Below are 137,372 nucleotides of genomic sequence, written 5' to 3' on the forward strand. Positions count from 1 at the left end.
ACTTCATTTAATATCTTTTGGTATAATGTATATCTCAAAATGTTTTTCGAATGAACTCAATTCTGTAACGACTGAGGCTACTAGGAACACCCGCAATATTTGACTGCTAACAGCTCTCCAAAGAATGGAATTCAGCCTAATCAACTCTGTATTTAAATATTTTATAAATGGTATATTATGATTACAATCACTATTACTATTTCATTTGATTATATTAATGTGTATGTGTTGCTGTATTACAGGAAGAGCCTGTACGTGTGGGGGCTGGAGAGTCAGGAGCTCCTCAAGGTCCTCGACGCTCACTTCGGCCGTATTATACACATGGTGGCGCTGGTCGTCGGCTCCTGGAACTCTGTAGGTCTCCTGGCACACCTCCACCATGTCTAGTGCACCTCCACCATGTCTAGTGCACCTCCACCATGTCTAGTGCACCTCCACCATGTCTAGTGCACCTCCACCATGTCTAGTGCACCTCCACCATGTCCAGTGCACCTCCACCATGTCTAGTGCACCTCCACCATGTCCAGTGCACCTCCACCATGTCTAGTGCACCTCCACCATGTCCAGTGCACCTCCACCATGTCCAGTGCACCTCCACCATGTCTAGTGCACCTCCACCATGTCCAGTGCACCTCCACCATGTCCAGTGCACCTCCACCATGTCCAGTGCACCTCCATCATGTCCAGTGCACCTCCATCATGTCCAGTGCACCTCCACCATGTCCAGTGCACCTCCACCATGTCTGTAGCGCCCCTCCACCATGTCCAGTGCACCTCCACCATGTCCAGTGCACCTCCACCATGTCCAGTGCACCTCCATCATGTCCAGTGCACCTCCATCATGTCCAGTGCACCTCCACCATGTCCAGTGCACCTCCACCATGTCCAGTGCACCTCCACCATGTCTGTAGCGCCCCTCCACCATGTCCAGTGCACCTCCACCATGTCCAGTGCACCTCCACCATGTCCAGTGCACCTCCATGTCCAGTGCACCTCCATCATGTCCAGTGCACCTCCACCATGTCCAGTGCACCTCCACCATGTCTGTAGCGCCCCTCCACCATGTCCAGTGCACCTCCATCATGTCCAGTGCACCTCCATCATGTCCAGTGCACCTCCACCATGTCCAGTGCACCTCCACCATGTCTCTAGCGCCCCTCCACCATGTCTCTAACACGTTCAAAGGGTACGGCCCTCACCTGTGATAATGGTGCACCAAGCACAGCTGTGTCACATATGGCACATCTAGAGACAGCTCTTTATAAGCGTCAGTTGACCCAGGTGAAGTCAATCAGTTGGTCCAAGTAATAGGAGTGTGAGACATGCTTGAGCACGTCCTCTTCCTTAGTACGTGCTAGCACCCCTAGCACGACCCTTAGCACGACCCCTAGCACGACCCCTAGCACGACCCTTAGCATGACCCCCTAGCACGACCCCTAGCACGGTCTTATATAGTCTTCTGCAACTGGCTTTTGATGCTCTGTATTTAAGTTTGTGATATATATTGTTTAAAGGTTCGTAACAGTTTAATATTTCCTGCAAAATAATAAAAATAAAAAAATAACGCGCGCGCGCGCGCGCGCACACACACACACACACACACACACACACACACACACACACACACACACACACACACACACACACACACACACACACACACACACACACACACACACACACACACACAGTTGTGGGAGACCGCAGCCAAACAGCAAGGTGTGTGTGTGTGTGTGTGTGTGTGTGTGTGTGTGTGTGTGTGTGTGTGTGTGTGCCACGCGCGCGTCCACGCTGGTGACTCCCAGGATGAAGGGCCTGTGTCTCCTGCAGGTGATCACCTCCTCGCTGGACAGGACAGTCAAGGTCTGGAACATCAACAACATCTTCGAGCAGGTACACGTCATCGACCGCCACGAGCTGCAGGTGGACGACATCAGGTGAGAGGGGGAGGAGGGTGAAGGTTGAGGGATGTGGGGGTGTGGGGGCGTAAGGGAGCTATGTTGGGGTGGGGGGACACGTGTGTGTGGGTGACGGGGTGAGTAAGGTGTCTGAGGGGTGCCAGATGGATGAGTAAAGGTTGTAAGAGGTCGCGAGTTGATGTCAGTGAGGAAGGTTCTTGAAGAATACAGGCTCCCACAAAATATAAACGTATGTGTATGTACTCACTTAACTGTGCTTGTGTTTGAGTTAGAGCTCTTAGACGTCTTGTAAGTTGAGGTTGAGTTGTTTCTTGAACTTCTCAGGTTTGGCGTTATTTGCATTATTATATTGCATTTGGTGGCACAATTCTTGAGTTCTTTCCAGCTGATATTGCCTGTTCCTGAATTGGTTAATGTATGTAGGATTTCAAGTTGTGATTAACTACTTACTCATAAATCTGAGGATAGTTGTTGTGATAAGTAGTCCATCCTTGCATATACAGCTGATGTTATCTGGTTTATGTGTACCGTAAGTTCAATGTGGTGTCTAACTCCGGGTCTTTTTCTCGGTCCGATTTCAGGAGGGATATTTGTCGTAGTAACTTGTATGTACCTAGTTATACTTACCTAGTTGTACTTGCGGGGATTGACCTCTGGCTCTTTCGGCCTGCCTCTCAACTGTCTATCAACTTTTGTTTTTTCACACACACACACACACACACATGAAGCAGCCCGTACCAGCTGTCTAACTCCCGGATACCTATTTACTGCAAGGTGAACAGGATGAGAGAAACTCTGCCCATTTGTTTCCACCATCGTCGGGGATCGATCCCCAGGCCATAGGATTACGAGCGCTGTCCACTCAGCCTGGATGTCCGCGGCCTCCTGTTCCTTGCACTCATCATTATTATATTGCACTTGTTTTGAGTGGAAATTATTCGCCATATTGCTCTTGCTGTATGTCCAGGCGTCCTCGCTCCACCTTGCAGTCTTCTTCGCGATACGTGCAGTTTGCATGAAGGTGTTCCTATCGATGACTGCACGAGTGGTGTTGCTGAAAGACGCAGCACTCACAGCGGCGCATCAATGTTCATGATTTGGCAGAGATTGGACGTTATCGATGTCTTCTATGTGTGTGTGTGTGTGTGTGTGTGTGTGTGTGTGTGTGTGTGTGTGTGTGTGTGTGTGTGTGTGTGTGTGTGTGTGAGGATAAAGACAAAAATAAACATATGAGTGGAAATGGATTCAGGATGGCAAAGATGAGAAATTGTGTTGATGGTGATAGCTAAGTGTTGCTGTTCTTTTAAAAGTGTGTGGTCTTACACAGTGTTTATATCCATCACTTCGTTTGTGTCATTTTAAACTTGGGTCCAAATACTAGCCATGGTCAGTAATTGGACCCATGTTTACATGGGTTGTGTCGCTGCCTTCTGTTACTTGGGTGTTCCCTAATCCAGTAGCTCGCCTTTCTGTTCCCTACAACATGCTGACGTCTCCTATAGGGCACTGTGTCAAAGCCTCTCTGTCAGTCAACAAATATATATATATATATATATATATATATATATATATATATATATATATATATATATATATATACCTAGTAGCCAGAACGCACTTCTCAGCCTACTATGCAAGGCCCGATTTGCCTAATAAGCCAAGTTTTCATGAATTAATGTTTTTTCTCTAATTTTTTTCTTATGAAATGATAAAGCTACCCATTTCATTATGTATGAGGTCAATTTTTTTTATTGGAGTTAAAATTAACGTAGATATATGACCGAACCTAACCAACCCTACCTAACCTAACCTAACCTATCTTTATAGGTTAGGTTAGGTTAGGTAGCCGAAAAAGTTAGGTTAGGTTAGGTAGGTTAGGTAGTCGAAAAGTAGTAGTCGACCTAGTAGCCAGAAGTGCGTTCTGGCTACTAGGTACGACATATATATATATATATATATATATATATATATATATATATATATATATATATATATATATATATATATGTCGTACCTAGTAGCCAGAATGCACTTCTCGGCCTACTATGCAAGGCCTGATTTGCCTAATAAGCCAAGTTTTCATGAATTAATTGTTTTTCGACTACCTAACCTACCTAACCTAACCTAACCTAACTTTTTCGGCTACCTAACCTAACCTAACCTATAAAGATAGGTTAGGTTAGGTTAGGTAGGGTTGGTTAGGTTCGGTCATATATCTACGTTAATTTTAACTCCAATAAAAAAAATTGACCTCATACATAATGAAATGGGTAGCTTTATCATTTCATAAGGAGAAAATTAGAGAAAATATATTAATTCAGGAAAACTCGGCTTATTAGGCAAATCGGCCCTTGCATAGTAGGCTGAGAAGTGCGTTCTGGCTACTAGGTACGACATATATATATATATATATATATATATATATATATATATATATATATATATATATATATATATATATATATATATATATATATATATATATATATATATATATATATATATATATATGCTCCGTCGCCATATTGTAAACTTGATCAGGTTGTGGAAGCGGGATTTGTTATCTCTGAACTGAACCCAAGTTGGCCTTTTGTTATAAATGCCCTTTTCTTCTGATGTTTCACTGTTATATTTGTGTCTCCTTTTCATTACTTTGCATGGTTGGGCCGTGAAGTACACAGGCCTCTAGTGTAAAGCCTCCGCTCTCTAGCTTTCTGTATATTGATTACTGTTTGTCGTCCAGGTTCGAGGTAGTTCTTTCGTTGCTTCTTATTATATATCTTTGTGAGTGGCCAACACAAGGCTTCATCACCATCTGTTCACATCTTACCTGGCCTCATAGGCTTTCGTATCCGATTGTATCCGCTCCTTCCTTTATCTCTGGTAATTAATATCTTCTTTTCTTTCTTAAATTTTAGAATCAAATACCTTGTTAACGTGTGGGATTTTAAGATGTGACTCTTCGTGATGTTGGCAGCCTGGCACCGAACAACCCGGTAGCGGTGACAGTGACCAGGAACTGTGTGGGCATCTGGAACCTGCGGTTGGGCAAGCTGGTCAGCAAGCTGGCAGACTCCCCTCTGGGCGCTATCGTCACCCATGCAGGCATCACCAACAACAGCCGGTGAGTAGCATCGCAAGCTTCTCTCTGTGTGTGTATACTATTTGTGTTGCAGAATCGAGCTATTAGCTCTTGGACCCCGCCTTTCTAACCGTCTATATTTTTCCTCTTATCATGTCTACTACACGTATTTCTATCTAACACATGCGCACATTCCCAGGAAGCAGCCCGTAGTAGCCGTCTAAGTCCCAGGTACCTATTTACTGCTAGGAGAACAGGTGCATCAGGTTAAAGAAACTCTGCCCATTTGTTTCCGCCTCGGACCCCCGAGCACTCTCCATTCAGCCTCGAGGCGCGCGCATATGTATGTATGTGTGTGTGTGTGTGTGTGTGTGTCTGTGTACTCGCCTAGTTGTCCTTGCGGGGGTTGAGCTCTGGCTCTTTGGTCCCACCTCTCAACTGTCAATCAACTGATGTACAGATTCCTGAGCCTACTGGGCTCTTATCATATCTACATTAGACACTGTGTATGGAGTCTGCCTCCACCACATCACTGCCTAATGCATTAAATTTATTAATGGAATGTATTAGGAAGTGATGCTCCCTCACTTCCCTTCACAGTCCTTGCCCCTCCCTCACTTCCCTTCACAGTCCTTGCCCCTCCCTCACTGCCCTTCACAGTCCTTGCCCCTCCCTCACTGCCCTTCACGCTTCTTTACCTCCTCTTTTCATATCACTTTTCCCACTTTTTCTAGTTCAAGCTACTTGTTTCCGGTGAGTGGACTTCTCACCTCTCAACGTTGTGTTGGTCACAATCTCAACGTCCGCCATTGTGACCTCTTACTCACGATTGAACTCACTGTGATTGTGATCTCTCCCTCACAAGTAACCTTTGGGTCATCACTTCACTCTTATCTCCTCAGGTATATTGTGTCAACTGAGTCGGGGAACGTGTTGATCTGGAACGTGCGGGCCGAGGCGGTGGTGTTCAAGGCGGAGCACAAGAACGTTCAGCAGCTGCTGCTTCTCGACGGCGACACCAAGTGCGTCACTATATCCAAGGTGCGTTACTGTGGTTGTGGCAGCGTTACCGTGTGTAAGGTGCGTTACTCTGCTTATGTTAGCGGCACGATTTGTCACAAATAACAGTACAGTTGTACAAGAGGCGTCCAATCCCCGACCGTCCAAGTGGTTGGGCACCAATCCTTCACCCCCCCCATCCCATCCCAAATCCTTATCCTGATCCCTTCCCAGTGCTAGAGAGTCGTAATGGCTTGACACTTCCCCTGATAATTCCCTCCCTCCTGGCCCGAAGCCTCGCCGTCTTACACTTATCATCTTCGTGACTGTAAATATGCGGAGTTACTTTTTACAAAACAGTAATTGTAGAAGTGATATTTATCGGACTTTTTAATACACCGCAGTTTTAGTTGCGTTGTTGTTTTATCGTACATTTAATTTAGAATTAATGAATGCCTTTAAATTGACAAAGAAACTGTGTAAATTACTCACTGAAATGATTAATTCATTAGCGATACAATTACCACTTGTCACGTTGTTGTCTGGTCCTGAGGAAACCCTCATTGAGTAACCGCGCCAAGCTATTGGTCCCTTGCTGACGGTGTCCGTCAAATGACCCGTCTAACTAGCTGCGCTCTTGGCAGGTGTCGCTGGAGACGGGAGAGCTCGCGGGCCACCTGGTGACGCGCGCCATCCCCAGCGGCCAGGTCGTCTACGAGCTCGACTACCCGGTCCGCGCCTTCAAGCAGATTGCTGTCACCGCTGACGGCCTCTTCCTTGTCATCCCTTCCGTGGACGGCTTCAAGGTGAGGGAGGGGGGGTGATGGCGGGGGTCAATCATTAACCCCACGTCTTTCATCTCTAGGATGTGACAGTCTCAATCGCCGTGGTTTTCTCAACATAGTCCGGCTCTCTCCTGCAGCCATGGTTGACTGGAGTTGACAACAAGCGATAACACTCTCCTACTAGTCGCAGGATTCAGTAATTGTTTTAGTCTGTTTCCATAAGTTTCTTTACCAGTTTCTTATATTCGATTGTTTAACCTAGCCAACTGGTTGCTGCTAAATTTATATATAAATTGTTGCGGGAATTTTTTAAATGACAATGATTCGTCTTAAGGAAAATGAAATAAATAACGTCATAGAAAACGGTTGATGAAATATAAGATGAAGCACCAACTAAAACTATTTGTGACCCTTGTTGAGACTAAATACATGATTTATTTTGCCCAATGCTAAATTGATAATTGTGATCTTGGTTACTCCTATTATAAAATATATGTAATTGTAAACTGTGAGAAAATTCCACCGTTTTGTATGACATTAATGGTTTACATGTTTATGGAAAAATCTTAATAATACGCCTTGATATTTGACGGGCTATTCATGCCCGTGCCACCTCTTGGGTGGCCTAATCTTCATCAATTAATCATGGTGTTGATATTGGCAGGAGGCGTTGCTGGTGTACCACGCCCGGACCGGCACACTGGTGCACAAGATACCCCTCAAATACCCGGCGTATAAGGACTTCCACCTGGTGGTGCCACTGCCTAACAAGCCCACCCAGGTGGCCCTCATCGACCAGGACAAGGGGAATATTATAGACATCCGTTCCAAGAAGTTCGTACGGTCCATAGCAAAGTGGGGTGGAAAGGTGGGTGGGTGGGTGTGTGTGTGTGTACTCACCTATTTGTGCTTGCGGGGGTTGAGCTTTCGCTCTTTGGTCCCGCCTCTCAACTGTCAATCAACTGGTGTACAGATTCCTGAGCCTACTGGGCTCTATCATATCTACATTTAAAACTGTGTATGGAGTCAGCCTCCACCACATCACTGCCTAATGCATTCCATCCGTTAACTACTCTGACACTGAAAAAGTTCCTTCTAACGTCTCTGTGGCTCATGTGGGTACTCAGTTTCCACCTGTGTCCCCTTGTTCGCGTCCCACCAGTGTTGAATAGTTTATCCTTGTTTACCCGGTCGATTCCTCTGAGGATTTTGTAGGTTGTGATCATGTCTCCCCTTACTCTTCTGTCTTCCAGTGTCGTAAGGTGCATTTCCCGCAGCCTTTCCTCGTAACTCATGCCTCTCAGTTCCGGGACTAGTCTAGTGGCATACCTTTGGACTTTTTCTAGCTTCGTCTTGTGCTTGACAAGGTACGGGCTCCATGCTGGGGCCGCATACTCCAGGATTGTGTGTGTGTGTGTGTGTACTTGCTGGAGTGTTTCCAGTGATTTGGCCGTAATTACTTCATCCTCTTCTGTACACGAGTTCTCTTGTGAACTTATGGCGACTTTTTCTACCTATTGCTGTTTTAAAGTGTTCCCTTTTTTCCTCCATTCTGTTATAATTTGATTTTAAATTGTAAATTTTTCTGTCAGGCGAGAAGCAGTTAAAACCAATAAGTATACACGAGCAGCCTCTTCCATTACTATGGAACCTGTCTTCTGCACACCATACTGAAATCACATTTTAATACATGCATTGAGTGCTCTATCTTACTGCAGTAAGGGATGCTCTGTAAACTGTGGATGCGCTTTTGTTTTCGCTTCATGTAGTGACTTGCTGGTTGAGAAGTGATAATCAGGTGTGTATTTGGTGGGCGGCAGGTGTCCAAGGACGGGCGGTTCGGGCTGTATGCTCCTGCGCGGGGCGGCCTCGAGCTGCTGGAGCTGCGTCACGGCACCTCCGTCAGGACCCTCATCCCCAGGGTAGCCGAGGGCGTGTTCTCCGTCATCTGCCTCTTCACCCGCACAGACGAGTACGTCCTCTACTACCACGGCGGCCGCAAGACCATCAGAGTCTTCAGGTGGGTTTGGGAGCCTTGTGGTCACCAACGTGTGTCTTAACTGCCTTAATTTCTCTGGTATGCTGTATATTGTAATTAGCAGGTAAGGATTAACCATCAAGTGTTAAAGTCGACCTCGGCAATAGAGGTCAAGTGTTGTTTTACTAACTAGGCTCCTACGATGACCCGAGTTGCAGTCTTTTCTTCAACCTATTCGTGATCCAAACTGGTTGGGAATTAGTTACCCAACCTATTCTAGCTTACAATGAATTGACACCAACTCCTTATCACTGGAGATTCGAATTCGTTATCACTAAGTTCTCAGCGGAGTATTGGGCTCTGATCATTTGTGACACATAAATAGGGTCTAACACGAGGATCGCGTATTATGTTGCCTCTGTTCATCCGCTGTTGAAAGAGTGAAAATCCAGTTCAGCGAACTGTCGCAGGGCAGAAAATAAGACGAATGTATCAGCCCTCTTGTACCCGGGCTCCCACTCAGCTCACCGACCTCCCCGCACAGGGTGACGGACGGGAAGATGATCGCCAACTACAGAGTGCAGGCGGAGCTGACGGCGATCGCAGCGAGCGAGGACGGACGCACCATCGTGCTGGGCACCGTCGACGGCTGCCTCTCTTCAATCACGATAGCAGACCCCACCAGGCCCGGTATCAGGGAATACCTCGCCGAGCTCCCCTCCAGGAACCCTAAGGTAGGCACCACCTGTGTTACTATGGACACACAGCGAGGGAAAGAAGGTTCTCGCTGCGCGGGTTGTTGATTGCAAGCGTATGTTATAATTTTTGTCAGTTTTGGATGACTTGATTTTAGCGTGGATGAGGAAATAGTGCAAGATTTTCTTATCTGGGGAAGATATTGATGATCCTGCTGACTGAGGATATTCTGTCTCTCTCTCTCTTTGTCTCTTTCTGTCTTTCTTTCTCTCCCTTTCTCTTTCTCTCTCCCTTTCTCTTTCTCTCCCTTTCTCTTTCTTTTCCTCCCTCCCCCCCCCCCCCCGTCTATAAACTAATAAAAGTACTTCACTGGGAATAACTGTATACTACAAACTTATCTGTTTAATTAAATTAATTTTAGTTTCCATAATGAATGAACATTATTTGGCGTATAGTTACAATCATGTTAGTTACTAGAAAAAGCTGTCTGCCAGGACCTTCATATGGTTGGTTTACTTGCCTTCACTTGTATTTACTTGTTGAGAGAACATGTTTCTAATGTGAGTTTGCCAAGGACGAATGAGTACTGTTCTTCTGAATGACACAACCAGCAAGAGGCTGTTGATGGCAGAGCGTCTTATGTTATGCTTGCCATCTTGTAGATGGTTGCCATTTCTGGCTCTCAGTATCTTTTTTTTTTCCCCTTCACATCTACCTCTTTCCACTCTCCCTCTGACCAATATATTGTCTGCACTTCTACAGAAGTACGAGGAAGAGGAGGCCAAGCAGAGCAAGAGTCTCCGGCGGGTTGTCAACTTAGTGATGCTGACCAACAGACTACAGGGAGGTGGCCGCTCCACCAACACCTCCTAATGAGGTGTTGCCACCATAGTATGTGGTGCGGTTAGCTCTGTGTATGTAACATCTAACAAAGTGTGTGGCGGGTAGTAAGTGATAATTATATATTAACAATAGACTTACTACATTAGATAAAAGAACGCGTCTCGTTGTTTCGGTTCGCCCTAGACTATTGTCAAGTTGAAACATTAGTCAATATATATTTTGTGTGTGTGTGTAGAGTGTGTGCGCGCTCGCGCTTCCATAGTTTAAGAGAGTGTATTAGTGTAGATGTTGGCCACTCTCGGAACAGATTACTATCTACTTCAATGTCCCACATTCCTGGGACACCAGTAACAATGTTCCACATTCCTGGGACACCAGTAACAATGTTCCACATTCCTGGGACACCAGTAACAATGTCCCACATTCCTGGGATACCAGTAACAATGTCCCACATTCCTGGGATACCAGTAACAATGTCCCACATTCCTGGGACACCAGTAACAATGTCCTACATTCCTGGGACACCAGTAACAATGTCCCACATTCCTGGGACACGAGTAACAATGTCCCACATTCCTGGGACATCAGTAACAATGTCCCACATTCCTTGGACACCAGTAACAATGTCCTCTGATCTCATTAGTCCTAAAGCTCCTAAGATGACAAAACAGGAACAGAACTCTGTGATGTGACATAACAGATTATTTTGATGACATACAAACTATTTATGTAATTAAAATGAGAGGCACTGCTATTCAACAGTGATGAATGGCGATGAACACAAACGACGTGTGAAAAATCTATATTTTTCTTAGAGGTAAGTGCTATTGGTATCTTTTGTTTCATGCAACATATTGGTAAATGACAGTACATATAGCGACTGGGGCGAATGTGTACATAATGTAGACTATTGCACCTCTTTTTTTTTCCTACTAATGAGTTATAACTAGAGAACTTGTAGCGACCTATCTTAACCTTTCTGCTGTATAATACAGTACATACCTGGCCTACATGCAATAGGCCTAGGAGTGCGTATATCGTGCTTGGGATTAATTATATTAGACCAAGTTTAGTTGCTGTATATATATATACTGTACACTTGAACACCATACACTTAAATATAATATCTATCACGCTATGCAGACACAGTATTTAGTTATTATTTTTTGCAAGTTTTCCACAAATAGAGAAATCTTGCAAATAAAGGAACCAGGTACATCATGTGCTTAGTGCTCCTGGCTGTCTGGGTTCGAATCCCTCTGGGGTGTGGAGTTTTTAGATTATATATATATATATATATATATATATATATATATATATATATATATATATAATATATACAGTATATATATATTCCTACCCGTTATCTGAGGAGCTGGAGGAACTCGACAACCTGTGACAAGTAGCCTTGTACCTTGCATGTAACCAATGTTGTAACCCTTTTTTGTGTAATGAAGTTTTAAATAAAATAAAATATAGGGGGTGGTAGAAGAATGCAATATGTGATTATATGCGGGTGCCCCACAAAGCTCCCCCGGATGCTGCATGTTGTCGTCTTCGAGGTCGAGAGTCCCTACAAACTCAACCAGAGTTGGTACCCCTATGTAAAATTATTAAAATATATATATATATATATATATATATATATATATATATATATATATATATATATATAGTATAGATACAGTATACATATATACATATCTCTATACAGTATAGAGAACTGGATCACCACTACAATTTTGTCCCCATTGCTTCTGAGACGCTCGGCGCCTGGGGTAAAAGTGCTACCAGTTTTTTTAAGGAACTGGGTTCTAGGCTCATTGAAACAACAAGGGACCCGAGAGCTGCAAGCTTTCTTTTCCAGCGCCTCAGTGTGGCGATACAGAGGGGAAATGCGCACTGCATCCAGGGTTCCTGCCCGCCATCTGAGGAGCTGGAGGAACTCGACAACCTATGACAACCATCTTTGTAACCTATATGTAACTCCTTTTTTGTAACAAAGTTCAAATAAAGTAAATATATATGTGTACATACACAAGAATGGGGGTGGTAGGAGAAGATAATATTAGTGTTCAGTGAGAAACCACAAGGTCTCCTCTGAATACTTTTTATTTTCTTCTCCGAGGCTATGGGTCCCCACATTGGCACCAGAGGTGGTACCCTCACAAACTTTTTATATATATATATATATATATATATATATATATATATATATATATATATGCAAACAAGCCTGAATGGTCCCCAGGACTATATACAACTGAAAACTCACACCCCAGAAGTGACTCGAACCCATACTCCCACAACTGGTATGTACAGGGACGCCTTAATCCGCTTGACCATCACGACCGGACATAAGGAAGTGATAGCCGAGGCTATATGAACCACTTCCCCGCCGGCACTCGGATGGTAATCTTGGGCATAGCATTTTATCAAATCACCTCATTCTTTGGGGCACACGTGAGGAACACAAATGCAAACAAGCCTGAATGGTCCCCAGGACTATATACAACTGAAAACTCACACCCCAGAAGTGACTCGAACCCATACTCCCACAACTGGTATGTACAGGGACGCCTTAATCCGCTTGACCATCACGACCGGACATAAGGAAGTGATAGCCGAGGCTATATGAACCACTTCCCCGCCGGCACTCGGATGGTAATCTTGGGCATAGCATTTTATCAAATCACCTCATTCTTTGGGGCACACGTGAGGAACACAAATGCAAACAAGCCTGAATGGTCCCCAGGACTATATACAACTGAAAACTCACACCCCAGAAGTGACTCGAACCCATACTCCCACAACTGGTATGTACAGGGACGCCTTAATCCGCTTGACCATCACGACCGGACATAAGGAAGTGATAGCCGAGGCTATATGAACCACTTCCCCGCCGGCACTCGGATGGTAATCTTGGGCATAGCATTTTATCAAATCACCTCATTCTTTGGGGCACACGTGAGGAACACAAATGCAAACAAGCCTGAATGGTCCCCAGGACTATATACAACTGAAAACTCACACCCCAGAAGTGACTCGAACCCATACTCCCACAACTGGTATGTACAGGGACGCCTTAATCCGCTTGACCATCACGACCGGACATAAGGAAGTGATAGCCGAGGCTATATGAACCACTTCCCCGCCGGCACTCGGATGGTAATCTTGGGCATAGCATTTTATCAAATCACCTCATTCTTTGGGGCACACGTGAGGAACACAAATGCAAACAAGCCTGAATGGTCCCCAGGACTATATACCTGGTTGTGGTTCATATAGCCTCGGCTATCACTTCCTTATGTCCGGTCGTGATGGTCAAGCGGATTAAGGCGTCCCTGTACATACCAGTTGTGGGAGTATGGGTTCGAGTCACTTCTGGGGTGTGAGTTTTCAGTTGTATATAGTCCTGGGGACCATTCAGGCTTGTTTGCATTTGTGTTCCTCACGTGTGCCCCAAAGAATGAGGTGATTTGATAAAATGCTATGCCCAAGATTACCATCCGAGTGCCGGCGGGGAAGTGGTTCATATAGCCTCGGCTATCACTTCCTTATGTCCGGTCGTGATGGTCAAGCGGATTAAGGCGTCCCTGTACATACCAGTTGTGGGAGTATGGGTTCGAGTCACTTCTGGGGTGTGAGTTTTCAGTTGTATATAGTCCTGGGGACCATTCAGGCTTGTTTGCATTTGTGTTCCTCACGTGTGCCCCAAAGAATGAGGTGATTTGATAAAATGCTATGCCCAAGATTACCATCCGAGTGCCGGCGGGGAAGTGGTTCATATAGCCTCGGCTATCACTTCCTTATGTCCGGTCGTGATGGTCAAGCGGATTAAGGCGTCCCTGTACATACCAGTTGTGGGAGTATGGGTTCGAGTCACTTCTGGGGTGTGAGTTTTCAGTTGTATATAGTCCTGGGGACCATTCAGGCTTGTTTGCATTTGTGTTCCTCACGTGTGCCCCAAAGAATGAGGTGATTTGATAAAATGCTATGCCCAAGATTACCATCCGAGTGCCGGCGGGGAAGTGGTTCATATAGCCTCGGCTATCACTTCCTTATGTCCGGTCGTGATGGTCAAGCGGATTAAGGCGTCCCTGTACATACCAGTTGTGGGAGTATGGGTTCGAGTCACTTCTGGGGTGTGAGTTTTCAGTTGTATATAGTCCTGGGGACCATTCAGGCTTGTTTGCATTTGTGTTCCTCACGTGTGCCCCAAAGAATGAGGTGATTTGATAAAATGCTATGCCCAAGATTACCATCCGAGTGCCGGCGGGGAAGTGGTTCATATAGCCTCGGCTATCACTTCCTTATGTCCGGTCGTGATGGTCAAGCGGATTAAGGCGTCCCTGTACATACCAGTTGTGGGAGTATGGGTTCGAGTCACTTCTGGGGTGTGAGTTTTCAGTTATATATATATATATATATATATATATATATATATATATATATATATATATATATATATATATGTGTGTGTGTGTGTATATCACGAAAATAAACACGTGATTAAGAATGTGACAATGTCAGACCACGGAGGAAAATGAAACAGGAATTTCCTTAAGTACTTTCGTATATTAAATACATCTTCAGAAGGCATACCTTCTGAAGATGTATTTAATATACGAAAGTACTTAAGGAAATTCCTGTTTCATTTTCCTCCGTGGTCTGACATTGTCATATATATATATGTCTCATTGAATATGACAGCATATTCCTTATTAACTATTTTCTGGTTTAGGGCTTCTATCCTCTTACTAGTGATCTTGCATCAGGGTTCAGCTGGAAGAGGAGTTCACCAAAAGTCATGTTCGTTTTCAAGGTGAAGAAAAAGAAGTGAAAAACTGTAGAATGTATTACACTTATTATAAAATTGCACAACGTTTCGAACCTAAATGGTTCATTCTCAAGTGATGTTACAGTACATGACATTATATTTATACTAATAGCGGGTCAGGTGAATACAAATGGATCTAACAATGGGGTCAAGTGTAAAAATGGGAATACATTGGGTAAACATAAGGGTAAAAGAGTAAGGCATAAAGGAGAAAAGAAGCTGAGGATCAGAAGGCTAAATAGGGTACACACACAGTTTAATCAAGCGTAGTGGGCGCTGTTTGTCGAGCAGTGTCTTCTATGTTGGCATCTTCACGTTCTGGTCTTGTTCTTACTCTCATGGTGGGTAGAATGAATAGTTCCGTAATTTGAGTATTTATGGTAGGTTGTTCTATTTTTATGTACATTGCTTCAAAAATTTGTAATCTTCTTACATCTTGGGTTTTGTCTATTATACAAGTGTTTTTATTTAACATTTCTCTTGTTAGGGTGATGTCATGGGATTTTCTCATGTGATTTCTTGGGGTACCGGATTGAAGATGACAGGTCAAACGCCTCGTCAGCTTGGTCGACGTCATACCTATGTACTGAGATTGAAGGTTACATCCTTCATGGGGGCAAGTGTACATGTATACAACGCTTGACTGCTGTAGAGGGTTCTCCGTCGGCTTCGGGCTGTTTTTGATAAGGAGGTCCGAAGTCTTCTTGGTTTTGTAGAACATAATCAGGTCTATGTTTTGATTAGGAGTAATGCTTTTTACTCTTTACGGATTATTTCTTTCATTATTCTTTCTTCTTTTTTATGTTCACTGTGCATAGTTGATTTGTAATATAATTTTATTGGAGGTATTGTGTTTTCTGATCTAGGTTCAGGATTATACCATCGGTCCAGGTGTCTTCTTATAGCAGCGTTTATTTCCGTGTTGCTATATCCATTGTTCACCAATACTTGGGTTATTCTTTCAAACTCTCTACTCACATTGCTCCATTCGGAGCAGTGGGCAAGCGCTCGACGAATATAAGCATTGAGAACTCTGGTTTTGTATCTTTGGGGGCACTCACTTCTACCGTTCAGGCATAATCCTATGTTGGTAGGAATATATATATATATATATATATATATATATATATATATATATATATATATATATATATATATATATATATATATATATATAATATATTCGTGGAAAATCGGCGAAGGATTGGCCATTGGGAGAGAGGAAGGGAGGGAGGTGGGGAAGAGAGGAAGGAGGGAGGTGGGGGAAGGGAGGGAGATGGTTGGAACTGTTACAGGTGTCGGGGGAGGGAAGTGGGGAGTGGGGGAGGGAGGGGAAGGGGTACCAGCGTGTACCAGTTCTACCATGTCTCAGTTCCGGGTCTAAGAGTGTGTGTGTGACTCAAGACCAACTCCTCCACCACTACTACTGTCTACTTCTTCTCAGTCTATCTACATATTATTCAGTCTACTAGTCAGTTAATCTACCCGCTGTTTACTCAACCTGTACTAAGTGAGAAGTTGACTGTTAACTGGTATAGCTCTGAATTGATTGTTATTCAATAGAATTGACGGTCTGCTGACTTACAAGTTCAAGATTTCCCTGTCGGCTGTTGTTTTTGCTGTTTTGCCATTTGTTGTTGTTTCAGCTGTTCTGTCTGCCTAGTTACTTGACAGCCTGTCAGCTTTTCCTGTCAGCCTGTTTACGTCTTAGCTTATTTGTCTGTCAGCTGTTATGTCAGACTATTTATAAGCTAATTTATATGTCAGTCTATTTATATCTGTCAGCCTATTTATATATCAGTCTGTCAAATGTACTGTAGCCTATTTAGCTGTCAGTCTTACAGATATAGTGTAAGCATATTTACTTGTCAAACTGTGAGCTGTTTAATATTGTTTTTGTTTACGTACCAGCTGTTTAATATTGTTTTTGTTTACCAATCAGCTGTTTAATATTGTTTTTGTTTACCAATCAGCTGTTTAATATTGTTTTTGTTTAGGGGATTAACGATGGATTATTGGATTCAATGCTAGATGGATCAGTTGATTTGCTGGATAAATGGACTGATGTGTTAAGTCGACGTTAATATACTGTACTGTAGTGTATGTCTTCTTAAGTGTACCTACTACACAGCGTTTACTCTGACGATGAGCTGGAGGGCTTTCAAAAAGGATACACACACACACACACACACACACACACACACACACACACACACACACACACACACACACACACACACACACACACACACACACACACACACACAGACTTGAGTATTCATTTCTCGTATGTGTAAACCCTGAGTTTACTTCAGTCGTTGTCTGTGTTTAGGACTACAGTATACTTGCGGGTTAGTCAGTAAGTTCAAGAGGTGGCTTTAGTACAATCCGTCCTCATCAACCAAGGGCCAGAAGCCCGTTAATCCAGCCGCCAAACCCGCTTGTTTATGAATGACAACGAGCCGACCCGTCCTCAGGCCAGGCTCATTATAACTGCGTTGCTCCGCAAGACGCAATTATCAACCTTAACGTATTGTGTGTTTAAAATAGGCTTGTTACCATTTACATTGTATTATATACTAAATTTTAATGTATAGCTAGGCATAGGTTAGGTTAGGTGTTCAGGTTCTGTTGGCGAAGTATTCTACTTGCTAACTGCTTCATCTACGTACTGGAAATATCAATAATGGCCAACAGAATCTAACCACCTGACCTAACTTAATCTAATCTGGGCTTAACTAGTATATAATAAGAATAGCTATGTACGAGAAAATACCAATTTTTGAATACACAGTACGTTAGAAATTGGTAAATGCGTCTTTGGAAGGGGAGGGGGGGGGGGTGGACCGCCGCTTGAACGAGCCTAGCATGAGGAAGGGATGCTTTAATAACCTTCTCGCGGTTCATAGGCCTTACACCCAAGACCAAACTAAGACCACTCGACCTTTAAAGGGTTACGAGTGCTTAGTGACCAGCCGGCAAGTACACTTTAATACTGAGGGTAGATGAGGAGTAAACTACACTCTCAGTGTATCAACACCGAGGAACGGGTATACAGGTGTCAGTATATATATCCCTAACCAACCTGGTTGATGGGGTTCTGGGAGTTGTTCTACTCCCCAAGCCCGGCACGAGGCCAGGCTTGACTTGTGAGAGTTTGGTCCACCAGGCTGTTGCTTGGAGCGGCCCGCAGACCCACGTACCCACCACAGCCCGGTTGATCCGGCACTCCTTGGAGGAATAAATGTAGTTTCCTCTTGAAGATGTCCACGGTTGTTCCGGCAATATTTCTTATGCTCGCTGGGAGGGTGTTGAACAACCGTGGACAACCCATCCTAACCGAAGCAACCCATCCTGTTTAGGTAGTATCTGTTGTGACGATCGTCAATAGTCACGAATTCCTACGTACATTGCTTTTTAGATGGTAGTATACTTACTTGTAAGGAATTATTTTAAAATTAAATAAATAAATGGCAAAATCTTAAATATTCCCAGGCCTGGTATAGCACATATATACTATATTACGCCTCAGATATCATGTATTAGGCCTAGGGGAGGTTAGGTTAGTTTGGTTTGTCAAAGCAACACAAGTAAAAAATAGTTTCCCGGTTTGTCCAACTCAATAGTTCAGATTTCTACTTTCTAATTCCGTTGTACGTGGGTATATATATACTGTGGTCCTCGTCGTCACTACCAGTACTGCCACAACACGAGGACGGGCGGCCCTGAGCCTGTCCCTGCCTGGCCAGGATAGCCACGGTACTGTGATCACTCTTATTGGGGAGATATGTGAACTTTACTTGTGATAATAAAGTGTTATATTGTCCTTGTCTTTTCTTGCATCTGACAACTAACCTTTGATGCTCTAGGCTGTGACGAAGAGCTTGTGTTTGACAATTTACAAGTTAGTTTTAGTTTAGTTCATTTATTATGCTCCCCTATACCCATCTTGTGGGCGGTAGTGGAAAGGGTTACAGAGGCACATAATGGGCTCAGGGACTGAACCCCACAATTCATTTAGCTAAGCAAGTTACAATCTTGATGAGCTAGTTACAAACTTTAATATAAGTCGTCACATCAACAATGGGTTCGAGATCGACCTCAAGTACAGGTTCTAAATTAAGCAACTGACATGTGGAGAGCTAGTGTCACAAGTTATATGTTTGTCCTGCACACCGCCCCCCATCCAGTGGGCAGCGGTGGATAGGTTACAATCACTTAGTTACTACCTACAGTTAGCAAACTGGAGATATTTGGCTAAAATTTTTGGTAGCAGATCATTTTGAATGAAATATTTACACATCGCTGGAACATTGGTTATAGAATTGTCTCTAAATTCACGTATCTTTTCGCACTCCATCGCATCGTGACGGAGGGTGTGCGAATAATTTTGTTGACACAATATTATTCGCACACCCAATTTACAAGGAAACTAGAAATGTAGCTTTTCCCTTTGTTGTGATCTCGTGTGTATTCACCTAGTTGTGCTTGCGAGGGTTGAGCTCTGGCTCTTTGGTCCCGCCTGTGTGTGTGTGTGTGTGTGTGTGTGTGTGTGTGTGTGTGTGTGTGTGTGTGTGTGTGTGTGTGTGTGTGACCGTCGCACACGGTAATCCCCAGTCCTCTGTATGGTCAAGGAAAGAAGGGGAGTAATTAGAAAACACGTGGATTAATAATTAAGTAATGGGCATAATACGTAAACTAGAGGATAATTAGTACACTTGTTAATTAGTAAACAAATTAATTAATTAGTAATGATCACCTCATTACGAAGTAAGATCAGTTTATTAAGAAGGAAGATCACTTCATTAACAAGATCACTTAATGAAGAGATCTTGCTTTTTAATGAACTGATCTTACTTCTTAATGAACAAGATCACTTCATTAAGAAGTAAGATAACTTCCTTAATACATTAGAGAACGGAGAATTAAGATCAGTTTACTGACAAATTCTTGAGTGAAGACACAGACTTGCTCTTGGTGGTGCCGTGATGTGAAAAGTTAGGCAGAAACAGATCAAAATTGAACAATTGTTATATTTTATTATTTCTGTGTGAATATTTTTGTGTTAAGTATTGATTGAGACGGAGCCAAGTAATTTGAAGAGGCACAGGTAAATACCTGGTGATAGTGAAGGTAGATAATGGGCATTAAAGGTTGGAAAAATATATGGTTATAGTAGATATCTATCCTTGTTATAGTTATCTATCTTTATTGTCCAACGTCATCACACTGTCTACCTTTATTTGAGGTTGATATCTACCTGTATCACCTGGTATCTAGCTTTATTGCCTGCTATTTACCGTTATCGCCTCCTATCTATCTTCATCGCATGTTATCTATCTATATCCACTACTACGTACCATTTAAGCTATCTTCTTCTTTATTGCCTATTAAAGTACAATTAAGGTAGATAATTGGCGATGAATAGTAGATCATATGCAATACAGGGAGACAACATGTAATAACGGTAGATGACAATGTAATAAATGTAGATAACAGACAAATAAAGAAGATAACTAGTAATACTGGTAGATGAAGCAGTTTAAGTCTCCCCTAGATTCCAAGAGGGCGATACACAGCCCGTTTTCTCCAACACTACGTCGCATTTTGACGTATATAAATCCCCCCTCCCCCCCTAAGGCCAAAATATGCTGTACTAAGAATCATAGCGACTCGCAAACTTGACGTGATGTCCCCGTTTTCTGTTCGTGGGTCCTTGGTTCGGGCAATTTAGTACAACAGTTTATTGACGTTGGGGACGCTGGAGAGGACGGACTGAGATATAACGGAAAGTGGGGTGTCGCGGGGGAGATGAATAGCACAAGTTGCATAGAAAGCAGCCTGGAGGAGGGTGTTGATGGGTGTGACACAGCATGTGTTGGGGGGAGAGGGGGCAGAAGTGCAGGTGGGTGCCCCCCACCTGCACTCAGCCAGCCAGCTGCGTTGCACCTACCACCTGTCTCTGTGCAGGTGGGGCGACCACCTGTCTGTAGCCGTGCTTGTGGTTACTGTCTGTGTCCACGTGGTTGCTGTCTGTGTCCACGTGGCTACTGTGTCCACGTGGTTGCTGTCTGTGTCCACGTGGTTACTGTCTGTGTCCACGTGGTTGCTGTCTGTTTCCACGTGGTTGCTGTCTGTGTCCACGTGGTTGCTGTCTGTGTCCACGTGGTTACTGTCTGTGTCCACGTGGTTGCTGTCTGTGTCCACGTGGTTGCTGTCTGTGTCCACGTGGTTGCTGTCTGTGTCCACGTGGTTACTGTCTGTGTCCACGTGGTTACTGTCTGTGTCCACGTGGTTGCTGTCTGTGTCCACGTGGTTGCTGTCTGTGTCCACGTGGTTACTGTCTGTGTCCACGTGGTTACTGTCTGTGTCCACGTGGTTGCTGTCTGTGTCCACGTGGTTGCTGTCTGTGTCCACGTGGTTGCTGTCTGTGTCCACGTGGTTGCTGTCTGTGTCCACGTGGTTGCTGTCTGTGTCCACGTGGTTACTGTCTGTGTCCACGTGGTTGCTGTCTGTGTCCACGTGGTTGCTGTCTGTGTCCACGTGGTTGCTGTCTGTGTCCACGTGGTTGCTGTCTGTGTCCACGTGGTTGCTGTCTGTGTCCACGTGGTTACTGTCTGTGTCCACGTGGTTACTGTCTTGTGTCCACGCGGTTACTGTCTGTGTCTTGATGGTGATATCTTAAGAAAAAGACAAAAAGATACAGAAAGATATATAGAGATAGTGCAACAGAGATACGAAGCAAGAGATGGAGAGAGGATCAGGAAGATACCATATCAACCATCTAGGAGTGGCACAAATAATATTAAATTGTTTAGGGTAAAGTAAGATGTATAAACATGCCAGACTCTGCATCTCGTGTCCACGTCAAGGCCTCGGAGGATGAGCCAAAGGCTCGATATGTTATTTATATATATATATATATTTTATATGTGGAAGGTATATTGGAAAAGATAGTTAAAGTTAACATGAATGAGTGTTTACAAGAGAATTATGACAGGACTGGGGAGTGCATGAGGGGTGGGGCGGGAGATGTGGTCGGGGGAGGGGTGTGAAGGCAAAGGGGTTGGGGTGGGTGGGGTGGGGGGAGGGTGAAGGCAAGGGGGTAAGGGAGGGGGCAGAAACGATAGTGTGCGCAGATGACCGGAGTCCCGCCGGAAGGGTCACCTTGAGAAAGCAGCAAGACCTGTGTCACAAAGCCATTACATTTATCTGCTTCGTGTCTCTCTTTCTTGAAAACGCCTAGCCCCTGGCGCTCCAGTGGAGGAGAACAGCCCCTGGCGCTCCAGTGGAGGAGAAGAGCCCCTGGCGCTCCAGTGGTGGAGATGAGCCCCTGGCGCTCCAGTGGTGGAGAGGAGCCCCTGGCGCTCCAGTGGTGGAGAGGAGCCCCTGGCGCTCCAGTGGTGGAGAGGAGCCCCCTGGCGCTCCAGTGGTGGAGAGGAGCCCCTGGCGCTCCAGTGGTGGAGAGAAGCCTCTGGCGCTCTAGTGGAGGAGCCCCTGGCGCTCCAGTGGAGGAGAGGAGCCTCTGGCGCTCCAGTGGAGGAGAGGAGCCTCTGGCACTCCAGTGGAGGAGAGGAGCCTCTGGCACTCCAGTGGAGGAGAGGAGCCTCTGGCGCTCCAGTGGAGGAGAGGAGCCTCTGGCGCTCCAGTGGTGGAGAGGAGCCCCTGGCGCTCCAGTGGTGGAGAGGAGCCCCTGGCGCTCCAGTGGAGGAGCCCCTGGCGCTCCAGTGGAGGAGAGGAGCCCCTGGCGCTCCAGTGGTGGAGAGGAGCCCCTGGCGCTCCAGTGGAGGAGCCCCTGGCGCTCCAGTGGAGGAGCCCCTGGCGCTCCAGTGGAGGAGCCCCTGGCGCTCCAGTGGAGGAGCCCCTGGCGCTCCAGTGGAGGAGAGGAGCCCCTGGCGCTCCAGTGGAGGAGAGGAGCCCCTGGCGCTCCAGTGGTGGAGAGGAGCCCCTGGCGCTCCAGTGGTGGAGAGGAGCCCCTGGCGCTCCAGTGGTGGAGAGGAGCCCCTGGCGCTCCAGTGGTGGAGAGGAGCCCCTGGCGCTCCAGTGGTGGAGAGGAGCCCCTGGCGCTCCAGTGGTGGAGAGGAGCCCCTGGCGCTCCAGTGGTGGAGAGGAGCCCCTGGCGCTCCAGTGGTGGAGAGGAGCCCCTGGCGCTCCAGTGGTGGAGAGGAGCCCCTGGCGCTCCAGTGGAGGAGAGGAGCCCCTGGCGCTCCAGTGGAGGAGAGGAGCCCCTGGCGCTCCAGTGGAGGAGAGGAGCCCCTGGCGCTCCAGTGGAGGAGAGGAGCCCCTGGCGCTCCAGTGGAGGAGAGGAGCCCCTGGCGCTCCAGTGGAGGAGAGGAGCTCCTGGCGCTCCAGTGGAGGAGAGGAGCCCCTGGCGCTCCAGTGGTGGAGAGGAGCCCCTGGCGCTCCAGTGGAGGAGAGGAGCCCCTGGCGCTCCAGTGGAGGAGAGGAGCCCCTGGCGCTCCAGTAGAGGAGCCCCTGGTCTTAGCTGGTGCTACAGTAGAGACGTGTCCCTGGCTGGTGCTACAGTGGAGACGTGTCCCTGGCTGGTGCTACAGTAAAGACGTGTCCCTGGCTGGTGCTACAGTAGAGACGTGTCCCTGGCTGGTGCTACAGTGGAGACATGTCCCTGGCTGGTGCTACAGTGGAGACGTGTCCCTGGCTGGTGCTACAGTGGAGACGTATCCCTGGCTGGTGCTACAGTGGAGACGTATCCCTGGGTGATGGTAGAGTGCAGGAGAGGAGTTGGTGGAGGTCGGTGGAGGGGGTGGGCGAGGAGACCCATGCCGCACCTTGGTCAGTGTTTACCTTCAGCGCCAAGGCTAGCGGCGCTCGCCTCTCCAGCGAGGTGCCACGCAGTCTCACAGCCCCCCTGACGTCACGCCTGCCTCGCCCACACCACCTGTCGTCTTTATCACCCACCTGTGGCCACCTCCTGCACCCCGCGCCCTCATGGTCACCCACACACCGTGCACACATGTGCAGGGAGGGCAGGGGATAGCAAGGAACACCCAATATTTACTTATGTGACAAGATGGGGGACCGTCTTGGAATATTCAGTGGGTTGGAGTAACATTTTGTTTTCCTAAGGCAGGAAGAAGCCTCTGGAGAATTCCCAATATGAGGAATAAACGGAGAACCCTCCTTTCCCCACCTTTGGCCTCCTGCAGAGGTTGGAAGGAGCGTGTAGTGTGGTGGACGGGCGCGGAGCCATGCTGTCTAGCGGGCCCCACTCTCCCCGGGCCCGGCCAAGGACAGGGTGGGGGAGTGGGTCGCCTACATCCCTCCCCCCTCACTGCCCCTATTACCTCCAATACCCCCCCTCCCTTCCGAGCCTCCATCTGAACAAGCTCCGAGCAAACAAGGAACACCTTTGTTTGTCTTCTTCATTCACAAATACTCACAGACAGCAGTTGCCAGTCACTCAAACATTAAATTTTCCTGCTTGTGTGTGTGTGCCTTTCATCTGGACGCTGTGTTGCAATACTGGCAGATATCAGCCCTGGGATGTTGATGACGGCCACCTGCAGCCTACACCACTGCTGACACTCCTGCTGACCAACTGTGACCCGTTCATCAACTGACACCGTATCTACAGGAGCATACACATTGAGGCTGTGGAGCCATACTAAACGAAGGAACGAGAGCCCTAGACTCGCCAGTTACAATTATATGCATATCACTGAAAGCAGGAGAATAGAACTACCAAAACGTTGGAAGACACTTGATGTGGTGTCATTATATTAAAAGGGAGAGTCATTAGGTTCTACACTATAGACCAATGTCCCTAACTTGCATATCATGCATGGTGATGAAGGAGATCATGGAAGGGAACGTGTAGCACATCTGGAGAGACTATACTCTGTGACCCACCACCAGAACTGGGGACGGGATTGAAACTTTTGCAAGAAACAAGATTAATTGGACTAGCTTAAAGAATGATACAAGTGGTTTATAGAGTTTAATTAAAACAAATGCAAACTAATGAAACTGGGTGCTGGGAACAGGAGACCGGACTCTAAGGTACCAATGAGAGATGAGAGAGAGAAATGCAGAACATCTTCAGGGTTGATACCACAACGAACTTGTCTAATAATTATAATTGATGTAGACCACTTCAAGTGGATATCATCAGCGACTAATACCAGGCTAACCAACGTAAGAACTGCCTTTACAAGTTTGAATAAGGAATCATTCAGGAATTTATATAACACGCATGTGAGACCACTTCTAAAATATGAGGCGTCAGCATGCAATCTTTTTTTTTTTGTCCAACTCAAGACGAAGAAGGGCCTCAGAGGAATGTCACCAGACTAGGCCCAGAACTCTGCCGTGTAACTTACGAAGAAAGATTAAAGCAGTCAGACCTCACGTCTGACTGACAAGATAGAACAGTTAAAGGAGACACGATTAATAAGTATACAATTCTCATAGGAAATTAAGGACGGAGAATTTAACATGGGTGGTAGACCAACATGGCGAGGCAAGTGGAAGATTTTAGTGATAGTTTTCAGCGTGAGAGTAGTGAACAAACGCACTAAGTGTGGCAGACTCCTTGCACAGTTTCAAATGTAGATGTGATATGCCGCAGCAGGAACCTGTACATCAGTTGATTAGTAGTTAAGAGGCCGAGACAGTGAGCTGAAGCCCAATCTCCGCCAAAGACCTACCTACAGCCCACACATTTCCTCTCTGTGATACTGACACTTCCCACCTGCAGGGAATCGTAGAACAGACTTAAAACCTACAACCTTCACCCCCCACCTGCAGTGGAGACGTGCCCCTAGCTGGTGCTTCAGAGAAGATGTGCCTACAGTCCCTATACCTCCCCCCTGCAGACCCACACCTCCCACCTGCATCCCCCCACATCTCCCACTGACACATTACTGATAAAGAGGCAGGTTAACGGGGAGAAAGTGCAGCAATCTTAAGTGATGGTCAGGACCGGCACCCTCCTCATGGGCTAGGGGACGGGAGGCAGGGACTGGGGGACATGGAGCACTGGGATAAGGACCAGGGACCATGCAAGCCGGGACCAGAGACCAAAGGGATTGAGACAAGGGAGGACAGGGAAGAGGGCCCAAGGGGGCAGGAACAAGTGAACAAGGAGTAGGGGAGGTGGCAGGGACCTAGACCTAAAATATATATATATATATATATATATATATATATATATATATATGTCGTACCTAATAGCCAGAACGCACTTCTCAGCCTACTATTCAAGGCCCGATTTGCCTAATAAGCCAAGTTTTCATGAATTAATGTTTTTTCGTCTACCTAACCTACCTAACCTAACCTAACCTAGCTTTTTTTGGCTACCTAACCTAACCTTACCTATAAATATAGGTTAGGTTAGGTTAGGTAGGGCTGGTTAGGTTCGGTCATATATCTACGTTAATTTTAACTCCAATAAAAAAAAATGACCTCATACATAGAGAAAAGGGTTGCTTTATCATTTCATAAGAAAAAAATAATAGTAAATATATTAATTCAGGAAAACTTGGCTTATTAGGCAAATCGGGCCTTGAATAGTAGGCTGAGAAGTGAGTTCTGGCTACTAGGTACGACATATATATATATATATATATATATATATATATATATATATATATATATATATATATATATATATATATATATATATATATATATATATATAATATATCATATCTCTTTTCATTTCCTTCCTGCATGCCCATTCGTTGTGTAGCTTATGACATGTCCAGCAGAGGGTATACCTTGCACTAATGTTTTGGAATAATGGCAGTGCTGTACTAGGCACCACGTCACACTCTGAACTAGAATTAAATCTAACTTTGACGAAAATTAACTGAATTAAGGTTTTCGTATTCGGTGTATCGAAGCCACAAGGGAAGTTCTCCGACACTCACTAGACTGTTAATATTACACTGTTGAACCATGTGTGAACAAAGACCCACTCAACAGTCAGTTGTCAGTCAGCATCTGACACGTCGCCACTTATTCAATGAAATTAGCTGTTTTATATCCACAAACTAACAGTCATGCAGTAACTACAGAGTGCAAGCTGCAGACACGAAAACTACAGATTTTTTAAATATAAGAAAAACTAAAGTAACAAAATTTGTAAATGTCGTAAGGGGTTTGGATCTCTGTGAAATGACAATCGCTGTCTTTTTTTCCTGATCAGAACAAAGCCTACGACTGTGTTAAGTGCGCAGTACAAGATTGCAAGCTATATACTTAGGGTATTATAAACACCGTCCTAAGCTGTGTTAACACCTAATTGATATTCATAAAATACTTTGGGTCCATTAACAAAGTAACCTCAGGCATTCAAATATATATAGCACAGGTGTTTCCAGCGGCCTATTCGAGAATCTATTCTCATTTTACTGAACGTAAACTATGTTTGCAGAAGAAAGTGCAAAAACTGCCCTTTGTTCCTAATGATCCAACTTGATGCTTTAAATTTAAAGGCAAAGACAACGACATGTTTATGTCGTTGTCTTTGGCAAGTATGCCATGGGGTTGATGAACTGCTTGATGGGGTTCTGGGAGTTCTTCTACTCCCCAAGCCCGACCCGAGGCCAGGCTTGACTTGTGAGACCTTGGTCCACCAGGCTGTTGCTTGGAGTGGCCCACAGGTCCACCACAGCCCGGTTGGTCCGGCATTTCTTTTAGAAACAATCTAGTTTTCTCTTGAAGATGTCCACGGTTGTTCCCACAATACTTCTTATTTTCGCAGGGAGGATGCTGAACAACCGTGGACTTCTGCTGTTTATACAGGTCATACTTGCCAATATGTTTTTGTATCCTTCAGAAACTTGGAAAAATGGGCTTTGCGGACCCTATATACAGCGAAGGTGAGACCCACGCTTGATATGCATCCCCAGCATGGAGCTCTTACATGGAAGGACGACAAGGAAAAACTAGAAATGGTCCAAAGATATGCTATGAGATTCGTTCCGGAGCTGAGGGGATTGAACTATGAAGAAAGACTGAGATAACTGGACCTTAGTACACTTTAGGAAAGGGGAGCTAGAGTTGGAGGGGGGAATGATAACATGTATACCTTATCATTTTAAGATGTAAGATTCTAAGGGAAATTGGCAATGTAGACAAAGCCGCGTTGTTTAAAGCTGGGGACAGCAGACAGAGGGGGTCGTAGATAGGAACTGGAGACGCAAATGAGTCAGAGACATCAGGAAGAACTTTTTTAGTGTTAGAGATGACAGTGAATAGAAGAGGTTTGATGCAGAAGTCGTTGAAGCGAATTAGATTCTAATTTTTTAATGTAAATATGATAAAAACGCGAGAAATGAGTCATTGCATTAATTTTGAGGTCTTTCGGAAGGCGGTGCTAGGAGCCTAGCTTGACCCTGCAAACACATTACACACACACACACACACACACACACACACACACACACACACACACACACACACACACACACACACACACACACACACACACACACACACACACACACCGAGTAAATGCAAAGTAATGAAACTAGGTGGTGGAAATAGGAGGCCAAACACAGGATACAGAATAGGAGATGAAGTACTTAATGAAACGAACAGAGAGAAAGATCTAGGAGTTGATATCACACCAAACCTGTCTCCTGAAGCCCACATAAAAAGAATAACGTCTGCGGCATATGCGAGGCTGGCTAACATCAGAACAGCGTTCAGGAACCTGTGTAAGGAATCATTCAGAATCTTGTACACCACATATGTAAGACCAATCCTGGAGTATGCGGCCCCAGCATGGAGCCCGTACCTTGTCAAGCACAAGACGAAGCTGGAAAAAGTCCAAAGGTATGCCACTAGACTAGTCCCAGAACTAAGAGGCATGAGTTACGAGGAAAGGCTGCGGGAAATGCACCTTACGACACTGGAAGACAGAAGAGTAAGGGGAGACATGATCACAACCTACAAAATCCTCAGAGGAATCGACCGGGTAAACAAGGATAAACTATTCAACACTGGTGGGACGCGAACAAGGGGACACAGGTGGAAACTGAGTACCCACATGAGCCACAGAGACGTTAGAAGGAACTTTTGCAGTGTCAGAGTAGTTAACGGATGGAATCCACTAGGCAGTGATGTGGTGGAGGCTGACTCCATACACAGTTTTAAATGTAGATATGATAGAGCCCAGTAGGCTCAGGAATCTGTACACCAGTTGATTGACAGTTGAGAGGCGGGACCAAAGAGCCAAAGCTCAACCCCCGCAAGCACAAATAGGTGAGTACAAATAGGTGAGTATACACACACACACACACACACACACACACACACACACACACACACACACACACACACACACACACACACGAATAGGGTGTGTGTAAATGTAGGTGTAGGTCTACTATTACATGTAGGTAAATAGGTGAGTACACACACACACACACATCACACACACACATCATACACATCATACACACATCACACACACACAAGTTTGCACACGAGACTAGTGCAAAAGCTGGAGATGCAGGCAGGAGTGAAATGGAAGGTAATCCATTGGATAAAGGAGTACCTAAGCAACAGAAGACAGCGAGTCACTGTGAGGGGTGAGGCTTCAGATAGCCGAGACATCACCAGTGGAGTCCCGCAGGATTTAGTCCTTGGACCTATACTGTTTGTGATACAAGTAAATGATCTCCCGGAGGGTATAGACTCGTTTCTCTCAATGTTTGCTGACGATGCAAAAATTATGATGAGGGTTGAAACAGAAGATGATAGTACTAGACTATAGGACGACCTAGACAGACTGAATGAATGGTCCAACAAATGTCTGCTAAAGTTTAACCCGAGTAAATGCAAAGTAATTAAACTAGGCGGTGGAAACAAGAAGCCAGATACAGGATACAGAATAGGAGATGAAGTATCTAATGAAACGGACAGAGAAAGATCTAGGAGTTGATATCACACCAAACCTGTCTCCTGAAGCCCACATAAAAAGAATTACGTCTGCGGCATATGCGAGGCTGGCTAACATCAGAACAGCCTTCAGGAACCTGTGTAAGGAATCATTCAGAGTCTTGTATACCACATACGTAAGACCAATCCTGGAGTATGCGGCCCCAGTATGGAGCCTATACCTTGTCAAGCACAAGACGAAGCTGGAAAAAGTTCAGAGGTATGTCACTAGACTAGTCCCAGAACTAAGAGGCATGGGTTACGAGAAAAGGCTACGGGAAATGCATCTTACGACACTGGAAGACAAAAGAGTGAGGGGAGACATGATCACTACCTACAAAATCCTCAGGGGAATTGACAGGGTAGACAAGGATAAACTATTCAACACTGGTGGTACGCGAACAAGGGGGACACGGGTGGAAATTGAGTACCCAAATGAGCCACAGGGACGTTAGAAAGATTTTTTTCAGTGTCAGAGTAGTTAACGGACGGAATGCGTTAGGCAGTGATGTGGTGGAGGCTGACTCCTTACAGTTTTAATTGTAGATATGATAGAGCCCAGTAGGCTCAGGAATCTATACACCAGTTGATTGACAGTTGAGAGGCGGGACCAAAGAGCCAAAGCTCAACCCCCGCAAGCACAAATAGGTGAGTACACACACACACACACACACACACACACACACACACACACACACACACACACACACACACACACACACACACACACACACACACACACACACACACACCCCTGGGCCGCCTCCCTGGCCTAACATACCTACCTGCCAGGAACATATTCAGATCTCGTACGCTGAGTTATGCTTGACGGAAGATCATTAGGCTCGCTCCATGTATTGCTAAAGAAGTAACCCTCGGAGAGTCTAAGACGCACTCCCTTACACTGGAGCCTTAGGACAGACCTACGAGGACGCTCCGCTGTCCTGGAGAAGATGGCAGGGGCTCAAGGGACCTGCACGGAGGCTCTCTTACCCTAGAAAAGTTGGGAGGCTCTCCACTGCTCTGACTAATCCCAGAACATGAAACAAAATGACATTCATTAAATATTATTTCTAGTTTTTAGCAGTATGAAGAATGTCGGAGCTCTGGCTTATTTACGCTTCCCCAGGTAATGAATGGAAAACATAGCAAGGGGGGAAAGAACGAAGGAGAGAGACAGAGAGACAGAGACGGAGAGAGAGAGAGACAAAGATAGACAAAAAAAAGAGAAAGCGGGTAGAATATTCGCAAATTGATTAGGGGAGACACATTAATAGATGTATTAAAACTACACAAGAAACAGATATAAAGATTGGCAGAGAGAGTGAAAAATAGACAAATTTATATTTCCAGAACTGCCTTTATCACGTCTTGACAACAGTATATTACACGACTTGACGCTGATGGTTAGATGCGCATTCCTTCACTCAATACTCCCTCAGCACACTTCTCTCCCCACACCCGCCCCACACCTACCCCCACACCTACCCCCCACAGCCACCTACACCTGCCCCACTCCCGTCCTTGCCCCACACAAGCTCCTGCCCCACACCCGCTCTTCTTCTACACCCGCTAACACTTCACTCCCAGTTAGTGAAGTGCATTGTCTTCACTCCTAAGACATTGCAATGAAATATGACAGGTACTAAACAGAAGCTTCCAGTGAGAGCTCAGACCAGAAGTTGAAGAAAGCAGAGAAAACTGGAAAGACACTGGACTGAGTAAGGGGCTCCCCAAGGACAGAAAACAGAGAGCCACAGTCTCTTGCGAGGTTTCGCGTTACCTCTAAGAGATAGAGAGCAGAACACGTTTGAGTGAGTCAAAGAAGCTTGGACGTCAGAAATCAGCTTGAGAACATAGCAGTACTGAAAGCCGTAGGCCCTCCAAAATGTTCTCATTAATGTAGCTAGGCAAACATTTCCCAATACTCTACAATGATTCTTTGTGTGGGAAGAACTGCCAGACAGCTAGAAACTTACTAATGCCATCCCTATATACTAGGAGGGGGGGGGGGATAAACGGGAGAAAATAAAGTACTAACGTGAATCATAGATATATGCTGTAAGAGCGTGTATATATATATATATATATATATATATATATATATATATATATATATATATATATATATATATATATATATATATATATATATATATATATATATATGTCGTACCTAATAGCCAGAACGCACTTCTCGGCCTACTATTCAAGGCCCGATTTGCCTAATAAGCCAAGTTTTCATGAATTAATGTTTTTTCGTCTACCTAACCTACCTAACCTAACCTAACCTAGCTTTTTTGGCTACCTAACCTAACCTTACCTATAAATATAGGTTAGGTTAGGTTAGGTAGGGTTGGTTAGGTTCGGTCATATATCTTCGTTAATTTTAACTCCAATAAAAAAATTTGACCTCATACATAGAGAAAAGGGTTGCTTTATCATTTCATAAGAAAAAAATTATAGTAAATATATTAATTCAGGAAAACTTGGCTTATTAGGCAAATCGGGCCGTGAATAGTAGGCTGAGAAGTGAGTTCTGGCTACTAGGTACGACATATATATATATATATATATATATATATATATATATATATATATATATATATATATATATATATATATATATATATATATATATATATATATATATATATATATTAAAAGGCTAGTATAACACTTAGTATAAAAGTTTGTGACAAAGCATCAACTTGGGCTCACCGAACGGAAGTTGTGTCCGATCAACCTATTGTTGTTTTGTGACGATGTCAGTGATCGCACAGAGAGGTCATTGACTGCTCACACAATAGACTAGTGCACTTGCTTAATAAACAAGCTGGAGAAACTGGTAGAGCAGTGATCTGGGTGAGAGAGGACCTATCTAACAGGGAGCTAAGGGTTGTAGTGAGGTGGGAGCAACCCACTCTCCTAGAATACAGTATCTGTACCTGTGTGGATGGACTGTACAAAATGTGGACTGTTCTTCCCAAGAAAATTTCACTTGTTGTACAATTGGTCTGTTAGAGGACATGACAAACTGCACTAGCCTAGCCTGTCCTAGGTCTAAGTAACCCTTTACCTAAATATGAAATGGTAGGCCTAGTTCATAACATATATGTTTAGTACTAAACTTAGAACAAATTGAGTTTAATGGTGGCCATCTTTCTCAGGCTCTCTACAAAATCAATAGTACAAAATGTGGACAATAATGGGTACAAGAAGAAGAGTACTGAAATTGATGACGGGGAGTAGTCTGTGAAATAGGAGGCAGAGAGTCATTGTGAAAGTGGTGAACGCAGGAGTATAGAGTATGTATCGCAAGGCTCTGTATTAGGATCCAAACTGTTCCTTTAATATATTACTAATATTATCGAGGAAAGGGATTCCTATATGTCAATGTTCATGGTGAGGACCCCACAAAGTTACTGAACTTGTTAAGTAACTTTTTTAACTTGAGCAGCCATATTTTAGGACATTCCTGCAGAAATGTCCTAAAATATGGCTGCTTGACTTCACCTCAAGTAAATGTAAGGATATGAGAGTGACAAGAAAACGAGTGTAAAGAATTATTGCGTTGACCTGCTGCCATCACATCTATGCGAGTACAAATGGTCACACACACACACACACACACACACACACACACACACACACACACACACACACACACACACACACACACACACACACACACACACACACACACACACTCACACATTCACACTCACACATACGTCCCGGAGCTGAGAGGAATGAACTACAAGGAAAGGCTAAAGGAGCTGAACCTCAGGTCCCAGGAAAACAGAAGAGTAAGGGGAGATATGATAACCACCTACAAAATTCTCGGGGGAATTGACAGGGTGGACAAAGATAAACTCTTCAGCATGGGTGGAACACGAACAAGGGGACACAGGTGGAGAGAAGAGACAAGGACAAAAACACAGTTATTGAGATCCTTAAAGAGGTAAGGATGGAGAGGGCTGACCAAAATATCGAAAAGGTTTTCAGGCTTGGACAGTACAACAAGGACAGAGACCGATTGATAAAGGTGGTATTCATGAGCGAGAACATGAGAGAGGACCTGTTAGCAAAGAAGAGCGGACTAGCAAATGTACCGAAGTTCAGAAAAGTATTCCTGCAGAGGGATATGACAAGGTCCTTGGACCTATACTCTTTCTTATATATGTAAATGATACCCCAGAGGGTATAAAATCGTTCCTCTCATTGTTTGCTGATGATGCAAAAATTATGAGGAGGATAAAACAGAGGATGATAGTATGAGGCTACAAGATAACCTAGACAGACTGATTGAATGGTCCAACAAATGGCTACTAAAGTTCAACCCGAGTAAATGCAAGGTCATGAAACTAGGCGTTGGAAACAGGTCAGACACAGGATACCGAATGGGAAATGAAGTACTTCATGAAACGGATAGAGAGAGAGAGATCTAGGAGTTGATATCACACCAAACCTGTCTCATGAAGCCCCATAATATGAATCACATTTGCGGCATACGCGAGGCTGGCTAACATCGGAACAGCCTTCAGGAACCTGTGCAAGGAATCATTCAGACCCTTGTACACAGCACATGTAAGACCAATCCTGGAGTATGCGGCCCCAGCATGGAGCCCGTACCTTGTCAAGCACAGGACGAAGCTGGAAAAAGTTCAGAGGTATGCCCCTAGGCTAGTCCCAGAACTAAGAGGCATGAGTTATGAGGAAAGGGTGCGTGAGATGCAGCTCACGGCACTGGAAGACAGAAGAGTAAGGGAAGACATGATCACTACCTCCAAAATTCTCAGAGGAATTGACAGGGTAGATAAAGACCAATTGTTTAACACGGTTGGTACGCGAACAAAGGGACACAGGTGGAAACTGAGTACCCAAATGAGCCACAGGGACGTTAGAAAGAACTTTTTCAGTGTCAGTAGTTAACAGGTGGAATGCATTAGGCAGTGATGTGGTGGAGGCTGACTCCATATACAATTTCAAATGTAGATATGATAGAGCCCAGTAGGCTCAGGAATCTGTACACCAGTTGATTGACGGTTGAGAGGCGGGACCAAAGAGCCAGAGCTCATCCCGCGCAAGCACAACTAGGTGAATACACACACACTTACAAACATACACATTGGGGTTTGGTAGTTGAGTGTACAGCGCGCGGGACTCGTAATCCTGTGGCCCCCGGGTTCGATTCCCGATGCTGGCAGAGACGAACGGGCAGTTTCTTTCACCCCTGATGCCCCTGTTACCTAGCAGTAAATAGGTACCTGAGAATTAGACAGCTCTTATGGGCTGCTTCCCAAGTGTGTGTGTGTGGAAAAAAATAAAAATTAGTTAGTAACAGTTAATTGATTGACAGTTGAGAGGCGCGCCGAAAGAGCAGAGCTCAACCCCCGCAAGCACAACTAGCTAACTACAACTAGGTGAACACACACACACACACACACACACACACACACACACACACACACACACACACACACACCAGTTGATTGACAGTTGAGAGGCGAGACCAAAGAGCCAAAACTCAACCCCCGCAAGCACAATTAGGTGAGTACACACACACACACACACACACACACAAATTGGTTGACAAATGGAATGCATTAGGAAGTGATGTGGTGGAGGCTGACTCCATACACAGTTTCAAGTGTAGATATGATAGAGCCCGATAGGCTCAGGAATCTGTACACCTGTTGATTGACGGTTGAGAGGCGGGACCAAAGAGCCAGAGCTCAACCCCCGCAAACACAACTAGGTGAGTACACACACACACACACACACACACACACACACACACACACACACACACACAGGTGTATGTGTGTGTGACACTAGGTGAGCACACACATACTAGGTGATACTAGGTGAGTACACACATACTAGGTGATACTAGGTGAGTACACACATACTAGGTGACACTAGGTGAGCACACACATACTAGGTGATACTAGGTGAGTACACACATACTAGGTGATACTAGGTGAGTACACATACTAGGTGACACTAGGTGAGCACACACATACTAGGTGACACTAGGTGAGCGCACACATACTAGGTGACACTAGGTGAGCACACACATACTAGGTGACACTAGGTGAGTACACACATACTAGGTGACACTAGGTGAGCACACACATACTAGGTGACACTAGGTGAGCACACACATACTAGGTGACACTAGGTGAGCACACACATACTAGGTGACACTAGGTGAGTACACACATACTAGGTGACACTAGGTGAGCACACACATACTAGGTGACACTAGGTGAGTACACACATACTAGGTGACACTAGGTGAGCACACACATACTAGGTGATACTAGGTGAGCACACACATACTAGGTGACACTAGGTGAGCACACACATACTAAGTGACACTAGGTGAGTACACACATACTAGGTGACACTAGGTGAGCACACACATACTAAGTGACACTAGGTGAGCACACACATACTAAGTGACACTAGGTGAGTACACACATACTAAGTGACACTAGGTGAGCACACACATACTAAGTGACACTAGGTGAGTACACACATACTAGGTGACACTAGGTGAGCACACACATACTAGGTGACACTAGGTGAGCACACACATACTAGGTGATACTAGGTGAGCACACACATACTAGGTGACACTAGGTGAGCACACACATACTAAGTGACACTAGGTGAGTACACACATACTAGGTGACACTAGGTGAGCACACACATACTAAGTGACACTAGGTGAGTACACACATACTAGGTGACACTAGGTGAGCACACACATACTAAGTGACACTAGGTGAGTACACACATACTAGGTGACACTAGGTGAGCACACACATACTAGGTGACACTAGGTGAGTACACACATACTAGGTGACACTAGGTGAGTACACACATACTAGGTGACACTAGGTGAGTACACACATACTAAGTGACACTAGGTGAGCACACACATACTAAGTGACACTAGGTGAGTACACACATACTAGGTGACACTAGGTGAGTACACACATACTAGGTGACACTAGGTGAGTACACACATACTAGGTGACACTAGGTGAGTACACACATACTAGGTGACACTAGGTGAGCACACACATACTAGGTGACACTAGGTGAGTACACACATACTAAGTGACACTAGGTGAGTACACACATACTAGGTGACACTAGGTGAGTACACACATACTAGGTGACACTAGGTGAGTACACACATACTAGGTGACACTAGGTGAGTACACACATACTAGGTGACACTAGGTGAGCACACACATACTAAGTGACACTAGGTGAGTACACACATACTAAGTGACACTAGGTGAGCACACACATACTAGGTGACACTAGGTGAGTACACACATACTAGGTGACACTAGGTGAGCACACACATACTAGGTGACACTAGGTGAGTACACACATACTAGGTGACACTAGGTGAGCACACACATACTAGGTGACACTAGGTGAGCACACACATACTAGGTGACACTAGGTGAGTACACACATACTAGGTGACACTAGGTGAGTACACACATACTAGGTGACACTAGGTGAGCACACACATACTAGGTGACACTAGGTGAGCACACACATACTAAGTGACACTAGGTGAGTACACACATACTAGGTGACACTAGGTGAGCACACACATACTAGGTGACACTAGGTGAGTACACACATACTAAGTGACACTAGGTGAGCACACACATACTAGGTGACACTAGGTGAGCACACACATACTAGGTGACACTAGGTGAATACACACATACTAGGTGACACTAGGTGAGCACACACATACTAGGTGACACTAGGTGAGCACACACATACTAAGTGACACTAGGTGAGTACACACATACTAGGTGACACTAGGTGAGCACACACATACTAGGTGACACTAGGTGAGTACACACATACTAAGTGACACTAGGTGAGTACACACATACTAGGTGACACTAGGTGAGCACACACATACTAAGTGACACTAGGTGAGTACACACATACTAGGTGACACTAGGTGAGCACACACATACTAGGTGACACTAGGTGAGTACACACATACTAGGTGACACTAGGTGAGTACACACATACTAGGTGACACTAGGTGAGTACACACATACTAGGTGACACTAGGTGAGTACACACATACTAGGTGACACTAGGTGAGTACACACATACTAGGTGACACTAGGTGAGTACACACATACTAGGTGACACTAGGTGAGTACACACATACTAAGTGACACTAGGTGAGTACACACATACTAGGTGACACTAGGTGAGTACACACATACTAGGTGACACTAGGTGAGTACACACATACTAGGTGACACTAGGTGAGTACACACATACTAAGTGACACTAGGTGAGCACACACATACTAAGTGACACTAGGTGAGCACACACATACTAGGTGACACTAGGTGAGCACACACATACTAGGTGACACTAGGTGAGCACACACATACTAAGTGACACTAGGTGAGCACACACATACTAAGTGACACTAGGTGAGCACACACATACTAAGTGACACTAGGTGAGCACACACATACTAGGTGACACTAGGTGAGCACACACTCACACACTAAAAATGTATACAGGGTAAATAAAATATGAAGTAAGACTAAATGGTGAAGCAAGACAAAATAAACACAAGGATCCCAAGCAAATAGCACAAGACAGTTCTCAAATACCAAACACACAAAGCCAAGATACACACACCCGAAATATGTTAAGGTAGTGCGAGTATCAGATGACAACACGCCATTGCTCTCACACATGATGTAAAGAGAAACGAAACTCGATTCTTCACGATGAAAAACTGAAATATATCCGATTACTGATATCGTCCTTAAATAGCTGACTTGAAGCCAAGAGAAACGGGAAGAGTTGATAAACAGGAATATATTGGATTGCCAATAGTCGTAGTACACACGTAGTAGTGGTAGAGGATGATGAGGATGATGATGATGATGATTATGATGATAATATTAGTCTAACAAATATTTAAATACCATGGTCGCGGCCTGCTGTCATCAACGGCGCTTAAATCATGCCGTCATTCAAAATTATTTCAGTGATTTCAACGCTGTCAGTATTAGCTACCAATCCTCAGGCTATTCTTGTTCAAGCTGCTGCCGACCAACCTGCGGCCTCCCTACCCTTCACCACCTTCCCTACCCTTCACCACCTTCCCCACCCTTCACCACCTTCCCTACCCTTCACCACCTTCCCTACCCTTCACCACCTTCCCCACCCTTCACCACCTTCCCTACCCTTCACCACCTTCCCTACCCTTCACCACCTTCCCTACCCTTCACCACCTTCCCTACCCTTCACCACCTTCCCTACCCTTCACCACCTTCCCTACCCTTCACCACCTTTTACTCCCTTCACCACCTACGCTTTACAGCCAGACAGATAGACAGACAAACGGATGGACAGAGAGACAGACATCGAAAGAACGACTTGCACAAGCTATAACAGAACTATATAAACAATAGACAAATATATAGCCAGAGAAACGCAAGTACAGACCAGACACCAGAGTGAATAATTCTAGAGAAACTTTTATCAGTAGACTCGACACTCGACGCACCAGCATTTGCACTAAGTCAACTGTGTAACTCTGCGGGTGTTTATATGTGGTTCAGGTGTTTGTGTCTGAATATTATTGTACGACCAGCTCATCTAATAATGTAAAGACATACACGGCAGGTTCCGGCTACGGTGGTCACTGGCCACGACGACCACGACACGAGGAAATATTAGACTGGTTTGTGGCGTTTGGCTTCACCGTGCCTCCAATGACAAGGGAATTGTTTATTGCACGTTTTGTACTCTTCATGTTAGCCAGACGAATACATTTGTGCAAACTGTAGCTTCCGCGTGCCAAAACCTTCATAGGTTGACCTGCGCTTGTAGAAACATGGTGTGCAGAGCCACCACTCCCTTGCCTCGCTCCCATGTAATATATGCACATAGTTATTAAGGGGAATAGCAATTCATTCATTCATTCATAGCTTCATTCATTTCTTTATCCGCCCAAGGTAAGGTTATAACCAGATATCTTCATCATTCAGGCCACACTACGTTCCTCTGCTTCCCAAGGTCTTCATTCTGGCCGCCTCTTACTAGATTCTTGCCTCCAATTTTCACTTCTTGGCAAAATACATTTTAAATGTTATGGATAAGTAATTATAAGTGATATGTGAAGAAGGGATATTCTAAGTTTAGCTGGGCGTATGACCAAGGCAAGAGACGTTGAGGTAAGACACAAGGTGGAAGCCAGTGCCGGCGTCGGGACGGGGTTACGATAGCATCAGGACTTGTGGGTGCCGACGGTCCAACCCGGAGTGGAGAGTTGTCCAGTCTCGCAGTCTATCGTTCACTCCCTCACCTTCACAGCATGAGAGAGAGAGAGAGAGAGAGAGAGAGAGAGAGAGAGAGAGAGAGAGAGAGAGAGAGAGAGAGAGAGAGAGAGAGAGAGAGAGAGAGAGAGAGAGAGAGAGAGAGAATGAGAGAGAGAATGAGAGAGAGAATGAGAGAGAGAATGAGAGAGAGAATGAGAGAGAGAATGAGAGAGAGAATGAGAGAGAGAATGAGAGAGAGAATGAGAGAGAATGAGAGAATGAATGGATAAGGTGGAAGGTGTAAATGTAAATGTTCTATCCATTCCAGTGATGCCAAGGTGTGTATAATGTATGTTTTCAGGTTGTATAAGGAAGAGGGGGAAGAGGGAAGAGAGAGTGCTTCAGGAGTTGCGGGACTCTAAAATGTAGAAGAGAGTGGAGAAGGGAAATAATGATTGTCACAAGTAGGAAGCACAGCGGGGAAGGGTACTGGCATCACACGCCAGTAGACGGCAGTGAGGGACGAGTACTGGTGCCTGGAATAAGTGATACAAGCCCAGCCTGTATTGAGTGAGGCGGTCCACCCGTTCATCACTATCTACTTCTTTACCGGTTATATATATCCTAGAGCCGTACAACCCGCTTCTCCCCACCCCCCCAATCTTCCCCCAATAACCCCGCCACAAGCCCCCCTGAGCCACTAGGTGATCCTTCCCCCACGGGCCTCCAAGCCTCTTTCGTAACCAGACTGTCCCCCGTGCCATTCCGTCACACAGTAACTTTTAAATCATCTCAGTAACATAGTGCCTTAAAGTCACCTTCGTACCTAAATATGGGAAGGTAGATTCCTATCTGACCCCTGTAAGTGTCTTCTAGTCACTCCTTTATCCCAGTTACCGTCCCCAAACACCTCCTTATCCAAGTTAGTGCACTCTCGACACCACGTTTACTCAGTTAGTGCCCTTTAAATACTCCTAGAGCCCAGCCACTAGACACCCTTTAGCCAAGTTAGTGCCCTCAGGATACCCTTTTATCCCCAATAGTGCCCTTAGACATCCCCCTTATTCAAGTTAATGCTTCTAGACACAAGCCATCTTTAACCCTGTTAGTGCAATCTAGACACCCCTTTTCCCCAGCCCTCTAGACACCCCTTTAATCCTGTTAGTAGAGTCTGGACATCCCCTTTATCTCAGATAGTGCTTGTAGACGCCCCTTTATCCTAGATGTGTCCCATTAGCCATTGAAGACATAAAGTATGTTCCTAATCTCTCCCGGCAACCAGAAAGACTCCGGAGACACCTTCTCATATGTCTGTGCTCGGAAACCCGAGCCACAACCCAGCCAGTACTAGGAAACCCATCTTACAACCCAGTCAGTGATGACAGTTCACTCTACAACCCAGTCCCTGATGACAGTTCACTCTACAACCCAGTCAGTGACACAAACAACCCCTACACTAATACAACTCTTATCCGTTACCTGAAGCCCCTCCTGGAGCCAGATCAAGATGGTGACGACAGGCGTAAGTCTGCGAGCCGCGGCAGGTGTGAGCGCGCTCCTCCATAGAGACATTCTCCTGCGCTGGCCGGACCAGGTGTGGGTCACCTGAGGTCACCTCTTGTTACCAAGCCAGCTTGTGTTTTTGACAGTCAGGAGAAAGCGCTAAGTATTATTATATAGCATGAGTGACCTGTCACATAACCCACCACTGCCCACCCCAGCATAAGGAGAACTATATAACCCACTAGAGCCCACTCACTCATGCGCTGAGACGCTCATTTACTCACTTTTCACGCCCGCTTAGTCACGCATATTCTCTATGACACTCACAAGCACACACGGCTCTGATACTTGGGGCTAGCCTCACCAAACATTGCGGGTTGAATGGTCTGGGTACGGGACGGACATAAGCTTGTCGGGGTAGGTTCTATTGGTCCTATTAGGAGGAGATCAAGGCTAATATTGACCCCCCGGCCTCTTGTAATATGTGAATGCTGGCTGGTCGAGTCCCTAGATTTATTTAAATGTACACCCCATGACGTCTATTAGGCTGTGCGACACAGTGGTTGCCAGGATCAGGTTGGGTTACCGTTACCTGTGGCAGGTGGCTACAGGTGACGGGTCTCCCAATCCTGAGCACTCCAGTTGCAAACTCTGTGAGCAGGAACTACGGCACGATCTCCCACACTACATCACCGAATGCCCAGTTATTAGACCTTTCAGACCAGTTGGCATGAGGTACCTGGAGCTTTGCAATTATTTTATTCACTCTCGTATTCTTGAAGATATCCTCACAGTGTACCCAAAATTTGCCAGTGCCGGCTACTAAACATATGGCCCTGTATGACTAACCATCCTGCGAGATGGGGACTCTTATTACCACTGCTACCTTATTCACTTTTGTGATGTTGATATCCTCAAAATGCATCCGGAGTCTGCCAGTGCAGACTGCCTATCATATGCCTCTGTATGACTAACCATCCTGTGTGATGGGGATTTTTTAGCATCACCTAGTTAGCTTTTTTGACACACTGTACTCCACTTCATATAGTCTAGGGTAGCTGCACTAATGCAGATGTACCTAATGTATTAATAAAAAAAAAAGTGGAGTGCTAAGTCCTACACTGTTCAATGTTCTGATGTACAAATTAACAATTGATATTCCCACACTACCTGACGAAGCCGTCATTTGTTTTGCCGATGACATATGCATTGTTGCAAATTCCCAAACTAGACTGCAAGCTCTACTTCATTCACTCGCTGCTAAAAGCATTGAATGTGGTCTTGTTATCTCTATAACTAAATCCAGAGTTCTCCATCCCAAAGAGAAAACTCGTGTCTCCATAACTTTCAAGGTCAACAACCAGAACATTGGAACGTGTAGGCAGGACAAATAACTTGGAGTTGGTATTAACAGTGACATTGTAAACGATCTACACCGTAGGTTAAAAGAAAGACTAAAACCATTGAAAACACTTACTGGTAAGAATAGGGGAGAGATGAGAGGGTGGGAGAGTGGAGTTGGGAAGGGGGAAGAAAAACTCTGGAGCAGCTGGGCACTAAACAGCCACAATAATAAAGGATTCCAGAAGCACCTAACTGCCTGATCAACCAGTCTGTGACTCATACGTCAGGCTGCGAGCAGCCGCGTCCAACAGCCTAACTGACCAGTCCAGCAACGAGGAGGCGGGGACGCTAAGCCCCGAAACTATCTCAAGGTAACCTCGAAGTGCCCAACTACAGAACTTTACGCCTTCCCCCTTGGGCTTCCACTCCACTTGGACGGGTCACTTGGGCTGGATGGTAGAGCGACGGTCTTGCTTCATACAGGTCGGCGTTCAATCCCCGACCGTCCAAGTGGTTGGGCACTATTCCTTCCCCCCGTCCCATCCCAAATCCTTATCCTGACTCCTTCCAAGTGCTATATAGTCGTAATGGCTTGGTGCTTTCCCTTGATAGTTCCCTTCCCTTTCCTTCGAGCATGGAGGAATTAGGTGATCCAGGCTCCAGTCAATTGCCAACCACATAAAACGAACGAAATAATACAGTTTCATTGACTTGGGCCCTAGGAGCCTGTAACCACCAACCCCAAGAGCGGGAGACGGTCGCTCTATCAACCACACTACTAAACATCCACAACAAGGAAGGATTCTAGAAGCACCTAACTGCTGCCCAACTGGAACTGTAAACCTTCCTTTGGCTGCCACCAATCACCCTCATGTCAAAGTGTCACTCAAGGAAAGGCCTAAAGTTCAAGTCGAACAGCAGATAGTTGTCTCTGGAATCCTTCCTTATTGTGGGTGCTGTTAGCTCAGTAAGTAGACCTGCGAGCTGCGGGCTGATTTATAGTTCAAGGCTCCGATGGTCCTTGAGAATGAAATGTTATTAACCATGATATGATGGTTAACAATTAATATGACTAGCATGTAGGTCACTGAACATCTTCATGCCAAGGTGTCACCCCAAGGAAGGCCTAAAGTTCCAGTCGAAGAGCATATAGGTGTCGCTGGACTCCTTCCTTATTGTGGGTGTTGGTGGCTCAGTAGGTAGAGCTGCAGGTTCTGTCGTCTTCGGTTGATGGCTCCAGTGGTGTAGGTGAATAAAATTTTGTTATCCATGATATAGTGATTACCTATATATATATATATATATATATATATATATATATATATATATATATATATATATATATATATATATATATATATATACATATATATATATATATATTTTGTAGACATATGTATGTGTTATAGAATATGACAGAAAGGTTTAAATCAACGATTCTAGCACGACTCTTCTCTATATTTCTTATGTTCTTCACTTGAGAAGGAAATTGAAAAATTAATTCTCCAAAGTTAATTTTAAAGTTTTATTTTGGCCTAACGATAAGAGATGTGTTTCGTTGTGTCTCAGCATTTTCGAAGGCGGAGGAACAAGTTAGCTTCTGGAACAATAAAAAATAGATACAAGTTAGATTCTGGAACAATAAAGAATAGATACAAGTTAGCTGGAACAATCAAATACATAAGCAAGAAGTATTAGGTGTAGCAAGGTGACGCAGGGGTCAATAGGCCTTCTGCTGTTTCCTTAATTTCTACGTTGTCATGATGGCTGGGGCAGTATTCTGCCTGGGTCATTCAGGCTGCTAGTATGCACCTGAGTGGCGGTTGGCTCGCTATTATCAGCCAGCACACGTGTGCGAGTCGTGAGGGCAAACTCATTTTGCGTCTTGTGTGTCTTGAGGGAAGCAGCTCCTACATCGTGTGTCCGTAACGGAGTGTCGCCCTGCTCCTTGTTGTCCAAACTGCTTGGTCCCTCTTACGGTCGTACACATCCTGTCGGCCGAGCGGACAGCACGCTGGACTTGTGATCCTGTGGTCCCGGGTTCGATCCCGGGCGCCGCCGAGAAACAAATGGGCAGTTTCTTTCACTCTATGCCCCTGTTACCTAGCAGTAAAATAGGTACCTGGGTGTTAGTCAGCTGTCACGGCTGCTTCCTGGGGGTGGAGGCCTGGTCGAGGACCGGGCCGCGGGGACACTAAAAGCCCCGAAATCATCTCAAGATAACCTCAAGGGGACACTAAAAGCCCCGAAATCATCTCAAGATAACCTCAAGATCCTTGTTGAATGTCCTGACTTCCAGGACGAGCGTGTGTCCCTCCCGACCGTCCTTCGCGGTCGCTTGTCCCTCGATAGCATCTTTGGTGAGTCAGATATCTTTGATATCGTTCGCCTTATGCGTTTCTGTTCTCGTATTGGCATCCTTGGTGATATTTAGCGCCCTCTGATTATCTCGGTTTGGTGCCTTCTTTTGATAATTACTTACATCGTGTGTCGTGAGGGAAGTGCCTTCCACGTGAGGGGAACTTCAACGTTCGTCGTGTGTCGCGAAGAGGAGCTCTAGCATGTTTTGTTGTGAGGGGACCTGCTGAGTTGTGAGGGGAGCAGGAGAGTTGTTCCGTGAGTTAAGGAGCTTGGTGTGTGGGGAGCAGGACGGGTCAGTGGAGATGGGTGCTGGAGGCGAGGAGAGCCACAACTCCTGGTAGGGAAGGGAACCAAAACACAGCCTACTATGCAGAGTATACCAACGAAGGAGCCAACTTGCGAAGGGAAGAACGAGGAAACGCTTCGGAGAAGAGCAATACGAGCGGTAAATTAATAAACAGAGGAAGTAAAAAAGAGTAGCTGGCAGTAAAATATTGCGATGGAAGGAAGGGAGGAGGTAGAGGCCAAGGGAAGGGAGGAGGGATGGGAGGAGGTGGAGGCCAAGGAAAGGGAGGAGGTGGAGGCCAAGGAACGGGAGAAGATGGAGGCCAAGGGATGGGAAGGTTAACTAGAGAGAAGGATGGAGGTGGAAGAGGCGAAGGGAAGGGAGCAGGGAAGGAGGTAGAGATATTCTGGAGGTGGAAGAGGCCAAGGGAAGGGAGGAGGGGAAGGAGGAGTTAGAGGCATTCTGGAGTTGAAGACGGCTGTTGGGTCAGTCATGCCCTCTGCGAAGGTCCCGTCCGCCGCTTCTCTTACCATCGCTCGCGCCCACATGGCTTCGTCACCACATTTAATATGGCCAGCCAGGTGACACGAAACTTTCTGGTGAGGAAGGTTTGATAAAGGATGGTGAGAAATTGCACAGCACCTGGTGGTGGGTGTCTCTGCCATACTAATTGAAGACCTTGGTCTTGGGGGGGGGGTCGTAGAGGGACTGGGGCTGGGGTCTTAGTTTTATAGAATCTAGTCTAAAAAGGTTTGGTCTGGCCAGAGAAGGGAGCTCTGACTTGAGAACACTCAGCAGTTAGGTCTCATGTAACCTCCCCTCACCCTCTCCAACCACTTGAGGTGGACGGTAGAGCAACGGTCTCGCTTCATGCAGGTCGGCGTTCAATCCCCGACCGTCCAAGTGGTTGGGCACCATTCCTCCCCCCCCCACCCGTCCCATCCCAGAATCTTATCCTGACCCCTTCCCAGTGCTATATAGTCGTAATGGCTTGGCGCTTTCCCCCCTGATAGTTCCCTTTCCTTCCCCTCCTTTATACATGTTTATACATGTATGTATTATTTCACGGTGCAATTGGGCACTTGATGGCATTTAACATGCACGGGTTCGATCCCCGGGCAAAATGAGACCCTTAGGCACGTATCCTTACAACTGATGCCTCTGTTTACTTACCAGTAAATAGGTACCCCGGGACCGAACCGACTGTTGTGGGTTGCATCCCCTGGAGGGGTCAGTCGTCGGTTTGGGAAGCCGCGATAAGCCCAATAGGCTTCCTGTTTCCGAGAATGGGAAACTGTGGACAATTATTATCTTAATTATTGTAAAATGCCTCTAATGTTTCGTAGCCTATGTATATATAGTTATTTATGTATGTGTGTGTACGTATGTATGAAGTTATGTATGTAGGTATGGTTATACGTATGTAAATATGTATGCATGTATGTACCCATATAAATATGTATGTATGTGTTTTATATGTATGTATGTCTGTATACAATGAGTATCCGGCTGCTCCCGGGTCTCTTCCCATCTTCCTTTCTTTCCCTCCTCTTCCAGTCCCGCCACCCCCTCTTTCTCCTCCCCCGCCTCTCAGAAAATGTATTAAAAGTCAAAAACAAAATATGAATACAAAGGCAGAGGTAAAAAATAAAGGCGAAGGGAACATAAGGGATGGAGGGTAAGAGAGGGTGAACAGGTTAAGGAAGAGGAAGGAGTGAGAGCAGGTAAGACACGAAGAACGGAACAGAGGAGGAGGAGGAGGAGGAGGAGGCAGGAAGAGCAACATGGGTGTACAGGTGGGGTTCTTTGTCAGGGCTGCCACAGCCCGGCCCTAATATATGCACACGGGACCAGAGTGTTGATGCGCGCCCACCCCACCTGGCTGGTGGCAGCAAGGTAGGCTGGCGTCCAGGTAGGCAGGCAGGCAATCAGTCAGGTACACAGGTAGGTGGATGGGCAGGCAGGCGGGCGGGCGGGCAGGCGGGCAGGCAGGCAGGCAGGCAGGCGGGCGGGCGGGCGGGCAGGTTCGGGCGGGCGGGGGGGGGGGGGCGGGGGGGGCGGACGAGTGGGCGGGCGGGCGGGCAGGCGGGCGGGCTGGCAGGCGGGCTGGCAGGCGGGCTGGCAGGCGGGCTGGCAGGCGGGCTGGCAGGCGGGCTGGCAGGCGGGCTGGCAGGCAGGCTAGCGGACAGGCGGGAAGATAAGCAAACAGATGTGCAGGAAGGTAGCCAGGTAGCCAGGCAGGTAGACATGCAGGCAGGATGGGAGGTAGGCAGGCAAGCAAGCAAGTAGGTGCCCTGATATGCAGGTAGGCAAACAGGCGGGTAAGCAGGTATGCAGATAAGCAGGCACGCAGGTATGCAAGCAAGAAGGCACCAAGGAAGGTAGGAAATACACAGACAGGTAGTCAGGAAGGCAGGCACGAAGGTAGACAGGTAGGTAGACAGGTTGGAATGCAAACATGTAGGCAATCAAGTAAACATGTGGCAAAAATGCAAGCAAAAAAGAATGCAAGCAAACCACGAAGGTAAGAGGGTAAACAGTTACACAGTAAGGCAGGCAATAAGGTAGAGAGCGTCTCTCTGGATGCTGGGGTGTTGTACACTGGGAGAACCTGTACGTTGGCAGCTGTGAGGGCTTGGCAGCAGGCTGTGGCGTCTGAATTATTATCTAATGACTTGGATATAAGAGCGGTGAGGGAATGGTAGACTCAGGAGTGGACATGACGTTCACAAACTGTTGGGAAGAGCTGTGGTGGCAGGAGGAAGCAGATTACCGGCAGACTCGGGATGACTGCACGTCAGCACTGGAATAGAAAACTAGCAGGACAACGTAGCGAGAGTTCCGTAGATGGCGGTAGCGCATCTACGTGCTGCCCACAAAGTAGGCAGATGTTGTAGGAACCTGTGCATTATTGAACGGCTGGAAATGCCTCAGAGGGTTAGAAACAGTCGAGCTGTTGGGATTAGCGGCCAGCATCACTGGGAGGTCATCAGGCCCAATCATCCGGTTTATTATTTAATACTTCATCCATTGCATTGGATGAAGTGTTTAAAATTTATCAGAGAGTGAGTGTTTAAAAGTCAGCAATGGATCTAGTGATGAAATAAATAAAAGCTTAATTTAATAAAGATGTGTTATGTCTGAAGTATGTCTGGTATGTGCGCGCTAACACGAACGCTTCTGCATCACCAGCAACGGTACAGTGGTTGGGCTTAAGGCCTTTTAACATCTAGGCTGTTATTAAGGCCACCACAAGAACTTACTAACAAACTGCATGTAGTACACTTAAGTTCAAATGCAGTTTCAGGACTAAAGTAAATGAGTGCATATACACAGTAATACACAACGTGTGCATCTCTGCGTACACATCTATTGAGTCCCCGTACACATCGTACACAGCTAAAAAATGTACAGGCGGATGCAAAAGGTAAGAAGTAGTTATGTTACAGAAATGGTAGAAACATAACAGAGGGTCCGAAGCTAATACAGGAAAGGGAGTAATTTATCTCTATAAAAGAATGTCTGTCTGTCCGAGGTTGGAGACCAGACCCTTGGGGCTAGTTTTACCTAACTTTCCAAGATTACACATGTGGGGTATGGGAGCGTCCTAGGCCAGTCGAGGTGAACCCCAGTGCCACTATAACGGCATCTATTAAGACTGCGATTTTCTTGTAGTCAAGTCTGAAATCGGGTATGTATATTTTCGGGATAGTTACCCGTTTTTTTCAGTCCTTTGAAATATTAAATATCATGAGATACAAAGTACAAGAGAGAGAGAGGAAGGGAAGATCGATAGAGAATGTGGAGAGGAGGGAAAAGGGTGAGAGTCGGACAGGGGGCATATTGGGGAAGAGGGTGAAGGTGAAGCGGGGAGATGGGAAAAGGGTGGAATTGGAGATGAAAGAAAGAGAGGGGAATAGACAGTAGGATGCCATATCATAAAAAGGTTGCCATATTATAGAAAAGATTGTCATCTAGGATTGCAAAAATAGAAAAATGGATTAGTTTTATTGTAGAGGGGATAGTTGGCGGGGGGGGGGGGGATAGTAAGTGGGTTGAGGGAAGGCGGATGAAGGGTAGGCGAGAAATAGTGGGATTGGGGATAGTAGATGGAGGGTCGGCTGGGAAGGATAGGTGAGGGGATAGTAGATGGAGGGTGGGAATGGAAGGGTAGAGGGGGAGAAAGTAGATGGAGGGTCGGAATGGAAGGGTAGGTGGGGGGGGGATAGTAGGCAGGGGTTAGTAGACGGTGGGGAGGGTAGATAGGAGTGGTGGGTAAGCAGGGTGGTAGGTAATCATGGGTGGAAGGGTAGTAACAAGAGAAATTTGATAAATAAGGTATTATAAGCAGTGAGTGAGCGCACCTTCGCTACTCCTTGGGACGACGGGACGGAGGCCGGCCATGCGGAGCATTATCAACATTAATGTCTGTCACGAGTCTTACTACCAGTGGTGAGGAGTCGGCTGCGAGGAGTGGGCTGGGAGACAGGGGGTGGGAGGAGTGGGCTGGGAGACAGGGGGTGGGAGGAGTGGGCTGGGAGACAGGGGGTGGGAGGAGTGGGCTGGGAGACAGGGGGTGGGAGGAGTGGGCTGGGAGACAGGGGGTGGGAGGAGTGGGCTGGGAGACAGGGGGTGGGAGGAGTGGGCTGGGAGACAGGGGGTGGGAGGAGAGGTTGTCTGATGGGGGCGACATAACAGGAGAAGCAGGTACTCGCTGGGAGACGCTGCTCGCACACCTTTCAACCGCTGACCCGGAAATCCACTTGCCCTATTTTGGCACTGGAGGCGTCTGCCGCATCCGTTCTGTCTAATTCTCAGACAGGGAACAACATGAGAGAAGAGAAGAGAGGAGAGAGAGAAGAGAAGGGAGGAGAAAGAGAAAGAGGAGAGAGATAGAAAAGGAAGAAGAGAAAGAGAGAGAAGGAAGAAGAGAGAGAGAGAGAGAAGGAAGGAGAGAGGGAGAAGAGAGGGGAGGGAGAGAGAAGAGAGAGAGAAGGAAGAAGAGGGAAAAAGGAGAGAGAAGATAAGAAGAAGAGAGAGGAGATAGAAGAGAGAAGAGAGAAAGAAGAGAGTAGAGGGAGAGAGAGAGAGAAGAGAGGAGAGCGAGAAGAAGAGAGGAGAGGAAGAACGAGGACGAGAGGAGAGGGAGGGAGAGATAGAGAACGAGAGGAGACAGAGACAGAAGGCTGGAGAAAGAATGAGAGGAGACAGACAGAGAGAGGAGAGAGAAAGGAGAGGAGAAAGAACGAGAGAGAGAGAGAGAGAGAGAGAGAGAGAGAGAGAGAGAGAGAGAGAGAGAGAGAGAGAGAGAGAGAGAGAGAGAGAGAACGAGAGGGAGAGAGAGAACGAGAGGGAGAGAGCGAGAGGAGAGAGAGAACGAGAAGGGAGAAAACGAGAGGAGAGAAAGAGGAGAGAGGAGAGAGAGAGAGGAGAAAGAGAAAGAGAGAGGAGAAAGAGAGAGTGACAGGAGGAAAGAGAGACGAGAGAGGAGAGGGAGAGAGAGGAGAGAGAAGAGAGGGGAGAGAGGTGAGATGACAGGAGAGAGATGAGAGAAGAAGAGAGATGAGAGGAGAAGAGAGAGAGAGAAGAGTGGAGAGATAATATATTTAAGAGAGAGTAGAAGACTAGATGGAAGAAAGATCACTTACTCTTTACAAAGAAACATGGTGATGCTTGAGGAGTGCCTAAGGTGGTCCAACACCAACCAGGGAAGGAATAACGTGGTAATGGTTGGTGGTGGGGGGGAGGGGGGTGTTATATGGTGGAGAGGACAGGCTACGCAGGTATAAGGGGGAGGGAACTATGAGGAGAAAGCGCCAAGCCATTACGACTGTTTAGCACTTGGAAGGGATCATGATAAAGATTAGGGATGGGACGGGGTTAAGGAATGGTGCCCAACCAGTTGGACGGTCGGGGATTGAACACCGACCTGCATGAAGCGCGCTCGTCGCTCTACCGTCCAGCCCAAGTGGTTGGGCTACGCAGGTCTCGTAACTTCTGCCTGTCTGTATATATGTATGATTTGACGTCATGTGCTTGCATTGCATTTGTGAATGCGTAAGGCATCTTTGCCTTCAGTAGTCTATGCACGTGCATTATTGCACAGAAGTGCAAATTGATGTCCGCGAATAAGTTTATGAACAGAGTGTGTGTGTGTGTGTGTGTGTGTGTGTGTGTGTGTGTGTGTGTGTGTGTGTGTGTGTGTGTGTGTGTGTGTGTGTGTGTGTGTGTGTGTGTGTGTGTGTGTGTGTGTGTGTGTGTGTGTGTGTGTGTGTGTGTGTGTGTGTGTACACGTGTACTTATTGCGGGAATGTTGCTTAAAGAGAATCCTACTCTGATGAGGACTGTAAAAATAATTTATCTTTATATAGCTTTATTTCAGTAATATTCATTTACTGTCTTTTAATTATGTACAAAATATCTTACATACTATATTCACATTTTAAATATATATAAATCTGTACAAATTTGTTGTTGGTAAAGTATAATACAAGGAATAAATACATGTGGAGTTAGGAACATGGGCACGTGGACCCGACTCTGCTGCCTTTGGGGGGCCCTTATTCCCGCCTGGGGGCCTCACACCACTGTACTAGGGGCCCCTTCTCTCCCCCTCCCGGGGCCCCCGCCGTACCATAATATTTACACTGCCACTAACGTTGTTTCCATGGAGTGAACGCCGGGTGATAGAGCGCCCGCCACCAGGCAGACTGTGGGTGAATGTTGGGTCGTCTTTGGTCACATGCCAAGGACTGGGGAGCTCTCATTACCACACTAAGCTCCCATCAGTGTCACCATGTAGCACGTCCTGGTGAGTGGAGCCTCCATGACCCCAGCACTCAGCACCCGGGCTCTTCTCCATGCCGTATTCAGATTTTTCGACCTAGCGCCCCCGTACCCTGGAACCATCACTCACATATCTTTGGTCCGTGGTCTTGCTGGCAGCGTCCGCCAGCCGCAAGTCTTGTGAGGCCTCTCCGCACCGGCCTCCCTCCACTACACTACAGTATGGCACTCTTTACCCTGCAGTTTGTCAAGAATAATGTCTCCCCTATCATATATTTTAGATGTCGATGCTGCAGTCACTGTAACAGACTAGTTTCACTGTCAACCAGCCGAAGCAATTCTCAGTGACCGCTAGCTCTGTCCATCCCCCTTCCCCCCCCCCCTCCCCTCCCCCAAATCCCTACACTGAACACACTCACATGACTTATTTGTCGCTGGGGCAATCTTGACTGCCAAACGACCTGACGGTGCTATTGGGACTTTGATGCCAGCATCCATCTCGGCCACTCCGGTACATATAAAAATTTAAATAACTGATATCACATTACCGGGTGGACTAGCGGGGCGGGACCCTCAGTGCTACGTGGGGAGCGGCTGGCCGGTGCTCACCGGCACCCGCACCCCTCCACCACCATGTCCTGGTGGTTCTTGAGCACGAATCTCTCGTCATCGTCCATGTATAACATTGAGATCGGCGAGAGTTCCGTTGGCACGCAGCAAGCCTTGGGGACGCGGTCAGGATAGCGGGAGTTGACCAACGTCTGCACCACGGCGTGATTGGTGGCGTTTAACTTGTCGGGCAGTGGGAAAGGACAGTCTCCCTTGCAGAAATAGGCGTCGTAGCCTGCTGGGGCCACGATCCAGTCATCCCACCCGACCTTCCGGAAGTCTACGTACAGCCTGTGTCTCTTACAGACTGGTTTCCCCTTTTTATGCTTATTTGTGGTGGAGCGCTTGCTTCTTTCTGTTGTCTTGCCGTCGTTGGCGTGAACAACAAGAAGAGGTTGTTCCTTTAACCAGGCATCATCGTCTGTGGATCTCCGAAGCCGCACGTGGGAGACGTCTAGTGATGATTGTTTGGAAATAGGAATCACCTCCACAAGGATTCCGTGATTGCTGTTGGGCACTGTAGTCCATCGGCGTACAGCGTCGGATACGTCAAGAGTCACAACCCCGTCTTGACGTGCATCCACAACACTGGTGTCGAGCAGTCGGACAGTAGGTTCCGAGATGCGAGTGGCCCGACGAAGCACGTCGTAAACCATGATGCGCTTTAAATATGGTGCCTCGGATGCTGCCCAGCGTCTCACACGACCAGATTTTGATTTGGAGTCTATCGGTTGAGTTTCCTGCGACTCCGGTACCGCTGGGTGCCGCAGGTGAGTCAACCGAAGCTCAGCTGACTGAAGGATCTCCTCGAGGGGCAGGTTGGAGACATTGAAGCGGAATCGCATCTTGTGTGTTGGGTAGATGGCGTCCGCATCGCTCTCTGTAATTAGAATACACGTCACGTCTCTAACTTTGTTACCATTACAAGTGGTCAGAGGTTCCAAGAACCTCCTCCCCCTCTCCCACATAATAAAATCACACATACGCAATCAAAATATATTCATGGCTTCCAGGTACTGAAGGTTCATTATGACACAACAAATGTAGTGATAAGGCTCTGACGTACCTTTGTGTGTGAAGCTCCTGACGGTGTTGGGTGACAAAGGCTGAGGGTGGTGCTCGGACCTTCCCTGCTGCCCCAGCTGGCGCTGGTACAGCTCCAGCATGTAGGGCGGCACAACCACGCTCCTCTTGCTGCGAGGCCGCCGCTCTAGACCAAACATGGAGAGGAGGGATCGTTCCAACTGGTGTGCTATGGAGCCGGCCCCTGCTGCAGGAGGCCCGCGACCCAGGTCTCTGCTGTCCCCTGCCGTCGTCGCCGCCGCCGCCCACACCAGCACCACCGCCACCCGCCAACAACACGATAGCATCATGCTACCAGCCTGCCAAAAAAAAGAAAAGAACGGTTGAAATTTCTGCACGGTTAATAGTATTTGTGTAGAACATAAAATAGGAATATGCCTGCAAAACATCGTGATGTATACAAATCTGTGTACGAAACAAAGTGATTTTTTTTGCGCTACCAATTTCAAGCAGGTGCCAGGTGGTGTACTAGCATGGTCGGTGGTCTACTAGCATACCAGATGGTGTACTAGCATGTCAAGTAGCGCACGCCCAAGCCAGACACAAAACAAGAACAGCATTGTGTACAAATAGTAGGTTGTTTTAGATTCAGCTACTTGGAACAAAATGTTCCAAGTAGCACGAGCTATGGTGAGCCCGTAGTGGACTTCCCTGGTACAGGAGCGGGGCTGTTACACATTGTAACCCACAGACCATAATATACCACTGCATTTGGGGAATCAAAGGCAGAGGTGATACCGATATTTAAGAAGGTTGAGAGCAAGAGGCGGCATTACGATCTATTCATGCCCATGCCACCTCTTGATCAATCAAGAGGCGGCATATCATGGACCAGTGCCCTTACCAACTTTTTCTTACAGCATGCTGGAGAAGTTGCACTCGTAAAGGAGAAAGAGAGGATCATCAGAGGAAGAATAGTGTACAATATCGTATCATAACATTATCATATCAGACAAGGCAGGACTGAAAGACATAGATAAGACAGAAAGGGAAGACTGCTTTGTACTTGCCTAGACTATCATAATGTCTCTGATATGCTGCTAACAACAGCCATTAATGGCCGGATGAATAACTGCCTACTGTAAAGAACTCGAATAGTCACTGTGAGAGCAAGAATTCAGACAGGAATAGCTCATTAAACTGGTTTAGTGCCCCTAAACTATCTCCTATCGTAAATATTAGCTTCAATGTTAGGCACTCAATATGCCTAAGCTATGCACACACATCGCGTGTTCCCGTGTGTGTGTGCGTGTGTTATCTCACCATATGGAAGCATGAAGGCAATGTTAAAATAAAAGATAACTTAAGTATTTATTAAAAACCAAAATTAGAGTTTTCTTCATCGTGTGTTCAATGTAAACAGTGAGGAGAGTGAGAAAAGCAGTCAGGAACACAATGAGAAAAACCTGAGAAATGAGATGAGATTAGCACCGAGAAAGACAGGCAGAAATATGATGAGGAAGACAGGGTGGAATATGTTGAAGACAATAAGTAATAAGATGAGAAATCCAATGAGGAAGACGGGTAGGAATATTATTAGGAGAACAGTAAGGAATGTGATGAGAAAGCCACTGAGGAAGATAGTGAGAAATACATGGGTAAATATGAAGAGGAAGACATGATTATGTTCAAGAAGACTGGGGAATATGATGAGAAAGTTACTGAAGACAACGGAGAATACAGTGAAGACATTTAGGAAGAAAGTGAGGATGGCAGCAAGATATTTAGCAATACAGTGCAGAAGACAATGCTGAGTGGTGTGAGGAAGAGTGATGATGACTGAGGAAGACAGCAAGGGAAGCACCAGAAGTGGTAATCAGGATTGTCCAGCTCAAGTTAAACCAGGTCAGGGCCATCAGCGGGACCTGACTTAGTGCTCATGTTGAGAGGCACCGAATGTTTCTCTCCCTCTCTCTTTGTGTGTGTGTGTGTGTGTGTGTGTGTGTGTGTGTGTGTGTGTGTGTGTGTGTGTGCGTGTGTGTGTGTGTGTGCGTGCGTGTGAGGAATGTAAATTAAGTGTATTACACCTGCTTGAGTCGGTGAACGACATTCTCCAACACCTTACAAAATGAAGGCATTGCTATAACCTGCGCCAACACGTGTTTACTCCCTGTGTTAACCTTCCCCCACACTCCCAGTGCTCACCCCCTCCCACACACTCCCAGTGCTCACCCCCTCCCACACATCCCCTGTGTTCACCAAAGACTTGTGATGATCACCCCACACTTCAATTATCACCCCACACTTCAATTATCACCCCACACTTCAATTATCACCCCACACTTCAATTATCACCTCACACTTCAATTATCACCCCACACTTCAATTATCACCCCACACTTCAATTATCACCCCACACTTCAATGATCACCCCACACTTCAATGATCACCCCACACTTCAATTATCACCCCACACTTCAATTATCACCCTCCCACACACCCTGTGCTCACCCCCACACTCACTGTGCTCACCCCCACACTCACTGTGCTCACCCCTACACTCCCTGTGCTCACCCCCACACTCCCTGTGCTCACCCCCACACTCCCTGTGCTCACCCCCACACTCATGTGCTCACCCCCACACTCATGTGCTCACCCCCACACTCATGTGCTCACCCCCACACTTCAATGATCACCTCACTCTTGCAATGATCCTTCAAGGCCGGACTTGGAGTAGGACTTTCGCACCATCTCTCCAGGAACAACCCACACTTTCAATGATCACTTAGCACTTGCAGTAATAACCTAGCACTTGCAATGACCACCCCACACTTGCAGTGATTATCTCTCTTACACTTGTAATGATTGCCCTTACCCTATCTTCCAGTGCCCACCCCACACCTCCAGTGCTCACATCACCACGTAGTTCTGTGTGTTTAAGGCGCGCCGCATTCCGCTACCATTGACCAACCACATTGTAATGATTGAAACATATTACGCTGTGCTGTGATTACGTCGGGCTATGTGTAATAATGAATGTTCCCCAGCGTTGAGAGGACGCACCTATATGCTAGGGAGGCGCCGAAAGAGATCACGGTTCACAGGCAGCACTACACTCACAAGTATAAATCCAATTGAGGAGGCGTAGAAGGGGGTCAAGTCTGCAGGCACGGGAGGAAGCAGCTCTTGAGTCCACGTGTGTCGCGGGACAGACTTCACACTGTCTTGACTGTGTGAGCGATCGCGTCTGACCAGCTACTGGCAGGCTACAAGATATATAGACCCCCCTGTGCCTCTTTCCATGCCTCGTCACCGCCCACTACAGCTCCCCCCTCTCCCCACCTCACATAACCCCCTGCCGCCATCCCTTCCCCCACCCTTCCCGGGTGACCTGCCCCACGTGTGACGACCCCCAGCGCTGCAGGTGTCGCCTTCACCCCCCACGACCGCGCTATTGTGCTCTCCCGTGACCCAAGCTGACCTCTCTCCAACCTTTCAATTATCCCTTCACACCTTCCCACAGTGGTGGGTGACAGCGGCTACAGCTGCTCCCAGCTTACACCACATTAGCCGGGATTAAGGTAGTTAGCGGAGAGTGGTTAACCGGGGACACCTTGTCAATTGGGAGATTGTAATTATCTCCTCTCATCTCTCTCTCTCTCTCTCTCTCTCTCTCTCTCTCTCTCTCTCTCTCTCTCTCTCTCTCTCTCTCTCTCTCTCTCTCTCTCTCTCTCTCTCTCTCTCTCTCTCTCTCTCTCTGCATCTCTCTCTCTCTCTCTCTCTCTCTCTCTCTCTCTCTCTCTCTCTCTCTCTCTCTCTCTCTCTCTCTCTCTCTCTCTCTCTCTCTCTCTCTCTCTCTCTCTCTCTCTCTCTCTGCATCTCTCTCTCTCTCTCTCTCTCTGCATCTCTCTCTCTCTCTCTCTCTCTCTCTCTCTCTCTCTCTCTCTCTCTCTCTCTCTCTCTCTCTCTCTCTCTCTCTCTCTCTCTCTCTCTCTCTCTCTCTCTCTCTCTCTCTCTCTCTCTGCATCTCTCTCTCTCTCTCTCTCTCTCTCTCTCTCTCTCTCTCTCTCTCTCTCTCTCTCTCTCTCTCTCTCTCTCTCTCTCTCTCTCTCTCTCTCTCTCTCTCTCTCTCTCTCTCTGCATCTCTCTGTCTCTCTGCATCTCTCTCTCTCTGCATCTCTCTCTCTCTGCATCTCTCTCTCTCTCTGCATCTCTCTCTCTCTGCATATCTCTCTCTCTGCATATCTCTCTCTCTCTTCTCTCTCCCCTCTCTCTCTCTCTCTCTCTCTCTCTCTCTCTCTCTCTCTCTCTCTCTCTCTCTCTCTCTCTCTCTCTCTCTCTCTCTCTCTCTCTGCATCTCTCTCTCTCTCTGCATCTCTCTCTCTCTCTGCATATCTCTCTCTCTCTCTCTCTCTCTCTCCCTCTCTCTCTCTCTCTCTCTCTCTCTCTCTCTCTCTCTCTCTCTCTCTCTCTCTCTCTCTCTCTCTCTCTCTCTCTCTCTCTCTCTCTCTCTCTCTCTCTCTGTTTTCCTCCCACTCCTGTGTTTATGTCCTTCATTTAACTGTGTTTATGTCTGTCATAATATTAAATTAAAATTTGATATAAGTGTGAGAAATTAGCAATTACATAAATACCAACGTTCGGAAGGCGGGGCTAGGAGCCTAGCTCGACCCTGCAAGCACATCTAGGTGAACACACACACACACACACACACACACACACACACACACACACACACACACACACACACACACACACACACACACACACACACACACAAATGTAGATATGATAGATATGATATATTTGTAGATATATGATATATGATATATTGTAGATATGATATATTCAAATGTAGATATGATATATCTACAAATATAGGTATGTATAGGTATACATACTAAATATAGGTATATATCTACAAATATAGGATATATCTACAAATATAGATATATTTGTAGATATATGATATATGATATATTGTAGATATGATATATTCAAATGTAGATATGATAGAGCCCAATAGGCTCAGGAATCTGTACACCAGTTGATTGACGGTTGAGAGGCGGGACCAAAGAGCCAGAGCTCAACCCCCGCAAGCACAATTAGGTGAGTACAATTAGGTGAGTACACACACACACACACACACACAGGAAGCAGCCCGTAACAGCTGTCTAATTCCCAGGTACCTATTTACTGCTAGGTAACAGGGGTATCAGGGTGAAAGAAACTCTGCCCATTTCCTTTCTAATATCACCGGGAATCGAACCTGGACCCTAGGATTACGAGTCCAGAGCGCTGTCCACTCAGATATCAGGAACCATGTGTGTGTGTGTGTTTGTTTGGTACCTAAGCTAAGCTTGAGTTGTTTCGTCAAGTGGCTGGCAAGTGTCTGTAAGGTTCTTCGTGTGTATTTCAACATAGGGTATATACTCACCTAGTTATGCTTGCGGGGGTTGAGCTCTGGCTCTTTGGTCCCGCCTCTCAACCGTCAATCAACTGGTGTACGTACAGATTCCTGAGCCTACTGGGCTCTATCATACCTATATTTGAAGCTGTGTATGGAGTCAGCCTCCACCACATCACTGCCTAATGCATTCAAATTATTAACTACTATGACACTGAAAAATTCTTTTTGGATTTGTATTCGGATGTGTATAGGTGAAAACTTTGCAGCATGCATATATAGACACCCCGGTGATTATCTACAAGTTTTGCTGATCCTATGTGGTGGGTCAAAGTTATTATTTTTGTATGGGATTTCTGGTCTGTATGTTATCTTCAAATTATGTATTGTAAAACTTGGTTGCCCAACTCCCACAGCTGGTTGTTGTTGTTAAAGATTCGCTACTTGGAACAAGCAGTTCCAAGTAGCACGGGCTATGGTGAACCCGTAGGTACTCCCACAGCTGGTGCCCCGCAGATCTTGGGGCACCAGCTGTGAGAGTTTGGGGGCTCAAATTTTGGAGTAAAATGTCTACCATTTGATATTCTAACAATATGTGGTGTTGCACACTCTTGTGGCTTGCGGTGGTAGTCTTATGTTCAGTGGTTGTGTGTTCAGGGCTCCCTGGACCTCCTGGAGTATGTGGTCACATGGTAGAAGGTGTTTTGCCCCGCTTCTTAGTGCCTTGTTTTGAGCTGTCTGCAGGTAATGCATATTAGTTTTCTTTATGGTATGTAGTGGTGCTGGGGGGGGGGGTATTAGAGATGCTGATTAGAGCTAGGTATAAGGTGGCTCTACACCTGGCTATATATACGGAGACTAGAGCCAGGTATAAGTGTAACTACACACCTGGCTGTATATACGGGGGACTAGAGCCATGTATAAGTGTAACTACACCTGGCTGTATATACGGAGGCCTAGAGCCAGGTATAAGTGTAACTACACACCTGGCTGTATATACGGAGGCCTAGAGCCAGGTATAAGTGTAACTACACACCTGGCTGTTTTTTGCTTTGTTTATTCTGTCATTTACGTGAATTTTGAGTCGTGTTCTATTACTCTTGAGTGCCAGTATTCTGCCTACATCCCTATGCTGTATTTGGCTATTTATCAATGTGAATTATTTTGAACTTTGTTAGTGTTTCAATTTCCCTTTGTATTTCAAAGTTGTTTATGAATTGTATTGGCTATTACCTGATCAACCAGGCTGTGATTCGTACGCCAGGCTGCGAGCAGCCGCATCCAACAGCCTGGTTGCCCAGACCATCAACCAGGTGGCCTGGTCAGAGACCGGGCCGCGGGGACCTTATCCCCGGAACCACCGCAAGGTAACCGCAAGGTAAGGGAGGTTCCTTGGTTTTGCTAGCCAGTAACGTCTGTAATTGTCTTAGGTGGCAGATACGTTGAGTTATGTCGTCCACATATGTGATGTGGACTCCATGATGGTGTGTGTATATATTATTTAACCCGGGTGACAGGCAGCAGCCGTGTGGCACTCCACTTTTCATTGTGATTCGTCACCCAAGTAGCTGCCATTAGCTGAGTTGACTGTTCTGTGGCTATGAAGTTGCACAGCGTAGCAGTGAATCTGTGCGTGGCAAGATGATACATGGAGGGGGGGACGGAGGATGGTGACGACTAGGGGGAGAGGGGAGGTAGGTGGGGGGCCGGCCAGATACGTCACCAGCCCCCGCTGCCTACGTCACAGTGAACACAAAAAACGTCAGACGATTTACCACCAACATTCCGCTGCCCGAAGAGGCACAGCTGCCCGCGTTGTTAACGTGTATGACGTCACTGGGAAGGCTGGGTTTGGAGGAAGAGATGTTTTGTGGGGATGGGATGGTTTCCCCTTCCTCTATCCCATACCCCCGCCCCTCCTTCTAGTTATCCCCAAACACTTGGGGATAGTCCCCTGCAGATCACTAACCTGCTTACCATTCCTTTTTCTTAAGTCAGTTCTCCATATAACACTATTCCCCATAGAAGCCTTACGGTCATTAAGTCCCCCTATACAGCAGCTGTTATATGGGGGACTTAAATATGCCCCCTTCAGCTGCTGCCGCGCCTCAGTCCTCCAACCAACAATATTACAGACGCTTCTTGTGTCCTTATCTAGGAGTCTTCAGCCCTTATGTAGGAGTCTCTAGTTCTTATGTTGAAGTCTCCATCCTTCGTACAAGTCTCCATTCGTAACAGCTCCCATTCCTCATGTAACGGTATCCAGCCACCTCAGCCCCCCCCCCCTCCCCGTCGCCTCCCATCCACCCATCAATATTTATCCACTCCTTCCTCCCACCTTCCATAATACCTAGGCCTCCTTAACCATTAGCACACAAGACGCCCCCAGTGAGCCACGTCCACCACCACCACAACGGGCCGCACAAGACTCTACAAGCGGAAACATTTTACTGACACATTCCAACCCATTCTCCTGTTTCGGTGGTTTTTGTAACTATGTGCACCATAGTACCAAGAGTGGCGTTGTAACCAAGTAGTAGAACTTTGTACTATTCACTTTATAGACTCGACAAAAAAAATAAGCTAAAAAAACTAACTTAAATATTCCTAGGCCTAGTATAGTACACATATGTACTATATTAGGCCTCAGATATGGTGTATTTGGTCTAGGGAAGGTTAGGTTAGTTTAGTTTGTCTTTGTAACATAAGTAGAAAATAGTTCTCCGGTTTGTCCAACTCAATAGTGCCGATTTTTACTATCCAATTTCGTTGTAGGTGGGTATATATACCGTGGTCGTCAGTGTTACTATAAGTAGTACCAGGAGGCTGGCCTGAAGGGTAACACCGCGGCCAAATGCCCCAGTAACTGAAATAAAGTAAAATTACGAAAATAAACAGAATAACAAAATGTAAAACGATTTGACCAGAACAAATAAATACAACTCGAACCAAATCCAATGAAGGAATTATATAATATTCTACACATATGCAAAATATGAATGATAAACCCTCTATTAGTATTAGCTCCCTACATATAATAGGATGTACGAACACAGGCGTGTGGTAGAGAACATCTCCAAATATATAATTCTGCAAATACTTCAAATTCGATCAAACAAGAGCGATGTTGACATCGTTAATATTTCATTGTGAATAAGAGGCAGCGGCCAAAAAAAAAAAAAAAAGTGGAGCGTAATCGCCAACAATCGCTGGCGAGTACGCATGTGCTACTCACTAACCATGCACTATAGAGCCAATCAGAGTACCAAGAGTGCCAACCGCACGAGTGCGTGTATCCTGGTGACTTCAACGCGCTGCAAGCAGTGATCTTACTCCCACTGCGCCTCCGCCGCCCTTCGTCAGCCTTAGAAAGCGTCTTACTGGGAGACTCAAAACTGTAGTTCCCTACATACATGGCGATCATTATTACGGAGGAGGGGGGAGAGGGGAGGGGTGCTTGATGCAACAGCTGGTGTTGCAGAGCCTTGTGTCTTGTAGCTACTGTGTGTGTGTGTGTGTGTGTGTGTGTGTGTGTGTGTGTGTGTGTGTGTGTGTGTGTGTGTGTGTGTGTGTGTGTGTGTGTGTGTGTGTGTGTGTGTGTGTGTGTGTGTGTGTGTGTGTGTGTGTGTGTGTGTGTGACAAAAAAAAGTTAATTGACAATTGAGAGGCGGGCCGAAAGAGCAGAGCTCAACCCCAGCAAGCAAGACTAGGTGAATAAAACTAGGTGAATACACACTGCCTCTCACCCCAACCCTGCCTCTCACCCCAGCCCTGCCTCTCACCCCAGCTCTGCCTCTCACCCCAGCCCTGCCTCTCACCCCAGCCCTGCCTCTCACCCCAGCTCTGCCTCTCACCCCAGCCCTGCCTCTCACCCCAGCCCTGCCTCTCACCCCAGCTCTGCCTCTTACCCCAGAGACTAACCTGAGGCCTAATCTGCCAGGATTTGCCTCAGCAGATTAGCGTATATATTATATATATACTGTACCTAATAACCATATCCACATTGCTTGGCCTAGTATGCAAGGCCAGATTTGCCTAACAGGCAGAGGGATTTTCGTCTTTTTTTTTAATATTTTTGTTCCCAATTGCTTTATTCCAACTAATATTATTATATGATATTAAGAACTAGAATTACTGGCTGTGTTATATTATGTTTTATCAACTTTGTATATTAGATGTAACGTATATTGTGTTGTGGAAGTTGGCAGTGTGTACGGTGGTGGTGACTGGCTATTGATGCGTGGCTTGGTGTGCTTGGTGTGTAGCTCATGTCCAGTCTTGTGTTGTGGCTGTGTCTGTCCATTATTGTGGTGGTGTTTGTCAGGATATCCCTGGTGATGGTCTGGGTATGTGTAGACACCATGTGCTCCTTGATAGCGCCTTGCTCTTTGTGCAGTGTTAGGCGCCTTGAGAGGGATGTTGTGGTCTTGTTTGTATATTGAGATCTTTGGGGTTGACAGTCTTCCTGCTTTTATAGTATATTGTTAGTTCAGTATTCTGCTGGGTGTCAGTCGGGGTCTCACTTCTTTCAGTGATGGTTTTTCACGACCCTGTCCTCTGTTTTGTGAGCCGCGGAGAAGTTCCTGAAGAATGTGTTAATAGTAGGGAGCGGTAATGTTGTTTTGCGTCGTCTGAGGTCGACGTGGCGGTTCACCTTTCTTGGGGGAGGGGGGGGGGGGAGAGACTTTCCCTGGCACCGCCGGGTATATCCCTCCTAACTTGCTTTTGTTAGAAATATGTTTGGAGAACCATAGAACCATAGACAAATATAGTACAGAATTATCAATATTATATATTTTTTTTACCACGATAGTCAAGTGGTTCCCGGTAAGCAAGGATCCTGTACACGGTGTTTGAGCCTTAGTGTGGCACTGGCACACATGGCCCAACAGGACACAGGCGGTGCCAAGACAATGTGTGGAGCAGGGCACGGCTACCCACACGCTCAGTAAGGCTCTTAGAACTATAGTCAGCTTCCTTAATGAATGAATACGAAGACATTATGATACATCAACAACGTTCCGGGAGACAGGTGCTATTGGTCATCAGAAATGATAAACATATATTAACAACGTTGTCTGTGACCAATGTTGAATACAAAAAAATATAGTTTTTGATTGTTTTTTATGTTTTATTTATTAAGCGTGATGACGGAGAACTCGCTAAAGTTAATTGGATAAAAATATAAAGAAATAAAAAGTATGTATAAAACAGCATCACTGATATTAATATCTCAGTCTTGTGCTTCAGGATGCAAGAGCTCTGGAGACAAGGAATGTTGCTTCAGGAATATGCTGAGAAAATTACCCTAAAGTATCAATAATAGCATATAGGAGCTAACGGGGACAAGACCCACTATTGCATGTAACACAACAAACCATTGCTATAGTACACACGTATTAACCAGCTAAGGAGGAGAAGAAAGAGAGGGAGGAATAAGCAAAGAGAGAAGAGAAAGAGAGAGAGAGAGAGAGAGAGAGAGAGAGAGAGAGAGAGAGAGAGAGAGAGAGAGAGAGAGAGAGAGAGAGGGAGAGGGAGAGAGAGAGAGAAGAAGAGAGCCTCACAAGAACCCCTGAGGCGCGTCAACTTAGCATGCGGGAGGAAGAGTTCCCGCAGTGTTCAAGGAATGTGGACATCCTTGAGACGCTATACTATCGCCAAGCTGAAGACGGTTCACAGGCACTTCTGGCGGCCTGGAGCGTGTATGGTGGAGTCAGATGCTCTCTTGTTTCTTCCTCATCCTGTGCCCGGTACTGGCGTTCGTCCTCAGGACCTTCCTGAGGCTGTGCCCGGTACTGGCGCTCGTCTTCGGGACCTTCCTGAGGCTGTGCCCGGTACTGGGGCTCGTCTTCGAGACCTTCCTGAGGCTGTGCCCGGTACTGGCGTTCGTCCTCGGGACCTTCCTGAGGCTGTGCCCGGTACTGGCGTTCGTCCTCGGGACCTTCCTGAGGCTGTGCCCGGTACTGGCGCTCGTCCTCGGGACCTTCCTGAGGCTGTGCCCGGTACGCTCGTCCTCGGGACCTTCCTCATGGTTATACAGGTACCGGTAGCAATCATTTAATGTTGGGAAACACACGGGCAAACTAAACAGTTTTGGGAGAAACAGACATTAAACGGGTTAAACAGATAGACAGAAATAGACAGAAAACACAGACATATAGACAGACAGTCATAAACTTAACAAACAGAAATTCATACATATCGAAAGAAAAAGTCAAATATATAGTAAGACAGACATATAATCAAACAGATAGACAGACATAGACATGCAAATTGACAGTTAAATACAAAAGTAGACAGAAGGGTAGTGACAAAGAGACTAATACGAAGCTAATAAGTCCCATATTCATAAGAACATAAGAATAAAGGTAACTGCAGAAGGCCTATTAGCCCATACGAGGCAGCTCCTATTTATAACCACCCCAATACCACTCACATACATGTCCAACGCACGCTTGAAACAATCAAGGGACCCCACCCTCCACCACGTTACGCGGTAATTGGTTCCACAAATCAACAACCCTGTTACCGAACCAGTATTTACCCAGGCCTTTCCTACATCTAAACGTATCCAATTTATACCCATTGTTTCGTGTTCTGTCTTGTGTTGATACTTTTAATACCCTGTTAATATCCCCTTTGTTATGTCCATTCATCCACTTGTAAACCTCTATCATGTCACCCCTAACTCTTCGCCTTTCCAGTGAATGCAATATAAGTTTTGTTACTCTTTCTTCATATGACATGTTTCTAATTTGGGGTATTAATTTAGTCATCCTACGCTGAACGCGTTCAAGTGAATTTATATCCAATATAAATTCCATAACCATACCAATGACCTCAGGAACCATACTAGTGACCCTAGGAACCATACTAGTGTCCCCAGGAACCATACTAGTGACCTCATGAACCACACTAGTGACCCCAGGAACCACTAGTGACCCCAGGAACCATACTAGTGACCCCAGGAACCACACTAGTGACCCCAGGAACCACTAGTGACCCCAGGAACCATACTAGTGACCCCAGGAACCACATTAGTGACCCCAGGAACCATACTAGTGACCCCAGGAACCACACTAGTGACCCCAGGAACCACTAGTGACCCCAGGAACCACACTAGTGACCCCAGGAACCACTAGTGACCCCAGGAACCACTAGTGACCCCAGGAACCACTAGTGACCCCAGGAACCACTAGTGACCCCAGGAACCACTAGTGACCCCAGGAACCATACTAGTGACCCCAGGAACCACACTAGTGACCCCAGGAACCACTAGTGACCCCAGGAACCACACTAGTGACCCCAGGAACCACTAATGACCCCAGGAACCACTAGTGACCCCAGGAACCATACTAGTGACCCCAGGAACCACACTAGTGACCCCAGGAACCATACTAGTGACCCCAGGAACCACTAGTGACCCCAGGAACCATACTAGTGACCCCAGGAACCACACTAGTGACCCCAGGAACCACACTAGTGACCCCAGGAACCACTAGTGACCCCAGGAACCACTAGTGACCCCAGGAACCACTAGTGACCCCAGGAACCATACTAGTGACCCCAGGAACCACACTAGTGACCCCAGGAACCATACTAGTGACCCCAGGAACCACTAGTGACCCCAGGAACCATACTAGTGACCCCAGGAACCACACTAGTGACCCCAGGAACCACTAGTGACCCCAGGAACCATACTAGTGACCCCAGGAACCACTAGTGACCCCTGGAACCATACTAGTGACCCCAGGAACCATACTGGTGACCCCAGGAACCACTAGTGGCCCCAGGAACCATACTAGTGACCCCAGGAACCACTAGTGACCCCAGGAACCATACTAGTGAGCCCAGGATCCACTAGTGACCCCAGGAACCATACTAGTGACCTCTGGAACCACTAGTGACCCCAGGAACCATACTAGTGACCCCAGGAACCATACTAGTGACCCCAGGAACCACTAGTGACCCCAGGAACCATACTAGTGACCCCAGGAATCACTAGTGACCCCGTGAACAATACTAGTGACCCCAGGAACCATACTAGTGACCCCAGGAACCACTAGTGACCCCAGGAACCATACTAGTGACCCCAGAAACCATACTAGTGACCCCAGGAACCATACAAGTGACCCCAGGAACCACTAGTGACCCCAGGAACCATACCAGTGACCCCAGGAACCATACTAGTGACCCCAGGAACCATACCAATGACCCCAGGAACCACACCAGTGACCCCAGGAACCATACTAGTGACCCCAGGAACCACATTAGTGATCCCAGGAACCATACTAGTGACCCCAGGAACCATACTAGTGGCCCCAGGAACCATACCAGTGACCCCAGGAACCATACTAGTGACCCCAGGAACCATACTAGTGACCACAGGAACCATACTAGTGACCCCAGGAACCATACTAGTGACCCCAGGAACCATATTAGTGACCCCAGGAACCACACTAGTGACCCCAGGAACCATACTAGTGACCCCAGGAACAATACTAGTGACCCCTGGAACCATACTAGTGACCCCAGGAACCACTAGTGACCCCAGGAACCACACTAGTGTCCCCAGGAACCACACTAGTGACCCCAGGAACCACACTAGTGACCCCAGGAACCATATTAGTGACCCCAGGAACCACACTAGTGACCCCAGGAACCATACTAGTGACCCCTGGAACCATACTAGTGACCCCAGGAACCACACTAGTGACCCCAGGAAACATGCTAGTGACCCCAGGAACAATACTAGTGACCCCTGGAACCATACTAGTGACCCCAGGAACCACACTAGTGTCCCCAGGAACCACACTAGTGACCCCAGGAATCACACTAGTGACCCCAGGAACCACACGTGACCCCAGGAACCACACATGTGACCCTAGGAACCATACCAGTGACCCCAGGAACCACACGTGATCCGAGAACCACACATGTGACCCCCAGGAACCACACATATGACCCCAGGAACCACACATATGACCCCAGGAACCACACATATGACCCCAGGAACCACGCCAGTGACTGACAAAGACAACACTGACACACACATGCCAACACTGACAAAGACAGCGTATACATACAAACACATCAAGGATATAAATAAAATTTACACAAATATAATATGAAACACAAAACTGACAAACAAGTACATCTTGTTTGTAACTAGTACACGAGTAGACTAGTACACGAGTTGAGGGGTATGAGCTACGAGGAGAGACTAAAACTAAACCTCAAGTCGCTGGAAGAAAGAAGAGCTAGGGAAGACATGATCACCACATACAATATTCTCTGAGGAATTAATTGGGTAGATAAACCAAGTTATTTAAGACAGGGAGCACACGCACAAGGGGAACACAAGTAGAAACTGAGTACCCAGATGAGCCATAGAGATATTAAAAGGAACCTTTTAGTGTCAGAGTAGTTATCAAATGGAATGCATTAGGCAGTGATGTGGTGGAGGCTGACTATATACACAGTTTCAAATGTGGAAATGATAGTCTAATAGGCTCAGGAATCTGTACACCAGTTTATTGGCATTTGAGATGCGAGACCAAAGAGCCAAAGCTCAAGCCCCGCAAGCACAACTAGGTGAGTACCTTAACAAACATATAACTGACCAACTTCCACTTAACGAAATACAGAGGTTAACATCCGTAGACTTATGAAGAAAAATGCCTACAACTTCATATAGTCTAGGGTAGCTGCACTAATGCAGATGTACCTAATGTGTTAATAATAATAAAAAAAAAACACTGCAGCAATCGAAAACTTCTCTTGGAAGATCGACAGCAAGAACCTCATACTCCCAATTATAAATGACCTAATTGATGCACAGAGTAAAGGGTCTCGAATCTCCTTTGTATGGATACCTTCACACGTAAATATAACCCATCATAATGAGACAGACATTGCAGCCAAATTAGCGTGTAACAAGTTTGAAGTTGAATTAGATCTAGGTATCCCCATCTCTGCTGTCAAAACTGTATTGGTCCAAACATTCAGATCTGATAGGAAAGAACTTACCGACTCCCAACGACCTGAAAGTACTAGTATAAAAAGCTATGATTTCTTCAGATCTGAAACCTACATCTATGGACAGCACAAAACGTCCACTAGACTGTGCGACACAGTGGTTGCAAAGATCAGGTTGGGTTACCGTTACCTGTGGCAGGTGGCTGCAGGTGACGGATCTCCCAATCCTGAGCACTGCAGTTGCAAACTCTGAGCAGGAACTACGGCACGATCTCCCGCACTACATCACTGAATGCCCAGTTATTAGACCTTTCAGACCAGTTGGCATGAGGTACCTGGAGCTTTGCAATTCATTCTCGTATTCTTGAAGATATCCTCACAGTGTACCCAAAATTTGCCAGTGCAGGCTACTAAACATATGGCCCTGTATGACTAACCATCCTGCAAGATGGGGACTTTTATTACCACTGCTACCTTATTCACTCTTGTGTTGATGATATCCTCAAAATGCTTCCGGAGTCTGCCAGTGCAGACTGCCTATCACATGCCTCTGTATGACTAACCATCCTGTGTGATGGGGATTTTATAGCATCACGTAGTTAGCTTTTTTGACACACTGTACTCCACTTCATATAATCTAGGGTAGCTGCACTAATGCAGATATACCTAATGTATTAATAAAAAAAACATGGCAGCTTTTGTATGGATACCATCACACATAAATATAACCCATCATAATGAGGCAGACATTGCAGCCAAATTAGCGTGTAACAAAGATGAAGTTGAATTAGATCTAGGTATCCCCATCTCTGCTGTCAAAACTGTATTGGTCCAAACACTCAGATCTGATAGGAAAGAAATTATTGACTCCCAACGACCTGACAGCACCAGTATAAAAAGCTGTTATTTGTTCAGATCCGAAACCTATGTTTATGGTCAGCACAAAACGCCCACCAGACTGTATTCACCTAGTTGTGCTGGAGGGGGTTGAGCTCTGGCTCTTTAGGCCCAACCACTGTCAGGATCAGGTTGGGTTACCGTTACATGTGGCAGGTGGCTACCGTTACCTGTTGCACGTGGCTACCGTTACCTGTGGCAGGTGGCTACAGGTGGCTGATCTCCCAATCCTGAGCACTCCAGGTGCAAACTCTATGAGCAGGAACTACGGCACGATCTCCCGCACTACACCGAATGCCCAGTTATTAGACCTTTCAGACCCGTTGGCATGAGGTACCTGGAGCTTTGCAATTACTGTATTCCCCTCTCGTGTCCTTGAAGATATCCTCATAATGCACCCAAAATTTGCCAGTGCAGGCTACTGAACATATGGCCCTGTATGATTAACCATCCTGCAAGATGGAGACTTTTAGCATCACGTAGCTAGCTTTTTGACACACTGTACTCCCCTTCATATAGCCTTGGGCAGCTGCACAAATGCAGATGTACCTAAATGTGTTAATAAAAAAAACACTGTGTCGTACAGTCTGGTGGACGTTTTGCGCTGCCCATAAACATAGTTTTCGGATCTGAACAAATCATAGGTTTTTATATTAGTGCTTTTAGCCTTTTGGGAGTCAATAATTTCTCTCCTATTGGACCTGAGTGAAAACTTTTTTTTGCTTTATTAATTAAGACATTTAGGTACATCTGCATTTGTGCAGCTACCGTAGACTATATGAAAGGAAATACAGTGTGTCAAAAAGCTAGCTACGTGATGCTAAAAATCCCCATCACTCAGGATGGTTAGTCATACAGAGGCACGTGATAAGTAGTCTGCACTGGCAAACTCTGGGTGCATTATGAGGATATCATCATTAACACAAGAATCACTGCTACCTTATCCACTCTTGTGTTAATGATGACATCCTCATAATGCACCCAGAGTCTGCCAGTGCAGACTACTTATCACGTGCCTCTGTATGACTAACCATCCTGTGTGATAGGGATTTTTAACATCACGTAGCATCTTCACACACTCTGTACTCCTCTTAAATAATACTGTAAACAACAGGAACAACAACACCAACATTAACAGCAGCTTCAACAACGGCAACAACAACAACAACATCAGCAACAACATTAACAACAACAGCAATAACAACAGCATCAACAGCAACAACAACAACAACAACAACAGCAGCAACAACATTAACAACAACAGCAACAACAACAACAGCAATAACAACAACAGCAATAACAGCAGGAATAGGAGCAACAACAACAACAGCAGGATCAGCAAACAGAGCAGAAGCCTGGCCACCTGGACCTCAATATCCACACCTCAACGTGTCTGCCAGTTGGGTAGGGTGTGGAGTCTGGCATGCAGGGAGGGGGGGGGGCGCATGGGTCACTGTAGTAGGGTTAAGGAACGGGGGGGGGGGGGTGAACAGGGCAGGTGGAGGGAGTTGATTGGGGGGGGGGGTTCTAGGGGTTGAGTGAACGGAGATGGCGGGGAAGGAGCAGAAAGCGTGAATGAGGGTATATATTGGAGAGGAGGAGGGGGGGGGGGTGATAAGGTATGGGGGAGGATATATGTGTTGATGCGACTAATGTGTTGGAGAGTATATGTGGTGAAGGTGGGGGGGGAGATATATTTCTAGAAACACACACAACCCTAGTAACACATTCCTAGCAATACACTCCTAGCAACATAGATGTACTCTTAGCAACGCACACACCCCACACACACACTCTTATCAATCCTCCCTTGCTAGGGCTCGAACCCAGACACAACGTGTCGTGAGGTTTGGCGAGTGTCTTACCACTACACCACCAGTTTTTTCAATTAGCGTAATAAAGAAATATTCATCTCGACGACCGTAGCAACGGAGAGGAACTCCTGCCTCGCTGAACAACTTGTTGTATACGGTAAACAAGTCCTCAAACAAGTACTGAAGAACATCTTAGTGTATTCCATAATCATGCTCTGCGAGAAAATGTTATTGTATACCGCTAAAGAAAGTTGTGAAGAATAACATAGTGTAAACTCGTAACAAGAACAGGGAGTGCCAGGAGGCAAAGATGAAAGGCAAGAGTAGACACAAAGAACACAGCAAGCACACGAACAGAAGGGATCACAACATATATATAACATAACAAAGGACAAGTACACTGGAATTAGAAGAGCGGTGGTGAAGCATTATGAGAGTGACGTGGCACCCAAAGTCAGGGACCAGCCTTAGCTGCTCCTTAGCCGCATCAGGAGGAGCAAGATGTTTATGACTGTCAAGGGTAAATACACACCAGAAAATAAGAAATGAACACACAGAGAGTGATAAAGAAGTGTGTGAAGAAGGTAACGAAAACTTCCAGAAACTCCTTAAGCTGGAATCTGATCTCTTCCTAAGAGCTAAGATCCCAGGTGATGTAAGAACATAACTTGAGAAACTGAATGTTTGATAGAAGACTTGGACGAAGACATGATATCCCAGTAGATATTATGAGTATTAAACTCACCTCTGCAGGAGGGAGAACTACCAGACCGTTGGAGAAACTACCAGACCGTTGGAGAAACTACCAGACCGTTGGAGAAAGACCAATATGCAAGAAAGTTGGAAGACAAAAAAGCATTGAACTAGAGCCCAGAACCACGAACGCTCCCTCTCTGTACGTTTCCTGTCTATTTCCAAATAGACTCGATACATGGTTTTTAATGTAAATATTTGTTTTGAAACATGAGATAGCAGTTATTGGAGAAGACTTTTCATCTCTTGAAAGACAAAGCTTAGGAGCTGACACTCGACTCTGCAAGACAATCTAGGTTACTACTCACATATGCCTATATGGGGAAGGTGTAGGTGTGGGGGTGAGATGGACGTGGGCGTGGGTTTGTGGGGGCGAATATGTGGGGGCGTGAGTATGTGGGGGGGGGGATGTGAGTATATGGGGCGTGGGTATGTGGTAGGTATGGGTATGGGTATGTGAAATGGGTGGGCATGTGTGTGTGGGGGGGGGGAGGAATATTGGGGTATGATAATGTGGGAGTGATTAAGTGAAGGAATAGTATAAGTGGAGGTGTGGGGGCAGGCCTGTGGTCAGTGAGAAGAGCGCTGGCAGAAGGCACCCCACCACATACCAGCGGCGGCCTCGCCTCAGATGCTACTGATAAACCCCCACCCCCCTCCCCTCTCCCAGCTCCTGCCATCTCCTCCCCGCCCCCCCCCTCCTCAACTCCTGTCCAGTGCCCTTGATTCTGATCGGTAGGTTGGAGGAGAAGGTTAGGAGTAGTTGGAGGCGGAAGTTAAAATAGATGTGATGTTTGAACTTCAGCAGGAGGACGAGGGAGGTCGAGCTGCTACTTTACCTCTCATAGCCCCCTTTGCCCCCCCTCCCCACATCCATCACACCCACTCCCCCAACTCACATCAATACCTCACCCTCCACAGAGGTGCTCGCTCCACACGTACTCTCCTGTGGGAGTTGGTGCTGCAAAGCAGGCCTCGGAATGGGTCTATGAAGCATGCCCTCGTGGTGGAGGGGGGGGGGGATAGCACGCACCCCCTTGTATGGGGAGGAGCAGCCTGTGTTATCATACACATCTCGCGAAGAGTGAAGGTGAATGTTCTCGAGGACGTGTTTATCGAGGAAGGCTCCAGAGGCACGCCCCTCACACGAATGTTCTCACTCACGAAATATTTTGCTGAGTATATAAACTTGGCGACCCTAGGTTTCCAGCAGATCCCTAAGATCTGCAGAGCCTGTAGTAGCCTGTATAACCCCCTGTGACTTTTCGCCCCTTGACCCAGGCAAGTCCCTTGACCTGAAGAGGCGAGTGCGGAGTGTATCTTCGGCGAGGTGGGTTGGGGAAGCCTCAACAACCCACCTCGCCGAAGGAAACTCACCACTCCCCCTCGCAAGAGGGGGAGTGGTGAGTCTCCTGTGTGAGGCACAGGTGAGGCCTTCGTATGAGGTGGTGTTGAGGGGTTCATCATTACTGATATTTACAGTTCATGTAACTTCTTAGTCAGGAGACACAGTATTTCAGCAAGAGATGCGCCCAAGAGCCTCCACTGAACACTTGCGACAACACCGGACGGCTCTGGCCAGGTTCAACAAACTCCAAAAAGCACTCGGTCATGCAAAAATCTGATTCAGACGAACATATCCGGCATTGAGCCACGTAACTTTAGTCAACCGTAGTCTTCATCGGTGATATATATCTCATTTCGTTCAAAATATTGTGATTTGAGTGTCAAATAATATTATATTGTGTCGTATAACATAATAAGGTTAAAAGTAATACCTTGTTACCTAATTGCGGGAAGTAATAAATGTGCCACTTTCTCGGCTCTATTACCCTGTTTGTTGAGCCCTGTGTATCGGTAACTGATATTAACCTAAATGTTCTCACCTTGATTCATTTGGAAAGCACAGCATCAGCTCCTAGTCTCGCCTTCCCAACATTTCAGTTGCTTACTTGAATGACGGTTTTCACGTTTTTCTTGTTATTTATAATATTAAATAATTTAGTTAGCTTTAACCATTTCTTAATCTAGGGAAATCCGTGATGTTTGGAGATCAAATTGATTTGTTGAAAGTGTTTTACGAACCTGCTGTGGATTAGTCTCGCTACAAATTTACAAGGAATGCTTGTTGGTGATTATTGGTCTGTAGTTCAGTGTTTATTGTCTTCCATCTTTCTTTAATATTCTCTCCAAATTAGCCCTTCCCAACAGTATGGAAGTTCTGCCTTTTAGAGGGAGGAAATGAATACTAATGCAAGGAGTCTACACAGTGCATCTCCAGCTCCTCGCGCAGTTTCCTTACTTCTTCAGGCGTCATTATTATTGTGATGTGTATTTCTTGTAGGTGCGTCTGCTCAGTCAGGCTCCAGCTTAAAACCTTCCTAGGAGCTTATAATATGTGCATCACATACTTTCCCATCACACTATATGCTCTTCCTTCCTTTTGTGAGGCTTGATCACATGCTCGTGATGTGACTCTCTGGCAGGTTAGGTTGATCCTTGACTCTCTTCTCATATTGTTTCTCCCAAACTAAGAAAATAATTCTGAGCTCGTTCTTCGCTCTTATATGTAAGTTGTGGTGTTTTTCTCTTCCGTGCTCTGTGTGTGTCTTCCGTGCTCTGTGTGTGTCTTCCGTGCTCTGTGTGTGTCTTCCGTGCTCTGTGTGTCTTCCGTGCTCTGTGTGTGTCTTCCGTGCTCTGTGTGTGTCTTCCGTGCTCTGTGTGTGTCTTCCGTGCTCTGTGTGTGTCTTCCGTGCTCTGTGTGTGTCTTCCGTGCTCTGTGTGTGTCTTCCGTGCTCTGTGTGTGTCTTCCGTGCTCTGTGTGTGTCTTCCGTGCTCTGTGTGTGTCATCCGTGCTCTGTGTGTGTCTTCCGTGCTCTGTGTGTGTCTTCCGTGCTCTGTGTGTGTCTTCCGTGCTCTGTGTGTCTTTCGTGCTCTTTTGTCTCTCATCTGCGCCTCTACACGCTCTTCTTCTCCCTTATTTTATTCTTCAGTGCTTCGTTCTGTTACTTTGAGTCTGCTCGATATGTAGTTCATCGTGTCTGTGTGTATTTACCTAGTTCACAACTAACCTGTGTGTGTGTGTGTACTCACCTAGTTGTGCTTGCGGGGGTTGAGCTGTGGCTCTTTGGTCCTGCCTCTCAACTGTCAATCAACAGGTGTACAGGTTCCTGAGCCTATTGGGCTCTATCATAGCTACACTTGAAACTGTGTATGGAGTCAGCCTCCACCACATCACTGCCTAATGCATTCCATTTGTCAACCACTCTGACACTAAAAAAGTTCTTTCTAATATCTCTGTGGCTCATTTGGGCACTCAGTTTCCATCTGTGTCCCCTAGTGCGTGTGCCCCTTGTGTTAAATAGCTTGTCTTTATCTACCCTATCAATTCCCTTGAGAATCTTGAATGTGGTGATCATGTCCCCCCTAACTCTTCCGTCTTCCAGCAAAGTGAGGTTTAATTCCCGTAGTCTCTCCTCGTAGCTTATACCTCTTAGCTCGGGTACTAGTCTGGTGGTAAACTTTTGAACCTTTTCCAGTTTAGTCTTATCCTTGACTAGATATGGACTCCATGCTGGGGCTACATACTCCAGGATTGGCCTGACATATGTGGTATACAAAGTTCTGAATGATTCCTTACACAAGTTTCTGAATGCCGTTCTTATGTTGGCCAGCATGACATATGCCGCTCATGTTATCCTCTTGATATGGGCTGCAGGGGACAGGTCTGGCGTGATATTAACCCCCAAGTCTTTTTCTCTCTCTAACTCTTGAGGAATTTCATCTCCCAGATGATATCTTGTATCTGGCCTCATGCTCCCTACACCTATCTTCATTACATTACATTTGCTTGGGTTAAACTCTAACAACCATTTGTTCGACCATTCCTTTAGCTTGTCTAGGTCTTCTTGAAACCTCAAGCAGTCCTCCTCTGTCTTAATTCTTCTCATAATTTTGGCATCGTCAGCAAACATTGAGAGAAATGAATCTATACCCTCCGGGAGATCATTTACATATATCAGAAACAAGATAGGACCGAGTACAGAGCCCTGTGGGACTCCACTGGTGACTTCACGCCAATCTGAGGCCTTACCCCTCACCGTAACTTTCTGCTTCCTATTGCTTAGGTACTCCCTTATCCACTGGAACACCTTACAAGCTATACCTGCCTGTGTGTATGTACTTACCTAGTTGTGTTTGCGGGGGTTGAGGTCTGGCTGTTTGACCCCGCCTCTCAACCGTCAATCAACTGATGTACAGATTCCTGAGCCTACTGGGCTCTGTTATATCCACATTTAAAACTGTGTATGGAGTCAGCCTCCACCACATCACTGCAGGAGACATTCACATATGGGACTAATAGAGCAAGAACTCGGCAATGTGATGTTATAGTGGCCAGAATACGCCTGGGATATAGACGTATCTGGCAGCTTCTCAAAACCCAAATGTAGAGTACACAATGTGTCAACTTTGTGAAAGAGAAAACATGCACTCTCTTGAACATTATATTGTAGAATGTCCCATACTGACTGACTTTCGCCCTCCTGGGCTAAGGTATGCTGAACTCTGTAATTACTATATGAGTACTGTAACGCTTGATGATATATTGGACTTGTACCCAAGATTCACCATGTAATGTATCAATTATACAATGTATGTATGTGATGTAACTATATAACCTGAGCTTGTAAAAGCACCTTCATCACCTTCAGTGATTAAGTGCTTAATTGCACACTAGTTTCTCTATCAGCTATCTCACCCTGTCAGAGTAAAAGAGACAAATGTATGTGAATGAATGTGTGTGTATATATATGTATATGAACGTATATGTGTGTGTATGTATATGTATGTGTATAAATTATATATGGAAGCTGATCAGCATTACATTTCACCTTTGTAAATGCACATTAATGACACTATGTAAAAGACACATCGAACACTTTATGTAGGGCATACGTAAATCTGTCTATCTTTGTATTTACGTATGTAGGTTACCTTAGCATTTTAAAAGCATTTTAAAAGCACCGAATCACCTTCTGTGGTTGATTGTTCAATAAACCCCTGAACCATATGTTTAACACATCTCTAACCCTGTCCATGGGTTAGAGATGACAGAAGGACAGAAGAAAATATATATATGTTGGTTAGCATTGTAAATGTATGGCCACGTCTGTGGTAGAAAAAAACTGCCTAATACATTCCACTTGTTAACTACTCTGACACTGAAAAAGTTCTTTCTAACGCGCGCGTGTGTGTGTGTGTGTGTGTGTGTGTGTGTGTGTGTGTGTGTGTGTGTGTGTGTGTGTGTGTGTGTGTGTGTGTGTGTGTGTGTGTGTGTGTGTGTGTGTGTGTGCTTGCATGTATGTTCCTGTAGTTTGGTAGACATGCGAAAGAAGCACGACCAGACCAGGCACGACCAGGCCAGGCACGACCAGACCAGGCACGACCACAGGGAGAGAGCGAAGGCACCATGCATGGGATGGAGGACAGACAGCACGCCGTAGCGGACCCGCCATCCGGTGTGAACTAGCAAGACAAACACCCGCTGTGAGGCCACGCACACACACACACACACACACACACACACACACACACACACACACACACACACACACACACACACACACACACACATACATATATACCAAAGAGCCAGAGCTCAACCCCCGCAAGCACAATTAGGTGAGTACAACCCCCCTTCCGACACACACATAAACATAAACAATTGTATATGTATGTATGTATATATATATATATATATATATATATATATATATATATATATATATATATATATATATATATATAAAGCCACCACAACAATTATTGTTAAATTGAATAAACCAAATCGCGTGAGACCGAGCTTGGCGCAATATAACCTTGAGGCAATGTGACGTATACACTTGTAAGTTGTAACCTTGTCTAAACTCAATTTTGGTCGAATATGTGGTGAATATCGAGTGATTATGGACTCGTGGTCATATATTTCGTTATAGACCAGGCCCGTTATAGTCCAGCTGGAATTCACAACTAATCATCACGAACAAACGCAAACTAATATAACTCCTGCAAACAAATGTTGTTTTTTAATTATTATTTTCGCTTGACATGAGGATGTCCTTAGATAATGTTGAGGTGTGTGTGTGTGAGCAAGATTAGTAACTGTGTGACTCACCATAGATGGAAACGGCTTTATATAGTGACTGTTGTGAGTCTCTTGTGGAATCATTTGTGATATAAAAAGTCTATTAATATGTATATGTATTTGTGAACATGTATGTGTATTTATGTATACGTGTATGTAATATTAACAACTGTGTAACTAGCTTCACAAGATTGTCACTTGCTTAGCTAGACGAATTATGAGGTTCAGTTCCTGAACCCATTATGTGCCTCTGTAACCCTTTCCTTCACCGCCCACGGCATGGGTATGAGGTGCATAATAAATGACGTTGCAACTGCCACTATCGCTGACCTTCCAAGCTGCTGTGGTCTATAAGCATCACAGAAACGTCCTCCAACATCTCACAATGTTCCATATACAGCTCCAATGTAAAATTTGTGAATTAAATAAAGAATAATTGGTCGTTGATGTATTATTAGCACCAAGTAATTGTGAAGGTAATTACGAGGTGGTGATTACAATTGACTTAATAATGATCCAGGACGAACCGAACGTCGTCGTCTCCTCATCTTGTGGTGTATGGTCTAGACTTCATACGAGGTAGTGTTTGTGTTATGAAACATTAATATTTTACACGCACACTCGGAGCACAAGAACGTAATTAATCTATGATAAGACACAGAGGCCAGGTAAAAGTGCTGTCTTACTTTTGACAACTATTTCTGACTCAGTATGAAGGTTGCAGCATTGCGTTTACTAACGATGCAATGTATTTACTAACGATGCAATGTATTTACTAACGATGCAATGTATTTACTGACGATGCAATGTATTTACTAACTATGCAATGCATTTACTAACGATGCAATGCATTTACTAATGATGTCTTGTATGCTGCTCTGTTTTGCACATTATATCAGTTGTTTACTATGAATAACTTTGAGTTCAGTCATTATTGTCGTAAGATTTGTGTTTCCTTAGATATTCACAATTTAAAATTAATTATATTCAGTAATTGATACTAGTTCCTGAAATTTAAATAAAGGCTTACACCCCGGCTTTTGCATATTCCCTTCTTGCAGGAGTCAAAGACTCAAAGTATATATTGATAAGCGAAGAAAACATTGAAAATGATCTTAAACTATATACTTTGAATATATACTTTTGGGTGCTATAGTGCCACACGTGCCAATATTCCTTTCATTAATGATTGTTTTATGTATAATGACAAAGTTTACCATTTTATTCAGTAATAATAGCCAAAGACAGGTTAAATCTTAGTAATTGTTGGGATTTATAAGCAACATCATAACACGTAAGTCACCGTCTAAGGTTACAGGTACCTGGTACTCTACAGGTCCCTGGTACTCTACAGGTCCCTGGTACTCTACAGGTCCCTGGTACTCTACAGGTCCCTGGTACTCTACAAGTCCCTGGTACTCTACAGGTCCCTGGTACTCTACAGGTCTCTGGTACTCTACAGGTCTGGTACTCTACATGCCTCTGGTACTCTACAGGCACCTGGTACTCTACAGGTCCCTGGTACTCTACAGGTCCCTGGTACTTTACAGGTCCCTGGTACTCTACAGGTACCTGGTACTCTACAGATCCCTGGTCCTCTACAGGTACCTTGTACTCTACAGGCACCTGGTACTCTACAGGCCTCTGGTACTCTACAGGCTCCTGGTACTCTACTGGTACCTGGTACTCTACAGGTCTGGTACTCTACAGGTCCCTGGTACTCTACAGGCACCTGGTACTCCACAGGCTCCTGGTACTCTACTGGTACCTGGTACTCTACAGGTCCCTGGTATTCTACAGGTACCTAGTACTCTACAGGTCCCTGGTACTCTACAGGTTCCTGGCACTCTACAGGTGCCTGGTACTCTACAGGTACCTGGTACTCTACAGGTCCCTGGTACTCTACAGGCACCTGGTACTCTACAGGCCTCTGGTACTTTACAGGCACCTGGTACTTTACAGGCACCTGGTACTCTACAGGCACCTGGTACTCTACAGGTCCCTGGTACTCTACAGGTCCCTGGTACTTTACAGGTCCCTGGTACTCTACAGGTACCTGGTACTCTACAGATCCCTGGTCCTCTACAGGTACCTGGTACTCTACAGGCACCTGGTACTCTACAGGCCTCTGGTACTCTACAGGCTCCTGGTACTCTACTGGTACCTGGTACTCTACAGGTCTGGTACTCTACAGGTCCCTGGTACTCTACAGGCACCTGGTACTCCACAGGCTCCTGGTAATCTACTAGTACCTGGTACTCTACAGGTCCCTGGTATTCTACAGGTACCTAGTACTCTACAGGTCCCTGGTATTCTACAGGTCTACAGGTTCCTGGCACTCTACAGGTACCTGGTACTCTACAGGTACCTGGTACTCTACAGGTCCTTGGTACTCTACAGGCACCTGGTACTCTACAGGCCTCTGGTACTTTACAAGCACCTGGTACTCTACAGGCACCTGGTACTCTACAGGTACCTGGTACTCTACAGGCACCTGGTACTCTACAGGTACCTGGTACTCTACAGGTACCTGGTACTCTACAGGCACCTGGTACTCTACAGGCACCTGGTACTCAGCCAAGATCAACATTACGGCGCCAGGCGTGGCACGACGCCGCCCCAAACAGGTACCAGGCGCTCAATACTGGTTTCCTTTGAGGTATCTTGAAGCACCGATCAATACCGGTTTACTAGTGAGGCCGGGAGCCAGGCCGAGATCCACCTCAGGAAACACACCAGGAGCCAGGCCGAGATCCACCTCAGGAAACACACCAGGAGCCAGGCCAAGATCCACCTCAGGAAACACACCAGGAGCCTGGCCGAGATCCACCTCAGGAAACACACCAGGAGCCTGGCCAGGATCCACCTCAGGAAACACACCAGGAGCCTGGCCAAGATCCACCTCAGGAAACACATCAGGAGCCTGGCCAAGATCCACCTCAGGAAACACACCAGGAGCCAGACCAGGATCCACCTCAGGAAACACACCAGGAGCCAGACCAAGATCCACCTCAGGAAACACACCAGGAGCCAGGCAAGGATCCACCTCAGGAAACACACCAGGAGCCTGGCCATGATCCACCTCAGGAAACACACCAGGAGCCAGACCAAGATCCACCTCAGGAAACACACCAGGAGCCAGGCCAGGATCCACCTCAGGAAACACACCAGGAGCCAGGCAAGGATCCACCTCAGGAAACACACCAGGAGCCTGGCCAAGATCCACCTCAGGAAACACACCAGGATTCACCTCAGGAAACACACCAGGATCCACCTCAGGAAACACACCAGGATCCACCTCAGGAAACACACCAGGAGCCAGGCCAAGATCCACCTCAGGAAACACACCAGGAGCCAGGCCAGGATCCACCTCAGGAAACACACCAAGAGCCAGGATCCACGACAGGAAACACACCAGGAGCCTGGCCAAGATCCACCTCAGGAAACACACCAAGAGCCAGGCCAGGATCCACCTCAGGAAACACACCAGGAGCCAGACCAAGATCCACCTCAGGAAACACACCAGGAGCCAGACCAAGATCCACCTCAGGAAACACACCAGGAGCCAGGCCAGGATCCACCCCAGGAAACACACCAGGAGCCAGGCCAGGATCCACCTCAGGAAACACACCAGGAGCCTGGCCAAGATCCACCTCAGGAAACACACCAGGATTCACCTCAGGAAACACACCAGGATCCACCTCACAAAACACACCAGGATCCACCTCAGGAAACACACCAGAATCCACCTCAGGAAATACACCAGAATCCACCTCAGGAAACACACCAGAATCCACCTCAGGAAATACACCAGAATCCACCTCAGGAAACACACCAGAATCCACCTCAGGAAACACACCAGAATCCACCTCAGGAAACACACCAGAATCCACCTCAGGAAACACCAGAATCCACCTCAGGAAATACGCCAGGATCCACCTCAGGAAACACACCAGGATCCACCTCAGGAAACCAGGATCCACCTCAGGAAACACACCAGGATCCACCTCAGGAAACACACCAGGATCCACCTCAGGAAACCAGGATCCACCTCAGGAAACACACCAGGATCTACCTCAGGGAACACACCAGGAGCCACCTCAGGAAACACACCAGAAGCCACCTCAGGAAACACACCAGGATCCACCTCAGGAAACACGCCAGGATCTACCTCAGGAAACACGCCAGGAGCCACCTCAGGAAACACGCCAGGATCTACCTCAGGAAACACGCCAGGATCTACCTCAGGAAACACGCCAGGAGCCACCTCAGGAAACACGCCAGGATCCACCTCAGGAAACACACCAGGATCCACCTCAGGAAACACACTAGGATCCACCTCAGGAAACACACCAGGATCTACCTCAGGGAACACACCAGGAGCCACCTCAGGAAACCAGGATCCACCTCAGGAAACACACCAGGATCCACCTCAGGAAACACACCAGGATCTACCTCAGGGAACACACCAGGAGCCACCTCAGGGAACACACCAGAAGCCACCTCAGGAAACACACCAGAAGCCACCTCAGGAAACACACCAGGATCCACCTCAGGAAACACACCAGGATCCACCTCAGGAAACACGCCAGGATCTACCTCAGGAAACACGCCAGGATCCACCTCAGGAAACACACCAGGATCCACCTCAGGAAACACACCAGGATCTACCTCAGGGAACACACCAGGAGCCACCTCAGGAAACCAGGATCCACCTCAGGAAACACACCAGGATCCACCTCAGGAAACGCCAGGATCCACCTCAGGAAACACACCAGGATCTACCTCAGGGAACACACCAGGAGCCACCTCAGGGAACACACCAGAAGCCACCTCAGGAAACACACCAGAAGCCACCTCAGGAAACACACCAGGATCTACCTCAGGAAACACGCCAGGATCCACCTCAGGAAACACGCCAGGATCTACCTCAGGAAACACGCCAGGATCCACCTCAGGAAACACACCAGGATCCACCTCAGGAAACACGCCAGGATCCACCTCAGGAAACACACCAGGATCCACCTCAGGAAACACGCCAGGATCCACCTCAGGAAACACACCAGGATCCACCTCAGGAAACACACCAGGATCTACCTCAGGGAACACACCAGGAGCCACCTCAGGAAACCAGGATCCACCTCAGGAAACACACCAGGATCCACCTCAGGGAACACACCAGAAGCCACCTCAGGAAACACACCAGAAGCCACCTCAGGAAACACACCAGAAGCCACCTCAGGGAACACACCAGAAGCCACCTCAGGAAACACACCAGGATCTACCTCAGGAAACACGCCAGGATCCACCTCAGGAAACACGCCAGGATCTACCTCAGGAAACACACCAGGATCTACCTCAGGAAACACGCCAGGATCTACCTCAGGAAACACGCCAGGATCTACCTCAGGAAACACACCAGGATCTACCTCAGGAAACACACCAGGATCTACCTCAGGAAACACACCAGGAGCCACCTCAGGAAACACACCAGGAGTCACCTCAGGAAACACACCAGGATCTACCTCAGGAAACACACCAGGAGCCACCTCAGGAAACACACCAGGAGTCACCTCAGGAAACACACCAGGATCTACCTCAGGAAACACACCAGGATCCACCTCAGGAAACACACCAGGAGCCACCTCAGGAAACACGCCAGGATCCACCTCAGGAAACACACCAGGATCCACCTCAGGAAACACACCAGGAGCCACCTCAGGAAAAACGCCAGGATCCACCTCAGGAAACATACGAGGAGCCACCTCAGGAAACACACTTGGAGCCACCACACTGTGTGAAAGTTGAGTATTTTACATCCATTCCCTCAGATGAAGACTCAACATGTTGCAACATTCACGTATTTCAAGGAGCTTGCGTGCAACATATAGTCATTGATATCAGATATGCAACTTTGATGCAGGTGATTTGGCGGCTGAGTTGACGAACACTTCGTCTTTGATTAAGGGGATGACCCACAATAAATATATATATATATATATATATATATATATATATATATATATATATATATATATATATATATATATATATATATGTCGTACCTAGTAGCCAGAACGCACTTCTCAGCCTACTATGCAAGGCCCGTTTTGCCTAATAAGCCAAGTCTTCCTGAATTAATATATTTTCTCTAATTTTTTTCTCGTGAAATGATGAAGCTACCCATTTCATTATGTATGAGGTCAATTTTTTTTTATTGGAGATAAAATTAACGTAGATATATGACCGAACCTAACCAACCCTACCTAACCTAACCTAACCTATCTTTATAGGTTAGGTTAGGTTAGGTAGCCGAAAAAGTAAGGTTAGGTTAGGTTAGGTAGGTTAGGTAGTCCAAAAACAATTAATTCATGAAAACTTGGCTTATAAGGCAAATCGGGCCTTGCATAGTAGGTTGAGAAGTGCGTTCTGGCTACTAGGTACGACACACACATATATATATATATATATATATATATATATATATATATATATATATATATATATATATATATATATATATATATATATATATATAGATTATTATATATTAAAGTTCTGTGTATAGTGAGACATAGGATAGGTTAGTTTTCAAGTTCTATTGGCAATTATTTGTATTTCAAGAACGTGGGTTAAACATTTAGAATTGGGATTCGAACAGAGGTCGTCGGCGAAGCACTGCTCGAGAAATTTTTGAACACCATTATTTGTGATTCGTGTATAAACCGTTTTTCATTCATAAACAAAGGGGGGGGGGGTGTTGGGGTTTGGCGGCTGGATTAACAAGCATTTGGCCCTTGTTGATGAGGACGAGCTGGAATTGTGAGCGATGTGTAGACCGTCCTCGTTAATATTGGTCAAATGCTCGTTAATCCAACCTTTAAAATTTCATGTTAATAATTGACAAACACACTACACGTTACACACAACTGATTAAATTCGAACTTTTACTGATGAGTGTTTCCTTTGTTCCCGTGTTCATGAAGCACCTTATTAAATGCTTCACTCACGTCTTGTTGGTACAAATAATTACCAAGAGAGAGAGCCAACACGCCAAACATGACCATTCAAGGGCTTTAGCCTACACCAAGTTATAATATACACTATTACTCTTTTTATATATGAGAAAACAGAGTTTGTGGATACATAATAAGTAAATGTGAATATATCTTTAGGATCGGCCGCTGCTTGGACGAGCATAGGCTGAAGATGGGTTGAGAAGTAGGCTGCGTTGCATTTCTTTGTAGAAATGTACTGTTATCTTGAGATGATTTCGGGGCTTTTTTTTAGTGTCCCCGCGGCCCGGTCCTCGACCAGGCCTCCACCCCCAGGAAGCAGCCCGTGACAGCTGACTAACACCCAGGTACCTATTTACTGCTAGGTAACAGGGGCATAGGGTGAAAGAAACTCTGCCCATTGTTTCTCGCCGGCGCCCGGGATCGAACCCGGGACCATAGGATCACAAGTCCAGTGTGCTGTCCGCTCGGCCGACCGGCTGTTATCCGAAGATTAATACAAAAAACGGCATGGGCCTTCAATGAATGAAGGCCGTGACGATTTAGATATTGTTTTCCAGTCTAAAGTGCTGAACTACAAGTCACTCAGAGTATCTTGCCTATTGTACGGAGCCATAGGCCATTCATTGATTGTTTAGTCCTTGGCACGGTGGCTTCAGCCGTGCTATGGAGCCACATGCCATTCTCAGCAAGTCATGTCACTGGCACGGAGCCATAAGTCATCCACTGCACCTTCAGCCCATAACAAGGGCTGACATAGTACCAGCGGGCTTGTGAACAAACGTGTTCGACTGAGAAACTCGCAACTATGCAAGAAATACAAATTCACAGTTAGGGAAATCGTGGGTGAATTAATGAAGATTCCTGACATCAGAGCATCTCTACCGTTTGGCACTCATGATGTACTCATCCAGGTGTACTCATACACGTGCTTACGGAGAACCAGCTTCATCTCTTGGGCTGGACTGTAGAGCGACGGTCTCGCTTCATGCAGGTCGGCGTTCTATCCCCCGACCGTCCAAAGGGCAGGGAACTATTTCTTCCCTCCCCCCTCCCCCCCGTCCCATCCCAAATCCGTATTCTGACCCCTTCCCAGTACTATATAGGTGTAATGTATCGGCGCTTTCTCCTCATAATTTCATGCCATTCCCGGGGTTCTCATCGTCACCAATAATCTTCGGGTTTTATGACTCCCAAAGCCCACAGGTTTGTGCAAATATGAACGAATGAGTGTATGGAAATTTGCTTCCTAAGTTCTTCATGTCGGTGCATACTCCTCACACTCGAGACATTTCTTATGACATCTCATTGACCTCCCCCATACCTTGTGTGAACCCCTGGCGTGTCCTGGTCACTGTGTCCCCTCGTCCTAGTCCCTGTACTTGTGTCCCCTCGTCCTTGTGTTGCCCGTTGTCCTGTCCTCACCCAAACTTCACCGCCCTGCTCCTCTCATCCTTCGCCATCTCCTTGTCCTCATCAGTTCAACAGCATCTGCCATAACGTCAACTGTTTTCGTAAGTAACCTGCAACAGCCGGCGCGGTCGACCGCCAGTAACTTGCGGGCCGCAGTGTATGTACCCCATGGTCATTCACACAGTGGGTAGGCATGTTGCCTAAGTTGCAGCTTCACTCAGGAAGCAACTGTGCAAGCATTACCCACACTCATGGGAGGCAAACATGGCGCGAGGACCCCAGACGCACGCTGGAGGGTGTTTACCTCGGCAGCCAGCTGGGCACCCCTCACAGTCTGACCTGTCAACTACTTACCCAGAACAAACAAAGCACTTGGCTCAAACTGTGTATATGTGTTGCTGCCAGACTCGAGTACACGCCTGTCTCTATCATTGCCCCACTGCTATATATCCCTATCCCAGCCCCACTTCCTCCTATCCTTATGGCCATCTATCTTCACTGTCTATTTAAACTTTGCCCTATTAAGATCCCCATCCTTGCCCTATTAGACCTACTACACAAATCAATATACAGTGTCACATATCTTACCTTTGCTCTTACTTAAAAGCTCTCCGGTTCTTTTTTGGCTGCTTCAGCCGCTAGAGTGCCTGTAGTGACTGCTTCAGCCGCTAGAGTGCCTGTAGTGACTGCCTCAGCCGCTAAAGTTGCCTGTAGTGGCTGCCTCAGCCGCTAGAGTGCCTGTAGTGGCTGCCTCAGCCGCTAGAGTGCCTGTAGTGGCTGCCTCAGCCGCTAGAGTTGCCTGTAGTGGCTGTTGCAGGCAGTTGGACATACAGGCACGTAGGCAGATACATATGCAAGCAGGCAGACATATACTCTAAGGGATGATGGATGTGCAGTCTCCCCTTGTGATCCACCGTTGCCCCCAGCTGAACACTTTGATCATATCTCTTTTGTGTATCCCTAGGATCTTAGACTTCAGGATCCTGTCTACTCTTTACTGGCGTTTATCTGTGTGTGTGTATGTGTGTGTGTGTGTGTGTGTGTGTGTGTGTGTGTGTGTGTGTGTGTGTGTGTGTGTGTGTGTGTGTGTGTGTGTGTGTGTGTGTGTGTGTACACACCTATTTGTGTTTGCGGGGGTTGAGGTCTGGCTCTTTGGTCCCGCCTCTCAACCGTCAATCAACAGGTGTACAGGTTCCTGAGCCTATTGGGGTCTATCATATCTACACTTCAAATTGTGTATGGAGTCAGCCTCCACCACATGACTGCCTAATGCATTCCATTTGTCAACCACTCTGACATTAACAAAATTAATTTTAATATCTTTGTAGCTCATTTGGGCACTCAATTTCCACCTGTGTCCCATAGTGCGTGTGCCCCTTGTGTTAAATAGCCTGTCTTTATCTACCCTGTCAATTCCTCTGAGAATCTTGTACGTGGTGATCATGTCCCCCCTAACTCTTTTGTCTTCTAGCGACGTGAGGTTCAATTCCCGTAGTCTCTCCTCATAGCTCATACCTCTCAGCCCGGGTACTAGTCTGGTGGCAAACCTTTGAACCTTTTCCAGTTTGATCTTATGCTTGAATAGATATGGAGTCCATGCTGGGGCTGCATACTCCAGGATTGATCTGACATATGTTGTATACAAAGTTCTGAATGATTCCTTACACAAGTGTCTAAATGCCGTTCTTATGTTAGCCAACCTAACATATGCTGCTGATGTTATCCTCGTGATATGGGCTTCAGGGGACAGGTCTGGCGTGATATCAACCCCCAGGTCTTTCTCTCTCTCTCTCTGACTCTTGAAGAATTTCATCTCCCAAGTGACCTAGAAGACACACTCCTGCTCCCCACACCTATCTTCATTACATTACATTTGCGTGGGTTAAACTCTAACAACCAGTTGTTCGACCATTCCTTCAGTTTGTCTAGGTCTTCTTGAAGTCTCATGTACTCACCTAATTGTGCTTGCGGGGGTTGAGCTTTGGCTCTTTGGTCCCGCCTCTCTACCGTCAATCAACTGGTGTACAGGTTCCTGAGCCTACTGGGCTCTATCATATCTACATTTAAACCTGTGTATGGAGTCAGCCTCCACCACATCGCTGCCTAATGCATTCCATCCGTTAACTACTCTGACACTGAAAAAGTTCTTTCTAACGTCCCTGTGGCTCATGTGGGCACTCAGTGTCCACCTGTGTCCCCTTGTTCGCGTCCCACCAGTGTTAAATAGTTTCACACAAGTGAATAGTAGCATAGTACCACACAATAGTACAATGTGGTACACAATAGTACCACACAATAGTACAATGTGGTACACAATAGTACCACACAATAGTACAATGTGGTACACAATAGTACCACACAATAGTACAATGTGGTACACAATAGTACCACACAATAGTACAATGTGGTACACAATAGTACCACACAAGTGTGTGTGTGTGTGTGTGTACTCACCTAGTTGTGCTTGCGCGGGTTGAGCTCTGGCTCTTTGGTCCCGCCTCTCAACCGTCATTCATCTAGTGTACAGATTCCTGAGCCTACTGGGCTCTATCATATCTACATTTGAAACTGTGTATGGAGTCAGCCTCCACCACATCACTGCCTAATGCATTCCATTTGTTAACTAGTCTGACACTGAACAAGTTCTTTCTAATGTCTCTGTGGCTCATTTGGGTACTCAGTATCCACTTGTGTCCCCTTGTTCGTGTTCCCCCCGTGCTAAATAGATTGTCTTTGTCCACCCTGTTAATTCCCCTGAGAATCTCGTAGGTTGTTATCATGTCTTCCCTTACTCTTCTGTCTTCCAGAGACGTGATGTTTAGCTCCCGTAGCCTTTCCTCGTAGCTCATACCTTTCAGTTCTGGGACTAGTCTGGTGGCATTCCTCGGAATCTTTTCTAACTTTGTCTTGTGTTTAGCTAGGTATGAACTTCAGACTAGAACTGCATACTCCAGCGTAGCGAGGCCCCGCTGTAACTACTATATGAGTACTGGAACACTTGATGATATATTGGACTTGTACCCAAGATTGACCATGTAATGTATCAATTATACAATGTATGTGATGTAACTATATAACCTGAGCTTGTAAAAGCATCTTAATCACCTTCAGTAGTTAAGTTCTTAATTGCACACACTAGTTTCTCTATCAGCTATCTCACCCTTTCAGAGTAAAAGAGACAAATGTTTGTGTATGTATGTGTGTGTATATATGTGTATGTATGTATCTATGTATGTGTATGTATGTGTAAAATGTATATGTGGAAGCTGATCAGAATTACATTTCACCTTTGTAAATGCACATTAATGACACTATGTAAAAGACACATCGAACACTTTATGTAGGGCATACGTAAATCTGTGTATCTATGTATTTACGTATGTAGCTTAGCCTAGCATTTTAAAAGCACTACATTCACCTTCTGTGGTTGATTGTTCAATAAATCCCTGAACTATATGTTTAACACATCTCTAACCTTGTCCATGGAGGACAGAATAAAATGTATATATGCTGGTTAGCATTGTAAATGTGTGGCCACGTCTGTGGTAGAAAATAATAATAATAAAAAAACATATGTGCATGTGTGTGCTCACCTATTTGTGCTTGCGAGGGTTGAGCTCTGGCTCTTTGGTCCCGCCTCGCAACTGTCAATCAACTGGTGTACAGGTTCCTGAGCCTACTGGGCTCTATCATATCTACACTTGAAACTGTGTATGGAGTCAGCCACCACCACATCACTGCCTAATGCATTCCATTTGTCAACTACTCTGACACTAAAAAAATTATTTCTAATATCTCTGTGGCTCATTTGAGCACTCAATTTCCACCTGTGTCCCCTAGTGCGTGTGCCCCTTGTGTTAAATAGTCTGTCTTTATCTACCCTGTCAATTTCTCAGAATCTTGTACGTGGTGATCATGTCCCCCCTAACTCTTCTGTCTTCTAGCGACGTGAGGTTTGTGTGTGTGCTTGTGTGTATTCACCTAGTTGTGTTTGCGGGGGTTGAGCTTTGCTCTTTTGGCCCGCCTCTCAGCTGTCAATCGACTCTTACTAACTACTTTTTTTTTCCCCACACCACACACACACACACACACACACACACACACACACACACACACACACACACCAGGAAGCAAGCCGTGACAGCTGACTAACTCCCAGGTACCTATTTACCGCTAGGTAACGTGGGCATTCAGGGTGAAAGACCCATTTGTTTCTGCCGAGTGCGGGAATCGAACCCGCGCCACAGAATTACGAGTCCTGCGCGCAATCCACCAGGCTACCAGGCACACACACACACACACATGTGTGTGTGTGTGTGTGTGTGTGTGTGTGTGTGTGTGTGTGTGTGTGTGTGTGTGTGTGTGTGTGTGTGTGTGTGTGTGTGTGTGTGTGTGTGCGTACTTACCCATCAGTGACTACGGGGAAGTGAGGTTCAGCTCTTCGTGCTCCGCCTAGTAGCCTTGTTGTACCTGTTGCGTTAAAGCTTCACTATTCTAACAATCACTATTTTTGTAGATCCTTTCCTAGACCTTGTGATTGGAGGTGGCTTCCACAGCTTCTTACTTTAGTGCGTTCCACTTGTTGACCACCCGTACTGGGTACGAATATTTTTTTACATTTATTAAACGCATTTGGGATTCCAGCTTCACTTGTGCCCTCTTGTCCTGCTGTCTCTCAACTTAAAGGGCCTGTCCTTGTCCACCTTGTCTATTCCCCTCAGTATCTGTACGTTGTTATCATATCTCCGCTATTTCCTCTGTCCTCCAAGGCTATGAGGTCTAGTTCCTTCAGCCTATACTCATAACTTAACACTCTAAGCTCTGGCACCAATCTAGTTGCAAACCTCTTCACTTTTTCAGTTTTAAGTTTTATATTTCACAAGGTACGGCTTCCAAGGCGGTGCTGCATATTCCATTACTTGTTAAGTAAAAGATGTGTAGATTTCCTTGAAAACGTCCTAATTTAGGTTTCTAAATGACATTCTAAAGTTCGGCAGCGTCCAATATGCTGCTGATGGTACCTTGTCTGTGTGTGCCCCTGGTTACTGCTGGAATTATATCTACTCTCAGATCTCTTTCTCAGATTCCTACAAGTGCCATCCATTAATGGTATAGACACCTTCTGGTCTTCTTTCTCCCTTTCCCATAGTCATTACTTTACACTTATTAAGATTGAACTCCAGCAATCACTTGTTTGTCCACTCCTGTAGAGGTGTGTGTGCGAGCGCGCATGCATGAGTACATATGTGTGTATACGTGTACGTGCGTGTGTGCACGTATACTTGTGTGTGCGTACTTACCTAGTTTTACTTAGTTGTGCTTACGGGGGTTGAGCTCCAGCTCGTTGGTCTCGCCTTTCAACGAAGCGGGAACCAATTGTGTGTGTGTGTGTGTGTGTGTGTGTGTGTGTGTGTGTGTGTGTGTGTGTGTGTGTGTGTGTGTGTGTGTGTGTGTGTGTGTGTGTGTGTGTGTGTATGGAGACCTCAATACGGCCCCCTACCGTGATCCACATACCCATGTCTGTCCTCGCCTCACTGGCGTACCTCACCCCGTACCATACCCATGTCTGTCCTCGCCTCACTGGGGTACCTCACCATGCACCATACCCATGTCTGTCCTCGCCTCACTGGGGTACCTCACCCCGTACCATACCCATGTCTGTCCTCGCCTCACTGGCGTACCTCACCCCGTACCATACCCATGTCTGTCCTCGCCTCACTGGTGTACCTCACCCCGTACCATACCCATGTCTGTCCTCGCCTCACTGGGGTACCTCACCCCGTACCATACCCATGTCTGTCCTCGCCTCACTGGCGTACCTCACCCCATGTCTCCCCTGGCTACAAAGGCCACATCAGCTTCATTCTATAATAAAAAAATAGGAATTTGTATTTACGTAATTTTTTTTGTATTTAATATTCTACGTGTTAAAGATATGATGCGAAAACATTTAATATTTTTGTTCTGTAATTTCGACGTTCGATTCTCCCGGAGCTGCGTTTGTGATTAGGTTTAATAAAAGAAATCTTTAAGTTGCGAGATTTGTTTTGGGAACAGATATAGCAGGAAATAATATTCTTACCAGTTACTTTGATGCGGTGGTGCGCTTAATGGCGTAGTTTGGTGGGCGTGTGGGCGTGGGGCGGGTGTGGGGTGTTCGTGCGGGCGTGTGGCTGGTGTGTAGTGGGCTTGCGGGCGTGGGGTGGGCGTAAGGTGGGCGTCGGGCCGAGGGTACATCACTCACATCCTTCCGGAAAGACACAAGAATCACCACAACTCCGCCGGGGTCCCCACCGCCCCAGCTGCCACTGGCCGCACCTAGAACCTACTTCGATGACTTCTGTTTGAAACAAGACGTTGACCGTAGCGCGCGCGGTGACGACGGTGCTTGGCTGCAGGCAGTGCCCTCGGGGACGCGCCCCAGCTGGGTGCTGGGTCGGTCACTGTGGCACCAACTGGCTCTCCCGGGCTGGCACTAGGCACCAGGTCCGACACAATCACTGTAAAAAGTACTACAAAATTCTACGCTAAACATTAGGTCTCGTTGGACTTTCTGCCGAGCACACTCGTGAGTGATGTTGTGATGCTCTGGCCTCAACGATCACCGTGGTAGAGACTCTAGCTCCTGGCCGCTGCCTGCGACCTCTCAGCCACGCACTAAAGAGATCCTCACGCACCTGAGGGATCACAGTGGCACCTCTGGGCCAAGACGCACACACAAACCTCGTCACACTGTAAGCACTGTGTGTGGTGAGTGCGTCACACACTCCTCACCTCACCTCACACCGCCACCGTCACCAAACACCTGATCTCAAGCCAGACTGGGATGCTGCGTCTTCCGCTCCTTTACAAGGGTGAGTGACGGCGTAACAGCGGGTGCCTGGGTCCCGTGTGGGCTCCTGTTCCAGGCGACGCTCACTGACGGCCCTCCGTAGCAACAGCTCGCCACAGCTGCAGGGAGCAGCGGCAGGGTGGCTGAACAGCTTCTTCAACACGGCCACATTCACACAGTTGCGCTAGCTGTCCCTCGGCGTGCAGGAGACAGGTGGTGGAGTGGTGAGGACGAAAGAAGAACAGGCAGGGATGGAGTGAGAGTATGTGACATGCCAGCTGTGGTCACAGTTGCCTCGCTCTGCCAGCTGCCTTCCAAACCACACTGATGCACGCTTCTCACACAGACTTTCACCAGAATGTATTATGGCACAAGGATATTGTCACAGGAGGAAGTATATTTTCCGCGTGGCTACCACTTCAGGCAGGATATAGGGGTCGACTGAGGGAGGTGGTGGGTGTAGAGAGGTGCGTGCGGGAGCTCTGGGCTGCTGCAGGGTTAACTGGAGGGCGGTGGGCAGGGCTGGGGTGGTGGGGCGGCGCTGTGGTGGTGGTGGTGGGCAGCCCGGGGCTACACAGCGGCCACTCACTGGACCACACCTGCGCATGCGCTGTTACACCACCCCTCTCCAGGCCTACTCAACTCTCCTGCTGGCCTACCCTGCCCTGCCATGGCCTCTTCCTCACCTTGCCGACCATGAGCTAGCCCATTGGGCCATCTTCCCATCATGCACAACTGCCAGCGAGTCCTACCAGGTCCCCATGGCCGACCGGCACTGACCTGGACACCATGGCCGCCCACCACCACCTTCACCACCACCACCACCACCACCACAACCAACCCCTCCACATTAATCACCCTAAAATCACAATCATCTGGAAACAACAAACATTACAAATTCTGTAGCAAATAACCAGCGTGGGTTCAGTGACGGTAAATCCCGTATTTAACTAATTAACGTTTAAAGATGGTATAACCAGGAGTACCCATGAAGGGTAGGGATGGGTAGACTGTATATTCCCAGACTGCCAGAAACAATTCGACATTGTTCCTCACTGGAGGAATGACGCAAAAATCCTAGTAACAGTGAGGCTGGAGCTGTTGACGGCGAAAATAATATTGTTGTCATCCTCAAAGGCCACTTCCAGGACCGTTCCTGATAGGCCTATATGGAAATGACTAATATGAGGAGTTTCTCTAATTTAATATAACAAAATACAAAATAATTAGGATGTGAAGAGATGAAAGAATAGAAGAGCTACATGCCTCGAAGAAGCGACAATCCCGAGAAGAGAAAAAAGCCACAAGATGGACATTAAGCCACCATGGGAGGCACATATAAACTACATAACATCAGCGGTATGCACAAAGCTGACAAACCTGTCCAGAGCAGATCCATCTTTTCCTACCATGACATTTTCGCCCATAAATGTCTACACCTTGTACATGAGGACAGGATTATAGTGTGTAGCACCAGCTTGGAACCCAGTGCCTATTCATGCAAAGCATAACTGAGAACGTCAAGTGAGGAAAGATTGAGAGAGGTGAAAACAGCAAATAAAAAATGCAATTCCTCATGTTAGTGTTTACTGATGATGCAAAACCAATAGGAAGAATCAGAACGGAGAGCACAGTAATATAGTGCAAAATTAACAACACACATTTCATAGTAAGTGTGAAGAATAGCTACCACGCAATTCCTGACAAATCCAAAGTTATGGTGGTAGAAACAGGAGCAAGAGAACCTTTGCAAAATAAAGGGCAGACTGATTCCTTCATCATGGAGAAAGACCTAATGCAAGAATCACACTTTAGCAGAATAACGGCACCATAGACCAAACAGAAAATATCCAACTATCTTTCAGGAGCTTGGTAAAAGGAGCTTTTAAAACGTTATTTAAAAACCTATGTGAGATTTTTACACCTTAAGTATGCAATCCCGACAAGGAACTCCCACCTGAAATAAAAAAATCTTCAAAGCCAATGTTCAAAGTTAAACAGTTTGACTAGTTCCAGAGCTGAGGGAACTAAGCTACGAGGAAAGACTGAGGGAACCGGACTTCACCACATTGGATGAACAGAAGTGACACGATAACGACATGTAAGATTCTAGGAACGGAAGCACCTAGGGATACAGACGAGAGACAGCTACGTCGTAAAGAACGTCAACGCTGTAAATATATTGGATTTGTTAAACGAAGAAGTAGTTGCAGCAACAAATATTTCACGGCGGGCTTAGGAGCTGACACCCGACTTGCATGCACATCTAGGTGAGTGCACATGGTTTATACTGCCTCATACAGTGCACTCAACAGTCATTTCCCTCGGGTGGAAACACTCCATCCATCCGCAGTTTCCTCAAACAATATTTTTTGTGACCTGATTAAAAAGTTATGTGATGGAGAGGGGTGAGACGGACACATGTGGCCAGGACCTCCTCGTCACGTGCGCTCCCGTAGCCTCCATGCCTGTGTAGAACGCCCAAGACCATGTAACCCTTTCCAGTAACCCTAATCACAAAGTTCACTCAGTCCCTTCTAACTGCTTATCCCAATAGCCCCCCTCGACCCCTATTGACCCCCCTTGTCCTTCCTTGTGGCCATTCAGACCCAACAAAGTAACCTACGCACTACGGTGGTCTGTGAAGCGTCAAAGAGGGAAGTGTCCTGACGCCTGTGCCCGGGTGGCGGGGGATGAGAGCGCCACTCGAGGCCAGTAGTGTTCTCCCAGAATGCTAATCGGTGTATCTTGAGCCCAGTCAGGCGGGGCCAAGAGTCTTGGGATGCTGCAACCTGATAAACACTCTAATAGACTTTTAATTAACTTTGAATGGCGTCTGTCCACCGGTTCCTGGTGACCAGCGTCTCCGGTGTGGCTTGAAGATGCTGGGTACATGTACATGTGTGTGTGTGTGTGTGTGTGTGTGTGTGTGTGTGTGTGTGTGTGTGTGTGTGTGTGTGTGTGTGTGTGTGTGTGTGTGTGTGTGTGTGTGTGTGTGTGTGTGTGTGTGTGTGTACTCACCTAGTTGTGCTGGCGGAGGTTGAGCTTTGGCTCTTTGGAAATTTATTTGTGTTTATTCTTACCTGACATAGTTTGAAGGGTCGATCTTATAGCCGCTACTATCTTCTCTTCTAGCTCGTTCATGACGTTGCACTTACTTGGCATGAAATCTACTAACCCATTGTCCATCCATGTCGTAAGCTTAAGTCTTCCTGAAGTCGCTTACCTTACTATTTACGTTTACTCCGTTAGCAAACGCTGATACAACAAGAGTCTAGTTGATCAGCTATGTCGTTTATATATGCTAGGAATAGCATAGGTCCCATCACTGAGCCTTGTGGGACTCCACTATTGACATTTACCCATATCCGTTTACCCCATATTACTCTTACTCTTACTATTTCATGGGTAATTTCTCATTTAAGTACTCATTATTGACACTGTATTAGTGCCTCTTTTATAGCACAATGTTGTTCTCTAGTTAAACTCTAATATGTACATCATGCATGTCTTCCCTTCTCTGAATCCGTGTTGGTGTTCAATTAATTCAAATATATCGTTGTTCTCTTCTTTATCACTATTGCTATCGCATTGCTTGATATACTTGATAGGGGAGACTGGTTAGAAGGTGGGTGTTACCTGTCTGATAATGGCCATCTTGTATGTTGGGATAACACGTCTCCTTCCAGGGGTATCCGGCACAACCCGTCTCCGCGCTGCATTGCTGATCATTGCAAGTGGCTCGCACAGGATTACTGCAACTTCTTTTAGGATGCATGGGGATATCCTGCCGGGTGGCCACAGTCTGAGTTTCTTCAAGTCCCTGACGCTGGTCTCTTACCTCGTCATGTGTCGCTACTGTTATACTCTATGGAGAATTGTTCCCTTCTCATGACAGGTACTTGTCCTGGCTCCACTTTGAGCACTTCTTCAATCTTACAATAACTTTACACTCACTTAGAAATCACATTATTGTGATATATCAATGAAGAAATCCACAGGAGCCGTGATGAGGGTTCGAACCTATGCGTTGGGTGTTCCCTGATGCGCACTCTAGTCAACTGCGCCACGATTTGTTCATTAAACGCTTTACATAGTTGCCTATCATTCAGTATTACCTCATCCCTTTTAGGTAAGCCTTACCTACCACCTGCTAGTCTCTGTGTATTTACTATTTTTCTATTTACTAATTGCGTCTGCAGAATCGAGCTGTTAGCTCTTGGACCCAGCCTTTGTAATCGATCTATTTTTCCTCATTTATGTCTACTATATATATCTCCCTTCAACACACACACAAACACCTTCAGGAAGCAGCCCGTAGCAGCTTTCTAACTCTCTGATACTATTTACTGCTAGGTGAACAGGTACATCATGTGAAAGAAACACTGCACATTTATTTCTGCTTCCACCGAGAATCATACCCGGGCCCTTATAACTACAACTCCCCCGAGTACTGTCCACTCAGCCGCGAGGCCCTGTGTGTGTGTGTGTGTGTGTGCGTGTGTACTCACCTAATTGTATTCACCTAATTGTGCTTGCGAGGGTTGAGCTCTGGTTCTTTGGTCCCGCCTCTCAACGGTCAATCAACTGGTGTACAGATTCCTGAGCCTACTGGGCTCTATCATATCTACATTTGAAACTGTGTATGGAGTCAGCCTCCACCACATCGCTTCCTAATGCATTCCATTTGTCAACCACTCTGACACTAAAAAAGTTCTTTCTAATATCTCTGTGGCTCATTTGGTCACTCAGTTTCCACCTGTGTCCCCTAGTGCGTGTCCCCCTGGTGTTAAACAGCCTGTCTTTATCAACCCTGTCGATTCCCTTGAGAATCTTGAATGTGGTGATCATGTCCCCCCCCTAACTCTTCTGTCTTCCAACGAAGTGAGGTTTAATTCCCGTAGTCTCTCCTCGTAGCTCATACCTCTCAGCTCGGGTACTAGTCTGGTGGCAAACCTTTGAACCTTTTCCAGTTTAGTCTTATGCTTGACTAGATATGGACTCCATGCTGGAGCCGCATACTCCAGGATTGATCTGACATATGTGGTATATAATGTTCTGAAAGATTCCTTACACATGTTTCTAAAGGCCGTTCTTATGTTAGCCAACCTAGCATATGCTGCTGATGTTATCCTCTTGATATGAGCTTCAGGGGACAGGTCTGGCGTGATATCAACCCCCAGGCCTTTCACTCTCTCTGACTCTTAAGTATTTCATCTCCCAAATCTTACCTTGTATCTGGTCTCCTGCTTCCTACCCCTATCTTCATTACATTACATTTGCTTGGGTTAAACTCTTAACAGCCATTTATTCGACCATTCCTGCAGCTTGTCCAGGTCTTCTTGAAGCCTCAAGCTGTCCTCCTCTGTCTTAATCCTTCTCATAATTTTGGCGTCGTCAGCAAACATTGAGAGGAATGAGTCTATACCCTCTGGGAGATCAATTACGTATATCAGAAACAGGATAGGTTCCAGTACAGAGCCCCGTGGGACTCCACTGGTGACTTCACGCCAGTCTGAAGTCTCACCCCTCACTGTAACTCTCTGCTTCCTATTGCTTAGGTACTCCCTTATCCACTGGAGCGCCCTACCAGTTACTCCTGCCTGTTTCTCCAACTTATGCACCAACCTTTTATGGGGGTACTGTGTCAAAGGCTTTCCGACAGTTCAAAAAAATGCAGTCCGCTCACCCTTCTCTTTCTTGCTTAATCTTTGTCACCTGATCGTAGAAGTCTATCAAGCCTGTAAGGCAAGATTTACCCTCCCTGAACCCATGTTGATGGGTTGTCACGAAGTCTCTTCTCTCCAGATGTGTTACTAGATTTTTCTCACAATCTTCTCCATCACCTTGCATGGTATACAAGTTAAGGACACTGGCCTGTAGTTCAGTGTCTCTTGTCTGTCACCCTTTTTGTATATTGGTACTACATTAGTAGTCTTCAATATTTCTGGTAGGTCCCCCGTTTCCAGTGAGCTACTATACACTATGGAGAGTGGTAAGCAAAGTGCTCCTGCACACTCTTTCAATACCCATGGCGAGATTCCGTCCGGCCCAACAGCTTTTCTCACATCCAGCTCTAATAGGTGCTTCTTGACCTCATCTCTTGTAATTTCGAACCTATCCAAGGTCACCTAGTTTGCTGCCACCTCTTCTAGCGCCGTGACATCTCCCTGTTCTATTGTAAAGACCTCCTGGAACCTTTTGTTGAGTTCTTCACACACGTCTTTGTCATTCTCTGCGTACCTGTCCTCGCCCACCCTAAGTTTCATCACCTGTTCCTTCACTGTTGTCTTCCTCCTGATGTGACTGTGTAGTAGCTTTGGTTCGGTCTTGGCTTTATTAGCTATATCATTTTCATACCTTTTCTCAGCTGCTCTTCTCACACACACACATACACACTGTGTGTGTGTGTGTGTGTGCGCGCGCGTGTGTGTACATTTATGTATGTATAAATTCACGTACATAAACATGCATGCATGTATATATATATATATATATATATATATATATATATATATATATATATATATATATATATATATATATATATATGCATACTTACAGTGGTGTGGGCCAGTGTTAGCATGTAGGTAAGTATGTATACATGAATGCATACATGCACGTATGTCCACGCACACTATGGTGATGAAGGCAGTATGAATGAATAAACCTGTATAACCGACCAGGAGCCAGACTCACCGCTCCAATGTTAACAGCAGGACCCGTCAAGGGCACTCCCTCCTCGCTGCTCTCTTGCCTGTCTGCTGCAACGTCTGGCTCAACGTCTGGCTCAATATCTGGCTCAACGTCTGGCTCAATGTCTGGCTCAATATCTGGCTCAACGTCTGGCTCAATGTCTGGCTCAATATCTGGCTCAACGTCTGGCTCAATATCTGGCTCAACGTCTGGCTCAATGTCTGGCTCAATGTCTGGCTCAACGTCTGGCTCAGCATCTGACTCAACGTCTGCGCAACGTCTGGCGCAACGTCTGACTCAACGTCTGGCTCAGCATCTGGCTCAACGTCTAGCTCAATGTCTGGGTCAATGTCTGGCTCAACGTCTGGCTCAGCATCTGGCTCAACGTCTGGCGCAACGTCTGGCTCAATATCTGGCTGAACATCAGGCAGTATACCTGCTTGAACATCTGGATTAACGTCCGGTTATTAGTCTTTCTGAACGTCTAGCTGAAAATTTGGCTGAAAATTTGACTGAACAAAAATTGTTATTGGGGGTTCTGAATGTGGCCGTGTCGTGTTATTCCTTTTATCATCTCTTTATATATAAAGACCTCTTGAACTTTCGTCGTGGTCGCCGATAAGAGGAGTTTAGCAGTGTGAAATAGAATATGCAGGCGACGAGTCACAATAACGTGGCTGAAGTATGTTGACCAGACCACACACTAGAAAGTGAAGGGACGACGACGTTTCGGTTCGTCCTGGACAATTCTCAAGTCGATGAAGTAGAATAGTTATCCTGTACACCGACGAGGAATGTGGCTTGAGAAATCTTGGAAGCCGTTTGAGGATCGTTTGTTTTATGTGAAATAAAACAAAAAAAGATTGAATAACAATGAAGAGCCTAATAAATCCAGTAAATTGATACCGATGTAATGTCAGAGCGGACAAACTCAAAAAGAGGAATAAGAACACAATCCCAGAAGTAATAGCAATCACAGAAACATTATTAACATACATCTTCACTATTGCAAAGTGTCTCGAACAGCATCAAGCAGCAAATGGAGAGCAGGGGACCAGGCCACGTAGCTGGTCCACACTCTTGACCCGTCACTCTAAATCTGTTATCCCCACCTGTCACCCACACCTCTCAACCCCCCCCACCCCCACCCATCATATATCCACTCGTCATCCCCCACCAGCCCACCTGTCACCCCCACCCATCACTGGTGGGAGCGGAACACATGTTCCTCATATCTGTTTATTTTATTAAGCTGCTCCTGCCACCCCCACCTCGCCACTCCCTCCCAGGCCTCTCCATCCCCCACCCCAGTATTGTGCTCCAGTGGTTACTGCTCTTATTCCCCCTTCCCCCCCCCCCCACCCCCGTCCCATTCTCTCGCCATCATCTTCATTACAACATCAAAATAAAGGAAACTGTAGAAGACCTATTGGCCCATACGAGCCAGCTTTTTTTTTAATGAATTTGAGTGTATTATAATTATTGATATAAATCCACTTATATTCGTTCATATGTGTGTCTAACCTAAGCTTGAAACACTCAAGTCATCCCACGTTTATTATGTTTCCCGGTAATTTGTTCCATAAAACAAGAACCCTGTTTCCCAACCAGTATTTACCCAGGTCTTTCCCGAGTCTAAACTTATTCAACTTATATCCATTATTTCGAGTTCTTTTTTATGTTGATATATTTGAAAGCTTATTTATGTCTGCTTTTCTATACCCGTTCGTCCATTTATGTACTTTATTGACCTTTTCGTCCATGTATATACTTTATTGACTCTCGTCCATGTATATACTTTATTGACCCTTTCGTCCATTTATATACCTTATTGATGTCTCTCCGTACTCTTCATATTTCTAAAGAAAATATACAGTGTACTTGACATTTTAAATCACTGCGTAAGGTTTCTAATTACTGGGATTAACATAATTGTCTTTGAAGTAAAATTATGTTCAGTCCATAGTACGGGCGCCAAACTGAACTGCCTACACTAAATGGTGCCTGACAAGGGCAAGATAAAGCTGAAGAATATAAGATGTCTTGTTGCTAACGCTTCTAGAAATAAGGTCAGAATTTACCTTATTTCGAGCCATTTTCTTTGGCATAAAATCCATGCCACTCATGGCTCTTAGATGTTCATCGCATTTAAACTTCATAGTATTAACATCTCCCAACTCCATTATTATTACCTACGCTGAAACTCCTGTGTTCTCAACACTGAACTGTGTTTGTCAACCTTTCATCCATTTTGAAATCTTATGTTGATCGTCTCGTAGCGAATGTGTGTCTTCTGATTATTTCCTAGGCCTATTTCTCTATTGTTTGCAGATATACAAAATGTTGTTGTTCAGTGTTGAGACCAATGGCACCGATCAAGGATCCTTGAGGCCAGGGGCAAGAACCTTGGAGGCCAATTGGTGCGAATCTTAAGTTATCTTTATAGGCCTGTTCTTGTATGACTTGTCAATATCATGAAGTATCTGTAAAAAAAAAAAAAAAATTGCTAAATTAGATGATTTTTAGTCCATTGCGCCAATGTGTTGGGATAGAACGCGCGTGCCTGGACTCTCGCTGACTTACATTACCATTTTGAAAGCACTTCAGTCACCTGTGGTTGATTGTTCAATAAAACCCTGAACTATATGTTTAATAGATCTCGAACTCTGTCTATGAAGGACTGAAGAAAATGTATATATGTTGGTTAGCATTGTAAATGTGTGGCCACGTCTGTGGCAGAAAATAATAATAATAATAATAATAATAAAAACTGTGTTTGTCTGTGAACGTTCATGCCTTTTATTTGTCCTCTTGTATTTATATGTTAATTAATCCTTCACTCCCCAAGTGTCTTTTGAGGTGTCAGTGTATTCCTAACTTCGTCCGATATTTTTAATATTAAAGTTGAATTTTCAGTTATGGTCGATGTTTTCGAAAGTGCATATGTTTCATATCGTGCATCTATGGTCACATTTTTCAGTCGCTTTAGATAAAATGTCTCGGTTAACTCTTGTCAGCATCAAGTCTTTAACAATTACTTTAGTGTGGGCACGTACTTGCTCGTCTCCCCTTACTATGTCTCCCTTAACATCTCAATCACCCTCAGTAACCTTAACGTGGTTATTCTTGGCATAAAGAGACATCGTGTGCTGACAGTTTGACTTCAAACATTCTCCTTCCTCAAAATGCTTACGTCAGAAACCTGTGGTATCAGTTACCTTGTTGATGTATCTGAGATAAATGTTTTAGCAGTGAGTTTGGCGGCTCCTCTTGCCTTTATGGCACCTATAATACACAACTTATTTTTAAAGAGAATTTGTAAATATCCAATAATGGTTTAACAGTTATTGATAATTGCTTCATACAAGAGATACGGCTGTCTTGAGATAATTTCGGGGCTTAGCTTCCCCGCAGCCCGGTCCGCAGCCCGGTCCTTCTGTCCATGGAGGACAGAAGAAAAAATATATATGCTGGTTAGCATTGTAAATGTGTGGCCACGTCTGTGGTAGAAAATAATAATAAAAAAAATCTATCATCATGTTATTATGCAGGAAGAAGCACACATCTATGGATCATCTAGAAAGGTCAGCAGGTTCTAGACGTTATCAGTGCTAGGCTCAGGCTCGGCTACAAGTACCTCTGGCAGTTAGAACCACTTGATGATGGGGACTTGACTAAATGTTAACTCTCTCAGCAGAACTATTCACATTCTTGGAGTCATATTGTAATCAAATGAGAAAAAATCGCAGAATTCGCAGATAGCACCATCAATGGTGTCCAAGATTGTGTAATTACTTCATTCATAACGATGTACTGCCAGGAATCTTAGCCAAGTATGCAAAGTTTGCTTACTGTAGGTGCAGCCTGCACATGACTGTAAAGATGGGTGGGTGTGGAGCACATGACTGTAAATTACCGCCCAGTTGGGTGGGTGTGGAACACATGACTGTAAATTACCGCCCAGTTGGGTGGGTGTGGAGCACATGACTGTAAAGCTGCCGTCCAGTTGGGTGGGTGTGGAGCACATGACTGTAAAGCTGCCGCCCAGTTGGGTGGGTGTGGAGCACATGACTGTAAAGCTGCCGCCCAGTTGGGTGGGTGGGAAGCACATGACTGTAAAGCTGCCGCCCAGTTGGGTGGGTGTGGAGCACATGACTGTAAAGCTGCCGCCCAGTTGGGTGGGTGTGGAGCACATGACTGTAAAGCTGCCGCTCAGTTGGGTGGGTGTGGACCACATGACTGTAAAGCTGTCGCCCAGTTGGGTGGGTGTGGAGCACATGACTGTAAAGCTGCCGCCCAGTTGGGTGGGTGTGGAGCACATGACTGTAAAGCTGCCGCCCAGTTGGGTGGGTGTGGAACACATGACTGTAAATTACCGCCCAGTTGGGTGGGTGTGGAGCACATGACTGTAAAGCTGCCGTCCAGTTGGGTGGGTGTGGAGCACATGACTGTAAAGCTGCCGCCCAGTTGGGTGGGTGTGGAGCACATGACTGTAAAGCTGCCGCCCAGTTGGGTGGGTGGGAAGCACATGACTGTAAAGCTGCCGCCCAGTTGGGTGGGTGTGGAGCACATGACTGTAAAGCTGCCGCCCAGTTGGGTGGGTGTGGAGCACATGACTGTAAAGCTGCCGCTCAGTTGGGTGGGTGTGGACCACATGACTGTAAAGCTGTCGCCCAGTTGGGTGGGTGTGGAGCACATGACTGTAAAGCTGCCGCCCAGTTGGGTGGGTGTGGAGCACATGACTGTAAAGCTGCCGCCCAGTTGGGTGGGTGTGGAGCACATGACTAAAGCTGCCGCCCAGTTGGGTGGGTGTGGAGCACATGACTGTAAAGCTGCCGCCCAGTTGGGTGGGTGTGGAGCACATGACTGTAAAGTTGCCGTCCAGTTGAGTGGGTGTGGAGCAGGGTTAGTAACTGTAACTGACTCACTGCAGATTAAAACTGTCTGTACAGACTGTTGTGGGCCTCTTCTTGAACTACTTGTGATATAAAAACACAACTGTACCTCTGTTCTACTCGTGTACTATAGACTGTAAAAAAAAAACTCTGTAATTTTTCAATTTTGGTTTTATAGTCTTATATATCAAGAGGTTTGAAACACGAGAAGTGCCACAGCTAAGAGGGTTAAGCTATAAGGATAAATAAAGGGATCCGGCCCTAAGAACCCTGAAGAAAATAAGAAATAGAGAGGGATATGATCACAACATACAAGATACTGTGGGGAACAGACTAGGTGGGCAAGAACAACCGCTTTAAATTGAGAGAAAATAGGACGAGGAGACACAAGTGGAAGTTGGAAACACAAATACGTTGAGTAAATGTAAAGAAACACTCCACCCTATACGGGCGGTCAACACGTGGAATGTACTGAACAAAGTTGTGGAAGCCACCTCCATCCACAATTTCAATTCGAGACTGGACAAGAATCTGGAATTCCTTGAAGGTCAGAATACTTCAATTATAACGCAACATACAACAAGGCTGTTAGGCGGGACATAAAGAGCTGGATCTCACTGCTCCGTAGTCAGTTGTGCTCCTAGAAGTCCATCATTCTTGCCTCGTCAACTTACTCATTCATAAATACGGTGACTCACTCGCCACTACCTGCATCCAGACTCCCACCTGTCCACTCACTCACCTGTCCATCCCTGTGACTCATCAACCCCGTTTACATCTCCCCTGCACAACCGGGTCCGCTCCCCACACAGGACGAGGCGTTATGGCCTAGTTCCTTATGCCTCTCCTGAACCTGGCAGTAAATAGGCACCAAGGATTTAGATAAATATTTTGGGTTACATCTTCTGGAGAGGGTCAGTCTTTGGTCTCGGGGGTCGGGGGGGGGGGGGGGGGAAAGACCCCAGTAAGTCTATTGGTCTTGGGGGTCGGGGGGGGGGGGAGACCTCAGTAAGCCAGGCTGTCTGGCTTCGACAAAGGGAAGCGTAAGCCCCGTGACCCATCTCTCACACAACACTGCCACCAAGGTTGCTGGCATTGTTGCAAAGCTGCAGGTACCGTTGCTACTGCACATTACCACATGATGTAGTGAAGACAATATATAGTTCGGTCTTGCTGTGTCGCTTTCTTTTAAGAAACTTTCTTCGTTCTTAATATTAAAGGAATTTGAGAAAGGGAGGGAATTATCAGGGGAAAGCGCCACGCCATTACGACTATATAGCACAGGGAAGGGGTCAAGTTAAGGATTTGGGATAGGACGGGGGGGGGGGGGGGGGGGAAGAATAGTGCCCAACCACTTGGACGGTCGGGGGGAATTTGAGGAAATACAAACTTTGAAGTGTTCTCTCCAGCGTTACTGTCCTTGTATGAAAGACAAGCTTCATACATCGTGTATACATAGTCTGTGTTACCTCCACCCCTCTCTCTTCCTCCCCCCCTTCCTCTCCCATCCACGCCCCCTCCTCCCCCCTCCCCTTCCACCCCCCCCCCCCCCATCCACCACATTGCCGTTGGGTGCGGCGATTGTTGTGCTAAGCTCGTGCGTCGGCTGCTTGTGTCGCACCGTTTGGGCTCACTGCACCATAATTATTTGTATATATTTGTTACGAATACAGCATCTGGTGTCTGAATAATGTATGGGGACGTCTAGGAGAGTCTTACAAGGTGACGCCAGATATAATTTAATAGCGGGGGGTGGGGGGGGGAGGGAGGGTTGAGGGGTGCCTAGGTTTTTGCTGCTGATGTTGATGGTGTTGTTGTTGTTGTTGATGTTCCTGTTGTTGAGAGCGTAAAGACAACGGCTCTATACGAACAATTCAAAATACATAAGAAAAGGGAAACTAGTGATCGACTGGGCACCACCCACAGTAATGCTCCACTGGCAAGCGTCTCATGCCGGGTGCTGCTGGTCTTAAATGTTTCAAACACACACACATTTACAGAAGCACAACTGATCTAGTTACTCCCATGTGCCGTCTCTCCCACTATCTATACGAGAGGCACAGCTAAAGCGGCCATGACGTGGGTATTGTTGTCATGATGGGACAACACCAGGGTCAGCCATGATGGGACAACACCAGGGTCAGCCATGATGGGACAACACCAAGGTCAGCCGTCATGGGACAACACCAGGGTCAGCCATGATGGGACAACACCAGGGTCAGCCATGATGGGACAACACCAGGGTCAGCCATGATGGGACAACACCAAGGTCAGCCGTCATGGGACAACACCAGGGTCAGCCATGATGGGACAACACCAGGGTCAGCCATGATGGGACAACACCAGGGTCAGCCATGATGGGACAACACCAGGGTCAGCCATGATGGGACAACACCAGGGTCAGCCATGATGGGACAACACCAGGGTCAGCCGTGATGGGACAACACCAGGGTCAGCCATGATGGGACAACACCAGGGTCAGCCGTCATGGGACAACACCAGGGTCAGCCGTCATGGGACAACACCAGGGTCAGCCGTGATGGGACAACACCAGGGTCAGCCGTGATGGGACAACACCAGGGTCAGCCGTCATGGGACAACACCAGGGTCAGCCGTGATGGGACAACACCAGGGTCAGCCGTCATGGGACAACACCAGGGTGAGCCGTCATGGGACAACACCAGGGTCAGCCGTCATGGGACAACACCAGGGTCAGCCATGATGGGACAACACCAGGGTCAGCCGTCATGGGACAACACCAGGGTCAGTCGTCATGGGACAACACCAGGGTCAGCCGTCATGGGACAACACCAGGGTCAGCCGTCATGGGACAACACCAGGGTCAGCCGTCATGGGACAACACCAGGGGTCAGCCATGATGGGACAACACCAGGGTCAGCCGTGATGGGACAACACCAGGGTCAGCCGTGATGGGACAACACCAGGGTCAGCCGTGATGGGACAACACCAGGGTCAGCCGTGATGGGACAACACCAGGGTCAGCCCAACAGGAACTATCCACACCCGCTAGCCTTGGGTGCCTCACCAGAGCGCACTAACCACCACCCACAACCTGGCTCACCACTTTACAACATCTCTGGCAATAACTGCAGAATGCTGAGGTTGTGCGAATTTCTATAACTTCCTGTCTTGATTAATTTACATTAGTTCGACTTTTAATTGTCTTCTCATCGTCATAATGCTGTGGTATAAATTATGCCAATCATATTCTTTGTGGTATAAATTGTGCCAACCATATTCTTTGTGGTATAAATTGTGCCAACCATATTCTTTGTGGTATAAATTGTGCCAACCATATTCTTTGTGGTATAAATTGTGCCAATCATATTCTTTGTGGTATAAATTGTGCCAACCATATTCTTTGTGGTATAAATTGTGCCAATCATATCTTTTGTGGTATAAATTGTTTTACCAATCTAATGGTAAACTTCACTTCATTTTTCCCAATATATTTCACCTTGCAAATTGTAAGCTGAATGTCACTCACTTACAAAATTTACATTTTGATTTAGATTACTATATACCTGTTAAGTCCAGTCAGTGTTGTAATGACTTATATAAGTTGTTAAGAATAAGTTTATTATTTGTGATAATTGCACCACTTACATGCTACTGTTGTTGTTGTCTCTCTCTTATGTAATTAACTGACTCAAATTTTGCATGTAAACTTCCTAATTATAAATTTACGACCATTCACGAATAAAGCTTTTAACTTGGTTTGGTCATGCTGCACGGTGTGTACTCGAGGGTGAGCTAAGGTGGCGACCTTCACTGGCTCGTGTAAACTAGTATTCCTTGCTTGCTCCTTGGAGAGGATTATATTGTTTATTGGGGCTGTTCTTATGTATTATATAATTTAATACTTAAAAACAGCCTTTAAGAACTTAAGGCGAGGGGCGAGGCTGGGGTGAGCCACAGGGGTTGTCTAAGGCGAGGGGCGAGGCTGGGGTGAGCCACAGGGGTTGTCTAAGGCGAGGGGCGAGGCTGGGGTGAGCCACAGGGGTTGTCTAAGGCTGGGGGCGAGGCTGAGGCGAGCCACAGGGGTTGTCTAAGGCGAGGGGCGAGGCTGGGGTGAGCCACAGGGGTTGTCTAAGGCTGGGGGCGAGGCTGAGGCGAGCCACAGGGGTTGTCTAAGGCGAGGGGCGAGGCTGGGGTGAGCCACAGGGGTTGTCTAAGATGAGGGGCGAGGCATCACGATGAACGACATATGGGTCTTGTAGATGTTTAAGAGAAACAGGAAGGCATAATTATCAACTACAGATCATAAGAAGGCAATATGAAAGCTACGAGCATATATGGTATAACTAACAAATGCTCTGCCCACGACAGCTCTGAGAGCTTTACGTCGCTCAAAAATATTTTTGCGAAGAATGCAGATGAGATTTGCATCATTGACCTCGATTCCAAGGTATTTATAAGACTCACAAAAAAAGAGAAACTAAGATAAAAGACAGAAACACCTCGTACCTGACCTCATTCATCAATGACCCATCGTTTTGACCCCATATAGGTCTGGAGGCATACGAAGCTCATTCATATTCACTACACACACACACGCACACATTTTTTGTTATTTAATTGTAGATTAAATATAACCATATCATTGCTACGCCACCTCTCATCCTTCCCCCCCCCCCACCTTTCCCCGTCACTCTTATCACTCCCTATCACCCCCTCCTCCTTAACTGCTGACCTACGAAAGTCATTTAAGGTCAAACACCTTATCGAACGATCGCGGAGAGAGAAGCCCGCGAGTGAGGTCAAGGACCTTGGCTGAGCCATACTCTACCTGGTATGTGCTCCCAACATTAATTGGCGCCTTGTTCTCCACTACCAGCTGGCAGGCTCTTGCGTCTGCCGTCTGCCTTCCAGCACAGGCTGCCGTCTGCCTCCCAGCACAGGCTGCCGTCTGCCTCCCAGCACAGGCTGCCGTCTGCCTCCCAGCACAGGCTGCCGTCTGCCTCCCAGCACAGGCTGCCGTCTGCCTCCCAGCACAGACTGCCGTCTGCCTCCCAGCACAGGCTGCCGTCTGCCTCCCAGCACAGGCTGCCGTCTGCCTCCCAGCACAGACTGCCGTCTGCCTCTTAGCACAGGCTGCCGTCTGCCTCCCAGCACAGGCTGCCGTCTGCCTCCCAGCACAGGCTGCCGTCTGCCTCCCAGCACAGGCTGCCGTCTGCCTCCCAGCACAGACTGCCGTCTGCCTCTTAGCACAGGCTGCCGTCTGCCTCCCAGCACAGGCTGCCGTCTGCCTCCCAGCACAGGCTGCCGTCTGCCTCCCAGCACAGACTGCCGTCTGCCTCCCAGCACAGGCTGCCGTCTGCCTCCCAGCACAGGCTGCCGTCTGCCTCCCAGCACAGACTGCCGTCTGCCTCCCAGCACAGGCTGCCGTCTGCCTCCCAGCACAGGCTGCCGTCTGCCTCCCAGCACAGGCTGCCGTCTGCCTCCCAGCACAGGCTGCCGTCTGCCTCCCAGCACAGGCTGCCGTCTGCCTCCCAGCACAGACTGCCGTCTGCCTCCCAGCACAGGCTGCCGTCTGCCTCCCAGCACAGGCACCACTGCTCCGTGCATTTTGGTGAATGTTTGGTGATACATTTCTCTGTCCTACGGTACGCCGCAGCAGAGCGCGGTCTCTCGCAAATTGAAACAAACAAAACAAGGACCCAAAACCTGTCTGTATTACAAATGGGTAACCTGTAAACATGGGATATCGGGAAGAACAAATGGAACATATAAGTACGATCACCCTAGAAAGTGCAGAAACATCCTTAGGACGTGTAAATGTACCCGTACTAAGCTAAGTCAATTAGCAATCAATTTTTAACATCAAATATCAGATGTCACCCTATCCACAGCTGTGAATTCTTCCACCCAGAAATTTGCAAGAACTCTTTAGATAGGAAAGAATGCTTCAATACGGAATGTCCAGCTTTTCATATAAGAGGTACCAGGCGTTTAAAACCGACAGACCGCCACTATGAAAACAGCCACAACTCTATCAACCAGGAGGATTTTTTAGCAAGAGAAAGAAGAGAAGAATGGCAAAAAATCTTCAGACTCTACCACCAACTCTGTCAAATGCTGGAGAGGACACAAGCACAGTGGCCTCCTTACCAGAGCCTCAGATATTAACACCAAGTAAGGCATCCAGCACTTCCACTAACACGATAACATCATTTATATTTGCCAACATCCAGGGTATAAAAACGAGCAAATCTAACAAAGTTCATTTTATTGATGGCTTCTTACGTGAGGCAAATGCCGTGTTTGCAGCCTTAACGGAAACCCACACAAAGGACTACCATGATGATGAAATATGGATCTCAGAGTACAATCTTTTCAGATGTGACAGGAAACACCGGCTACAGGGTCGGGTCAGCCTCTACATCAAGGACACACTCATCTGTACTGAGCTGCTTAACACCACAAACGATATGGTGAAAGTGCTGATAATCAAAATAGAGATCCTAAATGTAGTTATTGTCCTTGTGTATAAGTCACCGGAGGCAAATCCTCATCAGTTTAAAGACCAACTAATGAAAATAGAACACTGCTTGGAAAACCTCACAAATCCAACCCCGAACATCATCCTGCTTGGGGACTTCAACCTACGGCACCTGAAATGAAAGAACATAGCTAATACAGTTATATCAGAGAGAATACCAGGAAGTAGCCTAAATGAACAGGCACATGCATATGACCTGCCACGGATGTGCGACAGATTTGCCTTAAACCAGCAAATAGTAGAACCAACTAGAAAAGAGAACACGTTGGACCTCATTTTCACTAATAATGACAAATTGATTAGGAATATAATGATTACAAATATCTGTTACTCAGATCACAACCTAACTGAAGTTCTGACAAGCATGGGGAGTAAACCTACAGAACCAGTCCCGAGCCCCAGGGTAGGAGCGCCCCCTCGTTACAGGAGGCCTGGTCGATGACCGGGCCGCGGGGACACTAAGCCCCGGAAGCACCTCAAGGTAACCTCAAGGTAGGAGAATTCAGCAAATTGAATTTTAATAATAAACGGATTAACTGGGAGCAAATATACCAAGTGCTCGCAGAAATAAGCTGGCTAGAACAGCTAGAAAATGGAAACCTGAACCAATGCCTGAAAAAATGAACTCAGAAGCTCTAGAAATATGCTCAAACCGCATACCCCTAAGAAAAAAAAGAGGAAGAAATACAGACTAGACGGGAACGTCGTTCCACTCTATACGCGAATAAAACGAATCGCGGAACAACTTGAGAGTCACACCCTATCTCAAGAACGACGAAGAAGGATAGGTAGAGAAATAGAAACAATTGAACTAAAGCTACAGGAATCATACAAAATACAAGTGAGACAAAGAGAGCAAAAGGTCATCAGTGAAATAGAGCGAAATCCGAAATATTTTTTCTCCTATGAAAAATCAAGATCAAAAACTACATCTAGTATCAGGCCTCTGCGAAAGAGAGATGGAACTTTGACAGATGACAACAAAGAAATGAGCGAAATTCTGAAGAATCAGTACGGCTCTGTTTTCAGCGAACCACTAAACACATTTAAGATTGATAACCCAAATGATTTTTTCATGGATGTGATGCCAACATCAAACAATATATCAGGTGTTACCCTATCCCCACTGAATTTTGAAGAAGCCATAAACAGTATGCCTATGCACTTTGCACCAGACACTGATTCTTGGAACTCTATATTCATCAAAAACTGTAAAAAAAAACACTGTCGCAAACCTTCACATTCTGTGGAGACAGAGCCTAGATACTGGCGTTATCCCTGACATACTAAAAACAGCAGAGATAGCACCACTCCATACAGGAGGAAATAAGGCAGAGGCAAAAAATTACAGACCGATAGCACTAACATCACATATCATAAAAATCTTTCAGAGAGTGCTAAGAAATAAGATTACAGAACACATGGAAACACGTCATCTCCATAACCCTGGACAACATGGGTTCAGAACAGGGCGCTCTTGCATATCATAGTTGCTGGATCACTATGATATGGAAGACGAGCAAAACGCTGATGTATTTTTACACAGATTTCACAAAAGCCTTCGACAAATGTGACCATGGTGTTATTGCACACAAAATGCGTGCAAAAGGAATTACCGGGAAAATACGCAGATGTATCTACAATTTCCTGACTAATAGAACCCAATGTGTAATAGTCAACAAAATAAAATCCGGACCATCAACCGTGAAGAGCTCAGTCCCCCAGGGTACTGTGCTTGCTCAGTACTTTTTCTCATCCTCATATTGGACATAGACAAGAACACAATCTATAGCACTGTATCATCCTTTGCAGATGACACTAGGATTTTTATGAAAGTAGACAACATAGAGAGCACAGCGAACCTCCAATCAGATGTAAATCAGGTCTTTCAATGGGCTACAAAAAATAATATGGTGTTTAATGAAGATAAGTTCCAACTCTTACGCTAGTGTTCTCTAGAGTGGAGTACTGCTGCATAATGACAGCCCCTTTCAAAGCTGGAGAAATTGCCGACCTGGAGAACGTGCAGAGATCCTTTACTGCTAGAATCCACTCAATAAAGCATTTAAACTATTGGGACCGACTAAAATGCCTAAATCTGTATTCTCTTGACCGCAGGCGGGAGATACATGATAATTTACACGGGGAAAATAGTAGAGGGACTGGTCCCAAACCTGCACACAGAAATAACACCACATGAGACCAGAAGGCATGGCAGGATGTGCAGAATACCCCCGTTGAAGAGCAGAGGTGCAACAGGTACTCTGAGAGATTACTCTATCAACATCAGAGGCCCGAGACTGTTCAACACGCTTCCACTACACATAAGGGGCATAACTGGCCGACCCCTCACAGTGTTCAAGAGAGAACTTGACAAGCACTTCCAAAGGATACCTGATCAACTAGGCTGTGATTCATACGTCAGGCTGCGAGTAGCTGCGTCCAACAGCCTGGTTGACCAGTCCAGCAACGAGGAGGCCTGATCGACGACCGCGCCGCGGGAACGCTAAGCCCCGAAAACACCTCAAGCTAACCGCAAGGTAAGTAAGGTACCCGACTGTACTATCAGGAGCCTTAATGGTCAGATTAGTTCATGTTAGTTATCCTTCAAATGTCATTATCGTTCTACACTTATGTTGTATGTTATTTTCTATGTTATGATAAGTTTGTTCACAGTTGTTCATCTGTTCACTCGGGGCACAACTGTAATGATTGATATCAATCACCGGTGCATGTAGTTGGTAAATCTCACGTTATATCTTTTGGAAACTGGTATAGATAGTTCTGGAGGCCAGAATATTAGATAGCACGATGAAGGAGGCTGCCACCACAGTACTGGTGATGGAGGGAGGGGCCCTCCTCTCTGACCCGGGCTCCTGCGCGATAGGGAGATAGAGAGAAGTAGGGGCGGAGTAGACGAGTGGACTTGGGGGGAGCAGCGTGTTGACAAGGGCGCGTGTTTACTGGGGGCGTCCCGGGAGGCGGCGGCGCAGAAGGCACGGAGGGGTGTCTCTCAGCGGTGTCTCAGGCAAGCAAACATATTAACTCTGGTATTGTTTGCTTTGTTCTTGGCTGATGTTTATGGGAGACGTCAGGCGGGGCCACCCACAACTGCACCACCCAGCCGCCCTCAGCCAGCCGCCCTCAGGCGAGGCCGCCCACAGCTGCACCACCCAGCCGCCCTCAGGCGAGGCCGCCCACAGCTGCACCACCCAGCCGCCCTCAGGCGAGGCCGCCCACAGCTGTACCACCCAGCCGCCCTCAGGCGAGGCCGCCCACAGCTGCACCACCCAGCCGCCCTCAGGCGAGGCCGCCCATAGCTGCACCACCCAGCCGCCCTCAGACCTGGAAAGGAATTCACAGCGCCACTTACACTTCCTAGCGAGATGGCGTTAACTTTATTTCCAATTGTATGACCTAATTCTCTTCTCAGACAGTTTTGTCTCTTAGGTGTGGTTGCTTAACCTTGTCTAACACTCCCTAGTCCGCCCAGACACTCTCTAGTCCGCCCAGACACTCTCTAGTCCGCCCAGACACTCTCTAGTCCGCCCAGACACTCTCTAGTCCGCCCAGACACTCACTAGTCCGCCCAGACACTCTCTAGTCCGCCCAGACACTCTCTAGTCCGCCCAGACACTCTCTAGTGCGGCCAGACACTCCCTAGTCCGCCCAGACACTCTCTAGTCCGCCCAGACACTCCCTAGTCCGCCCAGACACTCTCTAGTGCGGCCAGACACTCCCTAGTCCGCCCAGACACTCTCTAGTCCGCCCAGACACTCCCTAGTCCGCCCAGACACCCCCCTAGTCCGCCCAGACACCCCCCTAGTCCGCCCAGACACTCTCTAGTCCGGCCAGACACTCCCTAGTCCGCCCAGACACTCCCTAGTGCGGCCAGACACTCCCTAGTGCGGCCAGACGCTCCCTAGTCCGGCCAGACACTCCCTAGTCCGCCCAGACACTCCCTAGTCCGGCCAGACACTCCCTAGTGCGGCCAGACACTCCCTAGTCCGGCCAGACACTCCCTAATCCAGCCAGACACTCCCTAGTCCGCCCAGACACTCCCTAGTCCGCCCAGACACTTCCTAGTGCGGCCAGACACTCCCTAGTCCGGCCAGACACTCCCTAATCCAGCCAGACACTCCCTAGTCCGCCCAGACACTCCCTAGTCCGCCCAGACACTCCCTAGTCCGCCCAGACACTCCCTAGTGCGGCCAGACACTCCCTAGTGCGGCCAGACAGTTCACGGTAGAGAACTTAAAGCAATGTTCACAATTTTCATTGGTAATTGGCAGTGTTATACATGACCTCGATCATGTTAGGAATGAGTTGGGTTGTGTGTGTGTGGCTTCACCAGCCTCTTGCAACATTGTCAACAGGGACCTTCCCCTCCCCCCCCCCCACCCCCACCCCTCCTCTCGTTCCCATTATCTCGAATTCATATGCGAAGAGTGTGATCTGTGTTATACTATTTATATCAGTTACTGTTATACTCTGTTATACTATTTTTGTCTCTGATGTTTTGATAATTTGTGGATTATTTTAATATTTAATAATTAGATTATTTTGATATTTATTTTAATATTATTTTAATTAAATTAATTTCCAGAGGTCAGGGGTAGGAATGTGTGTGCTCACCAATTTGTGCTTACGGGGGTTGAGCTTCGGCTCTTTGGTCCCGCCTCTCAACCGTCAATCAACTAGTGTACAGATTCTTGAGTCTACTGGGCTCTATCATATCTATATTTGAAACTGTGTATGGAGTCAGCCTCCACCACATCACTGCCTAATGCATTCCATCTGTTAACTACTCTGACACTGAAAAAGTTATTTCTAATGTCTCTGTGGCTCATTTGGGTACTCAGTTTTTACCTGTGTCCCCCTAGTTCGTGTGCCCCTTGTGTTAAATAAACTGTCATATACTACCCTGTCAATTCATCTTAGAATCTTTAATGTGGTGATCATGTTTCCCCTAACTATTCTGTCTTACAGCGACATAAGATTTAGGTTTTGTAGTCTATCTCGTAGCTCATACCCCTCAGCTCAGGTACTAGTCTGGTGGCATACCTTTGAAAATTTTCAAATTTAATCTTGTGTTTGTCTAGAGATGCACTTCACGCTGAAGCTGCATACTCCAGGACTTGTCTGACATATGTGGTATACAAGGTTCGAAATGATTCCTTGTACAAGTTTCTAAAGTCAGTTGTTATGTTGGCAAATCTAGTATATGCCACCTATGATATCCTCTTGGTGTGGGCATCAGGGGACAAGTCTGGCGTGATATTAACCCCCCAGGGCTTTCTTCCTGATTCTTGAAGAATTTCTTCTCCCAAATGATACCTTGTATCTGGCTTCCTGCTCCCTACACCTATCTTTATTACTTTACATTTGCTTGGGTTAAACTCTAACAGCCATTTGTTGGACCATTCCGTCAGTTTGTCCAGGTCTTCTTGAAGCCTCAAGCTGTCTTAATACTTTTCATAATTTTGGCGTCGTCAGTATTGAGAGGAATGAGTCTATACCCTCAGGGAGATCATTTACGTATATCATAAACAGGATAGGTCTGAGTAGAGAGCCCTGTGGGACTCCGTCCTATATGTGTTACCAGGCTTTTTCTCACGATCTTCTCCATCACCTTGCATTGTATACAAGTTAGAGACAGCCACTCCAAGTTCAGTGTCTCTTGCCTGTCACTCTTGTTGTTTATTGAAGCTACATTAGCTGTGTGTGTGTGTGTGTGTGTGTGTGTGTGTGTGTGTGTGTGTGTGTGTGTGTGTGTGTGTGTGTGTGTGTGTGTGTGTGTGTGTGTGTGTGTGCTCACCTGAGGAGAGCATGGCGTGGTGACCTTGATGATTGGTGCGCACCCTTGTTTCCTCCCCCCCTCCCACCCCCCCTCCCCCCTCCCACCCCCCACCCCCCACACACCCCTCCCACCCTAGCCACCAGAGGCCAGGCCAGGTCCACATACACCACAACAACTATGCTCCCAATTACGCTCCCTCCCCCCACCTATATGTCACCATAACCCACCGTCATCATCATCCGCCATCACCATCATCCGCCATCACCATCATCCGGTATCACCATCACCCACTGTCACCACCCACCATCACCATCACCCACTATCATCATCACCCACCATCACTATCATCCACCATCCCCATCACCCACTGTCACCATCACCAACCATCACCATCACCCACCGTCACCATCATCATCACCCACCATCACCATCATCTACCATCCCCATCACCCACTGTCACCATCACCAACCATCACCCACAATCACCATCACCCACTGTCATCATCACCATCACCCACCATCACCATCACCCACCGTCACCATCACCATCACCCACCGTCACCATCACCCACCATCACCATCATCCACCATCCCCATCACCCACTGTCACCATCACCATCATTCACCATCCCTATCACCCACTCACCATCACCCACCATCATCATCACCCATCGTCACTCACCCACTATCACCATCACCGTTACGCACCGTCACCATCACCCACCATCGCCATAACCCACCGTCACCATCACCATAACCCACCGTCACCATCACCCATCACCCACTATCACCATCATCTGCCATCACCATCACCATAACCCACCGTCACCATCACCCATCACCCACTATCACCATCATCTGCCATCACCATCACCGATCACCATCACCCACCATCACCATCATCCGCCATCACCATCACCCACCGTCACCATCACCATCATCTGCCATCACCATCACCCACCATCACCATCACCCACCGTCACCATCACCCACCATCACCATCACCCACCGTCACCATCATCCACCATTACCCACCGTCACCATCACCCACCGTCACCATCACCCACCGTCACCATCACCCACCGTCACCATCACCCACCGTCACCATCACTATCACCCACCGTCACCATCACCCACCGTCACCATCACCCATTGTCACCATCACTATCACCCACCGTCACCATCACCCACCGTCACCATCACTATCACCCACCGTCACCATCACCCACCGTCACCATCACCCATTGTCACAATCACTCACCATCACCACCCACCGTCACCCGCCATCACCATTACCAACCATCACCATCACCCACCGTCACTATCACCCACCGTCACCACCATCACCCACAGTCACCATCACCCACCGTCACAATCACCCACCGTCACCGTCACCCGCCATCACCATTACCAACCATCACCATCACCCACCGTCACCATCACCCGCCATCACCATTACCAACCATCACCATCACCCACCGGACCATCACCATCATCTACCATCACCATCACCCACCATCACCCACTATCACCATCACCCACCATCACTATCATCCACCGTCACCATCTCCCACCGTCACCATCATCATCCACTATTACCATCACCCACCATCACCATCACCCGCCATCACCATCATCCACTATCACCATCACCCGCCATCACCATCATCCACCATCACCATCACCCACCGTCACCATCATCATCCACCATCACCCGCCAACACCAGCACCAACCGTCACCATCATGTTATCACCCACGCATCGTCACCCACCGTCATCATCACTCACAGGTCAGGGACTACCCTCTACTACACCCACAGGTCAGGGACTACCCTCTACAACACCCACAGGTCAGAGACTACTCTCTACAACACCCACAGGTCAGGGACTACCCTGTACATCACCCACAGGTCAGGGACTACCCTCTACAACACCCATAGGTCAGGGACTACCCTCTACAACACCCACAGGTCAGGGACTACCCTCTACAACACCCACAGGTCAGGGACTACCCTCTACATCACCCACAGGTCAGGGACTACCCTCTACATCACCCACAGGTCAGGGACTACCCTCTACAACACCCACAGGTCAGGGACTACCCTCTACAACACCCACAGGTCAGGGACTACCCTCTACATCACCCACAGGTCAGGGACTACCCTCTACATCACCCACAGGTCAGGGACTACCCTCTACAATACCCACAGGTCAGGGACTACCCTCTACAACACCCATAGGTCAGGGATTATACTCTCTACAACACCCACAGGTCAGGGACTACCCTCTACAACACCCACAGGTCAGGGACTACCCTCTACATCACCCACAGGTCAGGGACTACCCTCTACAATACCCACAGGTCAGGGACTACCCTCTACAACACCCATAGGTCAGGGATTATACCCTCTACAACACCCACAGGTCAGGGACTATACCCTCTACAACACCCACAGATCAGGGACTATACCCTGGGAGAGACAACAGTACAACAGGAGGAGCGGGAGACACACAACAGTACAACAGGAGGAGCGGTAGAGACAACATTACAACAGGAGGAGCGGGAGAGAGACACAACAGGAGGAGCGGGAGTGACACAACAGGAGGAGCGGGAGAGATAACAGTAAAACAGGAGGAGCGGGAGAGACAACAGTACAACAGGAGGAGCGGGAGAGACAACAGTACAACAGGAGGAGCGGGAGAGACACAACAGTACAACAGGAGGAGCGGGAGAGACACAACAGTACAACAGGAGGAGCGGGACAGACAACAGTACAACAGGAGAAGTGGGAGAGACAACAGTACAACAGGAGGAGCGGGAGAGACACAACAGGAGGAGCGGGAGAGACACAACAGGAGGAGCGGGAGAGACACAACAGGAGGAGCGGGTGCAATATACCCAGCAACAGGAAGGGAGGTGCAGGGTAGGCCGCGCCTCCAAGCCTCGGTCGATGACCTTCTGAAGATTCCTGGGTCTCTGTGCACCCTCCTTCCCCTCGTTGGCACCTGGTCACTCCTTCCCCTCGTTGGCACCTGGTCACTACTTCCCCTCGTTGGCACCTGGTCACTACTTCCCCTCGTTGGCACCTGGTCACCCCTTCCCCTCGTTGGTACCTAGTCACTTCTTCCCCTCGTTGTCACCTGGTCACCCTCCTTCCCCTCGTTGGCACCTGGTCACTCTCCTTCCCTTCGTTAGCACCTGGTCACCCTCGTTGGCACCTGGTCACCCCTTCCCCTCGTTGGCACCTGGTCACCCCTTCCCCTCGTTGGCACCTGGTCACTCTCCTTCCCCTCGTTGGAACCTGGTCACCCCTTCCCTTCATTGGCACCTCGTCATTCCTTCCCCTCATTGGCACCTGGTCACCCTCCTTCCCCTCGTTGGGACCTGGTCACCCCTCCCCCTCGTTGGCACCTGGTCACCCCTTCCCCTCGTTGGCACCTGGTCACCCCTCCCCCTCCTTGGCACCTGGTCACCCCTTCCCCTCGTTGGCACCTGGTCACCCCTCCCCCTCGTTGGCACCTGGTCACCCCTTCCCCTCGTTGGCACCTGGTCACCCCTTCCCCTCGTTGGCACCTGGTCACCCCTTCCCCTCGTTGGCACCTAGTCACTCCTTCCCCTCGTTGGAACCTGGTCACCCCTTCCCTTCGTTGGCACCTGGTCACTCCTTCCCCTCGTTGGCACCTGGTCACCCCTTCCCCTCGTTGGCACCTGGTCACCCTCCTTCCCCTCGTTGGCACCTGGTCACTCCTTCCCCTCGTTGGCACCTGGTCATCCCTTCCCCTCGTTGGCACCTGGTCACCCCTTCCCCTTGTTGGCACCTGGTCACCCCTTCCCCTCGTTGGCACCTGATCACTCCTTTCCCTCGTTGGCACCTGATCACTCCTTCCCCTCGTTAGCACCTGGTCACCCTCCTTCCCCTCGTTGGCACCTGGTCACTCTCCTTCCCCTCGTTGGCACCTGGTCACTCCTTCCCCTCGTTGGCACCTGGTCACCCCTTCCCCTCTTTGGCACCTGGTCACCCTCCTTCCCTTCGTTGGCACCTGGTCACTCCTTCCCTCGTTGGCACCTGGTCACCCCTTCCCCTCGTTGGCACCTGGTCACCCCTTCCCCTCGTTGGCACCTGGTCACCCCTTCCCCTCGTTGGCACCTGGTCACTCCTTCCCCTCGTTGGCACCTGGTCACCCCTTCCCTCGTTGGCACCTGGTCACCACTTCCCCTCGTTAGCACCTGGTCACCCCTTCCCCTCGTTGGCACCTGGTCACCCCTTCCCCTCGTTGGCACCTGGTCACCCCTTCCCCTCGTTGGCAAGGGGAACACCCACATCTGTGGCCAGTTGGCTGTAACAACTTTAACAACTATAGTACCATTGTAATGGTTGCTACTAATTCGTAACCACTAATGCTGTAATAATTGTATTTTACAACCCCTAAAAACTAGATAGAATCATCCCTCACAGCGGAAAATGCTCAACCCAGTTATCAAGGGAAGGAGGAGAAATGACCAAGGTGTTAAAGATATCTCTACAATCAATTACAATCTGGATGGGTAATAAGGTTACTCGTTTAAACAAATAAAGGGCACCTCCACACTTACTAGAAACTTGAATAATTTAGACTAATTGACTCTGGAGGAGACTGGTCAACTTGCACCTGTAAGTAGTTCTATTAGATGATAGTAGTGAGGGCAGCAGCTAGCTGGTAGTAGTGAGGGCAGCAGCTAGCTGGTAGTGGTGAGGGCAGCAGCTAGCTGGTAGTGGTGAGGGCAGCAGCTAGCTGGTAGTGGTGAGGGCAGCAGCTAGCTGGTAGTGGTGAGGGCAGCAGCTAGCTGGTAGTGGTGAGGGCAGCAGCTAGCTGGTAGTAGTGAGGGCAGCAGCTAGCTGGTAGTAGTGAGGGCAGCAGCTAGCTGGTAGTAGTGAGGGCAGCAGCTAGCTGGTAGTGGTGAGGGCAGCAGCTAGCTGGTAGTAGTGAGGGCAGCAGCTAGCTGGTAGTAGTGAGGGCAGCAGCTAGCTGGTAGTAGTGAGGGCAGCAGCTAGCTGGTAGTGGTGAGGGCAGCAGCTAGCTGGTAGTGGTGAGGGCAGCAGCTAGCTGGTAGTGGTGAGGGCAGCAGCTAGCTGGTAGAGGTGAGGGCAGCAGCTAGCTGGTAGTAGTGAGGGCAGCAGCTAGCTGGTAGTGGTGAGGGCAGCAGCTAGCTGGTAGTAGTGAGGGCAGCAGCTAGCTGGTAGTAGTGAGGGCAGCAGCTAGCTGGTAGTGGTGAGGGCAGCAGCTAGCTGGTAGTAGTGAGGGCAGCAGCTAGCTGGTAGAGGTGAGGGCAGCAGCTAGCTGGTAGTGGTGAGGGCAGCAGCTAGCTGGTAGAGGCGAGGGCAGCAGCTAGCTGGTAGTAGTGAGGGCAGCAGCTAGCTGGTAGAGGTGAGGGCAGCAGCTAGCTGGTAGTGGTGAGGGCAGCAGCTAGCTGGTAGTGGTGAGGGCAGCAGCTAGCTGGTAGTGGTGAGGGCAGCAGCTAGCTGGTAGTGGTGAGGGCAGCAGCTAGCTGGTAGTGGTGAGGGCAGCAGCTAGCTGGTAGTGGTGAGGGCAGCAGCTAGCTGGTAGTGGTGAGGGCAGCAGCTAGCTGGTAGTGGTGAGGGCAGCAGCTAGCTGGTAGTGGTGAGGGCAGCAGCTAGCTGGTAGTGGTGAGGGCAGCAGCTAGCTGGTAGTGGTGAGGGCAGCAGCTAGCTGGTAGTGGTGAGGGCAGCAGCTAGCGGGTAGTGGTGAGGGCAGCAGCTAGCTGGTAGTGGTGAGGGCAGCAGCTAGCTGGTAGAGGTGAGGGCAGCAGCTAGCTGGTAGTGGTGAGGGCAGCAGCTAGCTGGTAGAGGTGAGGGCAGCAGCTAGCTGGTATAGGCGAGGGCAGCAGCTAGCTGGTATAGGCGAGGGCAGCAGCTAGCTGGTATAGGCGAGGGCAGCAGCTAGCTGGTATAGGCGAGGGCAGCAGCTAGCTGGTAGAGGCGAGGGCAGCAGCTAGCTGGTATAGGCGAGGGCAGCAGCTAGCTGGTAGAGGTGAGGGCAGCAGCTAGCTGGTATAGGCGAGGGCAGCAGCTAGCTGGTATAGGCGAGGGCAGCAGCTAGCTGGTATAGGCGAGGGCAGCAGCTAGCTGGTATAGGCGAGGGCAGCAGCTAGCTGGTATAGGCGAGGGCAGCAGCTAGCTGGTATAGGCGAGGGCAGCAGCTAGCTGGTATAGGCGAGGGCAGCAGCTAGCTGGTATAGGCGAGGGCAGCAGCTAGCTGGTATAGGCGAGGGCAGCAGCTAGCTGGTAGCGAGAAAACGTGCAGGAATGCCTTGAGAAAGCTGAGGCGAGATCTGCCATCTTAACCATCGTTCAGTATGCAGGTGGATGACAACAATGATGGCGTGCACGCTAATGCGGCCCACTCCCAGCCTCTTATTGGTCTCGTTATAACAGCTACGTCAGGGTGAGAGGGGTGTTGGGGAGGGGGGAGGGGGCAGCGAGGGTGGTGGGGGTGTGGGGAGCTTGGAGGTAGGGAGGATTTGAGGTAGGGAGGTAAGAGGAAAGAGGCATAGGAGGCGTGGTGTAAGGTTGGTCCTCTTTCATACCCAAGCGACCGGCGACCGCCATTGCTCATCTATATCCATGGTACATCACCTACTCCTTTCTCCCTCCCTCACTTCTCACCTCTCCCTCCCTCCCTCACTTACCATCTCTCCCTTTTCTTCGCGGTCTACTCATCTCCCTTCAATCGTTCGTTCCCTCACTTCAAGTTTATATTCTCCCTTCCTTTTTATAGTTTCATCTCTTCCTAATCTACGCTTCCCTTTCCATCTTCAATTACTCCCTTTATGCTGTTCTTTTCCCTCCCACCTTGCCCGTTCCCCTTCCCTCCCACCTTTCCAGAACACACTGGCACTCAAGAATAATAGAACAGGAATCAACATTTACGTAAAGGACAGAATAAACTAAACAAAAACAACTTTAGGGAAACAGAGGGGATCCCGTAGCCTCAATACGGACCTACATGCATGACTCGTCCCCCGTATATACAGCCAGGTGTAGAGCTACACTTATACCTGGCTCTAGTCCCCCGTATATACAGCCAGGTGTAGAACTACACTTATACCTGGCTCTAGTCCCCCGTATATGCAGCCAGGTGTAGAGCTACACTTATACCTGGCTCTAGTCCCCCGTATATACAGCCAGGTGTAGAGCCAGACGTATACCAGCCGCTGGTATAAGCCACATCTAGAATACCCTGCAGTACCACTACACACCTTAAACAAACCCAACATGCAAACACTACAAGCAGTACAAAACAAGGCATTGAAGATATGCAACACACTGCCACCAAGGGTGACTAATCTGACAGAAATGTTAGAAGGCCCAATGGTTGCAAGCTTACTGTGCCATTACACGCATTAATCTCCCGCAGCTGATGGCCCAAGAGGTTTGCTCTCCTCAAGGCAAACTAACCCCAGCAAATACAAAATTCCAGAAAATATACAGACCAGAAAAGCCACAGAAAAAAATGAATATACACGACCTAGCAAATTGGAACAGCGAAAGATACACACAAGCTTCGTAGAGAGTTTATATGTATGCTGCAAAGTATTCTGTTATAGATATCCATATACCTTATGTATATCAAGCTCAGTACCATGCCCATTGTGCCAACGATGGCGTATTAAGAACCGGAAGGTAGTTACATCTACATACATCAGTACCCCGCTACACTGGTGGGGAGGGATTGGGCACAGTTACAGTATTTCATCGATGTTTTCAGCATTCCATGAATAATTTATAATTTCAGGATGATGTGTTGTCATTGTATGCAAGGTTTACCAATACTGATAAAGGAATACCTGCCCCTGCATGACAAACCATCTTGCAAGATTAGGGGGGGGAGGAAGTTAAAATCACATAAGAAGCTAGTACACACACTCTGAAACTGCTCATATACCCTACGGCAACCCTAAAAATGCGGATAAGTTAAGTATGTTTATAAACAAGACAAAAAGGCCAGGCTGCGGGGCGTCTAGGGCGGCGAGTGTGTATCAGTGTTTACGCCAGACACGAGACTGATGGGCGGGGAGGATACCTTTTTTTAGCAGGGGCGGCCAGCAGTGTGTGGTAGCTGGGTGTGTGATGTGGCGTGTGGTGTTGTGTCGGCCGGAGGAGTGGCAGTAGTGGGGCTACGGGCTCCCTACACCGGTGGTCAGGCTCCCTGCACCGGTGGTCAGGCTCCCTGCACCGGTGGTCAGGCTCCCTGCACCGGTGGTCAGGCTCCCTGCACCGGTGGTCAGGCTCCCTGCACCGGTGGTCAGGCTCCCTGCACCGGTGGTCAGGCTCCCTGCACCGGTGGTCAGGCTCCCTGCACCGGTAGTCAGGCTCCCTGCACCGGTGGTCAGGCTCCCTGCACCGGTAGTCAGGCTCCTTGCACCGGTAGTCAGGCTCCCTGCACCGGTAGTCAGGCTCCTTGCACCGGTAGTCAGGCTCCCTGCACCGGTAGTCAGGCTCCCTGCACCGGTGGTCAGGCTCCTGCACCGGTGGTCAGGCTCCCTGCACCGGTAGTCAGGCTCCCTGCACCGGTAGTCAGGCTCCCTGCACCGGTAGTCAGGCTCCCTGCACCGGTAGTCAGGCTCCTTGCACCGGTGGTCAGGCTCCCTGCACCGGTAGTCAGGCTCCCTGCACCGGTAGTCAGGCTCCCTGCACCGGTGGTCAGGCTCCCTGCACCGGTAGTCAGGCTCCCTGCACCGGTAGTCAGGCTCCCTGCACCGGTAGTCAGGCTCCTTGCACCGGTAGTCAGGCTCCCTGCACCGGTAGTCAGGCTCCCTGCACCGGTAGTCAGGCTCCCTGCACCGGTAGTCATGCGGTCATGCAATCAGATAGTCAAATTGCCACTCTGGCCCCACAGACCGTCGAGAAGTCAGCTATACAAACACAGACATCCAGTCAATAAGTCAATCAATAAACAACAGTCAACCAGTCCCTGGGAGTACTGACAGTACAGTCAACCAGTCCCTGGGAGTACTGACAGTACAGTCAACCAGTCCCTGGGAGTACTGACAGTACAGTCAACCAGTCCCTGGGAGTACTGACATTACAGTCAACCAGTCCCTGGGAGTACTGACAGTACAGTCAACCAGTCCCTGGGAGTACTGACAGTACAGTCAACCAGTCCCTGGGAGTACTGACAGTACAGTCAACCAGTCCATCACTGAGTCAGACACCTAAATTCACAAGGGGGGAAAAATCACCTACATTCACTTACCAGTAGATTAGGGACGGGAGAATAGTGGGAGAGAAGGATCTCTCTCGTACCTGGACGAGTTGAGGGTTGAGGCAGGTTGAGGGGGGAAAGAGGGAAGAACCTGCCAGTCAGAACGAGAGAGGGGATACCCACCAGAGCCTCAGAGGGGAAGGAGCGAGGGAAACCAGAGCTACCCTCTACAGCATGAGGGGACCCCCGTGTACACGAGCACCCCCACCCCCCCTCACACCATGTATATAGCCCACGCAGGAGCAATAATGAGTAAGGGGAAACTAATGAAAGCAGGAGAGTGACGTATGGGGCGAGGAAGAGTGTCAGGGGAGGAAGGAGGGGAGGAGGGATGTAAGGCTGAGGAGGACCAGATGTAAACAAACAGGAATCCTTTGTAGCGAGGACGCCACGTGCCCGACCAGCCTCTCACGACCGCGCGCGCGCGCACGCACACACACACACACACACACACACACACACACACACACACACACACACACACACACACACACACACACACACACACACACACACACACACACACACGTGTGTGTAGGGGGTCTCGTAGCCTGGTGGATAGCGCGCAGGATTCGTAATTATGTGGCGCGGGTTCGATTCCCGCACGAGGCAGAAACAAATGGGCAAAGTTTCTCTCATCCTGAATGCCCCTGTTACCTAGCAGTAAATAGGTACCTGGGAGTTAGTCAGCTGTCACGGGCTGCTTCCTGGGGTGTGTGTGGTGTGGGAAAAAAAAAAAAAAAAAAAAAAAAATTAGTTAGTAAACAGTCGATTGACAGTCGAGAGGCGGGCCGAAAGAGCAGAGCTCAACCCCCGTAAAAACACAACTAGTAAACACAACTAGTAAACACACACATCCTATGGCCCGACTTCGATTCCCGGCGCCGGCGAGAAACAAAATGGGCTTAGTTTCTTTCACCTTCATGTCCCTGTTACCTAGTAGCAAATAGGTACCTAGGAGTTAGACAGCTGTTACGCGTTGCTTTCCGGGTGTGTGTGTGTGTGTATGTGAAAAAACAAATAATAAAAAATTAGTCGTTAGTAACAGTTGAGAGGCGGGTCGAAAGAGCAGAGCTCAACCCCTGCAAGCACAACTAGGTGAATACCCAAAACCAGTGTCCCTAACTTGCATACCATACAAGTTGATGGAGAAGATTGCGCGAAAAAGGTAGTGGAACATCTGGAGCGAAGGAACTTTGTAACACAACACCAACATGGGTTCAGGTATGGCAAGTCCTGCCTCACAGGATGATTGAATTCTACAACCAGGCAACAAGAACCAGGCATGAAAGAGAGGTGTGAGCAGACTGCATAATTTTGGTTTGCCAGAAAGCCTTTGACACAGTAGCACAACAGAGATTAGTGCAAAAGCTGGAGATGCAGGCAGGAGAGAAAGGGAACGTACTCCATTGGATAAGTGAGTACCTAAGTAACGGAAGACAGCGAGTCACTGCGTTAGGCAGTGTTGTGGTGGAGGCTGACTCCATACACAGTTTCAAATGTAGATATGATAGAGCCCAGTAGGCTCAGGAACCTGTACACCAGTTGATTGACGGTTGAGAGGCGGGACCAAAGAGCCAAAGATCAACCCCCGCAAGCACAAATAGGTGAGTACAATAGGTGAGTACACAGGTGTGTGTGTGTGTGTGTGTGTGAGAGAGAAAATTTGTTATGTTTGGTGTTTGATGGAAAACTGAGGAGCATAATTATAAGGCAAATGGGATCGTATGACGGTGGTGGGACAGCTGGCTGCCTTCAGTTATCTCTGACACGCATACCAGGTCATTACCGCAGGCCAGGGAGGCAGGGGCTCCCAGGGACATCACTGGCTGAGAGGGAGGCAGCTCCCAGGGACAACACTGGCTGAGAGGGAGGCAGGGGCTCCCAGGGACATCACTGGCTGAGAGGGAGGCAGCTCCCAGGGACATCACTGGCTGAGAGGGAGGCAGCTCCCAGGGACATCACTGGCTGAGAGGGAGGCAGCTCCCAGGGACATCACTGGCTGAGAGGGAGGCAGCTCCCAGGGACATCACAGGCTGAGAGGGAGGCAGCTCCCAGGGACATCACTGGCTGAGAGGGAGGCAGCTCCCAGGGACAACACTGGCTGAGAGGGAGGCAGCTCCCAGGGACAACACTGGCTGAGAGGGAGGCAGCTCCCAGGGAACTAGGAGTATGTGACACCCAACCCGGCAAATATCAGGTCGGCTTCGGGGAACCTAGACAGAAACCTACGCAATTCCATATTTAACCAACGTAAGACCAACTCTTGAATATGCAGTCCAGACGTTGAGTCAGCATCCTGAATACTATGAAATAAAAAAAAATACAGAGATACAGAGAGAGCTTGGTACAAAAGGCTTAAGAATGGGGAAGTCAGTTTAGAACAAGAATTCGTTCAACTGGTTAGAAATGTTAAAAAAGAGATAAAGAGGGCAAAAAGAAACTATGAAGTTCGCAAAACATGGCAACCAAAGGCAAATCCTTTAGGTTTTTTCAGTTGTATCGAACAAAGATTAGGGAAAGGATAGGTCCACTAAAAACTGAGACAGGTCAGATAACTGATAACGACAAAGAGATGAGTAGTATTTTTAATCAATATTTTATCTCTGTATTTACTAAAGAGGAACTTAACATTATGCCTTTAGCCGAATAAATCTATGTGGGTGAGGAAGAAGATAAATTGACTAGTTTAGCAGTTACCAAGGACGACGTTATTAAACAAATAGTGAAACTCAAGTCAAACAAATCCCCATGGCCAGACGAAGTGTTTGCCAGGGTGCTAAAGGAATGCAAAGAGGAGCTTTGCGAGCCATTGTCTACCATATTTAATAAATCATTAGAATCAGGCAGAGTGCCAGAGTCGTGGAAGGTTGCTAACCCAATTTTCAAGAAAGGAGATAGATCACTTGCGTCAAACTATCTGCCAATTAGCCTAACGTCTATTGAGGGAAAATTACTTGAGTCGGTAATTGCAAGTATCATTCGTCTTCATCTTGAAAAGTCGGATTGCGAAAGGGATCTGGGAGTTACGATTAGTAAGAATTTAAACCCAAGAATTCAATGCATAAATGTTCGTAATAAGGCAAATAGGTCTCTGGGATTTATTAATTCAAGTGTTAGTAACAAGACACCTGGTGTTGTTCTTCAGCTATATCTTGCTCTCTTTAGGCCCCATTTAGATTATGCAGTTCAGTTCTGGTCGCCGTACTGTAGATTGGATATAAATTCACTAGAACCCGTCCAGCGTAGGATGACAAAGTTAGTCCCCCACATTAGAAACTTGTCATATGACGAAAGAGTGACAAAGCTTAAATTACATTTTCTAGAAAGGCGAAGAACTAGAGGTAACATGATAGAGGTTTACAAGTGGATAAATGGACATAACAAAGTGGATATTAATAGGTATTAAAAGTATCAACACAAGATAGAACATGAAACGATGGGTATTAATTAGATAAGTTTAGATTTAGGAAAGAACTGGGTAAATACTGGTTCGGTAACAGGGTTGTTGATTTGTGGAACCAATTACCGCGTAACATGGTGGAGGTAGGGTCCCTTGATTGTTTCAAACGTGGGTTGGACATGTATATGAGTGGGATTGGGTGGTTATAAATAGGAGCTGCCTCGTATGGGCCAATAGGCCTCCTGCAGTTACCTTTATTGTTATGTTCTTATACGCAACTAGCCTTTTCCCAGCGATAACATATTAAAAGGAATTAAGAAAGTGAATACAGAGGCAATGTTCAAAAACGTGAGAGAGAGAGAGAGAGAGAGAGAGAGAGAGAGAGAGAGAGAGAGAGAGAGAGAGAGAGAGAGAGAGAGAGAGAGAGACAGACAGAGAGACAGAGAGACAGAGAGACAGAGAGAGAGAGAGAGAGAGAGAGAGAGAGAGAGAGAGAGAGAGAGAGAGAGAGAGAGAGAGAGAGAGAGAGAGAGAGAGAGAGAGAGAGAGGGGGGGAGAGAGAGAGGGGGGGGAGGGGGAGAGGGAGAGGGGGTAGAGTTAATGACCCCCGTATTGATAGTATGAGGCAGCTATCCCCCCGCCCGAGTGCCCCCATAGGGAAGGGTTGGTCACTCTGGCTTTGTCTTGGCGTGAACACATGGTGGTCATGTTGCAGCACCTGCGTCCCAGACCCCTCACCTACACCCACGCCCACACCCACTCCCACGCCCGCACCTACACCCACGCCCACACCCACTCCCACGCCCGCACAGGGAAGAACACCAGGCTAGTGGCAGGTACTGTTATAAAGAACACCTAGCAAGTGGCAGGTACTGTTATAAAGAACACCAGGCTAGTGGCAGGTACTGTTATAAAGAACACCTAGCAAGTGGCAGGTACTGTTATAAAGAACACCAGGCTAGTGGCAGGTACTGTTATAAAGAACACCAGGCTAGTGGCAGGTACTGTTATAAAGAACACCAGGCTAGTGGCAGGTACTGTTATAAAGAACACCAGGCTAGTGGCAGGTACTGTTATAAAGAACACCAGGCTAGTGGCAGGTACTGTTATAAAGAACACCAGGCTAGTGGCAGGTACTGTTATAAAGAACATCTTGGTCTAGGACAGAGCGTGTAACAACAGGAGAAACAATTGCTCAAGTACTGGGCAGACACAGGGAGGAGATTACAGTGATTATTATTATTAACATCTTTATTGACAAAATTAATTACAATTTTGCCTAATTTGAGGATTTCAATTAAGTCTTATTAAAGTGGGGATAATGCTGGTATTCACTGTCACGCAGGACAGAGGGTCATACACAAGACAATAGGTCTAAACTGTAGGCTGAAGCACATATATATCATGGTTACAATCAATGTTTTTATGTATGAATATGTGAAAACAACTTTCTATTGTGTACTGCCACACAAGGGCAGGGATGGGTTCATAAGTGATGCAGCTTAGAAGTATTATAAATAAAATTGTTCTTCATTCTTTAAAATGGACAAGCAAATTTTGGATATATTGTTAGGATGTCGTCCAGAACACCTGAGTCAATGAAATAGTTACACAGTTGGTGGTACAATAGGCCGGGAGGTCTAAAGTCTTTTACGGTTTCACATTCAACAATATAGTGTTCTAGTGAATGCATTAAAGGTTTATCACAGAGTTTACAATCTGAGTATTCTGGTAGTGGCTCAGCCTCACTAACCTGCCAGATGGGCCTATAGCCAAGGCGAGTTACCACAATGACTACATCACATTGCCTGGTCCGGTTACTGTGCTGACCATACACATACCTGTTATTACAAAACTTGTCATAGCTTTTAATACTGCAAATACAGTGATTAATGTATCACAACCACTGATGAATTGAAAGAGGAAGCATAAGGTTATCTTGAGGTTATCTTGAGATGATTTCGGGGCTTTTTAGTGTCCCCGCGGCCCGGTCCTCGACCAGGCCTCCACCCCCAGGAAGCAGCCCGTGACAGCTGACTAACACCCAGGTACCTATATTTACTGCTAGGTAACAGGGGCATAGGGTGAAAGAAACTGCCCAATGTTTCTCGCCGGCGCCCGGGATCGAACCCAGGACCACAGGATCACAAGTCCAGCGTGCTGTCCGCTCGACCGACCGGCTCCCTAGCATTGAAAAAGTAGATGAAGGCGATGAAAAAGTAGATGAAGTTGAACACTAAGTTAAGGAACAAAAAAAACACGCCAAAGAAGGAGGAAGAACAAAACAGATGTAGAAGAACAAGAATGAGAAGCGAGGAATGTCAACTAAAACAGCAGCACCGAGAAAAGATGAAATGAAGAAGGGAACAGTCAAGAGAGAGCGCTAAGTCATTACAACTATATAGCACTGGGAAGGGGTCCCGATAAGGTTTTGGGATGGGACGGCGGGGAGGAATGGTGTCCAACCACTTGGACGGCAGGGGATTGAACGCCGACCTGCATGAAGCGAGACCGTCGCTCTACCGTCCAGCCCAAGTGGTTGGACTGAAGAAGAAGAAGAATTCTAGGAATGAGTAAGAATGTGCCGTGGAGGCCAGCAGTTGCTGACCCCAGCTGTTAAGCGGTGCAGGTGTAACTGCAGCGTAGGGCGCCCCCACCATTGTGAGCGCGCACCCTCCCGTGTGGGCGGTGGTGACCAGGGACACCCAGGTGCGAGCGGCCGTCCCTGAGACAAGCGGTCTGGCCGTGGCGGTCCCTCGGGGGAGTTGGACTCATTGTGTTCATCGGGCGACCCCAGGGAGGACCCCAGGTGTTGAGGGGGGCGTGCTGGTGAAGGTGTCAGGTGGGCTGGGGAGGGTGTCCTCACCTCTTGCCCCAAACGCTGTGCGTATTAGTGGCTTTAGGCAGAGTATGTACTAGCTCTATCTAGTCATCCAACATTATGTGTGTAACTCATTTTATATGTATGTACTTGTACCGGAATAAATATTTTTATTATATTATTATTATTATTATCATTATTATTATTATTATTATTATTATTATTATTATTATTATTATTATTATTATTATTATTATTATTAGTATTAGTATTATTATTATTATTATTATTATTATTATTATTATTATTATTATTATTATTATTATTATTATTATTATTATCATTATTATTATTATTATTATTATTATTATTAGTATTATTATTATTATTATTATTATTATTATTATTATTATTATTACTATTATTATTATTATTATTATTATTATTATTATTATTATTACTATTATTATTATTATTATTATTATTATTATTATTATTATTATTATTATTATTATTATTATTATTGATTTTATATTTGTACCTGCAGGATCGAGCCTTAGCTCTTAAACCCCGCTTTCTACCCGCCGGCTTTTTAATGAAACGATTCCTGACCTATTTTCCCATCTCATAAAATCTTTGGAGTAAAGCGGGGAGGGAAGCAGCGTCCTGGGTAAACCCAGAATTTCTCGTAGATCAATCAAATTATTGTGATTTCCCTATCTATTCCCCTATCATATCTACAATTAAACTTATGAATGGAGTTGGTTTCCTCAACCTGCTGTTTTAGCAGGTAACATTTTCACACCAGTCTTACTCTAACATCCCTATGGCTCATCCGTTTGCCAAGCCTCCATCCAGTTCTATTAGTATTCATTACGAACATTTCCTGTTTGTTACCACTTTGTCAATCTCCCTAAGTATCTTATACGTCTCTATCATGTCTCCCCGCTCCCTCTTCTCTAGTGACGTCAGGTCCAGCTCTTTCGATTGTTCTTCATGCGTTATTCCTTGCAATTCTGGGACGAGTCTCGTTGACAACTTCTGAAACTTTCCGCGTTTCTTGATGTGGTTCTGGGACGAGTCTCGTTGACAACTTCTGAAACTTTCCGCGTTTCTTGATGTGGTTTATATGATGGGGGCGGCGCGAGGGGCGGCACGGGGGGCGGCACGAGGGGCGGCATGAGGGGCGGCACGAGGGACGCCACTAGGGGCGGCACGGGGGGCGGCACGAGGGGCGGCACGAGGGGCGCCACGAGGGGCGGCACGGGGGGCGCCACGAGGGGCGGCACGGGGGGGCGCCACGAGGGGCGGCACGAGGGGCGGCACGAGGGACGCCACGAGGGGCGGCACGGGGGGCGGCACGAGGGGCGCCACGAGGGGCGGCACGGGGGGCGCCACGAGGGGCGGCACGGGGGTGGCGCCACGAGGGGCGCCACGAGGGGCGGCACGGGGGGGCGCCACGAGGGGCGCCACGAGGGGCGGCATACTCAAAAACTGGTCTAGTTTAGACTGTGTTCAGTGACTTAATTGTCTCCTTATCAAGGTTTCTGATTGATGTTGTGACTTTTGCTGGTGTAGAGTATGCTGCTGACGTTATCCTGTTTATATGAGCCTCCGGAGTTAGGTTTAATGTTATATTCACTCCCAGGTCTTTTTCCCCCTAGTCGATACAGGGAGGTAGTTCCCCTTCACTGTGGACTATCCCTTGGTCTCCGACCACTACTTCCCATTTACCTCACCCTGTGCTTGCTGCTGTTGAAATCCATAAGTCAATTCACGGACCAACACTGCAGCTTGTCTAAGCTATCTTAGACAAGGTCGACCTATCGTGGGTCCCACGATAGGTCCTCATGCGACCTATCTAGAGGAGGTTTCAACTCTTGTAGATAGGTCATTAGCATGAATGAGAAATAGTATGGGTCCCAGCACCGATCCTTGAGGCACTCCGCTTGTTTCCCGACTCCAGTCCAACTTCTCGCCCCTCACTGTCACTCTCTGACACCTGTCACTCTCCTCTTACCCATTCCCACTTACACTTACTCCCGCCTGCCTCTCAAGTTTGTGTAGTAAACTCTTGTATGGTACTGTGTCAAAGACTTTTTGGCAGCCCATAAATACGCAATCTAGCGTAGCCTAATTATCTCCAAGTGTGTATATCTAGTCTTATTCTTATTAGTCTCTCAAGTACTTTGCAGGAGCTGCTCGTTAGTGACACTGGTCTGTAGTTAAGTGTCTCTTCTCAATCTTCTTTCTTGCAAATTGGTACCACATTTATATTTTCTAGCAGCAGGGTAATTCGCCCTTTGTAATTAAATAAGTAAAGATCAATGCTAGAGGTATGCTGAGGGTCTGAGCCACTTCTTTTAGCATCCATGGTGATACGTTGTCTGGTCCGATATCTTTAGTTTCGTCTAGTTATGAGAGTTATCTGAGTACTTCCTCTACGGCTACCTCTATGTGTGTGTGTGTGTGTGTGTGTGTGTGTGTGTGTGTGTGTGTGTGTGTGTGTGTGTGTGAGAGAGAGAAAGAGAGAGAGAGAGAGACTTCATATCATAATTTTGTTATAACTGCTGCAGTAATCAGAAAGTTCACACCACTTGATCATGTCTATCTAATTCATCATAAAATATAAATGAGATTCTGCTTTACTCTACCTGCTGATAATTGTAGTGTCTCTTGTACTACTGGTTGGGACCCTGATGGTGGCTAGTCCTCGTGGGACCCTGATGATGACCAGTCCTCGTGGGACCCTGATGATGACCAGTCCTCGTGGGACCCTGATGATGACCAGTCCTCGTGGGACCCTGATGATGACCAGTCCTCGTGGGACCCCCGCTAGTGACCAGTCCTCGTGGGACCCCCGCTAGTGACCAGTCCTCGTGGGACCCTGATGGTGACCAGTCCTCGTGGGACCCTGATGATGACCAGTCCTCGTGGGACCCTGATGGTGACCAGTCCTCGTGGGACCCTGATGATGACCAGTCCTCGTGGGACCCCCGCTAGTGACCAGTCCTCGTGGGACCCTGATGGTGACCAGTCCTCGTGGGACCCTGATGATGACCAGTCCTCGTGGGACCCCCGCTAGTGACCAGTCCTCGTGGGACCCTGATGGTGACCAGTCCTCGTGGGACCCTGATGATGACCAGTCCTCGTGGGACCCTGATGGTGACCAGTCCTCGTGGGACCCTGATGATGACCAGTCCTCGTGGGACCCCCGCTAGTGACCAGTCCTCGTGGGACCCTGATGGTGACCAGTCCTCGTGGGACCCTGATGATGACCAGTCCTCGTGGGACCCTGATGGTGACCAGTCCTCGTGGGACCCTGATGGTGACCAGTCCTCGTGGGACCCTGATGATGACCAGTCCTCGTGGGACCCTGATGGTGACCAGTCCTCGTGG

General features: G+C 47.2%; 5 protein-coding genes across 9 annotated transcripts in view; 2 read left to right on the plus strand and 3 right to left on the minus strand.

The window, feature by feature from the left end:
- The window catches only part of LOC123753784 (NACHT and WD repeat domain-containing protein 2), a 73,472-nt gene extending 62,260 nt beyond the window's left edge, over positions 1 to 11,212 (plus strand). For all 3 annotated transcript variants that reach the window (XM_069307875.1, XM_069307872.1, XM_069307884.1), the window contains exons 25-33: positions 243 to 354; positions 1,831 to 1,937; positions 4,897 to 5,043; positions 5,904 to 6,042; positions 6,645 to 6,806; positions 7,450 to 7,653; positions 8,606 to 8,805; positions 9,308 to 9,497; positions 10,222 to 11,212. In XM_069307875.1, coding sequence (XP_069163976.1) covers positions 243 to 354; positions 1,831 to 1,937; positions 4,897 to 5,043; positions 5,904 to 6,042; positions 6,645 to 6,806; positions 7,450 to 7,653; positions 8,606 to 8,805; positions 9,308 to 9,497; positions 10,222 to 10,332 — 1,372 coding nt within the window. In that variant the 3' untranslated portion in view covers positions 10,333 to 11,212. The remainder of the gene's footprint in view (positions 1 to 242; positions 355 to 1,830; positions 1,938 to 4,896; positions 5,044 to 5,903; positions 6,043 to 6,644; positions 6,807 to 7,449; positions 7,654 to 8,605; positions 8,806 to 9,307; positions 9,498 to 10,221) is intronic.
- Positions 11,213 to 21,091: 9,879 nt separating this feature from the next.
- On the minus strand, positions 21,092 to 53,182 carry LOC123753772 (dentin sialophosphoprotein-like). The gene is made up of 2 exons (XM_045735731.1): positions 53,104 to 53,182; positions 21,092 to 21,822 (listed from the first exon to the last, which is right to left on the minus strand). Exons 1-2 carry the CDS (start codon positions 53,180 to 53,182, stop codon positions 21,092 to 21,094), a joined length of 810 nt encoding a protein of 269 aa, XP_045591687.1.
- On the minus strand, positions 52,255 to 95,080 carry LOC123753966 (bone morphogenetic protein 2). 3 transcript variants are annotated; one of them, XM_069307889.1, is made up of 3 exons: positions 93,822 to 95,080; positions 54,360 to 54,675; positions 52,255 to 54,173 (listed from the first exon to the last, which is right to left on the minus strand). In XM_069307889.1, the coding sequence occupies exons 2-3, from the start codon at positions 54,664 to 54,666 to the stop codon at positions 53,290 to 53,292; spliced, it is 1,191 nt and encodes a 396-aa protein (XP_069163990.1). In that variant the 5' UTR covers positions 54,667 to 54,675; positions 93,822 to 95,080; the 3' UTR covers positions 52,255 to 53,289. The 3 variants fall into 3 exon arrangements, with proteins under 3 accessions (XP_069163990.1, XP_069163996.1, XP_069163999.1); XM_069307895.1 differs by lacking the exon at positions 93,822 to 95,080 and adding an exon at positions 57,437 to 57,588; XM_069307898.1 differs by lacking the exon at positions 93,822 to 95,080 and adding an exon at positions 57,380 to 57,398.
- Positions 72,147 to 111,759, plus strand: LOC138355768 (serine/arginine repetitive matrix protein 2-like). Its single transcript, XM_069311244.1, has 4 exons — positions 72,147 to 72,169; positions 81,981 to 85,170; positions 103,599 to 103,687; positions 111,021 to 111,759. The coding sequence occupies exons 1-4, from the start codon at positions 72,147 to 72,149 to the stop codon at positions 111,757 to 111,759; spliced, it is 4,041 nt and encodes a 1,346-aa protein (XP_069167345.1).
- A 23,339-nt stretch (positions 111,760 to 135,098) lies between these two features.
- LOC138355770 (uncharacterized protein DKFZp434B061-like) lies at positions 135,099 to 135,458 on the minus strand. Its single transcript, XM_069311250.1, has one exon. It carries the CDS (start codon positions 135,456 to 135,458, stop codon positions 135,099 to 135,101), a length of 360 nt encoding a protein of 119 aa, XP_069167351.1.
- Between the last annotated feature and the right edge of the window lie 1,914 nt (positions 135,459 to 137,372).

The sequence above is a fragment of the Procambarus clarkii genome, chromosome 6, assembly GCF_040958095.1.
Source record: "Procambarus clarkii isolate CNS0578487 chromosome 6, FALCON_Pclarkii_2.0, whole genome shotgun sequence".
In the NCBI taxonomy this organism is placed as follows: Eukaryota; Metazoa; Arthropoda; class Malacostraca; order Decapoda; family Cambaridae; genus Procambarus; species Procambarus clarkii.

Bases quoted from the DNA above. Each gene is read 5' to 3' on its own strand.
- LOC123753772 (XM_045735731.1), bottom strand. From the start codon at position 53,182: ATGGATGCTGGCATCAAAGTCCCAATAGCACCGTCAGGTCGTTTGGCA. The intron at 21,823-53,103 runs GTGAGTGTGTTC...CTTTTTCTTAAG, and splicing joins CCCAGCGACAAATAAGTCAT to ATATCACCATCAAGACACAG.
- LOC123753966 (XM_069307889.1), bottom strand. From the start codon at position 54,666: ATGATGCTATCGTGTTGTTGGCGGGTGGCGGTGGTGCTGGTGTGGGCG. The intron at 54,174-54,359 runs GTACGTCAGAGC...TTCTAATTACAG, and splicing joins CAGGAGCTTCACACACAAAG to AGAGCGATGCGGACGCCATC.
- LOC138355768 (XM_069311244.1), top strand. From the start codon at position 72,147: ATGGCGGGGAAGGAGCAGAAAGC. The intron at 85,171-103,598 runs GTATTTCAAGGA...TATTGTTTGCAG, and splicing joins CAACATGTTGCAACATTCAC to ATATACAAAATGTTGTTGTT. The intron at 103,688-111,020 runs GTGCGAATCTTA...CTCCACTACCAG, and splicing joins AGAACCTTGGAGGCCAATTG to CTGGCAGGCTCTTGCGTCTG.
- LOC138355770 (XM_069311250.1), bottom strand. From the start codon at position 135,458: ATGCCGCCCCTCGTGGCGCCCCTCGTGGCGCCCCCCCGTGCCGCCCCT.